The sequence below is a fragment of the Marmota flaviventris genome, chromosome 2, assembly GCF_047511675.1.
Source record: "Marmota flaviventris isolate mMarFla1 chromosome 2, mMarFla1.hap1, whole genome shotgun sequence".
NCBI classification, from domain to species: domain Eukaryota; kingdom Metazoa; phylum Chordata; class Mammalia; order Rodentia; family Sciuridae; genus Marmota; species Marmota flaviventris.
In genome coordinates this window covers 72,985,945-73,096,470 of record NC_092499.1, presented here as the reverse complement: position 1 = coordinate 73,096,470, position 110,526 = coordinate 72,985,945, and the positions used below count along the sequence as shown (strand labels likewise).

Sequence of the window (110,526 nt, the reverse complement as noted above, 5' to 3'; positions counted from 1 at the left end):
AATACTGCTACATCCAAAATTCTACTCCCCAAAGAAGAAAATGTTATAAGACTAAAACTCTCTAAATTGCAAACCCAATTTTATTTTCCAAATGTAAAAAAATTTGCCTTATTTCTCAGTTGCCTTGACATGTTCCAGCCACACATTATGTGTTATGAAATAAGTGATTTAAATGAAAATTTAATTGAATGTTCATAGCACTAAACTCATTTAAGTTCTTTTTGAAAGATTAAGAAATGAAAGAAAAAAATTCTAGTATTAACATTATACATTGGGAGATAATTATAACAAAAATTTATGTATATATTTACATTTATAGAAAAAATACTTTAACAACATTTTATCTTTAGCTACAAGGATGAGTAACAAACCAAAGGTGAAAGCATAGAGTACCCCACATCCTGGTGGTCCTTAAGTTCCTGTTTAAATACTTCAAAAACATTTATGACTATTGAGAAATGTTATTATCAATATTTACGAGTTTCCATCATATAGTAAGTATTCACTGCTTTAATTTTAAAGAATTATATATAAAATATAATTATATTAAAATATAATGACTATGTGTATTATGGATTAGGCGAAAAGCTACTAAATAACTAATTGTGTTTTGCCTTATAAGTGGAGACTTTAGCCAAGGTTAATCTTTCTTATTTGACTTGGAAAGCCAAAGCTGACCATATGGTAGGGCCCTTGGATCAGATGAAACAACTAAAGCACAAGAAAATTTGTTTTTATTATAATTACCTACTTATACCTTTCCTTTCCCACCAAAAAAACTGTCTTGTTCTGCATTCTCAGCTTAAATTATAGATTTAACATATGATATGTGTCTTAGCTTTCATAGAACTAAGATGATACACTATTTTATATGATAATGAGAGTTAAATTTTTATAAGAATGTAAAAGCTATGAAAGTTTAATGCACCATGATGCTCTGCTTTTATTTAGAGAAGATAATGCTAAGTGAAGTTAGCCAATCTCAAAAAAACAAATGCCGAATGTTTTCTTTGATATAAGGAGGCTGATTCATAGTGGGGTAGGGAGAGGGAGCATGGGAAGAATAGATGAACTCCAGATAGGGCAGAGGGGTTGGAGGGGAAGGGAGGGGACCTGGGGTTATAAATGATGGTGGAATATGATGATCATTCTTATCCCAAGTATATGTATAAAGACACGAATTGGTGTGAATATACTTTGTAAACAACCAGAGATATGAAAAATTGTGCTCTATATGTGTAATAAGAATTGTAATGTATTCCGCTGTCATATATTAAAAAAAAAAAAAAAGTCATGTTGCCTGCTTAGACAATTGTTGTATTTGATAATGGCGCCTCCTTGTGGAGAATTATCAGCATTTCAGGCTTCCAAAATGCAAGCTTTATGCTACCAAGGAAATACATTGTTGGCTGTGGACCTCTGACATCCAGAAATCAGCAAGAACTTAAGGATCACCAGGATGTGGGTAATTCTATGCTTTCACCTTTGGTTTGTTTTTCATCCTTGTAGTTAAAGATAAAACATTGTTAAAGTTTTTTTTGTTTTGTTTTTTGTCCGTTCAAATCAAGTGTATGGTCTTCAAAGAGCAAACAAGGGAACTCAAAATTGCTTTTATTTTAAACAGTCCATATAGTGGGACCCTTGAGCATATTAAATTTTGAAGATATATTTTTTATTAATCTAGTGAAGTAATTTTTCTACTTTTACCCAGAGAGTATGTTCTTCTAAAAAAAAAAAAAAAAAGTAGCCTTCTTTAACAAAGTGGAATGCTTTGGGAGACAGATGCTAGGCATCCAGATGAGCCCGCTCAATTTTGTCAGTGAACATGATAACAAATATTAGTATATGGTGGTTTCTGCTTTCTTAACTAAAGCCACAGGAAGCCCTAGCTGCAGAGAAGTCAGGAACATGCAAAAGGGGGTATTATAATGATATTGTCCTCTACTTTCCCTCATATCTGTAAGACCTAATGAAAGTGCTCAATATTGGGTGCAAAAATGACCTAAATCCAACAAAGAGGTATCATACAACAAAATGATTAACTATAAAAAATAGTCTTGGCTTATAATGTAACTGAATTTTTCCCCCAGGATTTTTTCTAACTAGTTAAACACACAACTCAGAAGGGTTCCTACAGTAAGTAACTCTGTCTTCTCTTGGAGGCTAGGAGGCAGAAAAGGCAGTACCCCTAGCCTACAGACCCCCACAATCCAAGGGTCCACTATATTCAGCAAACCAGCAAATGATTTCACTCCCTTCAAGACAAAGAAGAGGGACTTGCTCTTCATTCTTCAACATAGACTCTTTAAATGCTCTTTTGAGATTATCTTTATTATACATTTTTTTAAAGTAATGTGTCCTTGGTCTGGCTTGTGGCTCAGTGGTAGAGTGCTCACCTAGCACGAGTGAGGCACTGGGTTCGATCCTCAGCACCACATAAAAATGAAATAAAGACATAATGTCCACCTATAACTAGAAAATAAATATTTTTTGAAAAAGTAATGTGTCCTTATTACAAAAATATAATAGAGAAAATCATTAGAAACTAAGGAGTATCTATAATTATATTGTTTGGTTAAAATATTATTATTTGGTAGATATTTGCCCAGATTTATTTTAATGAAAGTTTATTTTTAAAATTGAAGCTACTCTAAATATAATATTTTACAACAGATTTTTGTTCTTAATAAAACATTAGAGGTAAAATTTCATGTTAATGAACAGATTATATGATAAAACCCAGCATTTACTGGCTGTTTATGCAGGTATTGTGCTAAGAGCTTTATGTGCATTTTATATTATGTAAGTTATTGTATGTTTCTTCTTAGTGCTGTTTTTCAGATCTTGGTAATGGGAGGTTGTCTTCTCACATTGAAAAGGCAGCTGAAGTGATTGGAATTTATGGACCAGCATATTATAAGGGAGAACCTGTGAAGAAAAGTCTGTGTGGGGATTGCTCTTCTTCATTGGTATTAGATTTTTGGGTTGCACGCATTTGTGTGTGTGTGTGTGTGTGTGTGTGGTGCTGGGGATCAAACCCAGAGCCTTGTGCATGCAAGGTAAGCACTCTACCAACTGAGCTACATCCCTAGCCCTTATGGGCTGCACACATGTAGAATAAATCACTATGAGGCCTAGATGAGAGAGGTTACTGTAGGACTGAGAAATGAACAGACAAACCTAAAAACACACTTGGCAGGATGATGGCAGAATTACAGTCCAGCCAGAGAGGACAGATCTCCTTGAGAACCTCAGACATTCATTTAGGACCATGCCCCCAAATACCTAACACCATGTAGCTATTTTTTAAAAGATTTTTAAAAAGAGAATAAGGACATTTTCAACATATCATATGGAAGAATTTCCAAGATACATTGTAAATGAAAAAAAAGCAATGTACAGAATAGTTTATAGTTGGATAACTTTTGTGTACTAAAGGGAGAAAATTAAGAAAATATGCCTTCACTTGCATTAACACAAAGAATCAAAAATTAATTATGGTTATTTAGGTATGAGGTGACCCCGCAAAAGCTCATGTGTGAGGCAATGCAAGAATGTTTGCAGGTGAAATGATTATCATGAGGTGTGGCCTAACCAGTGGAGAGATTAACCGGTCTGTAACTGTTGGCAGATATGGTGTGGCTGGAGGAAGTGGGTCTCAAGGGATGTGACTTTGGGGGTTATATTTAATCCTTACTGGGCAGAGCTTGCTCTCTGTTTTCTGGTCGCCATGTCTTGAGCTGCTTTCCTCTGCCACGCACTTCCACCATCCTGTTCTGCATCACCTTGTGTTCAGAGCCATGGAAACTGCTGACCATAGACTGAAACTCTGAAACTATGAGCCTCTTAAGTTATTGTTGTCAAGTCTTTCGGTCACAGTGACTAAAAAGTTGGCTAAAATAGTAGCTTTTCAACATATATTTGTTGAAGGATAGTTTGGCTAACTATAGGATTCTTGGTTGACAGTTGTTCTTGGATGTGTCATCCCACTACCTTCTGGCTGCCATTGTTTCTGATGAGAAGTCGGCTATTGATCTTAAGTTTCCTTGTATGTGGTAGTTTTTCTCTTACTGCTTTCAAGAATTTCTTTTCCTTTTTTTCTTTCAGCAATTTTACTGTGATGTGTTTGTGTGTATCTCTTTGTGTTTATCTTACTTGAAGTTCATTGACTTTTTTTTAATGTGAAGATTAATTCTTCAAATTTGGAAAGTTCACAGCCATTATTTCTGTTAGAGTCTGATGGCACCTGGCAAATGTTAGAGTCTGTAAACAAGTCTGGATGGCGCCTGGCATTTTGCCAGAGGGAGTGGTTTGTGAAGTAACTCCAGCGAGCCATTAAGTGTGGAGATTCCTTATTGGTTGACTGCTGTATCTAGTTTATGTTAATTAAGATAAGCTGTGTGGAATGTATATATACCGCTCCTGTCCTACAATAAACGGCTCCCACTCCTGCTGTATCAAGGTACACAAGTTGTTCGTCACCCCCCAGTTATTTTGCCAGACTGCAGCAATTTCAAGTATTTTTTCCAGCCCTTTTTGCTCTCTCCTCTTCATCTGAAAGTCACATTAGATATACATTGGGGCACTTAATAATGTCTTTTTTTTTTGTACTGGGGATTGAACCCAGGGGCACTCAACCACTGAACCATATCCACAGCCTTATTTTGTATTTTATTTAGAGACAGGGTCTCACTGAGTTGCTTAGTGCCTCTCCATTGCTGAGGCTGCCTTTGAACTCATGATCCTCCTGTCTTAGCCTCCCAAGCTGCTGGAATTATAGGCATGTGCTACTGCTCCTGGCTTCCTTTAGGTCCTTGAAGCTCCATTTGTTTTTCTTCATTCTCTTTCTCTCTGTTCTTCATGTTGCATTACCTCTTTGAACTATATTCAAGATCACTAATTATTTCTTTTGCCAGTTAAAATTTACTGTTGAGACCCTCTAGTAAATTCTAAATTTCAGTTATTATACTTTTTCAACTCCAAAATTTTCATGTCTTTTTATGATCTTCGTCTCTATTGATATTCTCTATTGATGAAACATTAACATGCCTTCTTTTACTCCTTTAAGCATAGGTTTTCAAAAATTACTTGAACATATTTAATAATGGCTACTGAAAAATCTGACATCTGTTCCCTCTCACAAACAGTTCTTACTGCCTACCTCCTGTCCCCCATGGGGCATTATTTACACATTAAAAAAATATTTTTAGCTGTAGATGGGCACAAGACCTTTATTTATTTATTTATGAGGTGCTGAGAATTGAACCAGTACCTCACACATGCTAGGCAAGTTCTCTGTCACCAAGCCACAACCCCAGCCCTCATTTACACATTTTTATTTCTGTTTATGTCTTACACATTTTGGTTGCTGTTATTGTTGTTGTTACATATTGGACATTTTAGATAGAACGAAGGAGAGAGAGGGCTGGGAAGAGCCCTTCTGGAGAAACTATGTAAAAGCTCTGGACACACGTTCCCCCTGCTCCTTCTCTGGGGCTTGTCATTGTGGTTTGCCTGTTCGTTTAGTGATATGGTGGCTGGACTATTTTGGTACAGTGTGATGCCTCTGGTGTTGTTCCTCAGCATGGCCTTGGTAGGCCCACAGTCACCCACAAGATGACAGTTTCTGTAGGACTGTCTCTTTTCCTCATGACATCTAGTGGTTAGATGTTACTAATTCTTCCCTATTTGCTCCATTGTTATTGACAATGCTCTAAGTTATCAATTGCTCCTGAGTCTGACCCAATGACATGGCTAGTTTCTGAGGTCAGGGTTAGCCCCCAAAAAGGCTTTTCCTAGCTCTCCCTTTTCCTGATCCTCCCTGGTAATCTAGACGGTCTATGATTTAGCTTTTCTTTCTCGGGAAGCTCTTAATTGCTTATCACCGAAATGCCATTGTTTTTGAGAATGACTTTAGACTCGAACTTTCCCATTCTGTGCTTCAAATAAAATTAGTTTCTTTCAGTAAAACTTCATAACCCTTTGTGAAAGGCCTGTCTCTCTAGCTGGGCAAATTCTCTGAGCTGAAGATCTGACATTGGGGACAGGGACAATGGCCTGCTTCTTTTGAAGTGACACCTTCTTTTAGAAGCAGGGCACTGAGTGGGAGCGCTTGTCCCCTGGTCTTCTCAGCTTGCCTATCCTATTATAGAATCACAGTCATACAAATGAACTGGGTTCAGGGCAGTCATGGCCCCAGTATTCTTAGCATAGTGAAACTGGGGTATAACATCTGTCATATGAGTGGGGTAAGGAGGAAGACGAGCACCCCTAACATCTTGGCTATGTTCACCTTTTTTTTTTGCAATATGCAACTGGAGAGATGAGTCATTCTCATGACCTGCCTTTCTCTGAAAAACACCATAGTCTTTGGGTGCTGGGAGAAGTCTATGCTCTTGGCTATACACATCTAGAATGGAATTTCTGTCATACTGAGCCGGAAGCAGGGAAGAAATGGTGGATATAATTCAAATGCTGCAGATTTATTACTCATGTCTGAGTTTTAGTAGACTTTTCTTGAATAAATATTCCTTAATTTTCTGTATGCCCTTAGATCAATTCTAAGAGATTTCAACTGGTTGGTTTTTCAATAATTTTTGTTAGTTATAGTCATTTCACTGTGGATCAAGTCCACTAAGCCTGTCACTGTCATTCCAGAAGGGAAACTCCCAGTGTGTGTTTTATATATCATTTTGATTTATTGATCCAACAATATAAAAGCATGTCCAATAATAAAAAAATAATAAGTTTTAAAAAGCAGCCTGAGATAGTCTTATGAGTGTGGCCACAGTCCTCGGTGGTGTGGAAGTGGGAGACAATTATTCAGCAAATTATGAATGTCAATCTACAGACAGATTGATGGATGCCTGGATGGAAGCCAGTGTGGACGAATGACCGTGATTGAATCATGTTCACCAAAACCTTGCCCTTAACCCGTCCTTAGACCCCAGATGCTGCTGACTTAATTTTTCCCCCCAATCTGGCAGAATAGGGGATTGGTGGGGAAAAACTGAGTTGCAGAAAAATAATGACTTTCTTTTTTTTAAGAGAGAGAGAGAGAGAGAGAGAGAATTTTTAATATTTATTTTTTAGTTCTTGGCAGACACAACGTATTTGTTTGTATGTGGTGCTGAGGATCGAACCTGGGCCGCACGCATGCCAGGCGAGCGCGCTACCGCTTGAGCCACATCCCCAGCCCAATAATGACTTTCTTATGCTTCTAAAACTATGGATTAGGACTTAAATCAATAAAAAGTATAGATCATTCCTGTGGTGATTATGGTTGAAAGGAGGGAGCTGAGGGAAAGAAAAGGGATAGGAGCGAGTTTGTTCCTCTCGAGAGCTTAGAACATGTTTAAATGTTCATAAAAGGGATTTGGTTCAGCAGGAAGGTTAAGGATACCAGAGAAAGGTTAGTTTGTTAGGTTTAGTGACTAAAATATGAAACTACAGACATATCTGATGGCTTCTATTTTCTTGGCAAAGTAGGAGCAAAGATCATCTCCCAAGAGGATAGAGTCAGTTAAATGACTGAGTGTCGAATGTCTGAAGGTCAAGAACATGTGCAAAAAGAGTGAGTTGACAAATGAAAAGATTCAGATTGTTGGGCGGTGGGGGGCAGGGTCTGGCAAAGCTATGGATTTTAGCTGCAGACAGTACTAATTGATACGACTTTATAGTTTTTCTCCAACTGTGCTCAGCTGCTCTGAGCAGGAATAGAGAAGATGGAATATTGGGATCATCATCCAAAGGGTTGAGATTATTCCAGAAAACAACTGCTCAGAAACTTTTCATATATTCAAAAAGCACATATCTTGAGCCAGGCATAGTGGTGTACATCTATAATCCCAGTGACTCAGGAGGCTGAGGCAGGAGGATTGCAAGTTTGGGGCCAGCCTCAGCAATTTAGTGAGACCCTAAGCAACTTAGTGAGGCCCTGTGTCAAAATAAAAACTAAAAGGGCTGGGGATGTGGCTCAGTAAGCACCCCTGGGTTCAATCCCTGGTACAGTAAAATAAAATAAAATGGCACACATCTTTTATAGCTATAGCTATTCTCCAAACTAAGCAAATCCATTCTTTTAAATTTTATGATATCTATTTTTTAATCCTTTTGATAGTTGTCTTTGTATTCCCTGTCTCTTTTCCAGATTTCCTACTAACTTTTAAACAAGATAGGCTCTAAGTGGTTAAGAGACCACTTCTTGCAACTATCTGCCAGGTACAAATATTACTTTTAGCACTTACTAGCTGTGTATTCTTAGGCAAATCATCTAACACCTCTGTGCCTCAACTTTCTCATCTGTAAAATGGGAGAAAGAATAATAACAATATCCTCTTCATAAATTTGCTCTAAATATTAAATTAACTAATGAACTATATAGAGTACTACTTGTGTCTATTATTATTGCAACCCAAATGAAATACTCAAACCAGAACAGAGTAAGACATAAGGGATTACATTCTGGCATATGCATCCCGATATTCTCTTTCCCTTTCTCCCACTAAGTTGTATAGTAATTGCACACTCACGGTAAACATGAGGAAAGAACTAAGACTCATTTATTTGAGAATCATTCTCCTTCTTTTATTCAAGATATGAAACCATATTGGTTCCATGGGACCAGATTTATTGCTGACCTTTATCTGAATATCTTGTGCTTACAAATTCATCTCCTTTCTTTGATAACCTATTCTGAAAATGCTGTACCTTTTCTTTCCCACAAGTAAATTAAGAATCCTGATTAGGGATGATTCTCATAAAGCACTAAGCCCTCAGTTGGGCAGTAAGCAGTCCCCATGCTGGTACTGTGATTTCTGTCCCTTAGTAGCCTTGGCACCAAGGAAACTGACTTACATAGAGTAGCAAACGAAACGGTAACTGATGATGCTGATGGAAACATAAGTTCTCCTCCTTGCTTTCCCTGCATGTAGCCTTTCAAGGAGGACCAGAAGGTAGACAAGGGAACACTGTACTTTAAGGCCCAACCAGGACCGTAGTGAAAATTCTAGTTCTGCCAACCAATAGTTGTATATCTTCAAATAAAAAAAATAAACACTCACTCACAACATTGTAAATTGTTCAGTAACTGACTAGCAACATTCTCCCTATTGCCAACCAAGATTCTTAGAGCCACTAACAGAGTGGTCTCACTCACAAGCCACTCCTTCCTTAAAACTCCCTTCTACTGAAAAAGGAGGGGGAATTAATTTTCTTCCTTGAAGTCCTTCATGCTAACCTTGGAATGTCCAATCTTAGATTATCTCTTTTCTGACCAGGAAGGTTTATTTCACATCACATTTGAGTTTGCTTGTTTTCTTCCTTTCTTCTCAGACAAAACCCTACTTTATACCATGCCACCTCCTAAGGTCTCTCTTTCTTTCTGCTCTTTGTTCATATTGGCTGAGTCCTCTTCTATGGTATGTTTTAAAACTGGAAGACTTTATCATCTCTCCCTAAATCCCAGAAAATACTTCCATTTTCACACAATGCCAAAATACCCCCTCCCCCGCCTTTAACAGGCAATGCATGTTACATGTTAGCCCTGTGCTATTAACGCTGTACTTTTCATGATAATAAGTAATAGATTATCTCATCTACTTTGTACTATATTGAGTGTAGCAAAATGTATGCAGATAATTTATATACTTTGGATTGTGATGATACCCAGAGAAGCAGAAAAAAAAAATTAAAACATGTTTTGCTCTGACAGGAATCATGTATTTCCATCTTTGATTACAAAAGTCACACAAAGACTTAAATTCTAATAAACAACTTTAAATACAAGAAAAAATGCTGGCTATTTCATATTGAAATCTTCATAGAGAGCTGAAGACTTTTCATACCAGGTTCTTATTCAGTTAAGGCTGTGAAATATTGAAGAAAAGAGGAACAGGGTGGCGAGAAGGAAAGAGGGAAAAAAACAGAAAAACATCTTTTAAAATTCTGAGCAAATGATTCTGTGTACAGTGACATTCAATATAAGAAATTTCACATAGACAAATCCTAAATTGTGCTTTTGAATTATTGTAAAAAGCATCTCAATTCTCACATTTCTGAAGACATCTGCAATTTGCTTGAGGTACCTCTCCAACTTTACACCTTTGTTTTTAATGCCCTCTTTCATATAATAGTCTCACACCTATTCTTCCTTTTGGTAAAGATAACAATATTTTAAACAGGTCATGTCTATAAAGCAGCAATCAGCTACTTGAAAAAAAAAGATATGCTCAACTTCCAAAATGTAGGAGAGCATGAACCTCTTGAAAGCTCTGTTGATTATTCCAACAATGTGGCCATTTCTCAAACTATTTTTAGAATTTCTCTTTGGAATTATCTTCAATTAGTTAAATGCCATTTAGGAAAGCCAGTCTTGGTACTTAATAGCATCACTTACCCTGATCAATCAATTTGACTTCAAATTACAGTTTGGGTGGGATCTAAAAAATCAAATTTAATGTCAAAAGACAAAAGGTTTTTCTACTATGAAAGTTATTATCTTTTTAAAATGTGAAAGCCTTCTGAAAATGGCATCCTAAAACTTATCATAAACGAGAGTAGCAGGTAAGTAAGGGTAAGCTTCCAAATTTCCCAAGACAGGTAATTGGGATGGGGGGGGGTGGCAGGAAGAAGGGTGGAAGGGAGAGTCATTTTTATGAATAATCTTGGAATAGTTTTTGAACAGTCATATTTCTTTATGCTATTTGCCCTTCAGATGGTTAAGTTTTATGTAGTAATTAACCAACTTTCAAAATCCAACTTTTCAGAATCCCCAAATGGTTTCAAAATAAGATCTGAATTTAAAATTTCCCACAAAGATTACAAGGATGGAAAGAAGTGCACCAATTTATGTAAGGATAAGAATTTTCTGCTCGCAAACCTAAGCACCCCTAAGCACCTAAGCATGGTCAGAGGTGCAAGTTCTAGAATCTAAAGATTTTCATTCAATGCTGGTGATTTAGAGGGGCCTTCAAGCAGCTCTGAGGGTCTCCATTCAATCCTGAAACTATGTATTTGAACACATACTGGTTGCATTCAGTGATTTTTGCTTTGTTTCACAGTGTGATTCCTGTAATATGAGCTTTTCAGTAATTGTGAATTTTATTTGTGTCATTTTTTTGGCACTTAAGTTCACAATGCTTGGTTGTGTGGCTTAAGATTGTTTTAATTTTTGCATTTTACATTCCTTTTGGCACTTTCTGAAGAAGGGGACATTGTTTTTATGTTGTTTGGGGGGAAGTGGCAACCCGCCCCCTCTCTTTAGTTTTAAATGTTTGGCTTTATGAAATCCATGATTCTCCCTGGAATCTTGTATCATTAAATGAAGGGGTGGAAGTTCGCCTTCAAAAGCTGTCCATCCCAGCCCTTTTTAGAGGCTAGTATCTCCGGCTTCAGTTTTAGGCTGTTTGGCTATTGCTGTCACAGGTTCTGGTGGTCCCTCCCTGCAGAAAAGCACAACTGGGTTTTTGCGGGCCCACATGGCCACGTCACCTCCAGCCCCACTGGCGGTGTTGGAGGAGGACATCCTGCTGCAAGCCCCTAGGCGGTTTCGAAGGCGATTACGGCTTCTGGCCTGCAAACCCTGACCCTGGCTGGGTAGGAAAGCGTCCACATTTCTAGTCCGGTACCCCTCCTCGCGGTTGCGCCCTAGAAGCATGGAAATGTTGGGGTTGCGAATGGCATAGATGACAGGGTTGATAGCCCCATTGGCCCAGGTTAACCAGACAGCCACCACGTTGAGGAGAGAAGGGGCCTGCGTGGCCTGGGCCTGCCGGGTCGCGGCCAGCAGCACCAGGAAGCAGTAGGGGCCCCAGCAGCAGATGACGAAAACAATCATGATGAGCACGGTGGTGGCAGTGCGCACCTCGCTGAAGAAACGCAGCACACGCGCGTAGGTGGTCATTGGCCTCACGCGCACATCCGACAGGCGAACGGTCTTGCAGATGTGATAGTGGCAGAAGCACATGAGCAGGAAGGGCAGCAAGTAGCAGGCCACCACCAGCCCCACGCTGTAGGCCGCGCCCAGCTGCGCGGGGTCTGGAGAGGTCCGGTAAAGGCAGCCATGGAAGCTCTGCACTGAGGAGGGCTCCCGGGATCCCCCAAACAGTTCCCAGGGCAAGGAAAAGCCTAGAGCCACCAGCCAAGCGCCCGCCAGGAGCTGCAGGGCGCGGCGCCGGCCGATCTTCTCCCGGGGCGGCCGCACGATGGCGCAGTAGCGGTCCAGCGAAATGAGGGCCACGCTGAAAGTGGACACGATGCCGAAACACGAGCTGAAGAAGCGACTCGCTGCGCAGAAGCCGCGCCAAGGCCCCGCGGCGACTTCGGGCGCCGAACCTCCGTGGGGAATGAAGAGGTCCAGGAAGGCAGCGGGCAGGCAGAGGAGCGCCGTGAGCAGATCCGACAGGGACAGCGACAAAATGAAGGCATTGGTGACGGTGCGAAGCTGCCGGTGCTTCACGATCACCCCCATCACCGCGCAGTTGCCCAGGCTAGATAGCAGGAAGATGAGCAGCAGGACGAGCGCCTGAGCTGCCACCGCTGCCCCGTGCGATAGCACCGGCGCCGCCTCTGGGCCCAGCGCCGGCCTAGCCGCCGTCACCCGCACCGTCCCCGCCGCCCCGGGCCTGCCTCCGCCGCCGCCGCCACCTGGAGCGGCAGCACTGCCTCCCCCGCTGGCGTCGCTCTGGTTCCCCAGCGCCGCGGCCGCTGCGGTCGCCACGGTGCTGAAGGAGAGCGCGGCCAATGTCGCCGCGGAGGAAGTCCCGCCAGGCGAGCCGGCCGCGGAGGGGGCGCCGGGATGTGGGACGCCCGGCAAGGCCATGCTCACTGGTGGGCGGGCCGGCGGCGGCCGCGGATGCTCCTCCATGGGGCCCCGCGGAGGCCGCGGATCTGTTCATCCCGCACCGGGGAGGCGGCCTCTGGGCCGGAGAGGTGGCTTGGGCCGGGGGAGCGGCCGCTGCGGGGAGTCAGGCTGGGCGGGAGGGGTGACGGTCACCGAGGACCCGGCGGAGCCTTTGACGTGGGCTCCAGGCGTTGCCGTGGGAACCGCGTGTTTACGCAGGAGCGCGGGGCGGGACGCCAGCCCAGTACCCCAGAAAAGCCAGCCCCTGACACCCCGCCTTTCCCTGAGGTTACCCAGCTATTGGTTTGAGCTTCAGAGTGCCAGCCAGGTTGGCCTCCTAGGGAAGGAGACCGGCCCGCATACTGTGGAACAGATTTATTCAAGGTTCAGTGTCATACCGTGAGTATGACTGCTTAGGGATAGAATATCAAATGAAGAAACAAAGGAACCATAGGTGGAATGCTAGGGAGTAGTAAAAAAACTAAGAAGCAGTTAAAGGGCACAAAACAAGGCTGTGAGAGAGTTAATGAGGCTTATGTTTTTGTCTTCAGTAAAGAAGGGAAGGTAATGAATGTCCCCAGGAAAGTCATTTGTGCTCTTGAGGTCAGCCCTGTCCTTTATCTGAAAACAGGATTTTCATGTATTTCAGAGTTGAAATGGCTTACCAGATCAGGGGAACTCACCTGTAAAACCTGGGCCCAAACAAGCAATTAAAATAGATTTGCCAATGAATTTTACTGTTCACAGTGTAGCCCTCCTACTAAGCAGCATTAATATCACCTGAGGATTTGGTAGAACTGCTCCCCCCAGGCCTACTGGATGAGAATCTGCATTTTAAGATTCACAGGTGATTTATACACTTGCCAAAGTATGAGGAATGTTGTCTTAAGGATATTATGCAATTTGTAGCTTTTGAGAGTTTTGAGAAGGATGACCCAACTCTTACGGAATTTGGGGGACTTGAAGCAATGAGCAATGCAAGTTCATAGTGAAGGAGAGAGATGGACTTGGACTCATACAATGGCAGTACTAGGTGGGTTTAATGGGGACTGGGTCTCAACCTAAAGGCCTTGGGAATCTCACTGAGTGGCTCTGTGGGTGAGCTCAGCACTAAGTGGGTGGGGGGTTCCTAGTGTAATATACTCTCCTGCAAGTAGCAAGCAGAAGCAGCCACCATGGATTGCATAAACCTTGTGGAGACAGTTAAGTGTGACAATTAGGTCAAGTATAGCTTCCAAGTAGTAATGAAGCAGAAATCAGACTTAAGAGTCGACTAGCAAATGGAAGGTGAGAAAATGTACCCAGTGAGTGGAGAGTAAGAAATCTAAAAACTCGAATGCCAAGGCAAGGAGTGACGATGAGGAACAGGGATGTTTGGTTCATTCTACTTGTGATAAGACATTTAAGTACTTAAGGGAAGAAACCAGTGAGGGGAAGATCAGATATACTTTAGTTGGTGAGGTTAGACCCTTAGTGATCTAGGATGGAGTAGAAGTGAGCAACATTTAGAAGGTAGAATCAATAGGGCTTGGTGACTGGCCAGACAGGCAGAGGTGGGAGGTGATCTCCCTAGTGTTTCTGACCCCAAAGGAGACAGGGCAAAATATAGAATAACATTTGTTGTATTGCAAGGGTTTGGCTCTGGTTTAGATTAGAATTTTGGAAGAGTTAAGTAATACCAATTTTTGAATGTTTAAGAAATACACCATCATTATTCAAGTACTGTATCTTGAAAAAGTTCTAACTGTCCTTTCGTAGAGATAGAAGAAGTATAGTAAGAAAATAGTGGAGTCAAAAGTCTAGATTCACAGCCTCTAGAATGACCTTTGGAGAGTTATTTTGACATACCTGATCTGCTTCTCCCTCTTCTGACTGGGACAAGCAGTAACACACAGAGGATCTGCAGAGGGAGTGATCCACCCTGGTGCAGCTGACAAGAGCTATGCTGTTTGTAGAGAATTCCAAAACAGTGATAAAACTGGCTAAAAGTCATCATTTGTTTATTATCACCCAGAACTGACAATTCTAAATATCAGGGATGAAATTCCCACCCTTGGTAACCATGGGATACTAATACCTATTGCAGAGTATAATTCATTATAGTAGAGGCTATGTAACATGGCATATAAAAAGCTATAGAATGTAACTTTTAAGCAATGTATTTTTTCAAATTATTGTGACTTGTGAGATTTGGAGAGAAAAGAGTGGTTCTGTTCACTGTTATTTAGTTCACTTTTAATTTTTTTTTTTTTAAAGTACAGCCTTAATCTGTAGAAAAAAGTACATGGTCACACTGAGTTAGTGATAGTGTCACTTTTCTTTGGTGCTTTCTTTGCCACAGAATTTCATAAAGACCAAGTGAAAAATACCATAACTGCTTTTGTGTAACATGGAAATTTAAAAATATTAATTTTGGTCAGGTAAAACCATAGAACTAAAGACAGGATCAGTTTGGATTTACTGGGTGATAAAGCCTGGTAAAATAAATAATTAATTCAGTTTTTGTATGTTTAGAAAGAAAATACTATTACCTACCTCACAAAAGAGTCTACTGAATTCTTTAAGGGCATCACATTAAAAGAGACGATTTTAGTGCTTCAATCTATGACAACTACTAACAATCAAATATTTTAACACGCTCACAGATAAGAATTGTCTGGCAAGAGTGCCAAAGGTCTACATTTATTTCTTCTTTATTTCTATGTGGTTGATAATGTGACTCATTCCATTATAAAGATTCATTGTTTAATTCATTTCTTTTTTCTTTTTTTTCAGGGCCAAGGACTGAACTCAGGGCCTTGCACATGCTAGGCAAGCACTCTGCCACAGAGCTAAAATCCCTATCCCCTATTAATTTCTACTATGTACTTGCACTTCAATAATGTAATGGACAATTCCTTTTATAAAAGCCTTAGAGCAGCCAGAGGGTAACTCAGTGGGTAGGAATGTACTAAGCATGCTTGAGGTCCTGGGTTCTGTACCCACCTTGGATTCCATATCTACCATGCACACACACATGCACATGTGTGGACACACACACACACACACACACACACACGCACACAAGCACGCACGCACGCACCTTAAAGAGATAGCAAGTCTGATTACTAATTAGTCTTAGCATAAGTTTATGACACTTAGTACTTGTGAATATAGGAGCCCAATTTGCAGCTTGGAGCACATCCCAGCAGCAGCTAAAGTAACACCTACTCACAGAAGTTGACCACCCAGGCTGTTTATATTAAGTGTTGGATACCCCTTAATAATCCATATCCTTTATATGCTGCTTATAGAGGCCATTACTTTACTAAAACTAGAAGACTAAAAAAATTGTAAAGTTTATTGTTGAGAAGGCTACAATTACAAATTTTATTCAAAGAATCTCTAAAACAAAATCTTATAGCAATTACCATAGAGTAATATTTAAGTAACTAAGGTTCTATTTTACCTGATAAGATAATGACTAGAAAAGTTTCTGAATTTTTGGCACTTTGTATAGTAGACATAAGTGATATTTATATCAAAGTCCATTTGAAAATAGGGGGATAATTGTCTATTTCACTACAGTGTACTATTTTAGAAAGAAGGGATATTAGATGACATGATTCACTCAATAATGGTTAACACATAATTTAAAGGAAACATTGATTACAGATAATAATTACTTTGGAAGGAAATCCCTTAAAAGTCACGGAAGAGGTCACTTGAGAAGAAATCCATCCTTCAGTGGGTCGTCATCTTCTACAGTAAGGCTTGCTGTACCTGTGTAATGCGCTTGTCCTGATACTTCCACTATAACCGCTTTGAAGTCACCACATTTTGCTTCCTGAAAAAAGATGGAAGGAGCATCCTATCAAAATATTTCACTCATACTGTTACCTGGCTTAAAAGTTGAACTCTTGATTTTTATCGTGCTAAAGGAACCCCAAGGGCTATGGAAAAATTTTAAGGAAAGTAACTAATGTGGTCTAATGTGTATTTTAGATATGTTTAGCATAAAATGAAGGACAAATTGAAGAGGAGAGAGACTAGAAGCCCAGAAACCTGTTAAGAGAGAAATTTGATTCACTGGTTTAATCCAGAGGCACTAGGTAGTTTTTAGTAAAGATGGAGAAAGATAACATAATATAGAAATACTTTGGAGGTGGAAATGACTGGCCCATTGACAATGTAGAAAGAAATTAAAAATAAGGTAAACAAGACCATGGTTTCGTGCTTGGAAGTGAAACTAATGATGCCATTAGCTAAGATGGGGAATAAGAGAGGAGTATGTGGAAGGAAGGATGGTAGCATGGACTTAAAAAATATAGTTGTAGATGGTCAGAATGCCTTTATTTTATGGGGGGCTAAGGATCGAACTCAGTGCCTCAAACATGCTAGGCAAGCGCTCTGCCACTGAATAACAGCCCTAGTCCATAGGATGGACTTTTTAACAAGTTGAGTTTGAAATACTTTGAGGACATTCATTCTTCATAGAGATGAGGATAGTGACCAGCAATAAAAGTGTTAGATCAGAAAGAGTTGCAAGACAGGAATTGTAGGGATGAAGGTTTAGGAGTCATCAGCAGCAGAGGGGTTGAGAACTGAAGTCTAGAAAGTGGAAGAAAGTGTCTAGTGGCATTAAATTGTAGATGAGATGGAAGGAAGCTAAGAATAAAATGCTGGAATCACTTAATTGGATGGACAGGGAGCAGAAGCTGGGGCAGGGAAAGAGACTGAGAAAGTACCATCAGAGAGCCTGGAAGAGCCCAGACAGAAAGGAAAGGCTTATAGTGCATGTGAAGATACTCTGGTAAGCCTGATTAATAACTGTAAAATAAATAACGGAAAATCTTACTTGAAGTTGATTTTTACTTTCAAATCTTGTAAATAAGAACAACTAAGGTAAAGGTAAATGTCAAATATTAAAATAGGGTACAGTAATTTTATTATTTTGTTACAAAGCTGGTATAATATCAAGCACCGGTAAACTTGGCTTTGAGTGGTAGCAGTACAATGTAATAATTAACAGCATAGAGTCTGTTGAGAGAGACCCACATTCATAGCCTGGCTTTGCTACTCATGAACTAAGTTCTGACAAATTTACCTAAGCTTTCTAATTCTCTATTTTTTCATCTATTAAAAAAGGATCATAACAGTACCAGTCTCTTAGAATTCTTACAAGGTTTAAATGAATAATATGGTATGTATAACATTCTTAGCTTGGAAATTGATACACAGTGATGTACCTAGTAAATATTCTATATTATTATTTTTATCTTCAGGCTCAAATTCTGAAGACATTGTGCTCCAAGTGTTCTCATATGCTATAAATGGTTTGGTATACCATAAGATCAATCTATGATCTAGGAATACCTAACTTAAAGAAAATTCCATATTCAGAAAAAAACAAACCTTGAAAATAACTGATAATTAGGATGGATTGTTTTCTATGTTAAAGGAATAGAGATTCATTTACTACATGTATTCATTCTGGGGTAGATTTCACTTGCTACCATAAGTAGATTAATTGGCCCTGTTAACATATTTAAAATTTTATTTCAGTACAAAAATTTTGCTTTTTACAATTTTTCATGGTTTTTACATTCTATTATATAAAATAAAACACTCTGTAGATTAAAACAAAAAATAATAACAAAATCCCCAAACCATAATTTATTGGTTCTCAAACCTTCTGGTTTCGGTACCATTTATACCTTAAGATTTGAGGACCTCAAGGAGGTTTGGTTTATGAAGGTTATATCTATCCATATTTGTTGTATTGAGAATTAAAGATATTTGTTAATTACTTCATTAAAAACAATAAACCCATTACAGTGATTACACTTTAATGTATAAAGAAATTTTTGTGAAATATATTTGCAAAAAATTTAATGAGAAATGTGGCATTGTTTTACACTTTTGCAAACTTCTTTCATGTCTGGCTTAACAAAAGACAGCTAGATTCTTATATCTGCTTTTGCATTGAGTTGGTTGGGATATCACCCATCATGTAGTCTCTGGAGAACTTCACTGAATACATTTGAGAGAATGAGAGTGAAAAGCAATTATTATTATTATTATTTTAGTCTTATTATTAACAGAGTTTTGACCTTGTAGACATATGGGAAGCATTTTGGGGACTCTTAGGGGTCCCAAGACTAAACTTTGAGAACCAATATGTTAGTTGAACAGAAGTTTTTACAGGCTTGCTTTAAAATTCTATTATGAACAGGACCCAGTGGCACAACCTATAATCCCAGCTACTTGGAGGCTGAGGCAGTAGGATTGCAAGTTCAAGGCCAGCCTCATCAATCTAGGGAGATCCTGTCTCAACAACAAAAAAAAGGACTGGGGATATAGCTCAGTAGTATAGCACCCCTGGGTTTAATCCTCAGTGTCTCTCTCTCTCTCTCTCTCTCTCTCTCTCTCTCTCTCTCTCTCTCTCTCTCTCACACACACACACACACACACACACATAAATCTCTTCTGAGAACTCTTCACTCAGTCCTCTTCAGTTTCATAAGCAACACATTTACAAATAAGAAACAAAGGTGACACTCACCCTCACAGCTTTCCCTGTGAACACAGAGCCAGTTGCACTGCTTTTGAAGATCCTGGTTTGGTTTAGTTTTAGAAGGCCTTTATGATACTGCAGAGCAATTCGGGCTGTCACTCCTGAGCCAGTGGGGCTCCTGTCAACCTGTTTCAGCATAAAGGAAAAATGTTCAGAGTATTCTAGTTCCATAGAACCTGGTGTTTGTGGCTAACAATTACAGTTTTAATACCTGTTCATCTGCAAATACACAGATGTTGGTGGTTGGTTCCTCACTATAAGCATCTTTTCCATCTGTTAATATAGTTCCATAGAGAAAGGAAAGGTCTTCATTATCAGGATGAGTAATTTTAAACTGAAAATAAGAACAAAATAATTATCCATATGTAAAATAAATGCTTTATTTCAAATTTATCTTTTTCAATAATGTAGATAGGGTACTCTTAAATTTTTCAATCTTTACCATTTTGGGGCAAGGCACCAGATGCTAGATGCTATTCTTTAGATAGTTTTTTTTTTTAATTATTTCTGGTTGTTATCATACTTTGGGTCCCTTCTAAGGAAACTGACCTGCATATAGCTTCAATGAAAAGAACAGTCCTCTATTATACATACACCTCAACAAACACATACTTTTTGAAGCACTGGCCCCAAGTCCACAGGCTGGCTGTAGCTAAAGCCATCGTATTTTCATTCTTAGGAGCCCAAAGGGGAGAATGTAGAAAAATCAGGCACTAAGTATCTAGAGCTGAGGTTAATTCCAGTGATAGAGACAAGGACTGTGAGAGGCCATGAGCAAATAAAAGTTAAAAGGATCTAGAAGATTTGGGGTAAGAGAAGCAATTGAACAGGGGAAAAAAGAAAGAAAGATACTGTAGAGGATGAAGTCAGTTGGTTCCATGAAAAACAGCAGACACAGAAGCTGGCACTGGCCGAGTTGGTAGGTCCTCAGTGGTAAGGAACATTAAGACCCAAAAGTGTAATGCTCCCAGGTTTTCTTGGGAGATCTACTTGTTTAACTTTCCCCGAGTTTCTATAATTCCAATTGTCTAGTAGACTAAGAGTACTATGATCTTCTCCATTTATTCTTATAATTAGTATATTTCACTCCCACTTACCTGTTATTTTTTAAAAATTGAACATATCTAGATTCTTAAAAGCCAAAGAGTCCATTTAAAACCACGATAAACAGGCCTGCATATCAGATCTTAGCTTTCTGAGCCCCTGAGCCCAACTCCACTGAAGTACTACTCCAACACACTGTTCACAGCTTCACAAGTATGTCCCCCATCCTTCCCACCACTAGCTCAAGCTCCTGGGAGATAAGGTAGGGTTTGTTCTTCCTTTGGGTCTCTAGCATCTAGCATATGTCTGACATGCAATAAGTTCATGCTAAATGTTTGTTAAAAGAAAGAAGGAAAATTTATATTAACTTTAGCCCTTCCCCCCACAGATGGTCTTTCCCTAAATTTGCATCATCAGTATTGATGGTCAGCAATTGACAAAGTAGTTCTACTATCTGATACATCAGCAATAGAACTTCATATTTTTCTCAAAATCTCCCCTCTATCAGGGTCCACCCTTGTCACTACCATCTGTGTGAGAAGTTCAGACTTTATGGGGAAGTTCAAAATTACTACTTTTACATGTCTTTTTCTTCTCAATTTCATAACAAATGGAATTATTGTGTGCCAATTTTTAAAACTATTAGCTTTCTGCTTGATAGAAAAAAATATAATTTTTGCTCTTTAAAAGTTCCTGACTAAATAATATCCACATAAAGTTTCAGAAAAATGAAAATTTAGAATAGCAATATAGCATATATTTTCATTTGTTACTTAAGTTTTTAATTAAAGCCAAGAGTGTTGAGTCCATTAGAAATTACGAGTGCAAGTATAATAGACATTGCCTTTCACAAGTTAATTTTTACTATTAGTAATTAAATATTTAGGTGCCAAAACATTCAAATTATGTATTTTATCTCTAAGTTCTGACTTCAAGGTAAAATGGCAGACTTGTGCTAGAAATAATATTATTGACTCATTATTGAAACTGATTTTTATCAAGATGGTTTTATCCCAAGCACAAACTAGTTAGTTGAATAGTTATTTGAGTAACTTCTAGGCAATACAAGAAAAATTCACTAAGAAAATTTTTCATTAATTTCTTATTGAAATAAGAGTTTTTATCAGATCTAATAACCACATATAGCAAATACAGAATAACCACATAGAGCAAAACACATGAGCTTCAACTTAATGGAATATTGTATAATATATTTATTGTAATTTCAAATAACCATAAGCCATATCAGCATAGGTATATTAAAAAGTGACTAATAGTTAACATTTATTGCTATTATTAAGGACCAGGCAATATTCTAAGTCTTTTACATGTATTAACTTATTTCACTTTTATAACAACCCTAAAAGCAGATATTGTATAATATCTGCTAAAAACTGGGGCATGCAGAGGTTATGTAACTTGTACAAGGTTATGAATATTATAAATGGCAAAGCCAGAGCTCACCAGTAGCCTTGCTCTAGTACCTAAGATTTTAACCAATACCCTATTAAGATACTTAATGGACATGATCATTCTATTTCTCCATGCCACAGAGGGAGGTTATTTGCTATTATGGCAGTGACTGGACTGACCTGAGCTTTCACTGCTTCTGTCACTGCACTCGCTGTGTTCACAAGGTCTCTTGTCTTCGCAGAACATACATCAAGTCCAAACTTTTCTGCACTAACCAGTGCATAAAATGCTCCACCATATGCAATGTCCACCACCACCTTTCCATGTCCAGGAACATCCACCATGAGATCTTAAAAAGATGTTTGAAAATCAGTTTGTTTTTAGTATTTTATCAAAACATTCACAGCATTTTAAATATTTAAATGTTTATTCTGTGGGAGAACTGAGGCTGGCTTTGAACTCACCATTCTCCTGCCACAGCCTCCCAAGATGCTGGGATTACCAGCATGAGCCACCGTACCCAGCTTGCAGGGAGAACTTTTGGTATCATGAAAAGGAATGAAGTAGAAATCCATTTTTCAAAAGAGTGAGCATCAGGTAATGATGGGTGCATCTTTTTATTTTTAACTTGATGATGTTTGCATTAAGTTGTAAAACATTTGAATGCTGTCACACCCCATATCATACATACATATTTGTTAACTACTATGAAGCCCTTTTCTGAGAAACATCATAGAGACCAAGGGAGGGAAAACCCTCAGGTATAAAATTGATCCTTATAAAGGAAAATGTAGGTCCCTGATTTTACTACTAGTAACAGTTTAAAATAGAATTTGAATTCTACTCACAAATTGGTTTTCTTCAAATGCTAGGTCAAAACAAAATTTTTGAAAGAATTTTTTTTCTATAAATTATATACAAATATCATCTGCATGTTTTCATCTCAAAGTGATTCTGCAAAGACTCAGGAAAAAGCCATTGTACAATAGCAGACATCACATAGTGTTATTTTTGTATCAGGATTTTACATATCTAAAGTTCCACCTAAAGGTCAGTTCTTTGAAATCCTTTATCTGCATTTCCAAAGGAATGGGTTGGAAGATGTTTTGGGACATTAAAAGTGTCTCTACTTGTTTTAGTAAGATTTTTGCCACTATGACCAAAAGACCTGAACAGAACAACTTTAGAGGAGGAATAGTTTATTTGAGGCTCTTGGTTTCAGAGGTCTCAGTCCATAGTTGGCAGACTCCATTGCTCTGTGCCTGAGATAAGGCGGAACATGAAGGTAGAAGGGAGTGACAGAGGAAAGCAGCTCAGAACATGACACTTGGGAAGCACAGAGAGCAATGTTCATCAGGGACAAAATATATATCCCAAAGGCACATCTCCAGTGACCAACTTCCTCCAGCCACACCCCACCTACCTACCTACCGTTACCACCCAGTTAAACCATTCAAACAGATTAATACACTGATTAACCAAGCATTTCTAAATTTTCTTGCATTGTCTCATATGTGAGCTTTTGGGGGGCACCACATATCCAAACCATAATGGTACTCCTTTTGATATTTTCCTCTCTTCCTTCTCCCCAATTCAAGCTGGTCTGGTGGTCCCTGCCTTGGGGAAGGCACCTGGCAAGGGAGAAAGTAGATCTTTTTTTTTTTTTTTTTTTTTTAATGGAAACCTAATTCTCAGGGGAAAGGCATTTGTTGGCTAGAGTGTCTGAAGGGAGAAATATTTCTATTAGCTGATAATTTCTTTTGGATTAGGGAGAGAGGAGGCTAAATGTCCTGAGTACAGAGGACTGTATTGACTTCCTCACAGCACCACAGGAGGGCATCAGGGTGGAACAGCACAGCCAATCAGGAGCGGGAGTGCAGGGGATGAGGACAAGGGCCACATGGAGTAGACTGACCAGCTTCACTTCACTGGTCAGCTGTGCAAGCTAGGCCAAAGGGCCCTCCTCTGAAGCGTGGCACTTTGAGGAAAACTTTGCTCACACATATAACATGTATGGGGCCAAGTCACCCAACAGGACAGAGTGGGCTCTCAATTTTAGAAAATAAGTCGTGAAAAAGAAAATATTCCTTGTGTACCTGAGTTTTACAGAGTAATACAGCAATACCAGTATACTAGGAGTTAGGTCTAATCTACAGAAGTCCTTGTAACATATGTGTTGAAATAAAGAAAATTTATAATCAAAAGAATGAAATGTGCCTGTGGATCTTAACAGCAACATTGAAAAATGTCTTCATCTTGATGTGGATGCAACCTGAAATCAGGATTAAGGAAAGGAGAATGAGGAAGTAAGTAGTAATGAAGGACTGCTGAATATGGAAACCTATGGTTAAATGATGGGTGTGAGCGTGTAGATTGGTACCTACCAGAGGGCAGGAGTAACAGTATGTGACTTAGTCTGCCTATACCATCTTCTTGACTGTGTAGCTAAACAAGCCATTGGCCCCAATCCTGCACCAGGGAGGAGTGGGAGAGCTGGCTCAAGTGGTCACTGAGCCTGTAACTGCTCCCCTAGCCCACCCTCTTTAAAATCTTGGGCTCTAGTTTTCTTAGAATAGGCAATTGGGAAAGATAATATATCTGAGTTTCAATTTCCTCTTTTTTAACTTCTGTCCATTAATATTATTCCATTAATATTTTATTTTTTAATCAGAAATTTACTAACATTAAAAATTAAGATATTTATTTCTCATGTGACTACATCTTAAGTGCCAGGTATGTTCACATTGATTCATTACATTAATGTTGTAATTACTACAGCCCTAAGAGATTGTACTATATTATTTACTGTTTTCACATTATTCTCTGTTACGCACAAAATCAGTGGTGGAGCTTGGAATCAAACTTGGGATGAGGTGACTCCAACACCCAAACCTTTTCCACTAAAATATACAACCTCTATTTAGAACTCAATCTAAAATTTAAGGTTTTTCCTTTTATTTTATACAAGCTTATCACTACAATTTTAATTTGATTTACTTCACCTGAGATTTAGTGGCTACCTACTATATGCTAATTATTGTATATGATCTAAGAGGTATACAAGAAGTAAAATAAATAAAACATTGCCTTTGCCCTTTTTGGGGTTCAGTTGGACAAGAAAGACATTTTAAAACATGCCATATGTGTGAACAAAGTATTATACATTAGTTTTCCAGAAAATTGATAAACATCTCTTCAAACAACAAACACTTCAAGGATGAGAGGGAAGCAATCTGATTGGCCTCACTTACTATGGCTTTGGTGTCCTTGTGTATAAAATGGAATTGCTATTTTCCCTAAGAGTTGTTTTCAGAATTCTACATGATAATGTGTGGGCAGTGCCTGGTACAGATTAGGGATACAATACATCTTAACAATAAAGACAAAAGTTTAATTTCCAGTGAGAATAAGTTTCTCAAGGGGCACTGACAGCTACATTTGCAAATCAGCATATTCTTCTAAATTTCATTTATTTAGTTACTTATTCAATAAATATTCATTGATTACCTACTATTCTAGGCAATTGGAACACAGTAAACAAAACATAGGAGAATGCCCTTTAGTGTTGTGTGTTGAAGATAAACTCGGCAGCCCTCTGGGGTAGGTACTGCAGTCATCCTCATTTTACAGACTGTGACATGGAGGCATGGACTTTCTTGCCCATGGTCACTGAATATGGAGATGCAAAGCAAGTGACCTTGAATACTGCCATCTGCCTTTTATGCAGTTTTCCAAGTAGAAAATATAGGATTTCATTTTCTTTATTCAAAGTGACCATTACTATCCACCAATTATTGTGATGTCACATGGAGATGCTCTCAGAAACTATTGTCCTTGAGGGGTTGGCTTCCCCTGCCCTAATTGACCCAGAACTATGATGTAGTTGGTGACCAGCTGTCAATTCCCACAATATCTAGTGCTTTTAATGCAGCTGGGGTTACCTAGGGGAAAACTAGGTAGCATCAGTAAACCATTGAGGGTTTTTTCAGATGCAATTCTAAACATAGATTCTGTCTCCCTCAAATGCCAATTGGAATGTGACACTATTCTCTCCTAAGGGGAAAATGGCATCAATTTCCCCAGAGGCATCCATCATCAACTTGTGTGCTTAAATTGCCTAAGTTTGCTCTAAGACTGAAAAATGCCTGTTCTAGTCTCATTCACAGCCCAATTCCTCTCAACAATCCTACAAATCCTGCAATCTTTCCACCTCAAGGAACACATTTTATATAGTTTTAAAATTCTAAGTATACAACATACTATCATTTAAACCTAACAAGCTCTATGAGATAAATGAAGAAACAAGCTCAGAGAGGTTGAATAATCTAAGGATGCACAGTTTTAAGTGGTTGCAGGATTTGAACCCAGGCCATGTCCCTGTTCTTAAAGCAATTAAGAACAGCAACATCTGTATTTTCACTTCATTCTCTAATTCTTATCCAAAGAAGAAAGGCACTTTTAACAGAAGAAAAGACCATATTTAGTAACTCATTAGGGGCAATAATGTGTTTATCAAACATACTTTGGAGCCCTGGTATGGCTATTCTTTGCTGTTTCCTTGACCCTAGTGTGCTTTGCTTTATTCAACTGTGAAATCTAGGAATGCAAGAAAAGGCCTAAAAGGCTCTCAGTAAGCAAAGCACCAATTCTTCACCGCTCCAGGATCTCCTGCGGTTTAACTGAACTGCACGCGCCGAATCTGCAAAGCTTAAGATGCTGACACAGTTTGCAGTGATTTGGAATCACCTTTTTTATTGGTTGCAGGGGCATGCGGAGTGTGTTAGTTGCACCGCTTGGGTTCCAACCCAGAGAGACAGTTAATGTGGTTAGTTTCGTTCCGGATAGAGGATGGAGGGTCCCGCCAGTTACCTGAGGCCAGCACGAAGGCCGGGACGCTGTGGAAGCGCACAGGGCCACAACTGCGGCCGCCCTTACACTCCACAAAAGCGGTCACCAGCCCGCATGGGCAGTGGATGTTGACACGGGCCTCGCAGTTGCCGGCTGGGGGTGCAGGCACCAACCCGAAGTCGAGGGCGAAGCGGCCAAGCGCCAGCACTGCGTGGCCGCACATGGAACTGTAGCCCTCGTTGTGCAGGAACAGAACGCCCAGGTGAGCGTCCGGAAGCTCGCTCTGCACCAGGACAGCTCCGTACATGTCCCGGTGACCCCGGGGCTCGAACATGAGTCGCCGCCGCACGTAGTCAAGGTGCTGGCGCATGTAACGCCGCTTGGCCAGCAAAGTGGGCCCTTCCACCTCTGGACACCCAGCCAGCACAATACGCAGGGGCTCGCCGCCCGTGTGCATGTCCACCACCGACAGCGCCGGCGTCCCCGGGTCGTGTGGGGGTAGGTGTGGCACGGCTAGCGCGCTCTCCATTGTCGGTGTCCAGCAGCTCCACCACTGCCCAGCGGTGCTCGCCCAAGGATAGGAACCTACAACTCACCCTAACCCAGAAGGCTAGTGGGCGTGGCAGCCTTAGGGGCGGGGCATTGAGACTAAACCAGGAAGTGTGGGCGGGGCTTCTGGCGGTCGCCCGGGTTACCAGGAGGCGGAGCCGTCAAGGCTGCTGTAGCCCGGATGTCCGAGTGCCCCTGTCGCCTCCACTGATCCCGGAGCTACTTGAAGCAAACCTTCCAGCGGTCAATGGGTGAGTGGTCAACGGGATTTGGAAGAGTTTATTTTAGTCCCGGCTTTTTTCCTACGCAGTCGGCTCCGGTATGGCTGCGGATGGGCAGCCATCTATAACGGCTCATTCTCTCCCTGGTTCCCACCTGCCATGGGGCCGGGCCCTGGACACCTCCTGGGGTTGGGTGGTGTCTGCTCCTGACAGGCTGCAAGGGGGCGCGGGCTGTTATGGGGGGGGGGGGGGGAAGGCCCAGCCTTTTGTTGTTCTGTATGAAATGTCACTTCAGTCCCTTTGTGTAATGCGGTGGAAATGCATTAATGAATTAAGAGCGCGGGCGTTAGAACAGAACAACAGTAAAGGAGCAGAAGCTAATTACTGCATAGATTAATATCTCCTGCTTCATTCTCCGCGCTTTAAGTTTATAGGGTCCTTCACAGACAGACCGTTGGGGGGGAAAATCTTCTAAAATTTTAACCATTGTTCAGTAAAGGAAATTAAAGGGGAAATTGAACAGACTTTTGGAGCCTGGGTTTTGTTTGGTAGATGGTGAGCTGTTGCTTTCAGTTTATCGTACAGGATATTTCAGGTCTTGGATCTCGAGAAACATTAGATTATGTACCTTCAAAAAGAATTACTAAGCATTTACTAGATATAAAGCCCTTGCAGAAGCTTCCAATTCTTTAACTTTTGCCTTCTTGAAACATTTATTTTCATGTATTTAGAATCCTGTAATTGATTATAGTTGCCTATTTTAAAAAGCGACAAAGAAGCTCATGTGTTTACAAAACTAAGTCCAATATTTGATAAAATCAAAAATACTAAACTTGAGACATTTTACCTAGTGTCTTTTCTGTTTATTTTTCAGCAGCAGCAGGATAAATAAATGGAATTTGAAAGGTGAAAAGGCCTTTAGATAAGGCAGTCTCAATTGTGAAATCATGAAGAATTTGGGAAAAGATTGTTCTAGTCATAAAATGCATTATTTTCCAAATCAATTCACATTTATACCATAGTTGATTTGGATTTATTCCACATTAGGCTATAGGTTCTTAGAAAGCAGGGACTCTGTCATGCTTCTCTGTGGACCTTTAGTGGCCCTTAACTAGTGAAAATGATCTCAGTACGTGTTTATTCAAAGAATAAGCTAGTGCATGAAGGGAATCAGATGTCACGTATGAAAAACTCCTCCAACAATTTTTCCTGGTGGATGAGATCCAAGATGATCTGTAGGTCCTAAGTTTTTTGGTAAAGAAGACTTATTTCCCTCCCACTTACTCCCCACTCCCACCCCTACCCCCACCCCACCCGCACCAGCTTTGAGTTCAGGGATTTGATTCTAAGGCACTTGTTCCCAAATTTTGGTCAGAGGCCCAATGATGACCTTGGTGAAATTTTCGCCTGTCCTCAAAAAAATGATAAAAGCTAGGACAATATAGGAATTTTTTTTTTTATTGAGGTGAATGTATTTACTCTCAAATGTTTACCCTCTATTCTGAAATTGTCCTTTTTGCTATTAAAATGTGCTTAATTGTATGTGCTTAATTCCTGAACTGGGTACAATAAAAAGTGATGATCCTTTATGAGTCCTGTTTTTTGTAAAAAAAAAAAAAAAAAAAAAAATATATATATATATATATATATATATATATATATATATATATATATATATATTTTGAGCTCTATTATCAATAAAATTCAAAGACAACTCTACAAGGGGAGTGGCTTTCTGGAACCATTGGAGACATACCTGGGTTAGACTTTGAGTTATGGGGATAAACCTGCTTGGCTAATTGAGGACCTTAATCATAAGGCACAGTATTAAGAGCAAGGTTTGAATTTAACTTTCTGCAGTGCCACAGCGTAAAAGGGAGAAATTAAAAAATAAATGCATCAGGAGATTTGTCTAATACATGTCATTTTAAAAATCAAAACTATGTTGCCATATATCTGCCAAATCCTTCGCTATTATTGCATTATTTTTTTATAATCACAAAAGATGTTACTATACTGGCGTTTGTTTTTAAAAAGCTGTCGATATTCAACCAGCATGCCTTGGACTTTATTGTGGGAAGACCCTATTATTTAAAAATGGCTCAACTGAAATATATGGAGAATGTGGGGTAAGTCTTATGTTCGCATGTTATTTCATTTGTAAAAATCTATTTGCTTTTGAAATATTTTCCCATGTTTAATCTTTTTTCTTAAATATACTCAGAAAAGATTATGGAGGTATTAATAAAATCCTTGTTCATACTTTCATGTTGAGATTTTTAATGTATTACATCTTTCTTGATAGTCACAGGTATTTTTTTAAAAATTATAATTTTACAGTAAATTCTAATTACTTTTTAAATGCTTTAGTACAGTGACTTGTACAGTAATATAACTTCAGACAATTTCTCTGCAAATTTTTTTACACGATGTTAAAAGTTAGATTTTTAATTAAATGGTAACTATTTAGTAACAAAATAAAAGGAACCCTTTATGAGAATTTTAAAGACATAGCACATAAGATGAGGCTTCTTTTTATTCACTTGGACACTTTTAAAAATTTTTAAATAGCTGCACATACAAAGCAACTGTATTAAACTAAAATATATCTTATAGAATGATTTTTTTGGGGGTGTTAATATTCTAAAGTACTGTCTGTACATAAAATATGGCTTTTATATATTGTAGGTATGCCCAAGAGGACAGAGAACAAATGCACAGAAGTATTGTCAGCCTTGCACAGAATCTCCAGAACTTTACGATTGGCTCTATCTTGGATTTATGGCTATGCTTCCTCTTGTTTTACACTGGTTCTTCATCGAATGGTACTCTGGGAAAAAGAGGTTAGCACATTCTATGATTGTTTCTGGATGCACCAATGTTGGAATATTTATTTATTTATTTTGGTGGTAGAAATTGAACTCAAGGCCTTGCACATGTTGAGCACATGCTCAACCCAATTTTCATTTAGAAGAATAATTACACTTTTTCTGTTGTTTTTAAAGGTGATAAGCCTGTTTTTCTTTATATTCTGATTAAACTTTACTATAGCAAGAAACTTAATGACAGGAGCATCTGATCGAGAAATGAGAGCTGAGGGTGACATTAGAAAGAAGGACTACATGCCTTATTAAGGAACTCTCTTTTATTTTACTGAAGGACTATTTTTTTTCTCAAAAATAATTCTTATTGTGTCTTTTTTTTTTTTTATACTGGGGATTGAATTCAGGGGCACTTGACCTTGTGCCATATCCCCAGCCCTGTTTTGTATTTTATATTTAGAGACAGGGTCTCACCAAGTTGCATAGCACCTCACTTTTGCTGAGGCCCACTTTGAACTTGGAATCCTCCTGCCTCAGCCTCCCAAGCTGTTTATTGTGTCTTATCTTCTAAAAAAAAAAAAAAAACTGGTTATGATTACAAGCTGTTTATTGTTCTATATAAAATACCTTGTAGTTTAATTTAGTGCTAATAATCTAGTATAATGTAGTTAAAAATGGTATTGCTATAACCTAATTATAAAAATTCATATCATTAAGACAACAAATTTATTGAGTAGTGTAGTTTATGTTTGGAAGATTAGGGGAGGAGATGAAGGACAATGATGTGGCTTCTAGTGATAATCTTGTGGGAAGACAAATGTATGCATAATTATAATCACTGTTAGAAATATAATAAAATAGTTATTTTTAAAAATTTTTTAGTTGTTGATGGCTCCTTATTTTTAATTTATTTATTTATATGTGATGCTAAGAATCAAACCCAGTGCCTCACACATGCTAGGCAAACACTTTACCACTGAGCTATAACCCTAGTCCCTAAAAGAGTTAAATGTAATGAAAATTATAAACAAAATTCTCTAGAGTCACAGAAAATGGAAAGATAATTGTACCTGATGGAATCTGAAATATTTCAGAGTAGGTAAAAAGACAGTATGAATAATGGCATGGAAGTATGAAATGTGGGATCTGAGGTGGTCAAAGTATGGGTTGCAAATGAAAGAAAGGTAATATAAAGGAGAGTGGGAAAAGGAGGTTGAGGCCCAAATATGCAGATTCTTGATAAGGATGTGAACTTTATTCTACTAAAATAGGAAGCCAAATTCTTCCTTAGTATGTTTCTGCTCTACTGATTTTCCTTTAACTCCTCCAGCTTCTCAGGACTTTTCCTACTTTATGTCTTTCCTCTACTTGAACCCCCTTTACTCAGCCTGAGAAGTATGGAAGCGAAAAGGAGCATCTGATCGAGAAATGAGAGTTGAGGGAGACATTAGAAAGAAGGACTGCATGAGGCTAGAATATAAAGATGTTTGGGACTGTTGGAGTCCTAGGAACTGAATAAAAGCAGAACTCATCTTGAAGGATACACTCTTTTCCAGATAGTGAAATGTGTTCTCATCCAACATTGGTACAGGAGAATTTAAAGAAATTTAGCATGGCGGGGAATTGTCAAAGGTGCTGGTGAGGAGTGTTTTTCCTGAAAGCCAGAAGAGATTCTGAAGTACAGTCACATACTGCTTAAAAGCAGGGATATGTTCTGACACTGTTAGACACTTTTATCATTGTGCAGACAACAGGACAGCTTCGAGATAAGTAAGCAACACAATCTTACGGGATCATTATCTCATTTGTGGTCCTTCCTTGACTGCAGCATTACTAGCAGTGCATAACTGTGGTTTCATAGAGGGAATTTTAGAATTGGCCTTCACATTGTAAAGATCACATAGGTGACTGCAGATGGATTTGAACGAACACCATGACACCATCAAAGAGGATATTTAAGTAATAGCAAGAAGCCGGGCATGGTGGCCCATGCTGGTTGCAAGTTTGAGTTTGGCCTTAGCAATTTAGCAAGACCCTGTCACAAAATAAACAATCAAAAAGGTCTAGGGATGTGGCTCAGTGGTAAGGCACTCCTGGGTTCAATCCTCAGTACCAAAAACAGGAAGAAAGGGAAGGAGGGAGAGAGGAAGGAAGGAAGAGAGGAGGATAGGCAAGAAATAATAAGTTTGGGATTTCTGTCTCTAATGTTTTCCCCTTTGTAAAATGGTCTAGGAGTTCTGCTTCTAACAGTGTTGGCTCATTAGGGGTTTCAAGTGACCCTTGTAAAATAACAGAGGTCCAGAAAGGCCTTACTATTTTATATATTGCTAGTCTCACCAGAGGTAGGGGGAATCTCTGAGAATTCTTCTTTTTTAAAAAACAGAAACTCACACTGGATGACAGGCTGGGAGCAGAGTGATAAAGCAGGTAGTTGGAATGAGAGTGTCTCAGTCCATTTGAGCTGCTATGACATAATACCTTATGTAATTTATAAACAACAGAACTATATTGCTCACAGATCTGGAGGCTGGGAAATTCCAGATCAAGGCTCACTCTGTTTCACAGATGGCACCTTCTTACAGTGTGCTCACTTAGTAGAAGGGACAAACATGTTCCCTCAGACCTCTTTTATAAGGGGACTAATGCCCTGAGGGCTCCACCCTCATTACCTAATTATTTCTTCATGTCTCTACTTCCTAATTCTGTTGCATTGTCTCTACTTCCTAATTCTGTTGCATTGGGTTTAGGTTTTAGCATATGAATACTGGGGCACATAAACATTCATACCATAGCAAGAAAGTTAAATCACATATTTGAAAACTAATTGGTAGATGTAACAAATAATATATTTGTGCCCCCAAAGGACTGTAGATAATGGATTTGAATTATAGGATAGATAACTGTTACCTCTGTAATTCTTTTTTTTTTATATATATATTTTTTTTAGTTGTAGTTGGACACAGTACCTTCATTTTATTTATTTATTTTTATGGGTGCTGAGGATGGAACCCAGCACCTTGCAGTAGGGGAGCAACTGCAGCCCCTACCTCTGTAATTCTTAAAAGAAATAAAGGATGCAGTCAGAAAGCTGCCCAGTCATCAAGAGATTATCAGAAAAGTGGATTAGAGGAAACAAAGGAACTTCTTAAAATGAAGATGTACACTTGCCATGTTAAAGCAAGGTGATCAGCAGCTTAAACAGTTAAAGATAGTGGATTAGAAAAATTACATATCAAGAAATAATGGAATGTAGTGCTAAGAGGGAAGGAGATAGAAAATATGAAATATGTTAAATGGTACTGAGCACAGCCAGGTGCAATAGCTCATGCCTGTAATTTCAGCAACTTGGGAGGTTGAGGCAGGAGGATCATAAGTTCAAAGTCAGCCTCAGCAACTTAGTGAGACCCTAAACAAATTAGTGAGATCCTGCCTCAAAATAAAAAAAATAAGTCTACTGCTGAGCCACAACCTCAGCCCCTTCGTCTGTAATTCTTAAAGAAACAAAGGATGCATGGTGGTCCATGCTGGTTGCAAGTTTGAGGTTGGCCTCAGCAATTTACCCAGGAGTGTTTTACAGCAACATCCCCAGACCTTTTTTATTGTTTGAGGCAGGGTCTTGCCAAATTGCTGAATGTAGCTGGCATTATTATTAAACTGCTGTGTTAATGTTCTTTTTTGTGCTTTTCTATATAAATGTATTTTTCATCAGAATGTTTTGGTTTAATGATATTCCATATATAATATTATTTTATTTTTAGAATTTTAAAAAATTGTTGGCATTCATTTTGATGGATATTTTTTTTTGTAAAAGTATAATAGAAAAGTGTGTTACAAGCCAGATGCAGTGGCATACACCTGTAATCCCAGAAGCTTGGGAGGCTGAGGCATGAGGATCCTGAGTTCAAAGCCAGCCTCAGCAACTTATTGAGAACCTATCTCAAAACTCTGAGGATCATTATAGATTTCATTTGATTCCTGTGATTGGCATGTCCCTTATAGGATCTTGGAAATTATACTTATGAAGTTGCCCCAGGAGAGACTGGCTCCTTGGAGGCAGAAGACTATAAAGACCATATAGAGATGAATTATGTATGAAACTTTTTATAGCAGGAGTGGCATGGCAAGTTAGTTGGGTGAAAGAAATGCATATTCAATAAAATGCTGTTTCTGAGACAATTGGATTTCCATATGGGAATATCTAAAGTTAGATCCTACACAAAAATCTATTCTGGTGAGTTAGAGATTGACATATGAAAAGCAGAACCTTAAAAATTTTAGAAGAAAACATAGGATAATATTTTCTTATATTGGGGTGTAGAAGTATTTGAATAAAGTATTTAAATTGCTGAAGCATTTAACAACCTCTTTGTTAAAAAAATTATCAAAGACAATTGTATTAAAATTTTGAACATGTTCATAAAGATCACAAAGAAAGTGAAAATTGAGCCCACAAACTGAGAGGAAGACATTTGCAACATGTTTAACTAAAGTAGATAAATCATGGTACTGTCACACAGTGGAATCTTACACAGAAGTGAAAATGCTTGAAGCTTAGCTGTGAGCAATGCCATGGACAAATCTTGGAAATGTAATTTTGAATGGGAAAAAAAGCCCAAAGACTCACATATGATTTAAATGAGCCAAACTGAACAGAGTAATCTTGAAACACTAATGTAATTGGGATGAAAACTATTTAGAAAAAAAAAAAAACAATTTAGTATAATGGATACCACTAGGAGTGTGGAATGGGGAGGAACTAAGAAATAGTTATAAGTTGTTGAGCGTGTTTTAGTTGCTGGGTTAAACAGTGGGCTCTCAGTGTTTATTACATTGTTATACCTTATAACTGACACGTTACATATCATCTTCTATGTACTTATTAAGGTAATTTAAAATGATGCATAGATAACTACAAAAATTTAATAACAATTTGGCAGCATAATAAAGATATAAAGTAGATACCTAATTTCTGCTCTTCTGTTACACCTTTAAATAATATTAGCATAGTATCCTCTGGGATATGAATATCCTTTTTCAGAAAATAAAGGAACACTCTTCTCAAGTAGTTTTCTTATATGTTTGGCTTTTCTCATCTCTTTAGAAGATTTTTTAGTTTTAGGATCTTGCAGTGAAATTTTTTTTTCTAGAATCAAAATCTTGAAACATGTACTTTGTTTTATTAAAGCCATCTCAATATTGAAATTTTTCTGGAAATCATGCCTCTCTGTTTTTCTAGCTCCAGTGCACTTTTCCAACATGTCACTGCATTATTTGAATGCAGTATGGCAGCTATCATCACCTTACTTGTGAGTGATCCTGTTGGTGTTCTTTATATCCGTTCATGTCGAGTATTGATGCTTTCTGATTGGTACACGATGCTTTACAACCCAAGTCCAGATTATGTTACCACAGTACACTGTACTCATGAAGCTGTCTACCCACTGTAAGTATTTATTTAGACTTAAGGTCAGTTAAAAAACTCTGAGGATCATTATAGGTTTCATTTGTTTCAACAGATTGAACATTATAAAAACAGCTTCTAGGTACTGGGGAAGATATATTGAAATTATTTCTTTTCTCTTAGAGCATACAGAGTGTTATAGGAGGAAATATAAATAAATCTCAGTATAATAGAAGGGAAAGCATTTTTATATTGTTGTTGAAATATATATAAGTACTTCTAAAATAAGATTTATATGTTTCCTAGAGTTTTTTTTAAGAGTTATAAGGAAAAAATTTGATGCAGAGATGCAGTGTCTGACATACAAGAGTATATGCTTTGAAGATAAAAATGTTAGGTTTGAATTCTGAGTTTGACAGCTGTTATGTTAGCACAGCATGTTAACAGCCTCTAGTAATCTCAGGTTTCCCATTGGTGAAATGGCAAAACCATTATGCGAGAATTAAATGAATCCATACATATTTGCCTTCCACGGCACCTAAATGTAGTTGGCATTATTAGACTGCTTGAGTTAATGTTCTTTTTGTGCTTTTCTAAATAAATGTAATTTTCATCATAATGTTTTGGTTTAATGATATCAAATTAGTAAAATTCCATATATAATATTATTTTATTTTTAGAATTTTTATAAATTGTTGGCATTCATTTTGATGGATTATTCTTTTTTTTGTAAAAGTATAAAGAAAAGTGTTACAAGCCAGGTGCAGTGGCATAAGCCTGTAATACCAGAGGCTTGGGAGGCTAAGACATGAGGATCATGAATTCAAAGCCAGCCTCAGAAACTTAGTGAGACCATGTCTCAAAATTAAAAATCTATATATAAAAAAGGGATGGGGATATGGCTCAGTGGTTAGGAACCCCTAGGTTTAATTCCAGGTACAAAAAAACAAAAGAAAAGAAGCAAAGTGTGTTACTTTGTTCTCTTAACTGTAGCAAATTTCTATTACATAATATGTTCAATGAAATTTGTCCTTTTGATCAAGTTCTTAATATTAAAGTGTCAAAAACCTACATATGCATATATGTAAAAAGGTGAAACAAGATACAGATGTAGCAATATGAAAATCATCTTTTCCACTGCCAATCTGTGTAAATAAAAGACTGATAATGTCCTCTTTCATTCACTATTTCATAGGGTTACAACCCTGAACTTCAGATATTCTCTTGTTATATGCTATCCTGAGGACTTGCAGAATTTAACCTAGTTCTATTTAGGAAACTTAAGAACTGATTGGTTATCACATTTAAATAAGATATGTAGTTACTTATTTAAAATAAAATCAGACTCATTTACTACTAGTCATATGTATGGTATTTATTATAGAAATATCAGATTAGAAGAGAGACAGCAACAAGATACTCCCAGCCCTCATTCTGCACCCATGATAGACACTTCTAATTTCAAACTCTATTGGCTCTCAAAAATTAGTGGGGATAAAAAAGTCAAGTCGAATTGCAGAATTTTGTTAATTTTGGGTGAGCCACAATGAGTGGCATTATAAAATTATGCGATAAAAATGCAAACATACCAGCTATGCCAGGTGAAAAGTCAAGGTAATTAATTCAATTATAGGTTATTATTTAAGAGACCTCATGGCTTGTCATCTGCCTATCAAGCTAGTTATACACTGTAGAATATTCTCCAGGAAAATCAAAGCACTGTTTTACTGCTTTCTCTTGTTCTATTGTTTTGTTAATAAAATTAATTCAGAGTTACTTTAAGGTAAATAATAATATAGTAAACAAAACAAAAACCCTAAATAAGGGGAGGGTTGAACAATAGAGGCATGTATTTTACAAGCTTTGTTGGTTTGCTTTTGATTTTATTCTTAGATGACTGAATTTGAAAATATGTAAAATGCAAGTCAAATAACTCCATATTTTCCGAACTACTTATCTATATCATAATTAAAAATATTTACATCTGTTTTTGTTTCCATTGAATTTTAATATTTATTTTTTAATACATGAAATTGTACATGATATTAGGTACCTCATGACGTTTCTATACATATGTACATCATGTGATGCATTTTTAATGTCTGCACAATATTCCAGCATGAATATACTATAGAATTAACCAGTTTTCTATTGTCGAGTATTTATTTTCTTCCCGAGTTTTCTTTTTTATAAGTGACTCAATAAAAACATTTATACATAAGGTTTATTGTGTGTATCCTGGGTTGTTTCCCTTTGATAAATAAATAAGTAAATTTGCTAGGTCAAAGACTATAAAATAAAATTTTTAGGATTTTTGATGCATATTTCCAAAATGCCAGGAAAGAAACCAGTGTACACTTGTATGTTGGCCAACCTTCTGCAATCTGAATATCTGATGGGTAGACTTACTATACTTTTTAAACCTGTTTTAGAATCTTTGATTTTAAAATATCAAGGACAAAAACACCTTTAAACATATTTTGATGGTACACATTCCCGATTATATCTTACAGGTACACCATTGTATTTATCTATTATGCATTCTGTTTGGTATTAATGATGCTGCTTCGACCTCTTCTGGTGAAGAAGATTGCATGTGGGTTAGGGAAGTCTGATAGATTTAAAAGTATTTATGCTGCACTGTACTTCTTCCCAATTTTAACTGTGCTTCAGGCAGTTGGCGGAGGCCTTCTATGTAAGTATGATGAGGAAAGGTAATGATATTTATTTATTATTATGTGTAATAAACAGTGTTTTTTCTTAATTTTGTAGCTTTTTTTAAGCTCATTTTTTAATCCTTAAAAAGAAGCTTTAGTGTGTGTGTGTGTGTGTGTACACACACATATATAGTGATTCTGGGGATTGAACTCAGGGCTTCATGTATGCTAGGGAAGGATAATAGCCCAGTGGAAGATGAACTGTCAGAGGAGGGGAGCCTGGGAGATCAGTTAAGAGATGATTGCAGTAAGCCAAGAATGACTGTCTGACCTAAGGCAGAGAAGTACTGGGAATGAGGAGCTATTTAAGAGGAGGGAATAACACATTGAATATAGGGGCTAAAGGAGTGGATGAGACTAGGATAAAGTAGCCTTCTTAGTTGCTGGTGGGTGGATAAACAGTGAACATTAGAGGAAACAAATACGGTGGTAGATGTGAATTCAGTATCCAAAAGGTTACAGGTAGTAGTGTTTTCCAGTCTGGAATTTGGGAGAGCTACCTAAGCTGGAAAGAGTTAAGAATTGGCAGCCCTCAATTTCCTCTGCCTTAGATTTTTGGTGCTATTATGCTTAAGCTCTTGGTTATGAAATGGAGGAAAGAGAGAGGCTGTGAAAGGCAGGAAAAGGTTTGGAAACCCACAGAGACTGCCAAACACCATTGCTTTCTATATCACAGCTGCCTATATTGAAAAAATTTACTTTTTCACACTGAATGGTTTTTACTCATTTTGTTAACAGGCCACCACTCTGAACACATTTAAGGGAAAGATCAAGGTGTTAATATTCCTTTGCACTAAGTATAAACTTAGGCAGTCTGCTGAGAATAGTCACAGAGAGCTTTTACCAACTCAATTTTATAATGTTGGAAAAAATTAAATATTTTTTGGTTCATAGAGGATATAATGAGTCTGAGCAAAGTAGAACAGCAGGATGCTTCTTATAGCTATGACACCTGGGGATTGAGGTCCAGAGAGAAATGTACTGGGAGCGATTGGAACACTGTCAGTTACAAACTTTTACCTGTTTGGAAGTATTATCAAAGCTGGCTTTTAAGTGTGATCTGCTTCTGACTCATGAGGGAAACCTGCATGCAGATTCCCAGGCCCTATCCCAGATCTAGGTTCATAGAGTCTCAGACCTAGGTTCATAGTTTTACACACTAGGGTTTAAAGACCACTTTGATTCCTGCCACCAGCCAAGTACCTCACTCTATCCCCTTCCTTAAAACTTCCTCTTCTTCCTTTTTACTCATATGGCTTTTTACTGCACAGTCTTAAAATTTGTATCATTAGCAACATCCTTTAGCTTCTTATGAATTAAATGGTATTGGGTTTTGTTTTTGTTTTTGTTTTTGTCATGACTGTTTGAGGACCCAGTCACTGTATCCTGAAAAGTTCTAACTGTCAAACAAGTCATTCAGCTCTTTAGTAAACTGAAATAAGCCCTGTATGGATAGTTCAGCATCAGCATCCTGAATTAACATTTGCAATTGTTCCAAATGAATTGTAGAATGGTTAATAGCTTCCTAAATTAAAGTAATTTTTAGGGATCTGGGGTTGTGGCTCAGTGGTAGAGCACTCGTCTAGTATGTGTGAGGTCCTGGGTTCGATCCTCAGCATCACATAAAAAATAAATAAATAAATAAATATATAAAGGCTTAAAAAAAATAAAGTCATTTTAAAATAATTATACAAAAATAATTCATAGTATATTTTTAATTTGTTTTTGTGTGTTCTAAATTTCAAAGAGTGCTAGTGTTGTGTAGGAAAAATTTTGCTTATACTGTACTGAACGTGGAGTAGAAATTTCAAAAATTTATTACTATAATGCTGAAAGATCTATTAACCCTTTGAAATTTATTGGTAAATGAACTTTTCTAAAAACTAATTAAAGCTTATGTAGCTAAAGATAGTCTTTCTCAACCAATGCTCCCCTTCTGGGCCACAAAGCACAGAAAATTGTTTGAGTAACTATTTTCTCAATTCTCCCAAGTTTAGTATATAACTGGTGCCATTCCAGATGCACAGGAGGAATTTAATTCTTTTCATTCAATGGATGCCTTAGGCAGTGATCTTTCAAAGCTGGACCAAGGATAGGTATTGCATTTCTAAGGGATTAGAAAAAAATCAAAAGATTTTTATTCATTGATATGTGCGAATCATATGACATTCAAATGTTAGTGTCTGCAAAGTTTTCTTGGAACACAGACATGCCCATTTACGTATATATTATCTATGACTGTTTTCCAGCTACAACTGTATAGTTAGGTAATTAAAACAGAGTCACACTTGCCTTTCCAGCAAAGCCAAAAGTGTTGCAGAAAAGGGTTGCTGATCCCTGTCTCAGGACATTGGGACTCAAATCTCACAGAACTAGTTGAAAAAGAATTTGACCTAGGGAGAATTATACTGAATTTATTGGATGGTTTATTCAGAAATCTGTTTAATTTCCAACAATAATACTGATGCTTGTCTTTCAGATTATGCCTTCCCATATATTATATTAGTGTTATCTTTGTTCACTCTGGCTGTATACATGTCGGCTTCTGAAATAGAGGTAGGAAATGTTTTTTTCCTTTGTTAAAGATACTCTAAAACAAATCTGACAATAAAATAGTACATATGATGTGATAAGGTACAACTAATTGTTTCAGTAATCCTTGGCTAATTGGTGTCATTGGTAGCTTTTAGATTGTTATCTAAGTTTCTGGAAGGCTGTGTGTGCTGCTCCATTATGTTTCCTTGGGAAATTGGTGACATAGTAAAGGTTTCCCTATTCCAGCACAGTGAAAAAAAATCATTTCACATAATTTACTCACATAGCAACCATTTAACTATCAAAATGTTGGAACTTAACACTATTTTGAGAGAAATATAAAAGTGCTTTGCTGCTGCATGTTGAATTAATTTTAAAACTTTATTATGCATTCTATAATCTATGTTTTCTCACTCTTTATTCACACTTTGTCCTATAAAGTCTATAATATTTTGGTGATTTGGAAATCACAATGATAGACAAACTAGTTCTGATTCTGTTTCCTTTTTTGAGACATTGTTTTTGTGCCTTAAACTTTCTGATATTTCAGTGGAAGACCATTGTTATAAGGAACTCTATTTTTGTTATTTTTAATTTTATACTTGTTTGTATTTTCAGAATATTTTTGACCATAAAAGCATATTTTGACTAATTTATAGGTTGATGGAATAGAATAGAATATTCTATGTCTTCATATATTTAAAATTTTCTATTTTTAAAGAACTAAGCTATTGTCAACCAAAAATTGAGAAGAGTGTATTTGACTCTTTAAATTGGGAAAATTGTATTAATTAAAATTTTAATTATTTTTTTCCACAATATTTGTTCACATACAATCTTCTGAAATTTTCTTTCTAAAATAATTGCCTGGATGTCTTCTGATTATTTTTTAATATGTCACATTTAAATGATTGCTATCAAATACCTGTCTCTCATTTAAGAACTCTATTTTGAGGCTAAACCCTAAAGGAATAAAGGTATAAGGTCTTAGACTCTTCCATCCTGTGCTTGCTGATGTAGTGTCTGTGATCTGTCTTAAACTGCTCATGACAGTGGATAAGAAATGTGCTTTTTCATGGTTTGTAGCATAAAAAAGACCAAAGAAAATAAGTTGTTAACTATTTTTGAGTGGTACATTAATGAAAAAATGGTGGTGGGTGCTAGAAATCATAGTAGCTTTCAGGTAGAGTAATAGCAAAAGAACTTCTGATAGTGACTATTCAGTTGTTCCCATTTGTAGGCTATCCTCATTTCTCATTTGTAATATTTAATCATTGTTTCATTAAGATTAATCAAAGAAGATAGGACATTAGTTTTTTTTTTTTTTTTTTTTGGGGGGGGGGTGGAGGGCGACTACCAGGATTGAACTCATGGGCACTCAGCCACTGAGCCACATCCCCAGCCCTATTTTGTGTTTTATTTAGAGACCGGGTCTCAGTGAGTTGCTAGTGCTTCACTGGTGCTGTAGCTGGCTTTGAACTCTCAATCCTCCTGCCTCAGTCTCCGAGCTGCTAGGATTACAGGCATGTGCCACCACACTGTGTAGAAAGTTATTTTTGACACGTTTATCAACTGCAGGGAAAGGTTCTAGGGAAGAGATTTTGAATATTTAAATAAAATGAGGTTTTTGAATTTTTATTTGTTCTTCATAGTGAAGAATTAGCTATACATTTCTAAATTAGCTTCAGACTATAATTCTCTGACCCTGTGACTCTCTCCTATGTCAAATGTTCACATACTTTAATTGGTCCTCTACATATGAATCAGAAATAGGGAACTGAATCAAGGAAAGAATCTAGTTCTAGGTGAGTTGATAAGTCATGTAATGATAAAGAGAAAGTTGGTGACTAACCCTTTATAAATTGTATATCAGTGTGTTTATTAGCACATTTAGATGCTTCTTTCATAGGAATTTGATCCTTCCAGTTTCTGCAGACTGTAGAACATGATTAAAAATTAAAAGAAAGTTAGAGTATTTACGCGTCATTTCTGCTGTCTTCTAATGGTTCAGGCAGCAGCCTCCAGGATTGCTAGAGGCTGAGGGAGTTGCGTTTATGTACCTCCTATCCCACCTATAAACTCATAGCTACAGTGGATCAGGGCAAGAAGAAAGCACATGGTATGGGATTCCTCTTTCTAGTTCATATCTTCTATGAAATACCACAGTCCCTTCTAGAAGGGAGCTAATTGTGATGTAGACTTCAGTGCTTTTATAACTGAAGGAAACCTCAAGTTCCTCATCTGTAAAATGAATGGGTAAACCAGGTGACTCATTAAGTCCTTTTTAACTCAAATATTATATTATATGACTTGGTTTGAAAATGAACTATTTAGCCGATTCATCCTGATAATCTGTATTTCTATTTTCTCTGTTTTATAAAATTATATAGAACTGCTATGATCTTCTGGTCAGGAAGAAAAGACTAATTGTTCTCTTCAGCCACTGGTTACTTCATGCCTATGGGATAATCTCCATTTCCAGAGTGGATAAGCTTGAGCAAGATCTACCCCTTTTGGCTTTGGTACCTACACCAGCCCTTTTTTACTTGTTCACTTCAAAATTTACAGAACCTTCACGGATACTCTCAGAAGGAGCTAATGGACATTGAATATAAAATGCCAAAAAACCCAAAAAGTGTTCTTAATAAAGAATAAAGAAATTTAATAAAAATGCATTAGAATTATTCTGTCACACATGGGAACAAGATTGTCAGTCAGTCTATCTTAATGTTTGTTTTTGTTTGTTTGGTTGGTTGGTTTTGTTTTTGACTTAACAGACTTTATGGTTAGACATGGAAAATATGAAATACCATAATACTCTGTTGCATAGTATAATACTATCTACCACACTAGAAGCCTAAACTAAACTTCTGAGGAAGTTTCAGCTGTTCTTAGAGCGTAATCATGTTTCTGTGTACTTGGTAGCAAATGTTTCTGTGTACTTGGTAGCAATGGCCTGTTCACTTTTTAGTAAGAAAAACTTTAATAAGTATAATCAGAAATCCCTAGCAGTGACATAATTGTGCATGCCTGTTGTGTTTCAATTTGTTTTTCACCTATAATGGGTTACAAAGACAAACATATTTGTGGGGTCTGACAGCAAATGTGGAAATAAAGTATTGTTTTTTGTTATCTATTTATTTTCACCAATACAGTATTTTGATAATACAGAAATAGAGCATAATTTATGTAACAGGTTTTCTGTTTATAATTTGAAGACACGTTCAGATTATTGTTCCTGTAAAGAAAATAATAAAAAGCTTAACTACAAAAAACTCAAATGTTCTGAAATTTGTTTTTTACCACACTAATTATAGAAATAATTAAAATGTTATATAGTAAATTTAGTCTCTTCCCAAATGAATAAGTAATATAGTCATATATTTCTTTTCTTATATCTTACTATCTTGTATCTTTATCATCCTTTTTTTGTTGATCCTGAGACACATCTTCTTGCATTGTGACATTTCTGAATTAGGATACATCTTATAACTGACAGCTTCTCAGATTTAATTAAACCCAGAATGTAAACAGTTTTTCTGTGGTTGGTTTTTGTTAGGTATACAGTGATGTTTATCCTCTGAAGGCTTCAAGAGACTCATGGTCTAAGCCATGGAAGCAAAATAAAATATTTAGCACTTATAATCTGGCTATGCTCCATTTATATTGTTTAGAAGGTCTTCACTGATTCTGCCAATATGTGGGATTTGACTATTACATCTCAAACTTAGAACACTTCTATTAATAGTTACAAAATATGAAAATAAGTGCACTCATTTCTCCTGTGGTTTTGTTTTTACCTTTCAAATTCATAGCAGTTGTGTCCTTCAGTTATTTTGAGAAGTACTTCTTTGTTAATGCCTTTTCCCTAGGACATTCAGGTGTTGTTTGGAAATGGACTCTTTTTTTATGCTTTAGTTTCTTCTTTTCTGTAGGAATAAAAATAAAGTTTTAAATTCTATTTGCATTTCATATAGGTTTGGTGATTATTAGTGTACATTAAAATCCCGAGTTGCCCAAAGAATCCTCCACTGGAAAATTATGTAACTGGATATATGGGGGGGGGGGGTTACATGAATCTGATTACCAGGACTATATCTTCAGGTCCCACTATATGTGAGGCCATTTTAACAATCACCTTTTCAGATATCCTGTTCTAACAGAAAAATATCTGTGCAAAAGGAGAAATCATGCAAGAAATTATTACAAGTCCTCAGAGGCAAAGAATTCATGAATACGTAATATCTGTGTTTTAGATTTGATTTCATAAACCCAAGACAATTGGAATTCAGAGTCACTATGGTTGTTGATGTTACTAAGTAATTTGAAAAATGTGATCATTGAATACAAAACAAATTTCCTAGCTCAGCGATGTTAAGTTTCAATTTAGGAGTTTATAGCATATTACCTTTCTTGCTGCTTAGTGTATGGTAATAATTTTGCAAATCAGTTCTGAATACTTTAAAAGTCAAAATATTATATTGATTCATTTGGGTCAATTGATAAATTTAGTAACTGCATTGTTATACATTTGTCTAAATGTATTGGTTTGTAAGACATTGAAACCTCAGGAGAAGTTTTTAAACTTCTTCGACCTCTAGACATTCATGTTGAATTGGTTTGGGGAGCATCCTGAGCCTGGGATATTTTCAAATTTCCACCTGATTTTAACATTTGAGAATCACTGGTCTAAACTCTTCATTGTTTAGTTCCCAATTGTTCCAGAAGACCTTTGACAATTATGGGCCATATGATTTTGTTTTTTTCTCCCCCCAAATTTGATCCTCCTGTAATTAGAAAATTATAAATGGGTTCTTTCCCAGAATTAAACAATCACTAAAAGATAACTGACAGTTATATGAATGATTTTTTTGGTATTTTAATATGTCCTCTTTAAAAAGTCTTCTGGAGAGCATGTATTAAGATATTTGTTTAATACTCAAATTATCTGTAACTATATGGTATACTCAAGGGCTTCGGGAATATTTTTTAAAAATTCTTTTTAACACTTTAAAAATAATCTGTATTAAATCACTATGTACTATGACTTAGGTATGTACTAAGAAATAACTTACTTATCTTTTATTTACAAGAAAGAAAAGCAAAAAGTCTTAGTTCTCAGAAGTCTGGCATTTAGGGATATGGCAGATGATCCCCCACTCTTTCCAACTGGCACCCCTAGCTGATCCCCATGCAGTCAAGTTACTGGCATTCTTGGCCAGCTCATGTCTATGCTACTCCTTCCAGAAGACACCTATGTGCTCCCAGCAATACTCAAGAGATTTGCCATCCCATAGCCACATAATAGAAGAGATCCACTTTATTCTAATCATATCCTGGCTTGTCTGATTTTCACAGGGTGTGCACTTCAAGGTTCAGGAATGAGTTTTATTCAACTTTGTCACTGCAACATCTGGTCTAGAGCCAGGCTGAGGGCACTTTAGTGAAGCCATCACAGTAGTCATAAAGGAGGGCAGGATCTACAGGGCTGCAGTGATATCTTGTGTTCCTTCACTGGGAGAAGCCATTCAACAGGGGACATTCAAAGGTTAGATTGCAGGTGGCTCAGAGATGATCAAGTAATACAAGGTTCAAATTTTATTCTTACCTTCCCCAGGAAGGTGGTAGATTTCAGGGATATAATGAATAACTTATGGGTTAAAGCTTATGTTTTAAAACTCCTGTTAATTATCACCAAATTATTTTATTACTGGGGACCCAGAGGAGCAGAAGTTAAATTAAGAAGCAGAACTGAGATTCAAACCTACACCTTCCTGTGCCCAACCCCACACACCAGTGCCTCAGAAGCAGAGCTACATAGATCTATGGGAAGCCAGAAACTGCCTTCAGATCTCAGCTCCATCTCCAGTTTCTCAAGAGATATCTCTCTCTCTTGATTCCTCAACCAGGTTTTCTCACTCCTAGGTTCTTTCATACTTCTGTCCCACCTTCAGTACCCTCGGGATTTTATATGTATCTCTACCATACCTGATTCTCCAACTGTACCAAGGTGGGCAAGTTACATCTTAAGGGTAATTCTGCTACAGTGGTAGAGATAAGCCATTGCTACAGAGATCTCATGATTGGCAAAACCAAAAAAATATTTATTATCTGGCCTTTTACAGGAAAAGTTTGTCAACCTCTGTACTGGACTGTGAGTTCCATTTAGGTAGGGACTGTATTTGTTTATTTCACCATTGTAAACAAGATGTCTTAACAATGCTTGGCATACAACAGGCCTCCGTAAATACTTGTAAATATAGTTTAGCATCAGCAGTAACCTGTGATGTGAAACCTAAAAAACAGGAGAATTTTCAAAGTATCTCTATATCCGATTATCAATATTTTATTGACTACAAATAGTATTGAATTTTAAAATGAAATTCTGCCAGTCAATAACCTATTGAATAAAAATATATTTTCAATAAAATGTATATTTTTTCATAAAACTGACATTCTTTTCATTTTCAGTGAAAATTTTATTTTACCTGGATGGGTCATTGTTTAACAGTTTGCTCATCATTGTGTGGCTTAGAACAAAGAAGTCAGCCTTTATTTTCCCCTTCTCAGCCTATGTGATCCTTAGGGCTTACCAGCAGAGCTCACTGTGACCCTCTCTGAGTAACCAGGGGTTGGCAACTTTTTCCTATTCAGTGCCAAATAGTGAATATTTTAGGCTTGGTAGGACACATAGCCTTTCTCAGGGAGTGTGGCTATGTGTCTATAAAATGTATGGACACAGAAATTTGAATTTAATGTAGTTTTATGATGTCATGAAACATTATCATTCTTTTGGGTTCTTCCAATCATTTAAAGGTATAAAACCCACTCTTAGTTCTGGGCCCTATGAAAATAGGAGAAGGGCTGGTTTGGTCCCAGGCTATAGTATACCAACCCCTGTAGCAGACAATAGACTTGCCCAGGAATCTTCACAACATTCTTGACATCTAGAAAATGGGAAGCAACTGAGAATATGGGGAGGAGTTCAAAACTAAATATCTCCAAGCTTTAATTTTGCTAGTTTTAGCAGTCTTAAATCTTACCTCAGTGTCTGGGGTTTGGTGTTGCTAATGTCAACTTGAAGACACATTTTGATTATGAGATATCCAGGTCATTGATATCTAAATTCTTTTGTCCTTCCATCTATGTCATGTGTCCTAAGTTATATATATATATAAAATTTAGCTCTTTAAACTAGTTGATCTACAGTGACTGGGCTGGCCAGGCCTAGCAAAGGAAATGCAAAGAGAAGCAAAACCCACCAGGGATTCCTTATGCACTTGGACATCCCCAGGATCCCCAAGGACTATTGGAACAACTGATGGGTACATGACCCACAAAGTTCTGCACTGGCTGCTGAAACAGTGCTTCATGTTAAGCAAAGCCCCCAGAAAACAGGTTTTACCACATGCTATTTTTAATCCTATCACTTTTTCTCATTCTATTTTTATCCCATTTCATTTTCTAGAGGCTACCTTTAAGACAGTGTATTTAGCCGTTAAGCTCCTTAAAATCAAACCTGAATAACCTCATAGAGCTCTACAGTTTCCAGATGATGTTATTTTCATTCATCATCCCATCTCTCCTCTATATTCTGTTCTTCCTTCTCCCCAACTCGCTGCACCCATGTCCCACCTTTCCAGGTATCTCTGCCCCTGGGACTCTTAGATTGTGCTGGTACTAGGCTTCACCTCCATTTCCAACAGCAGCTGTAATTGGGACAGAGCTTTGGGGCCTGCAGGCTTGAAGATGAAGCTGATATACCACTGGAGAGACTGGGCTGCTTGCTTAGAGGCAAATAAACATGTTAAAGCCTCAGAAGCCCCTGAAGCCATCACTAGATTTTTCAGAGGAGTCAACAGTTACAGTTATAGTTTTCAGTGCTAAATTGAGTTCAGGAAGAAAAGGGGAAATTATATTCAATTTCTTTTGTTTAACAAGACAAGGATGTATGTAATAAGTTTAAAAAGAACTTCTCTGAAAAATATTTTTTAAGAGTGTTTTTTAAAAAATCACAAGGAAGTAAAGACTCAGTTATCTAGAGTATTCTTTTGTGTGGAAGGAGAATTGGCAAATATTTCTATACTACTGCATTCAACCTGTAAGCTAGTATCAATGTTCAACTGGGTATTTGTGACATTATTGGGGATGAGTTTACTTGGCACTCTTGCTTGCCTCTTTTGATGTTACCAGCTATAGTAAAAGATCTCTAGAAACACAAAACTGTTGCTTACTGATAAGGTCTGTTGGTAATTCCTGGTTCATAAGAGAACGCAGTTTTTCAAGATTCCCTTGTAGCCAAGAATTGATGAGCTCAATTTTTTGATCTCTGTCTTGCAGTCTCTTCATTAGATTTTCTATTTCCTGCAAGATCTCTTCACTGTTCTGCACCAGTTCCTTAAACGAGATAATAGCATTTGGGGGTATGTGAATATATTGCAACAAAATAAATAAAAACACATCCTGAATGGACTCTGTCCAAAACAAAAGGATTATACATGCAGAGTGCAATATGGGTGTGTGTGTAGACAGCCAATCCACAAAATTCTGTGAAAGAGCGCAGAGAAATGGTTTCTCAAATGAGAAAAATTAATGGAATGCTTACAGAGCTTGGAATTTTTAGTGGCAGTGGTGGCATTAAAAAATCAGTATAGATTGTTTCTAATCTGTGAGGTGAACAGAGAGCCTACGTCTTGGGAGCAAATCTTTACCCCTCATACATCAGATAGAGCACTGATCTCTATGTATATAAAGAACTCAAAAAGCTAAGCACCAAACAAATAACCCAATCAATAAATGGGCCAAGCACATGAACAGACACTCTCAGAAGAGGATATACAATCAATCAACAAATATATGAAAAATTGTTCATCATCTCTAGCAATTACAGAAATACAAATCAAAACTACTCTAATATTTCATCTCACTCCAGTCAGAATGGCAGCTATTATGAAGACAAACAACAATAAGTGTTGGCGAGGACGTGGGGGAAAAGGTACACTCAGATGCTGCTGGTGGGACTGCAAATTGGTGCAGCCAATATGGAAAGCAGTATGGAGATTTTGGAATTGGGAATGGAACCACCATTTGACCCAGCTATCCCTCTCTTTGGTCTATACCCAAAGGACTTAAAAACAGCACACTACAGGGACAGCACAATCATGCTTATAGAAGCACAATTCACAATAGCTACACTAAGGAACTAACCTAGATGCCCTTTAATAGATGAATGGATAAAAAATAAATGTGGCATAAATACACAATGGAATATTACTCAGCAATAAAAGAGAATAAAATCACAGCATTTGCAGGTAAATGGATGGAGTAAGAGAAGATAATGTAAGTGAAGTTAGCCAATCCCCAAAAAACAAATGCCAAATGTTTTCTCTGATACAAGGAGGCTGATTCATAGTGGGGTAGGGAGGGGGAGCATGGGAGGAATAGATGAACTCTAGATAGGGCAGAAGAGTTGGAGGGGAAGGGAGGTAGTATGGGATTAGAAATGATGGTAAAATGTGACGGACATTATTATCCAAAGTACATGTATAAAGACACAAATTGGTGTGAATATACTTTGTATGCAACCAGAGATATGAAAAATTGTGCTCTATATGTGTAATATGAATTGTAATATATTCCGCTGTCAATATAAATAAAAGCAATTAATAAAATTATTTTAAAAATTAAGTATAGAACTGCAGAGGAGGTAAAGTTTAAGAGAAAACTATAAAATCAGACAGAATCTGAGTTTTAAACTCCACCCCATTCATGATTTGGTCTTGAGCAAGTTACTTCAACTCACTCTATAGATTCATCTCAAAAAGGGACATCAATACTTTACCCAGTGATTTAAGGGTTAAACAAGGATTTTTTTTATGTCAACTTTAAGTGTTTAGAAAGGGGCAGAGCCTGGATTTAAATTCTAGCCTACTTGCCACTAAAGTGGGGAGGGGTGGAGGTGTCACATGACTGTAAAACATGAAGAGTGATGGAACTCAGAACAGACAACTTTGTCCTCAAACAAAATGTGCTCAATTTGAGCTTGCAAGATAAAGAGAGGAAGAAAGAAGGAAGGAAAGAGAAGAGAGGAGAGGAGAGGAGGAAAGAAGGAAAGAAAAGTCTTCTCTATAACTGAGTGGTAGTATAGGAAGATAGTAAGGATTAAGATTTCATAGTGACATTTGGCACAACGGATCCATTTTGGGATGTGATGGTCACACCAGCTCTGTCACTGCCCTGTAATCTTTCTAGACACACATACACATATGCACACACATACACCTTTATTACATAAGTGAACATTTTTGGGAATCTATGTTACTATGGAGGCAATACAAAAAAAAAAAATGCTTACCTTAACTAGGGCCTGAAATTCAGCCCACAAGTCTACATAATGTGCTGAAATAGATTACAAATTACAATGATTACTGAAACAATTTGAACCTTTTAATAAAATTAAAGTTGTTGTTTTTGTTTTTCAAAAAGTATTTCTGTCTAAAATTCTCTATGTCCAAAATGATAGAATAACTGGATCAGACTTGCTCTGCTACTGGCTTTAAAAGACCACAGTGCAAGCAGGGGAAGGCAGTTTTGTATACAGATACAAAATGCGACACCAAGATTAGCAAACTGAATTCAGCAACTGATAAAATCCATAAAAGCCTTTGAACAAGTGGACTTTATTCCAGGAATGGGAAATTGATTTAGTAATTAGATCTCAATGGAGGCAATTTTCTCCATGAACAGCATAGCCTGAAAAATATCACGTGGGCCTCTCAGGAGCCATCTGGGCTGTGGAGGCTGGTCACATGAGCACTGTATATCTGTATGACAGACCCATTAATAGACACCCTGGATAGCACAGCCCAGGTAAGCCTCCTTGGTTGGCAACACTTTGTGTGTGTGGTCACACGTTGCTGCTGGGGAAACAAAGTGCATTCAGACAATGCCACTGGGAGAGGACCCTGGAAGCTTGTACCCATTTCCCTCCACATCCTGCCCTGCATGCTTTTTTCCTTTGCTGATTTCACAGTGTGTTTTTCATTGTAATAACTATAACAGCCTCTGAGTTCTGTGGATCTGTCTAACTAACCATCAGCCTGACGGTGGTCCTGGGGACAGCTAACCCCAAAGCTGCAAATTGCTAACATATTAAACTAAAAGCTGCAAAGTCGCTGGAAGAAATTAAAGACCTAAATAAATGGAGATATATACTCTGCTCTTCAATCAGAAGACATGATTTTGTTAAGATATCAATTCTCCTAATATTGATGTACATATTCAACACAAATCCAATTAAGATCGAAACAGGTTTCTGGGTGTGTTTGTGTATAGGCCAATGAATCGATTTCAAAACTTCTATGGAAGGACCTAAAATAGTCAAAATAGTTTTACAAGAGAAGCACAAAGGTGAACTTATATTACCTGCTTTCTAGACTGTATATGAAGCTATCATAATCTGTATAGTGTGGTATTGATACAACATTAGACATTTAGAATAAAGGAACAGACCCATAAAATTGATTTTTGAAAAAGCAAGTAGGTTAGTATAGCAGTGAAAGGATATTCTTTAAAAAAAAAAAGGTGCTGAAACAACTGGATAAGCATCAGAGAAAACAATTAAGTCTTTATATGTGTGTGTGTGTGTGTGTGTGTATAGTTGTAGTTGGACACAATACCTTTATTTATTTATTTACTTATTTATTTTTATGTGGTACTGAGGATCAAACCCGGTGCCTGGCATGTGCTAGGTGAGCACTCTACCACTGAGCCATAAACCCAGCCCTGAAAACAATGAAATTTAACCCTTACTTCATAGCATATGAAAAATATTCACTTGAAATATGAGCCAGAGATCTAGACATCAAGGCTAAAACTAAAACTTGGTGAGAGAAAATCTTCAAGATCTTGGGGTAGGCAAAAATGTCTTACACAGGCACAAAAAGCATTAATCCTAAAAGACTTGAATAGATGCATAGCAGATTGCAGTTTCCAAATATGGCCCCACAATACATTCCATTCCGGAAACCTGCTTGCTCCCAGTGAGGGGTGGTATTGGGGCCCTTCTCCCTTGTACTGGGTAACTGCCTTAACCCTTAGAGTAATGTGGCAGTGACACTCTGACTTCTGAGGCTAAGTCATAAAACTTCTACTTTGTCTTTTGGGATGTTTGCTTTGAGCCAAGCAGCTACATGCAGAGGCCACAAGGAGGTGTTTTGGCCAACTGGAGATCCACTAAGGTTTAGTTGAGAGCCAGCATAAACTTCAGACACAGGAATGAATGGGTCCTTAGATGATGCCAGTTCCCCACTGCAGCCCTCGAGCTGCCCCAGCTAATGCTTGTAGAGCAGATATCCATGGTCTCCAAGCTCCAATCACATTGCCAATTTGTGAGTGAAGTAACGATCTGTTTTAAGCCATTAGGTCTGTGATACTTGTTATGCTGCAAAATAACTGGTTGGTTCAAGACACTTCACAAAAGATAACACTAAAATGGCCCAAAATACGCATGAAATGATGATATTTGACAATATTACTCATAAGGAAAAGCAAATTAAAACCATAATAAAGTACAATTCCATATGTATTTAAATGGTTAAAATGTGAACACTTTAAAGTGTTCTGTAAATTTTAAGTAATAGGAATTCTTCCAGATCACTAGTGAAATGAAAAATCGGTACAATCATTTTGTACTTTAAGAAAATTGGCAGTTTCTTAAAAGGCAATCATATGTTAAACATATAATCCAGCAATTCCACTCCTAGGTATTTACCCAAGAGAGAAAAAAACATATTCACAAAAATACTTGTCATCAAATGTTCACAGCTACTTCATTAATAATAACTTCAAACTGAGTGTCCTTTAATTGGTGGATGAATAAACAAACTATGGTATAGCCATACAAAGAAATAATAACATACAGCTATAAAGAAAAGCAAACTAATGAGACAAGGAAAAATGTGAACAAATCTTAAAAAACATTTCATTTGGTCCAAGGACCTCAGTACAAATGTGTAAAAACTATTATTTCATTTATTATTAGTGTTAGAAAGCAGATCAATGGTTCCCAGGAATTGGAGGTGGAGTGGGAGATCGAACATAAAGAGACAGCAAGGAAAATGTTGCAATGATGAAAATCTCTATATCTCACTATGGAGGTAGTGGTTACAGTTATGTACATTTGACAAAATCCATTACACTTAAAAATAGGTGCAATTTATTATAAGCAAACTATTAAAATAAATTTCAGTGAAACAAAACCGTTATGTGCAAGGCGTACCCATGACACATTACTTACTGTGCTCAGCTATCAGTTGCCACGATGCGTCACTTAAGTCGTGTATAAGGGCTTCTTGGCCTTTTCTGTATTTCTCTACATTGATCTTCATATATAAAATATACTGGAAATGAAAGGCATGTGATTGTTTTTAGAAGTTTAGTTGCTGTGGATTAAATATCCATTTAGTCATTCAGCAAACACGTATTGATTCCTCTGTGCCACCAACTATCCTACGTGTGAGGCGACAGTGGTGAACGAGCTTTTCCAAGCTTCCATCTGTGGAGAGATCCTGCTTCCTATTAAGCATTTCAGCAGCAATAGACATGGTATTCTGAATATAATTTTCCAAAATAAGAAATTAAAAGATGTTCTGTCTGAATGCATCATGTACACACACACACACACACACACACACACACACAGAGTTCCTTATGCAAAATGTATGGGCAGCTGAAGTCACAAATAAGTAATTATTGAGGTATGAAACCCCATGGAATTGCCTACTTGATTGAGAGGTTTCATTAGATAATGTGATGGTGGTGTTAGTAGTCAGGGTAATAAGAACATGGATTTCTGTTCTGATCACCCAATACTCAGAAGTTTAAAAATCTAACGTCTCTAGGAATTCTAAAGATGTGGGCTTTGGGATAAATATTTGGCACTAGCCCAGTTTACCCAGAGAGAAACAGGCAAATACTATAAATTATGGATAAAACTCTTAGTACTGAGAGCCATAGAAGGGGTGCACATGAAACTGTTGCATAGAAATGTTTATAACCATGGATTAGAGTCTACTTATGTATATTTGATCTTGTGTCACTCCTAGCATGGCTTGCCTGCTTATAGTAAACTAAAGTGAAAGGAACCTTAAGCCAAGTCCCAAGTATTATTTCTGCCTCTCTTTGAGCCTGGATGATTGGCAGCCTGGTTCAGCTGGATTTTCCTGTTTCTCTCAGAACTCTCTGACTATCCTCTCTTGGTCTCCTTTGATCTCCTCTTCCACAGTTTGTGCCTTCCAAATTGATTTCCTATACATAGCTCACTGATCTCATTCAACACACTGTCCCTGAAGAGATCTTCCATATATAAATCCTGCCACTGTGCTAATGACACTCAGAGAGACTTCTCCCCTGAGCTCCTAACTTGGTGTGATTAGGTGCTCTTACTCTACAGCACTATCTGGACCCTGTCCACACTGTTGCACTTAACATATGAATTGTATTCACTTATATATGCATCTCTTCAGCTAGACTATGAGCTTCCAAAGGGTAGAATCTTACTCATTCACTATGCTTTGCCAAGTGCTTGGGACTCAGTGGATATTTAAAGTAAAGGAACATGGTCAACAAAGCAGAGAGTGGTGAGTGAATAAGACAGGTCATCCTGGCCTAGTAGATGCTATTGAACCAAAATACAGAATCTAATCATATCAATATTTCATATAGGCATCATTTGGTCACCTATTGACAAAATACCAATAACAGTCCCAATTCTTTTAATGAATAATTGATATCATTTTGATAGCCAGAGAGTCTAATTGAATACTTCTATGGGTGGATGAAATGCCTGATGAGTTTGTTTCAAAGGCTAGAAGAACAGGGGCACGTTGCATGTGTGTGGTTATTGGTGATCGTACGTATTTTGGTTCTTTGAAGCACAGTTACCCTTTCAAAGTACATTAGTACTTATTATGCTATTTTAATTCACCAAGAAAACATAAAGTACATGGTCGGATAACTATTGTGAAGGAATTTCCCAATGCCATTGCACTAGACATTGGTGGGCCACTTTCCCTAACCATCTTTCTGCTGTAGGACTGAGTGCTTTGTATTTTGTTTTGGCTATTAAATTTTTTTAAAAATGTAGAGCCTCCATTTTCTCATCTATAAAAGGGACATAATATATCATCTGCTTTATATGTGGTTATTGTGAACATCAAATGAGACTGAATCCCTCTAACATGCAAGGCATTGTGCAAAACACTTGGGGAACTTGGTATAGACTCTGATCTTGAAGGTCATTATGGCTTAATAAAAAATGCATTTCTTGGGGCTGGAGATATAGCTCCGATGGTAGAGTGCCTTCCTTGAATGCACAAGGCCCTGGATTCAATCCCCAGCACCACGAAAACAGAAAAAAATGCATTTCTTTTGCACTGTCAGTTTACAAGGGAGTAACATTTATTAGGAGTTATTCCTATTTTAAAAGGATAAAAATGAAGCCCACAAGACCTGCCCCAAATCAGTTTCACCAGAGAATGACAAACTCTAATCCAGGTCATCAAATTAGAGAAAATCACACAACTTTTTGTTATTGTTTTGTTACACAATATGAAATACGAAAATCTATGCACTTTAAAATATATTTATGTATACACTATATATATATAGATAATATATTCAGTCATTCATTATATGCACCAATTAGAGGTATTAAAATTCAGTGGCATATATCTAAGTTTTAGGCATAATATTTTAACACATTAAAATGAGCAAATAAATGAGTAAAACTTGATCTTTTGAGATTGAGACTTTAATTTTAGGGGTCAGATAAACAAATTCATTTGTTATAAAAGAGTTATAATCAATATGAAACAGACAACTTAATTTTTAAAAATGGGAGAAAAATACTCGAATGGCTGCTTCTTTGAGGAGCTATCCAAGTGGCTAGCAACATATGAATGGTGCTCTATTATTCATCAGGAAAATGAAAATTAGCCTGACTTTGCCACACATCCAACAAAATGGTTAAACTGAAAAAGATAAGGGCCTAGCATGCATGAGACCCTAGGTTCAATCCCCTGCACACACACACACACACACACACACAAAAGTGGGAAACGATCCTTCTAAACACATGAAAGAAAGAAAGAGAGATGGTTTTAGTGAGACTGTAGAACAACTAGTGCTGTTATGCATTTCTGGTAAGAGTGGCAATTGGTGCAAAGCTCTTGAGAGATCACCAATCAGTAGTAAAGTAGAAGATGCGTGTCCTTATGACCCTGAAATTTCACATGAGATTCATACCCAACAGAAACATGTACATATGTTCACCAAGAAAAAAAAAGATACTTAGATGTACATAGTAACACTCTCTGTAATGGCCCAAAGTCAGCAACTCTCCAAACCCCCATCCACAATAGAGCATATAAATATGGTACAGTCATAGAATGGAATACTACACAGAACTAACCACACTCAACAATAAGGATGAACCTCACAAACACCAGCATGAGCAAAAGAGTGTATACTGTTTCATTCTAAGTATCAAATGTTCAAGATCAGGCAAAGCTTGTCACTGGTATTAGAAGCCAATAGTGTTACTCTTGTGGAGAGGCAATTAGTGGCTAGAAGGATGTAGAAAATACCTGGATACTGTTAATTCTTTGTTCTAAGAGTTATCTTCTTTTCTCACACAAGTATTATTGATCTGAAGCCAAAAGCAATCGAAAACCATTATGCAAAATGAGGTACTCTTGAACTTACCCTTTTTAATTTTTCATTTTCCACGAGCAAAAGGCTTGCTTTTTGATCATTTATAAAGATTTCATTTTCTAACTTCTTTAGAATTTCAAAATGATCATTGACTTTCTTGCTTTCAAGATCTAGTAATTCTTTTAGTTCTTGCTTAATTTTCTCCTGCTCAAACATAAAAGCCACAATTATCTCACAGAGTTCAAAGAATAGGACACAAGAAAACTGGCCTACATAGATTATAGTCAGAGCTTGACTCTAAATTAATTCCTGAAGCTGAGACTATAAACATTTTTTCCTAGAAAAACTTACGGACTCCAAAGCTGACTGGTGAAAATTTATTCATGGACTTTGAGAAGGGGGTCACATTTAAAACCTCCAGACATGGAGACAACTTTACAAATAGTAAATACTTTGATGTATGAACAACTGCCTGGCCAAAAAAAAGGGGGGGCGGGATTTATTGAGGTTTTAACAAAGAATTTAATATTTCTTAAAGGAAAAAGATTATTACTTTATGGATTTTTAAAAATTATTTACTGAATTCTGAATTCTCTAGTCAGTGCTCAGTTGTTATACTGCTACAAATCACCTGGTCAATCATCACCAAAGACATCTAATTAAAAAAAGAGAACTGTTTTTATATGAGACTTATAATTGTCTCCTTCATAATCTCTTTATAACATATTACAAGTTACTTTTGGGAGGGTGGTAACTGGGGATTTAACTCAGGGGCACTTGACCACTGAGCTACAACTTTGTATTTTATTTAGAGACAGGGTCTCACTGAATTTCTTAGCACCTCAAAGTTGCTGAGGCTGGCTTTGAACTCTCAATCCTCCTGTCTCAGCCTCCTGAGCTGCTGGGATTACAGGCATGCACCACCGTGCCTGGCACAAGTTACCTTTTGATATCAGTGCACCTCAAAGAAGAGGATGTTTCTAATTAACTGAATTTATGCACATTACTTATCACAAATTATTAATTATAAATTTTAAACAAGTAGTAAACTTCTCTTTGCCTGTTCCTATTTCATCCACCCCCATACAACCTTTGCCAATTCATCCTTAAAAAATATTATCTTTCTTCACCTTATCAAGAAGAAAACTGGATTTTCCTCTCCTGTTGGTGGTTCTTAGTTGTATCTCTCTCTCACACACATATGTGTGAGCCTGCATGTGCATGCATGTGTGGATGTATGACCACAAGATGTTCCAAATTTAAAAACATTGGCATTGGCCAGGCGTGGTGGTCCACACTTGTAACCCCGGTGGCTCAGGAGGCTAAGGCAGGAGGATCGCAAGTTCAAAGCCAGCCTCAGCATCTTAGTGAGACCCTACGAAACTTGGTGAGATCCTGTCTCAAAATAAAAAATAAAAAGGGCTTGGGGATGTAGCTCAGTGGTAATGTGCCCCTGGGTTTAATCCCTGGTACCAAACATAAAAACAAAAACAAAATAAAAAAATGGCATTGAAACAGTAAGTTTAATAAATGTGGATTTCAGGGTACCAGGTACTTTCAAGGTAACAGGTAAATATACTGCTTGCATATGCCAGAATTGTAAAAAAATAAAGAAGAATGAATACCCTTTACCGTATTATCTAAGTATTTTGAAAATTCGCTTGCCAACTTAGTAATGCTACTGCACATTATCTTCTCCTCCTGCTGTTGAGCTATTAAAAAAGAGAAAGAGAGAATAACTACCCACAATGGTCTTTAGTTAACTAACATTAATCAAAGTAAGGCATGTACCCAGTTTAGACAGTCAAATTCTAAAGTATTACCATAATTGAAATCAGCCATCAGGCGCTCCCAAAGCTCACGTTTCAGAATCTAACATTTTAAAAACTCTTTTTATGTCCTTTCTTCCTGCTCAAACAATTTTCTTTAAAAATATGCTTATCAGAATTCATTGATTTACAGTTTTAAGGCATTTTCTGTCTCTTAAAGGAGGGTACATAATATGTAATATTTTCACACCCACAAACCCCATCTGCACCCACCACACCACCATTTCCTCCTTCTACTCTCCCCATGAAATCATGTTTTTTTTATTTAAACAAAGTTTAATTGTTTAGATCATATGATTCATCAATGAACCAAGCTTTATAGTATGATTTCATTTTCTCTCTTTTGTTTTTCCTGGAGTTAAAAAATGCCTCAATTTGAAAAAAAAATATTTTGTTTAGTGTTCCATGTATGTATCATTAACCAATACCAAAATCTACAAGGGATTTTTCTGCATATGTCATCAAACACACAAGCAAATCTATCAGTTTCATATCTTTTCCTCCCACACTGCCCCTCTGACATGCCTTCCAGAGACTTCTTTTCCTTAGGCCTGCTTTACAGCTGACCTCCTCTTCTCCCCTTTGCGTTTTCTTTTTCTCTTCCTCCTATTTCCTAAATCTCATATCATTCACTTTTTCCTGTTTTATTCCCTGAACTTGTTGAAGCAAATTCTTTCCTAGCTCCAAGAGAAAGACTGAATGAGAAAAAATGTTTTGAGATATTATACATGGATGTCTGTATTCTGTATCTATACTTCATTGATGGTGTGGGTGGTTATCTAATGTTGAAAATTCTATTTCCTCAGAATTTCAAAGTTTTCTTACTTCTAGTATAATCATGCTAGTAAGAGGTCTGAAACCATTCTGATTCATAACCAAAAATCTTTAGGATGCTCTCTTTCTCATTTTATCCCTGAAATTCCACAGTAATGTGACTTAGTGTGCTTTTATAAATTGGGAGATTTGATGGGACCTTTTGAAGTTGGAAACTCATGTTATTTTTCATTTTTTAAAAAATATTTATTTTTTAGTTGGACACAACATTTTTATTTTATTTATTTTTTTAATGTGGTGTTGAGGCGTAGTTAGATCTCCAAGTCAAATCTCCTCTTTGTGCAACTGACTGAGTCCTCCTCCTCATGCTTGCAAAGAAATTGGATCAGATGTTTCCAAACTGCAACATCAGATAGAGCTGAGGGCAGAAGACAGGACTGTACCAAGATCCCCTTCCACAGCTCAGCTTGGTAAATGTTGTCAGCCAGCTGTGGCAGTTTCATGCTAAGAAACAGAAAAGTTTTTCCATAAAGTCAAATACAATAAAGTATTACTAGAACCCAGGGCCTTGCACGTGCTAGGTGAGCGCTCTACCTCTGAGCCACAATCTCAGTCCCTTATTTTTCATTTTTGAGAAATTTCTGATATTTTAAGAAATAATTTCATCCTTTACATTTTTCTTATTCTCATTTTCTAGCCTCTTTGTTGATTAAATATTTAATATCTCAGAATAATCTTTTAATTTTCTTATCCTTTTCAACCTTCCTTGTGTCTTTATTTGTCATTCTATTTTAGAGATATTTCCTTAAATTTTCCTATGGAATTTAAAAATATTAGCTATTACAGTTTTAATTTCTAAACATTTTTTATACTCTCTGTTATTTTAGCATTCTTTTCCTTTTTCAGAAATGCGATAACTTTCTTTGTCTAAGAATATATTCATATGCTCTTTGCCTTGTTTATGTTTTCACCAAGCTCTCTGTTTCTGTCTTCAGTTTCTGTCTTTACCTCTGGATTCTTCAGATTTTTGAGCATCTGTGTCCAATCCTTTTTAAGAGTAAGACACTAAAAGATTTGCCTGCTTGTGGGCTTCAGGGAGCAGTGATCAGGAAGACCCAGTCATTTTTGGAGGGCCTCTCAAATGCTAGTAACTCTTGTGGGGCTTCTCTCTGAACTGTTCAGTTACCTTTCAGGAAGACTCCTTCATCAGGGTGGGGTAAGAGTTGAGAGGAGTAATCCTGTTCTCTTTTTATTAAAACTATTTAAATTTAGGATTTAGTAGTTTACTTTTATGTTGTTTCTCTCCAAACTTAGTAAAGGTAGAACCAATTACTTTAAATACTAATATGGGGAATTTTTTCTTTTTCTTACATAAGTTTGTATCTTTATGTTGAATTTTCCCACAAAATTTTCTGTTTCTTAATATGAAACTGCCAAACCGGGCTGGCAGCATTTACCAAGCTGAGCTGTGGAAGGGGATCTGGGTACAAGGCTGTCTTCTGCCCTCATCCCTATCTGATGTTGCAGTTTGGAAACATCTGGTCCAATTTCTTTGCAAGCATGATGAGGAGGACTCAGTCAGTCAGTTGCACAAAGAGGAGATTTGACTTGGAGGTCTAACTACTCCTTATAAAGACTTCCTTCCAACAAGTCTCATGGGTCATCTTGGTCTTCACAGTAACAGGGTTAGGCCAGTGCCAGTGACTTCCTACATTCAGCAGAGAGAAAATTTTTTCTTCATGGGGTCCTTTCCCTGTAGGCATTTGCTATTCATATTTCTTTTTTTTTATTGGTTGTTCAAAACATTACAAAGCTCTTGACATATCATATTTCATACATTTGATTCAAGTGGGTTATGAACTCCCATTTTTACCCCAAATACAGATTGCAGAATCACATCAGTTACACATCCACGTTTTTACATATTGCCATACTAGTGACTGTTGTATTCTGCTACTTTTCCTATCCTCTACTATCCCCCCTCCCCTCCCCTCCCATCTTCTCTCTCTACCCCATCTGCTGTAATTCAATTCTCTCCCTTGTTTTTTTCCCCTTTTCCCTCACAACCTCTTATATGTAATTTTGTATAACAATGAGGGTCTCCTTGCATTTCCATGCAATTTCCCTTCTCTCTCCCTTTCCCTCCCACCTCTCATCTCTGTTTAATGTTAATCTTTTCCTCATGCTCTTCCTCCCTGCTCTGTTCTTAGTTGCTCTCCTTATATCAAAGAAGACATTTGGCATTTGTTTTTTAGGGATTGGCTAGCTTCACTTAGCATAATCTGCTCTAGTGCCATCCATTTCCCTGCAAATTCCATGATTTTGTCATTTTTTAGTGCTGCGTAATAATCCATTGTGTGTAAATGCCACATTTTAAATTTTTTTTTATTTTTTAAATTAAAATATGTATTTTTTATTATTAGTTGTTCAAAACATTACAAAGCTCTTGACATATCATATTTCATTCATTTGATTCAAGCGGATTATGAACTCCCATTTTTACCCTATATACATATTGCAGATTCACATCAGTTACACATCCACTTTTTTACCTACTGCCATACTAGTGTCTGTTGTATTCTGCTGCCTTTCCTATCCTCTACTATCCCCCCTCCCCTCCCCTCCCCTCCCCTCCCCTCCCATCTTCTCTCTCTACCCCATCTACTGTAATTCATTTCTCCCCCTTGTTTTTTTCCCCTTTCCCCTCACTTCCTCTTATATGTAATTCTGTATAACAATGAGGGTCTCCTTCCATTTCCATGCAATTTCCCTTTTCTCTCCCTTTCCCTCCCCCCTCTAGTCCCTGTTTAGTGGTGATCTTCTTCTCATGCTCTTCCTCTCTATTCTGTTCTTAGTTGCTCTCCTTATATCAAAGATGACATTTGGCATTTGTTTTTTTAGGGATTGGCTAGCTTCACTTAGCATAATCTGCTCTAGTGCCATATATTTCCCTGCAAATTCCATGATTTTGTCATTTTTTAGTGCACAGTAATACTCCATTGTGTATAAATGCCACATTTTTTTATCCATTCATCTATTGAAGGGCATCTAGGTTGGTTCCACAGTCTAGCTATTGTGAATTGTGCTGCTATGAACATTGTTGTAGCAGTGTCCCTACAGTACGCTCTTTTAAGGTCTTTAGGGAATAGTCCGAGAAGGGCAATAGCTGGGTCAAATGGTGGTTCCATTCCCAGTTTTACAAGGAATCTCCATACTGCTTTCCAACTTGGCCGCACCAATTTGCAGTCCCACCAGCAATGTACAAGTGTACCCTTTTCCCCACATCCTCGCCAGCACTTGTTGTTGTTTGACTTCATAATGGCTGCCAATCTTACTGGAGTGAGATGGTATCTTAGGGTGGTTTTGATTTGCATTTCTCTGACTGCTAGAGATGGTGAGCATTTTTTCATGTACTTGTTGATTGATTGTATGTCCTCCTCTGAGAAGTGTCTGTTCAGGTCCTTGGCCCATTTGTTGATTGGGTTATTTGTTTTCTTATTGTTTAATTTTTTGAGTTCTTTGTATACTCTGGATATTAGGGCTCTATCTGAAGTGTGAGGAGTAAAAATTTGTTCCCAGGATGTAGGCTCCCTATTTACCTCTCTTATTGTTTCTCTTGCTGAGAAAAAACTTTTTAGTTTAAGTAAGTCCCATTTGTTGATTCTTGTTATTAACTCTTGTGCTATGGGTGTCCTATTGAGGAATTTGGAGCCCGATGTGTGTGTGGTAAAAATTTGCACCCATACTGTAGGCTCTCTATTCACCTCATTGATTGTTTCTTTTGCTGAGAAGAAGCTTTTTAGTTTCAATCCATCTCATTTATTGATTCTTAATTTTATTTCTTGCACTTTAGGAATTTTGTTAAGAAAGTCAGAGCCTAATCCAACATGATGAAGATTTGGTCCTACTTTTTCTTCTTTTAGGTGCAAGGACTCTGGTCTAATTCCTAGGTGCTCTCTCCTAGGTACTCTCTCCTAGGTGCTGAAGCACACTGGTTTTCCCACTATCTCTTGTTTTGTTCTTCCTCTCTTCCTTCTTTTCTCTGCTTTCTTTAACATCTCCTCTCTTTACCTTGATACACCTTGAGTTGAGTTTTGTGCATGTAGAGAGATAGGGGGTTAATTTCATTTTGCTACATATGGATTTCCAGTTTTCCCAGAACCATTTGTTAAAGAGGCTATCTTTTCTCCAATGTGTGTTTTGGGCACCTTTGTCTACTATGAGATAACTGTATTTATGTGGGTTGTCTCTGTGTCCTCTATTCTTTATCACTGGTCTACATGTCTGTTTTTGTTTGCCAACACCATGCCATGTTTGTTACTGTAGTATACTTTAAGGTCTGGTATTGTGATGCCTCCTGCTTCACTCTTCTTGCTAAGTATTACTTTGGCTATTCTGGGTCTCTTACTTTTCTAAATGAATTTTATGATTGCCTTTTCTATTTCTATAGGTGTGATGTTGCGATTTTAATTGGTATTACATTAAAACTATATAGCACTTTTGGTAGTACCACCATTTTGACAACATTAAATCTGCCTATCCAAGAGCATGGAAGATCTTTCCATCTTCTAAGGTCTTCTTCAATTGCTTTCTTTAGTGTTCTGTAGTTTTCCTTGCGGAGGTCTTTCACCTCTTGTTAAATTGATTCCCAAGTGTTTTGTGTTTTGTTTTGTTTTTGTTTTTGTTTTGAGGCTCTTGTGAATGGGGTGGTTGCCGCAGTCTGGCTGGGCACAAAATCACAAGCCACTCAAGCAGGAACAAACTTTATTTTTGAAACTGCCGCCAATGCCCCGTAAGCTCCCGGGAAGATTGCCGACCGACCCACGCGGTGTTCTCCCGGACCCCAACAGGAAGTCCCTCCTCTGGAATTCCCTCCTACCGCACTTCCCCAACCAACAGGAACTCTCCAGGAGTCCTGTAGCAGGCCGAAGTGGACAGCAGGAGTCCAATATCCATATGAATGCAGATCTTAACATAATCATATCATCTCAATGGCTTGCTGGTGTCACCTTTCAACCAAAAATGCCATGCATCATATTACTTGGCTGTGGTTCTTAGCAGGTGGTTTTCCTAATTTCTATTCCTGAGGATTCATCAGTGATGTATAGAAATGCATTTGATTTTTGAGTATTGATTTTATATCCTGTTACTTTGCTGAATCATTTATTAAATCTAGAAGTTTTATGCTAAAATTTTTTGGATGCTGTAAGTATAGAATCATGTCATTGGCAAATCATGATAGTTTGTTTTTTCATATTAAAATTCCTTTAATTTCTTTGGTCTTTCTAATTGCTCTGTCTAGAGTTTCAAGGACTATGTTAAATAAAAGTGGTGAAACAGGGCATCTCTACCTTGTTCCAGTTTTTAGAGGGAATGCTTCCAGTTTTTTTTTCCATTTAGAATGATATTGGCCTTGGGTTTAGGATATATGGTTTTACAATGTTGAAGTGTGTTCCTACTATTCCTAGTTTTTCTAGTGTTTTGAACATGAAATGGTGCTGTATTTTGTCAAATTTCTCTGTATCTATTAATATGATTTTAATTTTTGAGTCTATTGATGTGGTAAATTATGTTTATTGACTTCTACATGTTGAATCAACCTTGCATCCCTGGGATGAACCCCACTTGATCATGGTGCACTAGCTTTTCAATAAGTTTTGTATGTGATTTGCCAGAATTTTATTGAGAATGTTTGCATCTATGTTCATCAGGGATATTGGTCTGAAGTTTTCTTTCCTTGATGAGTCTTTGTCTGGTTTTGATATTATGGTGATACTAGCTTTGTAGAATGAGTTTGGAAGGGTTCCCTTCCTTTCTATTTCATGGAATAATTTGAGGAGTACTAGTATTAATTCTTGTCTGAAGGTCTTGTAGAACTTGGCTGAGAATCCATCTGGTCCCGGGTTTTTCTTGATTGGTAGGCTTTTGATGGCATCTTCTATTTCCTTGCTTGAAACTAATCTGTTTAAAAATGTATGCCCTCCTTATTCAGTTTGGGCAGATCATATGCCTCTAGAAATTTGTTGATGTCTTTGGGATTTTTCTATTTTATTGGAGTATAGATTTTCAAAATAGTTTCTAATTATCTTCTGTATGGAATTATATTTTTAAAAAATCTTTTACACACATTAGGTTGTGAGGGAGCAAAGAAGCATGTGTTTCATCCATCACATTTAACTAAAAGCCACAGCACTGTGCTCTGTGTGACCTGAGCCTATGCAGGCTGTCTGTAAGTGGAGCACTGGGAGGTGCTCTCTCCTAAGTGCTGAAGCACATTGGTTTCCACTCTTTCTTGTTTTGTTCTCCTCTCTTCCTTTTCTCTGCTTTCTTTAACATCTCCTCTCTTTACCTTAAGAGATTCAATACTTGCAATGTATTGGTCACCTTTAAACTCAGAGACTTTATCATGTCCCACACCCACTACAAAATGGGATAGGAGGAAAAGTTGTGCAAGTAGAAATCTGGAAATAAAATACCTACATATTGTGAGTTTGGTTAAAAGTAATAAAGGGCCAGGAAAACCTACACTAAGTTGTAAATGAAAATCTGGAAAGTCAACTGAGAAATGGGAAGGGGACTGATTATCTAGGTCCTTCTTATTAGAGTTGTAAAAACCTCTCTTGGCAGTAATCACTATTCATTTTTGAATGTTTGTTTATTTTTACATTGGAACATATTGGGCTTCCTCCTTAATGTTCCATTTTGACATTTTAAATTTTAATTCCTGCCCCCATGTTCATTTTTGCTACCTGGTCATTCCCACTCCCACCCCAGTGGATGCTTTTTGCTCCCATTCCAGTTTTTTTCTGTAACTTTTGATTCTGGCCTGCTGATTAACATAACTCTTCTCTCATCATCTATAAAACATAGGCTCTGGAAGTGGTTCCTGCTTAAAGACCTGCACAGACTCCCTAGATATCGATTCTCTTCTCCCCAAATGCAACACAAGAGGCAAAACTCTGGGATGATTCTGGACCTTGGGTTCAGGATTAGATGATCACACTTAATTCTTGTGGAGAAAATGATTTTTTTATATCAAACACACATGTGATTATGCTATGTAATAGAATGCAAAATATGCATGCTTGCAGACATTGTTTACATCTTCTACTAAGCTCCCAGATCAAGACAATTTTCACCTATCTTTACCTTAGGTGTAGGTTAGTGAAAAACACACACACACATTTATCACATTTACACTGATAAATGTAAAGTCATAGCTAGAAATAATATATAATTTGCAAATTCAGATTAAGAAACAAAAAAAAAATTTCTCCATGTGGTAGCTGATATAGGAGCTAGTTCTACCTTTATAAGTATGGAAAGAAACAATATAATACAGTGAATGGCTAATTATTAATTTTAAATAGTCTTTAGAAGAGAAAGAAAACATTTGACAGTAGAAATAATAAGGTTGTGATGTGAAGGCGTGGAGAAGCGTTAATTAGTAGATTAGGGGAAAATTAGAAAAGAGAGAGTAAAAGGAAGTGGAAAAAGTTGGATGGATTTCACCATGACTTCTCTGGATTGAAAGGGAACCTGGGATGGAAATTAATTACCAAATACTTCATGTGTACCTGTAAAAATATTATAGAGCTCTTCTAACTTTTTATATTTGATTTCATACTCTTCTTCTGCTTCCTGAAGTTGTGGAATATATTCAATTAGTTCTTCTTGTTTCTCTTTGTGAATTTGTACTTCGTGAACATATAATTCCTTTAAAGAAAATAAAGCTGGTTGAGAAGTGTGATTTTGGAGAATTTACCAACAATTTAGAATTCTGTTTTCTAACCTGAGGTTCCCAGAACAGTATCTGATATAGTAGGTAGTCAATAAATATTTGTATTCTCACCACTGACTCCTTCGCAATCTAGTTAAGGATATTAGATTTAATTGCCTCTCCAAAGATCCTTCAGTTATTAATCTTTACTGATACATTTCTATTGCTATGTTATGCACAACAAAAAATATAATTGAGAAAAAATTTCCCTTGGTTGATCATATTTCATGAAAAAAGGGCATCACAATAATAAACAAAGTCTAAGGAATGTGCATGTAAGTAAAATTTGGGAAGAGGATTAGAAATAATTGGATATAATATTGCAACAAATAGAAAAAAGTACCCAAAGCAAAACATAAAGATGCCTGCTTACTTAATCAAAAGTTTTATTTAGTTTCAAATGCATTTATAGTTGGGTTTCTTTTAGCAAATCAGAGAGGGTGGGTATTTGGACATCCTTTTGGTGGAGAAGCTTGGCTGCACTTTAACTAATACATTGATATGCTGATCTGTTATGTCTCCTCCCAAATTGCCATGAGAATCCTTATGAATAAATGGAGAAAGATGAAAATGCATATAAGAAAATAAAACAAACATCATAATTTAAGAATAATGTGGAAGTGGGAATCAATTTCTCCAAACTGCAATATTGAGCAGGTAAAGAAACTCAATCTACCATTTATACTACATTCTCTATATGTTAGTGTATTCATTCATTCCCATCCCATCACTCGGCTTGGGTTGCCAATGCTGCCCTGACAAGAAACCAGGTTGATTTAATGCCTTGAGTGATGGTGTGGGGTCCTAAGTGCAGTGCGTTTAAGACAAGTTAAGTTGTTGCTCGTCTATGGGCTCAGGTTGTTGGAGTAGGGCCACCAATCAAGTCCACACCTTCTTCAATTCCTTCCTCAGTATGTCTGATTTCTCAGCCACATGCATATTTAGTTCAGTGATGATGAGCTCCAGCTTCTGCTGAGTCCCAATCTCAAGAAGTTGGAGGCATGGAAGAGAGAGAAAAAAAAAGAAAACAAAAACATGCAGTCTCCTGTCCAAGCTCATGGGTTCCAACGCATTCTGCAAGTCTCAGTTTGTCTTGCTCCTCAAGTGCCTGTCCTGCTGACTTCAGGCTTGAGTACCCAGGTGTAAAGCTGACAGCCTGTGGAAATTCTGTAGCCAGCAAACTTTATTGCAGAAGATCAAATCCTATAATAAATCACTTATCTAGAGGCTCTGCTTCTCTGATCAGACCCTGTCTGATGTGTGGGACCCAGTAGATCCAATGGTACTCAGCATGGCAGGCAAGATCACAATATGCACATAACTGGTGAAGGTTCTGACAGAATTAACGTGGAGGCCCCTGGCCTATGGAAGAGTCAGTCACCACACTGCCTGGGAAACACTACCTCTAAATTTATATAAGTTTATATTATAACCAAGCAATTAATGTTCAGGACTGGTTTCCTTAGAACTTATGGATCAGAGACCAAAAGAGTAGGAGGACTTCTTGCTCTTAAACCTAGTGGTTTTGCTTTCCTTCCTTGTGACTTTAGGCTCTGTTGGTTTAGAGAGGTTACTGCTGAAGAGAAGAATGATCCCATTAAAGGCAAGGGAACCAATAATGATTCCATAAATCAAACTCTGAGATTACTTTCTTTCCATTTGGGGCTTTTAATGCCACTGGACCAAAGACAGAAATGGTATTACATTGCATCCAAGGTTATTGATGTTGATTGTCAAGGGAAATATGTGTGCTATATAGTAATGGCACAAAAGCTGTCATCAGTCCTTGCCTTGCGTAAATGAGGCATGAAAGGACACAGCCCTGTAGTGGAACATGGTCTGGCAGAGTGCAAGCTGGAGGTATCTTTATAGTAGTTTTGCAGTTGATTGTCTTGTGTTTTGTAACCTGCCAATATTTCCACTTGCAAAGTCTTATACTTCTCTTTTACTTATTTTGCCTAATTGCATTGTATAAACTTGAGTACAATATTAAATAAGGTCCTTATTCCTTATTTGTGTTTCTATGGGAATTTTCTCCACTGTTTTACTATTAAGTATGGTGGTAAATTCTTAGCATTTATCATCAAAAAATATGGCAGGTCTTGAGGTATAGCTCAGTAGTAGAGCTTAGCATGTATATGTTCAACCCCCAGCACCAAAACCAAAACAAACAAACAAAAAATAAAATCTGAAATACAGACAGCTTCTTATCATCTCTTCTGTAACCTTTTTTTAAGCTACCTTTGCTTCTCACTTGGGTTACTGCTTAACTTCCCAGTTGGTCTTCCTACATCCACTTTTGCTTTCCTAAATTCTACTTAATTTGGCAGCTAGAGAGAAGCTATTTTTTTTTTTAAGTTGTAATATTTTAACCCTCTACTCAGTACCTTCCAGTGACTTCCCAGCTCAGCAAAGCAAAGGATAAAGATCTTGCAAAGGCCTATAGGGACGTGGCAGATAGGGGCTGCTCCACCTGGATCCTCCCTCAAGGGATGAATCCCTGCTCTGTTGTGAGAAGTGTGGTTAACTGACACCTCCAGTGCTTGGCTTCTTCACCTCACCTCTCTAGCCAATGTCCTGCTCTTGCAGGTACAGCTCCCAATTGTGACCCAGCAAGAGGTTTTGTATGGTTTAGATCTGGACTGTCCTTCAAAGTCTCATGTGTTCAGAAGTGGGACTTTGAGGAATGATGGGATCATGAAGGCTCTGCCTTCACCAGTGGATTAACCCATTTATGGCTGAATGAACTACTGGGAGGAGGTCAACAACTTGTAGGCAGGTGGGACCTGTTCAGAGGAAGTGGGTCAAACGACAACGTGTCCTGGGAGGGTTTATCTCCCTCCTCTCTCTCTGCTTCCCTGATGCCATGAGCTGAGAAGTTTTCCTCCACCAGGCCCTTCCACCATGATATTCTGCCTCACCTTAGGTCCAGAGCAGTGGAACTGAATTACCATGGACTAAAACCTCTGAAACCATGAACAAAAATTAACTTTTCCTCCTCCAAGTTGTTTGATCGCAGCAACGAAAACCTGACTAATGCAGATGTCATGCAAGGGAGGGCTCTTCACCTGGGCAGTCCTCTATTGGAACCACTCTCCCTCTGTCAAGTTTGTCAGGTTACACAGATATTACTCCCTAATAAACCTTCACACTCCTGATTCTATTTAGCATCTGCTTCTGGCAGATGACTCCCCACCAGGTTGGCATTCCCCTCTGACTCAGAGATACCACCCCCTCATTATTCCTCAGATAGGACGGCCTTACCTCAGGGCCTCTGTGTTTAGCATGCCTTCTGCTAACAGCCATGTCCTGCGGATACCTGCCTGGCATGCTGCCTCATCCACCTCTAGGGTGGAGCTCTTCCCTGACTACCCTATTGGCAAAGGCAGACAGACTGTAGGCCCTGTTCCACTTCCTTGCTTAATTTTCTTTGAAGCATTAATCAGCATCCCCTATACACATTCCATTTATCATTTATTTCCAGCCTCGTGTCACTAGAATTTGAGTTCCACAAGAGTAGAGCTTTTATCTATTTTTTTTAATACCCTGAAGAAAGACAGTCTCCCAGAATGTGTTGTAAGCAACAGAGGAATGCTTTCCACCCTGACTCTTCTTCCTTCTGTTTCTTCCACTTTACTACGACCGTGTAGTAATCTGAGCACTGGTTTCTTTCTTTTGTTTGTTCTCTGAGTGAAGCCAGTTTCCATTTTACTTCTTCTAACTTTCTGGTCATCATCTGCCAACATTTCTTCTCTGGGTTCCTATAGTTTCATATTGATGATCTGCCTTTGCCACCTCTATTAAGCTAATTAAAAAAAAATCCACAGAGAAATGTGTGATCACAGTTTTCATCTGTTGCATGGTGCCAGTTTTCTGAAGTGCTACTCATTTGTTGGAAAGTTTTGTTCCCCTTTTCACTTGCTTTTCCCATATTATTTTCGAATGGAAGATGTGTCTTCTTTTGTTTTTTTGGATTACTTACATCAGAAAGAACTGACTACTGTTGGGCAAGTTATCTGAAAGGGTTTCCATATTGTGTGGCAGGATGGGGGTAGATGGGGTAAGCAGAATTGGAATAGAGTAAAATTCTAAACTTTGAATTTTAAGGGCTTTCCTACTACTTTGCTACATAGTAAGAAACTGTTTTCTTCAAATAAAGTCCCTGTTTGATGTAACCAAAGCCTGGTCTTCCTCTTCAAACCTAATCAAGTTCAGGAAGACTTTTGGTAGGGATTCAGCTTGATTGCCCTGGTAAACAGGGCCAATTTTCTACATATATTTTCCCAGAATACTATAAATAAACAAAACCATTAGAATGGTACATGGAACTTCATGACCTATTAGATGCTGGTGTCTTCATTACCAGAGATAAACTAGCCTGAGATAAACTAGGTACATACCAACTTGGATGAAAATCACTTTTATCCTGACCATTTTATATACCTTTCCTTCTGACCCAAATCATGGGAATCCTTTGGTCTTTTTGCCACCTAAGACTAGCTTCTGTCAGTAAGTCCCCAATAAATTGCACTCCATGGAACCTTGGATCTGTCTGCCTCTTTCTTCAGTCTCATAGCACCTTGGGGTCGATTCTCCTACTCTGTTGACTGGGTTTTCCAGAACATTCCTACTACCATTCTTGCCTTCTACCAGTGACTGCCTCTAAGAATCATGCCCTTACCTTTGAAGGTAGTATCATCTTGAAAAGATATGATTTTGTTGTGTTCTGCAGATCTGCAACCTCTGGATTCCTGGATACTTTCAATGCCTGTTCTACCTACGTCCCCCAGAATTCATGCCCTACTTCAATCCAGGTTGGCTTTTGGAAGTTTCTAAGTCACTGTGGTGACCTCTTTACTCTCCTCAGTTTCCCTGCCACCTTTCTTTCTTCAGGGCTCTGCCAGTATCCAGGGATGTTGCCAGCAGCTCTGCATTATTTGAAGTGTATGATTTTTTTTAACCAGAAAAATATTTCTCATTTCTCTATTTCTATTTCTTTTTCAGGAAAAGAAGAAGAAAAATTCAGAGTAAAATTGTAGTCTTGTTCATACTGGAAGATTTATTTTACATTTAACTGATTAGAATAGCATGTAATAGTATCCCGCCCCCCACATCCGAAATTGTGAGATATAAAGTGAAAATTACCTCATATTTCTTTAACTCCAGAATTAACAGTTTTTCTTTTAAAGTAAATTCCTCCTCTTCCTCTTGTAATTCTGTTGAAAGTTTTTCGATCTGTACCACAAATTCATCGATTTCATTTCTTCTAGCAAGGGTCTAATTACAGAAAATTGAAGACTTGTCATTTCTTCTGTGGTGGTCAGTCTTACATTTTTCAAACAGCCTTCCTCACATGAGACTTGCCTGTGATTTCAAGTTATATGATGCCTCAGTAACCCTCTAGAAATTAAGCTCTTCACCAAATGATATCTATAAAATGGCACCAGGATGGGAGGGGTGGGGGATGGTGTGTGGACAGAAGGCAAACCTGGGAGCTAATCAAGGATGTTCAGTCTCACATTTTAAGAGAGAGCTCCCTTAATAAGTTTCTGGTTACATGCTTCAAAAACAAGTTCTGGAGAGAATTGCTGCTCCATTTGCTAAATCCTTCTAGTTAATATGCAGGAAATGGAAACATTTCTGAAAAAAGTTAAATAATACACTATGATATAAGTAGAAGGAAAATACCTTTTAATAATATAAGGTTTAATCAAATATTGAAGGAGCATCACTGATATATACGTAAGGAACTACAGTAATTCTAAGCACCTCAGGTTCCCTTACCTCTTCAAGCAATTCAGTTCGTCTCTTTTCCGAATGTTCAATGTTTTCTATAGTTTGATTTATTTCATTCTTTATGTTAGTTACCCAACGATTATGTTTTTTTCTTAAACATAATATTTTCCACTGATTTAAAATACTAGGGATTAAAATAAAAATACTGATAATTAAATTGACCCAGCAGTTTACCAAAAAGAAGTAAGAATTCAAAGCAAAACAAGTCCTACTGTGATTTAACATCATCGCTCCTATCATCAGTGATGTAGATTGCACATGAGAACCCATTGTCCCATCACCCCAGATATGAACTACCTTTAGAAACTTAAATAGCAGATAATTTAATTATATAATATGGAATAACAATAACAACAAGAATATGATTATATTATAATGTAATAATTATATTAATACAATACATACAAGCTCTAGATTTCCAACCAATTTTAATGTGCCGTAACCAATTTTAAAATTAAAAACTTGCAGCTTGATGAGTTAACTGAAATAATAAGATAAAACATCAACTATCTCAATGCTCTCTCTCCAAGTTGCTTCCCAGTAAGAAGTCGTATCTGTGTATCCAATAAAACAGTGGACAATACATAATACACTATGACTGCTTGCCTCTTTGAGGTGGAAGATGAAATGTTTGCTTGCCTCTTTGAGGAAGAAGATGAAATGCTAAGGAGCAGGTAAAGAAAGAAAAATTGCTGGCAGAAATAGTAATGGAATTATCTAAACTACTCAAAGTACTAATAAGAGACATTAAGCTTCTGGATTCTCAAATTTTTCTCTCCACCACATCATAAAATAGGTACATATTTGAAGAATGGCAAAAATACACAACTGGAGTCTTATAAATAATGTAACGACAATATTAATAGAACACAGCCAAGTAATAACAGGTACATTGACCTAAATATTTTACACAAATCATCTCATTGACATTTGTAACAGTGTTATAAAATGGGGACTACTACCATTCACACTTTACAAGGGTGAAAGTAAAGAGAATGTATTAAGTTACTAAGCCTTGGTCAGAGATAGTAGGGTACAGCAGCAAAGTAGTCCCTGTGCAGAGCCTGTAGTCTTAACCACTCTCTTTTGTTTCCCCTGGAATCACCTCCTACTGGTTCACACAGAATCCTGGATGAGCAACAGGCATTGCACAAATATTAGCACCTTTATTCTTTGCTGACTCCACTCCAATGAATTGAAAAACTTTTATTCTGTTCAACACCAAAAAAAAAAAAAATCAAGCTAAGAAACATCTAGATCTGAAAGAACTCATACACAATTTAGTTTAGGAAAATCATGTCCTTATTCTCTAGATAACATGCACCACTCACAACACAAATGATGACTTTTATTTATTTATTTTTACCATCTCTGAGTTTCTCTTTCCAGGTTTTCATTCAGTATTTTTATTTGCTTTCTATATGTTTCATGTATTGATCTAAAAACAAACAAATTTTATATTATTTCATTTATTGTAGCTGTTAGAATACAAAAGAAACTCTTTATGTATAATTATTATGGTCGATAAGTCTACAGTCTAGTTGGAAGACATAGCAAATTTTGTGAAGCAATGAAGGTCTTAGTGGCACAGTTATAGAAGACCAATTATTATTCTGGGTCAATGCAAACTGATCCTGCATGCACTGGGAAGATATTCAAGGACAGACAAGAGGTTCTGGGGAGGCAGTTGGGTAAGGGTCACTGGAGTTTAATGTTTAATAGAAGGAGGAATACAAGGTGAAGGATGTAATCATTTGCAAAGATGCAGAGAAAAGAAGCAAAAATGCAGGGCCCTGTCATGATACAAGGTAGGCTTGCTGCATACAGAAAACAGTCATAGGAGGTGTTAAGGTCAGCAAATCTTTCAGGAATTCTGGATTCTGTACTGAATTACTACACTGTAGAATTCAGAAAGCCAAGATAGATCCTTGAACTAGAAGAAAGTAGTAACCAAGAAGGGGATATTTTCTGTGATAGGATGGATAGAAATGTGGAAATTATAATTTGGGAAAAGAAATCTAGTTAAATTAAATACGGTACAGTCGATGAATACCATTTGTCTGGAGAACAGAATGAGGAACCATCACCTGTATGAATGACTTTTTTTCCTCTTTATTTTGAAATAGCTTCAAACTCAACATATTAGTGAAAAATACAGTACAAAGAATTCCCACGAACCTTTGCCAAATACTCCAAATGTTGCTGTTTGACCATATTTGTCTTATCATTCTTATAATTTTACATGGAAAAGGCAGATTTGCACTTAAAATTGTACAGATGTGTACAATCTAATTCCAGATATGCACAACACACATGCAGATACATCAATACCTTAGAAAGCATGTATGTAAACTAGAAACTATGATTCTTTTTATGGAGAGATGGGAGAGATCAGGGTATAGCTTTAATTTTCTAAGTTACACATTTTTATATTTGAATTTTAAAATAAAGTATAAGCATTAAAATGGCAGAAATGAATACCACAGGAGGTTGGTGTTGTGATAATGTTCACATTGTTTTCATGAGGCCCTCAACTGGTCTGTTCCTGTATCCAACTGCCTCTGTGAAATTCAGAGCTGGTCTGTACCTTCAATGAAAGGTTCAATGAGAAGATGGCAGAATAGAGAAGGTCACTTTCCTGGCTGCTCCATGGTGTGAAACCAAGAAAGCAAAGAGGCAGCTTCTCAGCAAGGTGGGTGAAAAAAGACAGGGGGCACTTTACTGGGATTTAATACTGGACATTCAAAGCAGAATGGGGACTCGGGAGGTTGGATATGATAAAATAAGAAAGAAATCCCCAATGCCCCACTGCTGTTGCAACCACTGGAGGTTCCAGCCAGAGCTGTCCCTCTGTGAGCAAAGTGAAGGGAGAAAGGAATTAAAGGAACCTACATTTTTAGGATGCCTGAGTCACATCTGGGTATGAAGAGTTTAGAGATCAAAGGCACTGCCTGACTAAACTTGTGATGGCAAACTGGACCTGGTTGTAAAATGAAATTTCCAAAACATTATGGCAAGAAACCAATGCCTGGGGAAAGGGTCAGTTCCGCTATCATCCTTTCTTTAGGAAGCCTAATTAACCATGGGTCCTTACCTTTTGGATTGAAAATAACTGCCCTAGGAGTCTGACTACTCCCTCTTGAATGTAAACACCCCTGTGCCAGGCTTCCAAGGCTAGAGATTTAATAGATGCCTGTGAAAAGAGCCCTTTCTGTAAGCATACTTTATGTTAGAGACCCTACACAAGACCTTCAGCTATGTAGATTAGGGATTTGGGGTTCTTAAAGAGGAAAAAAGCCCCCATGATAGGATGAGTCTAAAATGAAGCCAAATAACCCATAAATGTGGTGAGAAACTGTGGATCAGGGCTCAGAATTTGGAGTTTATTCTCTTCTGGGCCCACTGGCATAAAATAAAGTTTGGAATTCTCCTCTCTGAGTGCTGCTTGTTGCTTCTTGATTGGTCTGTTTCCCACAAAAAAAAAAAAAAAAAAAAAAAAAAAAGGCACGCTGCATAATATCCTTCTGCAGGAAAGAGGCTGCATCTGTCCTGGCTGTGTGTGGAGGTCAGAAGAAGGAACCATTTTGCAGCCACCATTCAGAGACTGACAAATCAGCTGGGGACTTGATTCCTGGCTAACCTGATTTTGGCCCAAAATACAGGCCTGGCAAACCCACACTATATGACATGGAGTGTGCCTGAGAGAACAGGAGAAAATCAGATGTGAAGAGGGGTTTACACAGGGGACTACTAGTCATGAAGAGCCACCCAGCACTCCCCACTCCCCTCTCCCTCTAATTGGGATGCTCACAGGACTGGATGGGGGCAAGAGAGATTTGAGTTTGTACACTGAACCCAAGACCAGAAAACAGGGTCCAAGGGTGACATAGTGAACTAAGAAATGGCTCCTCCACCACACAAATAGAATCCAGGGGAGATCAACAGGGTGCAGTCTTCCAGTGTGGACCAGCAATTGATGGGTCCTGGAGGTGCAATGATTTAAAATCTCCAGACCAAGTGGCATTCAGCAAATATACTGAGCCTACCTAAGCCTAAACCCTGCCTCCAGGAGTTCTGCCTATAGAATTACCTCTCTCATTCCAGCAACTCGACCCCGAAGGTAGAGTAGGCTACACGCTCCAGATCACACCACCTAACACTGCTTAGAGGGGAAGCTAAAAATCTTTTGAACTCCAATGAGACAATTCTTTAACTTTTTATCATGATTTTTTCCTTTTCTTTGTTTAATTGTGACCTTAATAGTTCATAGACATTTGTACATATTCATATTTTTTTTCTCATTTCTAGCATTTTTGAAGCCAGTTATTTTTCATGGATCAATATTTTGAGGGATAGGATGTTTGGTTCATATATTTCAATTTTGTTTTATATTCTTCTATTTTCATTTTTAATTTAAAAATTTTATACTCTCTATATTTTTCTCTTACTATCTGTTTCCCTTGATTTTCTCTTTTCTTCTGCTAACAGACAATCTCTATTGTTCTCTTTTATTCTGTATGTTTTTACTTCTATCTTCTCTCCTCCTCCCTTATAATCATCACATCCTACATCACTTCTGTTCTCTCCCTGTCCACCATTCAAAATTGTAAAACAATTTTCAAATTCATTGTTTTTATTGTAGGCTATAATTGATCATATCATTTCTGTTTATTGTGACAATTAACATTGTAGATCTCATAGCAGGAACTATTCGGTTTGATGCTGTACATTGTTTGCATTGGTTGTTGTTCTTTGTCTCTCCCTAGATGGTTAGGTACTGGTAACCTTCAGGGATACTATAAGTCCACAGGGTAGAATCTATATTGTCTCAGATCCATAATGTCAGATGGGTAGACACACAACAAATATAAAAAAGCAAGGGAAGAGATCATCCAAAACAATTCAAGATACTTCAATAACAGAATCCATTGACACCACAGTTGAAGAAAAAGAGAAAGAGTTTAGAATATACATAATTAGACTGATCTGCAAGGTAAAGGATGATATAAAAAATGAAATCAGAGAGAAAATACAGGAAGTGAGAGATCATTTCAATAGAGATATATATTCTGAAAAAAAATCAAGCAGAAATCCTTAAAATGAAGGAATCAATAAACCAAATTAAGAATTCAATGGAAAGCATCACCAACAGACTAGACCACTTGGAAGACAGCATTTCTGGCAATGAAGACAAAGTATATAATCTTGAAAACAAAGTTGACCATGAAGAAAAGATGTTAAGAGACCATTAATAGAATTTCCAAGAAATATGGGATAACATTAAAAGATAAAATTTAAGATTTATTGGGATATATGAAGGCCCAGAGATACAAACCAAACGATTGCATAATCTTTTCAATGGAATGATATCAGAAGAATTTTCAAACCTAAAGAAAGAAATGGAAAAATAAAATATAGGAGCTTACAGGACCTTAACTATACAAAATTACAACAGACCCACATCAAGTCACATTATTATGAAAATGGCTAACCCTACAGAACAAGGATAGAATTTTAAAAGCTGCCAGAGAAAAAAGACAGGTCACATTCAGAGGGAGACGAATCCAGGTCTCATCTTCTTTTCTTAACTCAGACCTTCAAAGCTAGGAGGTCTTGGAATAATATATACCAAGCTCAGAAAGAAAATTAATGCCAGCCAAGAATACTAAAACCAGCAAAATTAAACTTCAGAATTGATGATGAAATAAAAACCTTCCATGATAAACAAAAGTTAAAAAGAAGTCACAACCAAAAAGCCTGCACTACAAAATGTATTTAGTAAAATATTTCATGAAGAAGAAATGAAAATTAAAACTGAAAACCAATAAAGGAGTGAACTGCACTACAAGGATAGTGAAGCAAAGGAGAAACAAATTCAAATTAAAAACCAGAAATAAATCAAAATGACAGGGAATAAAAATAATTTCTTAATATCATTTAATGGACTGGGGTTGTAGCTCAGTAGTACAGTGCTTGCCCCACATGTGTGAGGAACTGGGTTTAATTCTCAGCATCATATATAAATAAATGAATAAAATAAAGGTCCATCAACAACTAAAAAAAAAATTTTAAAAATAATAATATCATTTAATGTAAATGGCCTAAACTCATCAAACAAAAGACATAGAGTGGAAAATTGAATTAAAAAACAAGGTATAACAATATGCTATCTCCAAGAGACTCATACATACGCAAAGACATCCTCAGACTAAAGATAAAATGATGGGGAAAAAAAACATATCGTTTACATAGATCTTATAAGCAAGCAGGGGTGTCCATCAGATAAAGTGGACTTCAAGCCAAAGTTAATAAGGAGGGACAAAGAAGGACATTTCATACTGCTTAAGGGAATTATACATCAGAATGACATAAGAATCAAATATTTATGCCCCAAACAATAGAGAATCCATGTATGTAAAACAAACTGTTCTCAATTTCAAGAACCAAATAGACCACAACATAATAATACTGGGTGACTTTATAATACCTATCTCACCACTAGATAGAACCTTCAAACATAATATAAATGAAGAGGATATAGAACTAAAAAATACAATTAATAATTGAGACATAACAGACAGATATAGAATACTTCATCCATCAATGACCTTCTTCTCAGCACACATGGATCCTTCTCTAAAACAGACCATATTGTAGGCCACAAAGCAACTCTTATAAATATAAAAAAAAGAAAAAAATACCTTGCATTCTATCAGATCATAATGGATTGAAATTAGAAACCAATGATAAAATTTAAAAAGAAGCTACTCTAACACCTAGATATGAAATAATATGCTACTCAATGACCAATAGATAGCAGAAGAAATCAGGGAATAAATTTTAAAAATACATAGAGATAAATGAGAAAATGACACAACATATAAAAATCTCTGGGACTAAGAGGAAAGTTCATTGCATTGAACTCATTCATCAAAAGAATAGAAATACGCCAAACAAATAACATTACATCTCAAAAGTCCTAGAAAAAGACAGGACATAATTAAAATGAGAGCTGAAATCAATGAGATTGAAACAATTAAAAAAATTTACAAAACAAAAAAATTGGTTCTTTGAAAAAATAAATTGATAAACCCTTAGCTAAGCTAACAAAGAGAAAGAAACCCCAAACTACTAAAATTCATGATAAAACAGGAAATATCATGACAGATACTACTGAAGTACAGATGATAATCAAGAAACTATTTTGAAAATTTATACTTCAATAAAATAGAAAATCTTGAAGACATCAACAAATTTCTGAAGACACATGACTTACACAAATTGAATCAGAAGGACATACACAATTTAAACAGATCAATTTCAAACAATGAAATTGAAGATATCATCAAAAGCCTACCAAAAAGAAAAGCCCATCCCAGGACCAGATGGATTTCCAGACAAGTTCTACCAGACCTGGAAAGAAGAACTAACATCAATAATGTTTAAAATACTCCATAAAATAGAAAAAGAAGGAACTCTTTCCAACTCATTCTATGAAGCTACTACCACCCTGATATTAAAACCAGACAAAGAAACATCAAGGAAAGAAAACTTCAGACCAATATCCCTGATGAACATAGATGCAAAGATTCTCAATAAAATTCTGGAAAATTGCATACAAAAGCATCTTGAAAAGATAGCACACCACAATCAAGTGGGGTTCATCTCAGAGATGCAAGGTTTGTTCAACATACAGAAATCAATAAATGTAATTCATCACATCAATAGACTTAAAGACAAGAATCATATGGTGATCTCGATAGATGCAGAAAAAGTATTTGACAAAACATTGCATCCATTCATGTTCAAAACACTAGAAAAATTAAGGATAACAGGAATATACCACAACAAGGTAAAAGCTATCAATGTTAAACCCAACGCCAACATCATTCTAAGTGGAGAAAAATTCAAAATTTTCCCTTTAAAAACTGGAACAAGACAAGGATGCCCTGTTTCACGACTTCTATTCAACACAGCCCTTGAAACTCTAGCCAAAGCAATTAGACAGAAGAAAGAAATGAAAGGGACACTAATAGGAAAAGAAGAACTCAAACTACCCCTATTTGCTGATGACATGATTCTATATTTAGAAGAACCAAAAAATTCCACTAGAAAACTTCTATAACTTATAAAGTAGCTAGGATATAAAATTAACACCAATAAATCAATTTCATTCCTATATATCTGTGATGAACCAAATGAAAGAGAGAAATAAGAAAAACTATCCCTTTCACAATAGCCTCAAAAAATTTTTTGGGAATCAATCTAACAAAAGAGGCTTAAGACCTCTACAGTGAAAACTACCAAACACTAAAGATAAAAATTGAAAAAGACCTTAGAAGATGGAAAGATCTCCTGTGCTCTTGGATAGGCAGAATTAATATTGTCAATATGACCATACTACTAAAAGCACTATACAGATTTAATGAAATTTCTATTAAAAGTCCAATGATGTACTTCATAGAAATAGAAAAAGCAGTCATGAGATTCATTTAGAAAAATAAGAGATCCAGAATATCCAAAGCAATCTAAGGATTGCAGGAGGCATCACAATACCAGGTCTTAAATTATACTTCAGAGCTTTAGTAACAAAAATGGCATGGTTTTGGCACCAAAACAGACATAAAGACCAATGGTACAGAATAGAAGACACAGAGGTAAACCCACATAAATACAGATATCTCATACTAAACAAAGTGCCATAAACATACATTGGAGAAAATATAGTCTCTTTAACATATAATGGGGAAACTGGAATCCATATGTGTCAAAATGAAATTAAGCCCCACATCTCACACCATGCACAAACTCAAATAAAAGTAGATCAAGGACCTATGTATTAGAGCAGAGACCCTGCACCTACTAGAAGTAAATGTAGGCCCAACTTTCCATCATGTAGGCTTGGGAACTGAATTCTTCAACAGACTTCCTAAAGCACAAGAAGTAAAATCAAGAATCAATGAGTAGAATTTTATCAAACTAAAAAGCTTCTTCACAGCAAAGGAAACAATCAAGAATGTGCAGAGAGAACCTACGGAATGGGAGAAAATCTTTGCCACCTGCACCCCAGATAGAGCATTAATCTCCAGGATATATAAAGAACTCAAAAAATTAACACCCAAAAAACAAATAACCCAATCAATATATGGGCAAAAGAACTGAACAGGCACTTCAAGAAGAAATACAATCGATTGACAAATATATGAAAAAATGTTCAATTTTCTAGCAATTAGAAAAATGCAAATTAAAACTACACTGAGATTTCACCTCACTCTGGTCAGAATGGCAATTATCAAGAATACAAGCAACAATACATGTTGATAAGGATGTGGGGAAAAAGGTACACTCAAACATTGCTGGTGGGACTGCAAATTGATGCAACCCCTCTGGAAAGCAGTGTAGAGACTCCTCAGAAAACATGGAATGAAACCACCATTTTAACCCAGTTATACCACTTCTTGGTATATACCCAAAGGACTTAAAGTCAGCATACTATAGTGATACAGCCACATCAATGTTTATAGCAGCTCATTCACAATAACTAAGCTATGGAACCAACCTAGGTACCCTTCAACAGATGAATGGATAAAGAAAATGTGGTACATATACACAATGGAATATTACTCAGCCATAAAACAGAATTAAATTTGGAATTTACCAGTAAATGGATGGAACTGGAAACTATCATGCTAAGTGAAATACGCCAGTCCCCAAAAAGTAAAGTCCCAATGTTCTCTTTGATGTGCAAATGCTAACACACAATAATGGGGGGAAAGGGAAGAACAGAAGTTCATTGGATTAGAGTAAAGGGAATGAAGGGAAGAGAGAGGGACAGGAAACGGAAAGATAGTAGAATAAATCAGACATAACTTTTCTATGTTCATATATGAATATATGAGCAATATAACTCCAGATCATATAAAATCACAAGAATTAGAAGTTATACTCCATGTATGTATAATATGTCAAAATATACTCTGTCATGTATATTTAAAAAGAACAAATTTAAAAATTCTAAAAGATTCAATGGCAATGACTTTCTTAGCTGTGAAACAGCTAATTATAAACTTACTTTTTTATAGTATATTAGAAATTAACATAGACTTATCGTTACCATTTATTAAGAAATAAATGCAAGATAAAAGTAAAGACTGAAAATTTCAAAGGCAAAATACTTACTGATAAAGCTTTTTAAGAGTAAGAAGTCCTTCTTCCATATGTTGGATGTCTATTTTTCTTTGTGACAGGAAGTTTTCTTTCTTAGTAGTGAAGGCCATTTGTTTGCGGTATCTACCATGAAAAAAGATAGCTTTGTTGAAGGTCTGAAATTATATATATATTGTGGGTACCTGAGATTGAATCCAGAGACTTGTACTTGATAGGCAAGAAAAAAATCATTTTTAATCCCCAAATACAGTTGTGTTGTTTAAGCAGCCTGGGCTAAGACAAAAAACCACGATGCTATCAAACTTTCTAGTTTCATGGCTGTCACCAGCATGTTTGTGTTTCTAACAAACACACTTTGGATTGATGTGGGTGAGGTTTCTGCTTGAACAATACCAGCATTGTTCTAAGTATGCTGTGCAATGGGATGACATAAAATGATTGTGACAACTCTCTGTAGCTTAAATACTACAAAACAATGAGCATAAACTCACTTGAGTGGGTCTGGTCACTGTAAATACACTTCCATGAGATTTAACATTGAGTGTAGTAATGGACTCACGTAATTTCATGGTTGCAAGATTTTACTCTGCAATATTCTTGAAGAAAACACTGGGGAATGCTCACTACCTTCAAAGAAATATATGAGGTCCCAAGCATAACAGCACTGAATAAGGAGAGTGACTGCCCTGATCTTCTGGTAGTCCAGTGGGACAAAAGAATTTATACCCAGTTGACTACAATGGCATCCGAGGAATGCTTCAGAAGGATCATTCTGGTGAAAAGGAGGCAGACAAGTTAGTGGTTGTAAACCAGAAGATGGGGGGAACTTTTGAGAGGAAAGCCAAAACAGAGACTGAAAGAGGTAGAAAGAATAAAATTGGAGAGAAGTTTAGGCTACATTTAAGAAATATTTTAGAGGTGGCATTAACAAGACTTGGTGACCAAAAGGAGTCCAATAGGGGATTTTGTTGAATAATTTTCTAGTCTCTGGGGTTAGGTTGTGTCATCGACAATCTGAGAAAGGGAATACACATGTGGAGCTAGCTTTTAACGAAGGTAGATAACATGATTTCTCTGGATAGTCTTATAGGGTAAGAGCATAATGATTCTTTAAAAAAAAGCATGTTTTAGAAATGGAAAAATGTGTTTTTTAAAATAGATTGATCTGATCCAAATAAGGAAAGCATTACGTAGCACTATAAGGGCAGATTAGAAGTGTGTTTATTTATTCCCAGGTTAAGAATAGTTCATTGTTGTCAATAGATTTTTAAAACTAAGATGAGCACTGCAAGACAAGCATCCCATAATTATGGCACACTGATTCACACGGGGCTTATAGGTAGAAACATACTCCTCATAGATGATCTGTTCATGCGTAAAAACGTTGTGCTCCTCTCTGGAGACAATCTTATATTGTCTCATTAAATTATACAGTTTCGCCCGTAGCTCTTTGTTCTCTGTTTGAAACCGGTGCAGTTGTTCAGCCAGCTAGAGAAAAACAAAGGAATTGTATGAGAAGACTTGCTTCATGGTTCCTTGGAGGGGTTCCACATTAGATGAGCAATTCTCTAGAGTACTGAGTATATTGCTTAGCATGCAACAGATATTCCACAATTGTTGAATGATTTCTTTCTATAGCAAATAGGCAATTGAACCTTTGGGGGCCTCTTCTATAAATTATGTCAAAAGTATAGAAAGATAGAAAACATTGATGTAAAACCATAGGGTAAAAATCCACATTGAAATAGGAAATGATATTAATAAACTGTGATCATTCAGCCACATTTGTGTGTCCTTTTTATAGAATATTAACAATGCCAGGGAAAAGAAAACTTCCATAGAAATTCTTGCTCAAAATGGCTTTAACTAGATAAGATGCTTGCTTCTTGTGAAGTACAGTCAGCCACCTGAACCTGTGGGTTCTGCATTTGTGGATTCAATCAATTGCAGATGGAAAATATTTGGAAAAAATTTCCAGAAAATCCCCAAAAGACAAACTTGAATTTGTCATACACTGAGTACTGGGTAGAAGGAATCCACATGAGTGAAGTGATGGTAGGCATTGTATAAATGATTAAATATCATCTAGAGTTATTTTAAAGCGTATAAGAGGATGTTGATAGATTATATGCACATACTGTGTCATTTTATATAAAGGACTGGAGCATGCTCCGATTCTGGTATCTTCAAGGGTGTCTTGCAAACAATCCCCTGCAGATACCAATGTCTGACAATATTTCTATTGGAAGATCCCCCCCACTCCAAAAAAAAAAAAAAAGTAGAACCCATCAGTGTTTTGCATGAAGTAAGAATCTTGTTCTTGGAATTCTATTGGATTGCTTCAAATATGGTAAGAAAGTTAGGTTTGGTAGGAATGGTGGGTAGTTAAAAATAACCTTCTGGCTGAGGACCACTAAAATAGTTGGATGAGTGTTAGAGTCTGTAAACAAGTCAGGATGGCGCCTGGCATTTTGCCAGGGGGAGTGGTTTGTGAGGTGGCGCCAGCGAGCCATTAAGTATGGAGATTCCTTATTGGTTGACTGCTGTATCTAGTTTATGCTAATTAAGATAAGCTGTGTGGAATGTATATATACCACTCCTGTCCTACAATAAACGGCTCCCACTCCTGCTGTATCAACGTACACAAGTTGTTCATCACCCCCCAGTTAGTTTGCTGCAGCCGGACTGCGGCAGATGAGAACAATCTCCTTGAAAGTACTAAAGAACAAATAAAGTAATGAGGAATGAGTATGTCTAACTCTTGGACAAAGGAATTAGGCTGACACTCAAAACTACTCCTGCCCTGAGGACATTTACCAATATGGAAGAAACCACTTGGAAACTGAGACTTGGCTTTCTTGCATGGTAAGGAGATAAATACCAACACAGACAGCTCATCCTGATGTTGAGTCTGGATTAACCTCTCACCACTGTGATTTGGGACCCCAAAGAGCTTCAGTAGGAAAATTTAAGGTGGATTAAGGTAGTATGGGACTAGTAACTCTTCACATATTTGACAAAAAGTGAATACATATTAGTTCCCAAGGAAGATATCATCATCTTAGGCTTTGAATTGTTTTTGTGAACATTTTAAAAAATACCATCTCTAGCATACAGTTTCTCACCAGCAATAAAAAGAAATAAGACAGCATGAACAAAATTTGTAGAAATAAGAGACTACAGGAAAAGCCTATAGACACACACAGACATTGATTATTAGAGTTATCAAACCCTGAACTCTAAAAGTACTATGCTTATTATGTGCAAAGAAATATTAGGCATGTTTCAAAATTATGGCTGGAAATTAGAAACAGCAGAGTGAGATAGAATATTTGAACAGATACTAAATAATTACCAGTTGAAAAATACAATAATTAAAATTGGGAACTCAAATAAGACTCATCTTTCTAGAAAGCTGCAACATGGAGACAGAGGAGAAGGTGAGATAGAGGATACATGGATTAGTATGAATAATTGTATACATAGAATTAGAAGCTCAGAAGTAGAAGAGAGAGAATAGTACAAAAGAAATATTTGATAAATAATGGGCTACAATTTTGCAGAACTTATGAGATATAGAAATTCACATATTTAAGAAACCAAATACATCCCAAGGAGGATAAATAAAAAGAAAAATTTGGACACATCATGGTAACCCAAACAATTAAGGCAAAGCAAACAAAGAAGACTTAAACTAGACATACACCACATTCATAAATTAGAAGCCTCAATATTGTAAAGATGTGAAATCCTTTTCAGATTTATTTATAGATTTAACACAATACCAATCAAAGTCCAAATGAATGTCTTGGCAGAACTTGACAAACTGAGAGAGATTCAAAGAACTAACAGTAGCTGAAGCTACCTTGAAGAACAAAGTTGAAGGAGTTGTATGACTAGCTATAAAGGTTTCTTTACTAATTAAGAAAATATTGTTCTCTGAGAGATAAACTAGTCCAAATAAACAGAACAGAAAGTCTAAAATCCACACAGATATTTATGATATATTTATACTTGATTTACATTGATAAATCAACACTTGATTTATGATGATAGTGCAATGGTACTGTAGCAGAGAAAAGATGACCTTTTTCTTTAAATGGTGGTGATTAATTAGCCAATCTTAGAAATATGAATCTTGACCACTATCTCATAAAACACACACACACACACACTTCAAATGGCTTGCAGTCTGAAATGTGAAAGGCCTAGAAGATAATGGAAGAGAAACCCTTATGACACAGAACACAAAAAGCTTTGACCAAAAAGGAAAATATTGATAAACTGATGTTATCAATATTTAAAATGTTCAATATTAATAGATCACATTAATTAAAAGATATATCTATGCATAAATAATGTGATGCACTTAATAATTTATTCACAAAAGCCAAGTATGGAATTAACCTAAGTGTCCACCAATGGATGAACGAATAACCAAAAAACACAGTATATACACACAATGAAAAACTACTCAACCTTGAAAAAACAATGGCAACCCACTGTTTGCAACAACTTGGATGAGGACATTATGTTAAGTAAAACAGTCCAGGTTCAGAAAGATAAATGTTCTATGATCTCATTTATATGAGGAATCTAAAAAGTGCTAAACTCATAGAATAGAGAGCAGAGTGCTGGTACACAGGGGCTGGTAGGGGAATAGCAGGGGATTGGGGAGATGTTGGGGGAAAATTAAATATATAACAGAGTTTAATTCCATCTTTGAATTCCATCTCAGCTTTTTTGCCGCTGTGACTCAAAGACCTAAAAAGAACAATTTTAAGGAGGAAAAGCTTATTTGGAGGCTCATGGTTTCAGAGTTCTGAGTCCATAGACAGCAAGCTGCTTTCCTTGGGGCTCAAGGTGGGGCTGAACATCATGGTGGAAGAGTGTGGTAGATAGAGGCAGCTCACATGATGATCAGAAAGCAGAAAAAGAGAGACTCCACTTGCCAGATATAAAATATATACTCCAAAGGCATGTCTCCCTGACCCACCACCTCTAGCCACAGCATACCAGCCTTCGGTTACCATTCAGTCAATCCCTATCAGGGGGTTAATTCACTGCTTGGGTTAAGAGTCTCATAATCCAATCATTTCAAAACTAAGCCTTCTTGCACTGTCTCACACATGAGCTTTTGGGGAACACCTCACATCTAAACCATAATATTGAACTTGCCTCCAATAACTCATGAGAATTATGAATGTCACTAAGAGCCTACAGTATCTATTTGAGTAAAAATACTAAGTGAGTCAGAGCCCTGCTCTTTGAAATGATTACTTACTTGTAACCATGGAATTTGTTTGAGGAATATGGATTGAAAGGAAAACCCCTCTATTTGCCCCTTTGACCAGGTGAGCTATTCCAGTTTAGGGGTCCTAGATTGTTTAGACAATCATGAAGCCTGAAAAATATGGAATTATTGTCTGAAGGTTGTCTAACAACTCCTACAACAGGTAATAACTGGAAAAAAATCTTTTGATCATAAAACAAAAGACAACTTCAAAACCAACCAACCAACCAACCAGCCTTTACTGGTTTCTAGAATCCTTGCAACTGAGAGGATCAGAGAAGGGCTATCCTAGAGGAAACCTCTAGTTTTATGCTATTTTTTTCACAAAACCACAAATTGAAAAGTATTTAACTGGTACGTATCATTCTTCTGGGAGAGTTCCTGTGATGTTCCTTCTGATCTGGGGCACGGATACAGGCCTTGGATGGAGAGAGATGCTTTTTAACAGGGAGAAGAATTTGAATGTGTGATGGTCATGCATCCTAGAACAAGAGGTGGATGAAGAACTAGAAGTCAAAGAAAAGGCAGTGAACAAAAAAGATTTTGTGCTTTGCAGTGGAATTCTTTCCCATGACTACTAAAATTTCCAACGAAGATTGTAGTAGATCATGAAATCAGTGTTATTCAATTTGTTTTAGAATGTAGTAAAAGGAATGGATTTTACATCTAGCTGATTTGATACAAAACATGATAGAGGATGCAGATAGAGGGTACTGACACTATAAAGCCTGATCTATGGTAATTAACTATGTGCATTTGGTTGGGGGGGGAGATTTCACACATTCATTTACTGTGAGGAACAAAAAGAATTTCAGTTATCTCTGGTGTGAGTGCATATTTGTGTATATACATAAATAAATGGGGTCATATAATACTCTTTTACAATGACTTCATAACTTGATAACATATTACCAATATTCATACTTATTTAACTAAGCTCTTTTTGTTGGATTTTAATTAAATCTTCCCTCCTCTTATTTCACTATCCTAATGAATGCTTCACGAAATATCTTGTGGCTGTCTTGGTTTACATTGTTGGCTATTTACTTATAAAATTTCTTTTAACCTAAGTTGAAAAAATGTCTAGAAAAATTTTAAACATTTCCAAAAAAAAAACAATAAAAGGAAAAAAAGAAAAATAAAAAGAAAGAAGCAAAACAAAATAAACAAAATTCTAGAGAATTCTCCTTAGGGTTAAATCTGACTCAAGTACTTCCAAATAATACCAATATGTTTAATTATTTTATAATTGTAGATGGACAGCATGCCTTTATTTTATTTGTTTATTTTTATGTAGTGCTAAGGATGGAACCCAGTGCCTCACACATACTAGGCAAGTGCTCCATCACTAAGCTACAGCCTCAGCCCACCAAATAATACTAATATTATTAAGTGAAAATTAGGTTGCTATACTTCACAGATTACCAAACAACATCAAGAATATCATGATTTCTATAAATAATTCATATGAAAAATGTCTACTAATCAGATAGTCCTATTATAACCACACAAAAAGTAACCTAAAAACAATTCATCTTCACATGGACAATCTTTGCTTTTTCGTGTATTTAAGATACTTTGGGAGCAGATAAAAATCTTTAAATCAGTTACTGTGCATGATCATGATTATTATTAGTCAACAAAAATTTCTACTTTTGAAAAAATGGTATATTTTAACACCTACTTAAACACCAAATAAATATAAAATCTAATTATATCTAAAAGGCATATCACTCTTGTCTTCCTACCTCTTTTATCTTACTCAGGTATTCATTTTTTTCAATAATGGATGTATCATCCAGTTTGTTCTGATGAGTCGTAAAGAACTGCCTATGAACAAAGAAAGCTGAACAGATTCATGACAGAACATATTTTGCAGCGAAAGATACATGTACTTATAGCATGGAAACTTCTAGTCAGTTCCCAGATCCCCATACAATCTATTTATATATATATATATATATATAAATTTTTCTTGCTTTTCAATTAGTGAACCAATACTTTAGTTATTTATTATTTCACTTAAGAAACAATTTTGGGGTGAGAGGTACCAGGGATTGAACTCAGGGGCCCTCAGCCACTGACCCACATTCTCAGCCCTATTTTGTATTTTATTTAGAGACAGGGTTTCACAGAGTTGCTTAACACCTCACTTTGGCTGAGGCTGGCTTTGAACTCACAATTCTCCTGCCTTAGCCTCCCGAGCTGCTGGGATTACAGGCATGTGCCACCATGCCCCGCCACAAGGAACAATTCTTGAACACCCACACTCTGCCAGATTTGTTCAAGGTGCTTAGGGATACCATATATCCAAAGTTCCTAATCTTCTGTAAATTACATTCTGGTGGAGTAGTCAGAATAGATGTAAGCTACCAAGAAAATATTAATAGCTTTCAGTTAATGTTAATGCTCTAAAGAGCACCTAGTAGGGTACAGTGTAGTGAGATCCTGAGAGCAAGAATACTGCTTTGGACAGAACGTTAGGGAAGACCTCTTTGAGTGATAAGAAAGAGCCAGTCATGTAAAGATCTAAAGGAGGAGACTGAAATGCAGAAGAAACAGCAAGGGTTAAGATCCAGAGACAAGAAAAAGCTTGGTGTATTCAAGGAAGGGGTATAATTAGGCTAGAAATGATAGACTAGAACATGCAGGATTTTGAGGGCAAAGTAAGAGTTCAGATTTTATTTTACTTCTTTTATTGTATTATGGTACTGGGGTTCATACCCATGGTAGGCAAGCACTCTACCACTGTATTTTCTCAGTAGGTTCTGAAAATCCCCCTTGACTAAGAATACTTATCACAACCCACAGGAGAGTTATAGCCTTATGGCATGTGCTACTAGTGACTTTCCCCAAAGGAATTTTTGTTTGTAAGGAGTCAACAGCTGAAGTGAGGATAACAATTTCAAAGAGTCCCCCCCCCCCTTTTCCAAGGTGAATGTGTCATTCTTAGTCTTCTCTCTTCATCATTGGAAAGAATGGCTTACTTCAAAATGAAGAGCTGATTCTTTAAAGCTATCACACAAATTTGAGTAAACTAAGAGAATAGAATATCCATCTAATATTAAAGACATTCATAAAATATGAAAGTACCATATTAACTGCTATAGTTTGGATTTTGAATATTTCTCAGAGGCCCATATGTTAAAAGCTTGGTCTCCAAAGTGGTGCTATTAGGATATAGTCTGCCCTTGAAAAGGGAGGACCTGGTGGGTAGTATTTAGGACACTGGGGGCATATCTTAAGGGGACTGTCAGACTCCAGGCTCGTCCTCTTCTCCTTCTTTGCTTCCTGACTACCAGGTAAGTAGTTTTTCTCTGTCATATGTTCCCGCCAAGCTATGCTAGCACCCTTGCCATGGGCACAAAGCAATGGGACCAAATGATCATAGATTAAAAACTTTAAAACTGTGAGCCAAAATAAATATTTTCTTTTTACAAGCTGATTATCTCAGGTAATTTGTTATAGTAATGAAAAGTTGATTAACAATATTATAAATACTTCAGTAAAAGTAAAGTATCACACTTACGTTTTATCCTCCAGAATCTTACACACTTTCTTCATCCCTTCCAACTCTTTTTCCCAGTGCTTTATTGAGCCATGTAGCTGTGCTATCTCTAAATTGTGATCACTAAGAGCCTATTGAAAATTCAACAAAAAATATGACATTCAATCATGACCAATTTTGATAACACAATAACAGTTTGATTACACTAAATATTCATGAATAACTCATTCAACTCTTATACTGATACCATCTTTTAGTTTAAAAAAAGGCAATATTTATACTTGTTTCTTCATAAAATAAACTGGGTCAAAAATAATTCTGAAATCATCAAAAAACCCAACATGTGGAGGGGGGAAGACAATAATAGCAGAAAGAATGTGAAAATTATACTTAAAAAAATCTTTAAGACAAGAATTTATTTTGTTACCATTTTTAAAAAGTCAAATAAATTAACAGCATCATAATCATATTCAAAGAATTATCCCAGAACACTAAAAAATATTGTTTTTAAAAGCCATAACAAATTAGGTCTTTTGTTTTAATAGTTATGTTTATTCCAAAAATAATTTTTAAAATATTTTATCAGTATTCAGAAAATAGAACAAATGGATACTATGAAAAAATGTTAACATGACTTAAAATAAGGGAAAAAAATCAGTAGAGAAAATTCATAGTGAAATCATTATTTTTGCAATGTAGTTTTGGTATAAAGAGAAGGGAATTCAAAGTTATTGAGTCTTAGTTTTATTTTCCACCTGTGAGGGAGCATAGAGCTAAGGAAAGGATGCACAATTGCTCTTCCCTCTGACATAGAATTACCTGGATGGAATATTTAGGCCATTTAATTCTGGACATCAACGTGGGGTCAAAGAAACTCCTGTGGGGAGCATATCATGTGAGATAGATACTATATGAACGATACTCAAAATGTTTTGTTCTTTGTTTTCTCTAGAGCACCCAGATGGCTAAACATCTGGGCTGTAGCTAGTTCCCAACTTATCAGAGGTCCAATATTCTAGAACTATCACCAAAATTTGCAGAGTGATGAAAGATTGGGGATCAATCATTGGATTTAGGGCTACGGGCTGAAGTCCTGTTGTTACCTCTACCCCTCAGTTATCCCTCCCCTGAACAAGTAGATTGCCTTGAAAATTGCACCCAATTATTCTTTTCTGTCAACATCACATTAGTTTGACCTGGTTGCAAAGACTTGAAGGCTAAAGGTACCACATGAAGGTTCGTCTGAAATTCCCTGTGGTCTCAATCCATAGCTAAACTGCTGTCTTCTAATATCAACCAACAACAGCCATAAACTTTACCAAATACAAAGCACTGGGCTAAAAGCCCGATAGGCATTACTTGGTTAATCTCCACAAAAAAAATCTTTGCAGTAGGCAATATTATTACCCTCTATTTCTACCTCAGGTTGGTAGATCCAAGATTTGAACCCAGGTCTGTGTGACACTCAGGTTTGTGTTTCAAGCACTATTCTGTGCTAATGTGAGTTGAGAAGGGCAGGCTGAATGTGGGAGGTGGACAAGGACCTGGGGATGCGTTTGTAGCATATTAGAAATGGTCTTAGAGATCTTTAAATATAGTTAAGAAACATACACCTGATTTTCCCAAGCTAGGTTGGTGGGATGCTTGTTTGATTTATGAGGCTGAAACTGGAAATATGAGCTTGGGCATGCAGGTGAATTACATTTTGTATAACCTCTCTGTTCTCCCTTAAGCATGGTCTGACCTGTGCACTTTACTATGTTGAAATCTAAAAAAAGGCAATGATCTTTTTAAATGATCATTTCATATTGTGAATAAATGTTAGCTTTTATTCGTATTCTGTAATTGAGTATCTTAATGAAAATCAATTAGCTTTTTTTAGGCTTGAAAAAAACATAGTTTATTCTTTCTTACCGCTGAGGTGGTAATAACTGCTTCTTTCATTTTTGACACTTCCTCTAGTAATTTATCCAATTCTTTCTTCTTTTTAAAAGTCTCTATTTTCTTAAGCTCATATATCTTTTTAAATTCACTTATCTATAGTGACAGAACAAACTAATTTAAAAGTCTAATTAGCACAACAAAGTTTAGAAAACTTTTTTAATTTATCAACTTAGTTCACAATCTAAGTATACCATATTCAATCTAAGTATTCCAACAAGTAAAGTAAAATAATATAAAGCAAAATCAGGGTTTGCTTATTTTGCAGTATCACAGGGACCAGTGAACTATATGAGTCAAATTATAATTATAAAATATTGAAACAGTAAATCTAGAAGAGCAGTAATAGCAATGATCATTAATAACAAGTTATAAAAGCAATATTTGCCCTTGTAGTGATTTATTAGTAAAATACCACAGCAATGGTTACCTGATTTATAGCGTGCTCAGCAGACATGGAGAGATGAGGAAGGGAGGAATGAAGAATTGCAAGGAACTTAAAAGTTACATTACTTCATGGGAAATAAACTAACTAAAGACAGTCAACTTCTTGCTGTTTCACCAAGATCAAAGATAATATAATCACTTGTGAGACCCTAATGAAGTGAATCACCCTCTTATCAAAATCAAACACGTTCATCTACAAAATTAATGATGACGAATGAAGGAAGAAATAAGTGGGAAGGTCTAAGAAATCATTTCAACTCTGTATTAAAGAACTATGAGGACATACATCTGGGTGGCTCTCCATTAGAGTCACCAGCTACTTCACCCCAAGCACTAATCCTGAATGACTATTATCAATTCCTTCTACACAGAAGTACAGATGCATCTGAATGAAACCTAGCAATTAAGAAGTTTTATTGAAAATGAGAAATCCGCATTTATGCTTAGACTTAATTCTTCCCCCCAAGATATTACAATCATAGAAAACAGTATTTTGTGTTGGGAGATATCTTATGGGCTTAGAGATATTCTGACATCTGTAATAGGTTTTCCTTTCTCACACTAAGTAAGGTAATTAACAGGTGTGACCATGGCCTGTCATGTGTCTTTAGTGAACACTGGTGGTTGATTCCTGAATATCCATCTACCTCAATTGGTCCAGCCCCTTAGCACATGGCACTCCCTCAGGATCTGCTGTGATTCCAGGGCTGGACACCATCTGCACCTGGCCTATGAAACACAGGAGAGAAAAGCTTATGCTTGGGGAAAGGTTTTCCTCTTTCCATTTGAATAAGGAAGCATAAGGTCCAGTTATCACAAGCAGGTTTCTAATGACCCTGAGCAAAACAAGCCTGGGGATGAGAGGAGATGTCCCGCCTTGAGAATTCCTATAGTAAGGACAAAATAAATGACCTTACTGTTGGAGCCAGCTTCAGCCAGGGCCTTGCTGTTGCATCTGAATGCATCTTAACTGGTGTCCTTTCCCAGGAAGACAGACCTGGGGAGGCTACTTGTGGGCCAAATCCAGCCACCGCCTGTCCATGCAACACTGCTTTCATTTATTTAGGTATTATTTATGTCTACTTTTGTGACAAAATGGCAGAGTTGAGCAGCTGTGTCAGAGACTGTATGGTTTTAAGTATTTACTATCTGGCCTTTTTTAGAAAAAGTTTGTAGACCATTGAGACAGACTATTCATATAGCAATACTGAAGAGGAACCTATGATGTTTGCAGATTTCCTACATGAAGCTTTCTGAGCTTATTTTTTTTTTAGGTTTTAATGTTCATATTAAAGAATAGAAAGGGGATCCATCCCTGTCGGGCTTAAATAAAGTGTGAAATCCATTTTTTCAAGAAAGCAGTGTAGCCATGTCTTCCACATGTGAGGTGTGCAGGCCCTGTTCCTGATGCCCGCATGCAGTAGTGGATGTAACAAATTCCTCCCTTCTGGTGGGCCTCCCCTCAACCCCAACCCACTGTTGTGGTTCCAGGAGAAGTGAAAAAAGGAAACAGGGTTCCCCCACCCTTCCAGCACCATGGGGGTCCTTATCGGGTTAGGCCCAGTTGGACACCCTGCTCTGCCCCTGTAATGTGGTGATCAGAACCAGTATGGGGGTGTCTGGGCTACAGAGAGGGAACAAAACCCTGCTCAGGGTTTGAAACAGTGGAGGGAGTGCAAATGCCTCTCAGGGTTGTCATGGGAAGGGAATGAAAACAGGATAACCCCTTTTCATCCTTATTGTCCTATAATTTGCATTTCGTTGTTATAGCAATAAATTCAAGTAAAGTTTTTAGACACACATTTCAGTGGATTCAAGCAATGCAGCCCAGGCTTACAGCTGGTTTCAACCCAGAAAAGGATCCAGAGAATTTGGCTTTTAAAATTCTGTCTGGTGGCTATAGACTGCCCAAGAGACTCTGCTATGGTCTGAATATGGTCCCCAAAATTCATATGTTGAAACTTAATTTCCAATGTGGTAGTACTAACAGGTGGGGCAAGAGTTGACTAAGTCATGACAGTCCAGAGCTCCTGGTTGGGACTCAGGGCCTTATAAAAGGGCTGCAAGGAATTAGCTAAGCCCTGTCTTGCCTTGTGCCATGTGAGGACACAACATTCATCCCCTCTGGAAGATGCAGTGTTTGAGGTGTCATATTGGAAACAGAGATTGGTCCCTCAGCAGACACTGAACTCACTGGTGCCATGATCTGGGATTTCCAGCCACCAAAACTGGGAGAAATAAATTCCTATTATTTGTAAATTATCCAGTTTCAGGTATTTTGTTATAGCAGCACAAACAGACCAAGATGGGCTCCTTGTTAGCTCTTTTACTAAAATGCCAGTTACAACAAACAGTGGTGCTGGGCTCTCTATTCTCAGGAATACATGGTTTTAGGGTAAAACTATTTCTGAAGAATTGACATTTTTTAAGGATCAAGAAGCTCAGACCTAGGGCTGGGGATACAGCTCAGTTTGTGGAGGCTTGCCTCACATGCACAAGGCCCTGCGTTTAATCACCAGCACCACAAACAACAACAACAACTAAACACAAAACAACAACAACAAAAACCCAGCTCACACCTGATTTCCAATGGTCACTGCCAGGTTTTATTTCTTTAAATTTTAATTAAGACTCAAGAAAAACAATTTAATAAACCAAGTTTCTTTCCTTCCTTCTCTTCCCTTCTTTCCATCCTCTTTCCCTCTCCCTCTCCCTTCCTATTTAAGATGATAGTGCTCGCCAGCCCAAGTCTGATTTGCTGCATTTATAAACCAAGGTTATGCCAATTGCTATCTTGGAAAGAGCAGCATCAGGAGCTGCACAGCAATCCTCATCATGCACCCAGCTTGCAGAGGGAGGGTGAAGACTGCTGCTGGGTACACCTAATATGGAGACAGCCCTGCCTCTTCTGGAGTAACCAGAAGTACTGCAAAAGAAATTTCACAGATGAAATGATCGTAAGCCATTTGAAGGTGAATTTCAATTAACACAGCATAGCAGATACACAGCCTTTTGGGGTGCAGTAAAAGATGAGGTAGCTTTGCCAGCCCTACCCTTACATGCTGGCCTCAGAACACTGTTGGATCTTTAGGCCCTTGGCTCTGGACAGCTCCTCTGCAGGGCCACTGATCTCTCAGTTTCATCTAGAAGAAGTGGCAGGCATGAACAGGTGTTCTGTTTGAATTAGCTAGCCCTGTCCACACAGAAACAGTCCCAGGACTGCCAAAGGCAACGAGATAACATGGTGGCAAGTCCTTCTTCCCTCTATGGCTGCATATTTGGCCTATAGGCAAGGGCCACCATGAGGTTACAAATCCTGCCTCTTATATTCTTTCCCATTAATTGAGATGCTGGGATATAATCAAGTGTCTTCTCCATGAGACTCCAAATGTCTGATATTCCTGCCCAATGTTCACAGAAGACACCATAAAGAGCATTTGCCAGCCTTGAAGACAATTATTTTCCATTTCTGCCTTAGATTCTAAATCATTCTGTATCTTAAAAAAAAATCATGCCACTTACTTCTGCAGCCAATTGCTGTTTTCTTATCAAATATTCTTCTTTATCTTTTGACATCAACTCCTCTGTCTCTTGCAGATGTACTTTATGCAATTCTGTTTCTTTTCTATCCTCTTTGATTTTGGTACAGATATCATTTATGTTAACTGTGGTAGTGGCTTTTTGTTCCATCAGCTGGTTGAGTGCTAGGACAATCTCTGTATGCCGCTTCGACATCTCTTCTTGCTTTTCACTAGGGAAGAAAGAATCCTTCCCAGCATAAAAAGGAGGGCACTTAGAGAAGAAATTTAAAGAGTGTTTGATGAGATGAACCCTTTTGAAGAGGAAAAATGTAATGGATACTTATTTTCTAGCTGTGTTTGTGATTATCTTAATTTAGTTGATACAAGGACAAAAGGAAACACAAAACAAATGTCAACCTAGCAATTGTTCATCTGCTGCAAAAGTGTCATATGGGTTCCCTTTACCCCATCGATTGCCATGTAGTAACTACAGGATATTTTGGATTAAAGTATAAAGTGATTCAAAGGTAGTTTTGAACAGGTGAATGGGATCTGGCCAGATGAATGTTTTCATATGCATCGGTCTTAATCAATCAACCTGAGATATGTCATTAAGCCAAAAAAAAAAGATAACCATCCCATCATATCTCCAAGACACTCTGAGGTAGGCCCAAGAGAAAGATAGTCTTCCTCTGAACAGAAACAATAGGAGAAGGAGGAAGAGTCCATCTTTACTGTCTCAAAGATGCTTGAGACCTCAGTCCAACCCTCCTCCCATCTCTGTCAGGTCTGAGGACCAAGGGAGTCTTCAATCTCACATGCTGGCCTCCTCCATCCACAGGAGACCTTATGTCAGGAAAAACATCTGACAGTAAAAGATATGAAAAGGGGATCATTAGTTCATTTCTCTAGTTTACTTTTTAAAAACTCCTGAAACATAAAGATCTTTTACTTTTTCCAGTCCCTGAGGTTAAGGACTTTAACTCAGGGTGGCGGGGTCGCGGGGGTGTTTGAAGCCTCAGGAAAATGGAAGCAGGCTGTTGGGGCTGTTGATAGATTTATTTTTTATAGAAGTCAAACTCTACAGAAATGCAATAAAAAGAAGCCTAGGAAAGAGGCTCCAAGAGGAGGTCAGAGAGTAGATGCTTTGTGGGTCTAGCCCAGGAAGCCTCCTAGAAATGGATCAGCCCCAGAATTGAGGAGCCTCACGAAAGCAAAGCAAGTTAAAAAACAAACAAACAAACACCAACAACAACAACAACAAAAAAAAAACCTAACTAGGTGGGTTGTGGTGTGTTGAGAAGAGAGCACTCATAAAACACAACCTGGGACCTAACAAAACCACATCCAAACAGCTGCCCTTTTTTCCAGCTTTTCAGGACCATCTGAGAAAGGAGATATACTTATCACCTGTCAGAGCTTGTGGGAACCTTGAGATGCATCTTTCTTTGAAAAGTAGATGCCTCAAGTGATTGTAGCAACTTCCTTCTCTGTAATTGGCCTTTCCATAAAGATTTGGCTACAGCAATGACTCTCCAGTGTGGTTAGGATCAGTAGCATCAGCATAACCTGGGAACTTGTAAGGAATGCAGACTCTTGCCCCCACCCTGCCACCACAACCCACTACATACCAGTAATCTGTGTTTTAACAAGTCCTCTGGGTGATTTGATGCTCTTTCAAGTTTGAGAATCATAGGAATATAGGGGTATGATGTTGCTGACCAGTTGATAAGAATATCCAGCCTGGCAGTGTTTCTCTGGTTATTGGCTTAGAGAGTCTACTACATAGAGTTGTCTCTGGTTAGCCTGCACCACGAATAACACTGCATTGTGAATCCCTAACAGGGTTAGAATATTCAGTATTCCTCAGATTTATGTAAGTATGAACATTCTTTCTCATGGAGCATCTCTCAGGACAGGTATTTTGAGGGCCTGGTTTGGGAAGTGTGTTCCTGGGCCTTGAGGTCTCCACTGTTTTGATATCTTGTGCACCAAGCAACCTTCTGATTATTTTAGCTTCCCAAGGAGACTTTTTCCCCTATGGTGAGAGTTCTTTGAACATTTCTCATGCTGGTAAAACATTCTGATATTTATGCATTAGTCTTGCAAATTTTCTCCCATAAATGAGTTATTCCTTGAGGGTTTTGTTTTGTTTTCCTTCTAGAATGTGTTTCTTTCTCTGTGAGCTCGGAGTCTAGAGTTGTGATTTCCACTTCACAGATGGAATGAATAAGGTCCATGAGGTGAAGAGCTGGTCTGAGGCAACACAGCTCAGGAATAAAGAAAAGGAACTGACAGGTGTCAGATCCCAAGCTGAGAGCTTCAGGTAACTACAGGTGTTGTAACAGATAAATTATAGAATCTTTTTGGGAACCAACCCCATTCTTAAGCCCTCCAGTAGGTTATAAGTATGACTAAATGTCTTTAAGAACTAAACTAGATACAATAAATCTGGTTTGATGTTATTACATTATAATCCCCACAAGAGTTTCTGCTTTGGAAGGAGTTGTGGTTATAAACTTAATTCTGTGAAAATGGCGACTTAGCTATTCTGTGCCTTTACCTTCCTTTGGAGGTGGCATTTGAGGTCGTGTGTGATTTATAAGCAAACTATAGTTGCTGCTAGGAAGCTGGATGGCCCCTGCAGTGGCCCGGGTCTTCCAGTCTCCAGCTTTCCTGCCTAGGATTGGGTCATTCCCTATGACTGATCTGCACCTCTTAACTTGCCCTGCCCCAGTTCAGATCAGAGAACAAACCCCTTGGGACAATTTTCTCATTTAAGCTCCGGACTTCCACTCCCTGAAGTACTGAATTAAAAGATACTTACCCCAGAGCTTTATTAATTTCTGTCAGATCAATTATTCTCTTCTTTAAACACTCTATTTCATTATCTGTCTTGAGAATTCTCATGTTTATTTGATGTATCTCAGCACGATTTAATTTGCGAGCACCTATGACACATTCTTAAAAGTGGAAATGTTATTAATTAAATTAGTTGCCAAACAGCATGCTTGTAGATACCACAGTTTCAAACTGTGAACAAAATTGTCTTCATTTGAAAAATTCTTTTAATTATGTCAGGCACCTGTTACCATTTTGGTCCCTCTCCATCTTACCTATTTTTATTTCTCTGGTTTGTGCTGCTGCTATGGTGATCAGCTTTCTATTGCTCTGAAAACTTCTGAAAGCAGCAGTCTGACAGTACCTGATTCCTGCAGTCCCATGTACTTCCCACCTCCTACTGGGACATCCTGTCTTCTCTAGTATGGACTTTCTATGGATAGCCACACCCATGTATAAACCAGAAATGCAGCAGATATGGCAAATATTAAATCAATGATGGACAGGAGTCAGGGCATAAATCTTTCCATCTTTTCTACCCTCCTCTTTAGATTGAATTCCCTAGGAAGTAATAGTGCAAAAACCATTGCCTCAGACTCTGTTTGCTGAGGAATCAATGTATTAAAGAACTAATTATTCATAAACAAATGACAAATCAACATACTTCTTAAGACTCCAAAGGATTAGCCAGTGTTTGACAGATTAAGGGTCACATATGTGAATTTTTGAACAATATTGTTTTGAAAGATGCTGGAATACCCATTGTTATACAAAAGTTGTGGCACCTCTCCTAAGAAAGCTAGGCTAATTTTTTTCTAGCCCCCCATGTCCACCCCCAGAGTACTAGTTAAATTGCTCATTATAGCAGAGCTTCTCAAATATGCATATCCGTCATCTGGGAATCTTGCTAAATACAGTTTCTAATGCTACAGCATGGGTTTGAGGTGAGTTCAGAGACTGCATTTTCTAACAAGTTTCCAGATACTGTTAACCTGTTGGATGAAAGACCACACACTTTGAACAGTATGACTTTATGACATAAAATCAATTATTAAATTTTCTTGGTTTTAAATTTAGATATTTTTTTCCTTCTAAACTATTTTTTCTGTAAGTGAATATGGAAGATAAAGAAAGGCAAACAAAGAAAATTAAGCAAAAACACTCTAAATTTTGCCTTTGGTGCATATTCTTCTACGTCTTATTATTTCTCTGCACATAAACTTTTGTATTTTCCCTGTCAAACTAAACTAATATCAAGCATATTGTTTTATAACCTACACTATCATTCAAGGTCTCTTTAGGAGATAGAAATATTACAATAAATTGAATAAAGTAAGTTTATTATAAAGAGCAATTAACTAAAACAGAGGATTAGAGTAATAAGGGAATGAATGTAAGGATTCAAGAGAACGCTAAAGAATTCAGGAATAGCAGGTATGAGCAGTAGTCACCATTCCTAGGGCTGAGATAAAAGGGAACAGCCCCTCCAGCCCTGAAAAGTAGACCTCATTGGAGAGGGCTGTCTCTCACTGAATGGCAAAAAAGTTCATGAAATGCTTAGCTGGTGGAACTTACTAGAACTCCACCCTTGAGTGTTGGAGAACCCATCCATATGGAGGTGCCATGCTTCAGAACTCACTGCAAAATTTCCTAAAGAAGTGCAGGGCAAACTCTTCATGGAGAGGTGCTTCTTGGTTGTTCTTTATCATGAAACTACCCGAAAGGTACATGGGGATACTGCTGGGCTCTCCAGACCAGCTGGGCATTGCAAAACCTTGGCATGCTGAAGCTATTCATGCTCCAAGAATCAAGTTGCCCAAGCCTACCATATTGGATACAGGAAGAGAACCCTATCCTCCTCCACTATTCCTCTAGTACTTTCTACTAGAAAGCTTAACATTGTGCCTGCTAGTTGAGAATCTATAGTGCCTGGTTCCCATACTGTAGAGCAAATAATTGAAGTGTAGATTTGGAATTGAGAGCAACAAGTGATAATTGGAATATCTATTTTTTAAAAAAGATTGTCTTTGAAAAATTTTTAAAATTTATTTATTAGGACCACTCATTTAGGGTGGGTTCCCTGGGAAATGGATTCTATAATTTGTATCTAGAAAATGTATTGAATAGTGCTTTTAGGAGTGTTTCCCCTGGTAAGGTTAAAAAAAAATCAGGGCTGGACAGAAGGGAGGTTGGGAGCTGTGAAGAGTTCTGGAACTGGACGACACTTCAGGGCTGCTCTGCTCTGCGGTGAGGGAGCCAGGGATTGTACCCTCGAAGTGACAGGTCACTGAATGTAGATGGCATCTAGGCAGGAAGTGTAACCTAGGGTGAAGCCTCTCTCTCTGTGTTGTCTAAGGCAATTCCTAGAGAGAAAGTCAGCTAAGATCCTTCATCCACACTCTTGCAGCTGGGGAAATGAAGTTGGGCCTTAACCTTACATTGAATACAGAAATCAGTTTTTTAAAAAATAGATCAAAGACCTCAATTTAGAAGCTAAAACTGTAAAATTCCTATGGGTTGGTATGGATTGTGGTAGAGCACTTGCCTAGTAAGCATGAAGTTTGGGGTCTGATCAATTCCCAGCATTGTAAATCAAAACAAAACAGCAAAAGCAAAACTCTTAGAAGAAAAACAGGGTAAAACTTCAAAAACAGTGTTTTGGGCAATGACTTCTTAGAAACAATGCAAAGGCAACAAAAGAAAAATAAACTAGACTACACCAAAATTAAAAAAAATGTTCATAAAAAGTTACTATTAAGTCGGGCCTGGTGGCACATTCGTATAATCCCAGTGGCTCAAGAGGCTGAGGTAGCAAGATCTCAAGTTCAATGACAGCCTCAGCAAAAGCAAGGTGCTAAGCAATTCAGTGAGACCCTGTCTCTAAATGAAATACAAAATAGGGCTGGGAATTTGGTTTAGTGGCCAAATGCTCCTGAGTTTAATCCTGGTACCAAAAAAAAAAAAAAAAAAAAAAAAAGGCACTATCAAAAGAGTAAAAATGCAATCCATGAAATGGGACAAAAAGTTTGCAAATCATGTGTCTAATATCCAGAATACATAAAGAATTCAATGACAACCACAAACATGGATAGACATTTCTCCAAAAGAGATACACCAATAGCCAATTTGCATATGAAAAAATGTTCAACACCACTAATCATTATGTTATGCTTTGAATATAAGGTGTCCCCTAAAAGCTCACATCTGAGACGATGCAAGGATATTCATTGGTTTCATGATCGTATTCTGAGACTATAACCTAACCAGTGGACTAACCCACTGAATGGATTAACTAAATGGTAACTGTAGGTAGGTAGGCTGTAACTAGAGGAAGTAGGTCACTGGGGGCATCACGTATTTTTTCTCTGGCACCAACTCCCCCCATTTTTCTCTCTCCTTTCTGATTGTCATGTTCTGAACTGCTTTTCTCCACCACAATCTTCCACCATGATGTTCTGTCTCACCTTGGGCCCAGAGCAATGGAGTCAGCTAGATGTGAACTGAACCTCTTAAACCATGAGCTAAAATAAACTTTTTCTTTCTTTCTCTAAGTTGTTCTTGTAGTTGTTTTTTTTTTTTTTTTTTTAATCAGAGTGACAAAAAAGCTGACTAATGCAATTGGGGAAAGGAAAATCAAAACCACAATGGGATACTAATTTATCCTCAAGGGGATGGCTATCATTAAGACACAAAAACCACCCAGAAAATGACAAGTGTAGGCAAGAATGTGGAGAAACTGGAAGCCCCGTACATTGCTGGGGGTCATGTAAAATTGTGCGGCCATGTGGAAAACACGGATGGATCTTCACAAAGTTAGATATAGAATTGCCATACGATTCAGCAATTCAATTTCTGCATGTAAACCCAAAAGACTTGAAAGCAGGGTCCCAAATAGATATTTGTATACCCATGTTCGTAACAGCATTATTCACAACGGCCAAAAAAATAGAAGCAATGAAAGTGTCCATCAGATGATGAATGGATAAACGAAGTTGTGGTGAATCCATACAATGGAGCATTATTTAGCCTTACAAAAGAAGGAAATTCTGATGTGTGCTACAATGTGAGTGAACCTTGAAGAACATTCTGCTGTATGAAATATGATACCATGAAGGTGACATACCTAGAGTTGCCAAAATCAGTTGGAATGGTGGTTTAGGCCAGTCAAGCTGCTTCATTTAATTGGATAAATAGTAAATCAGAATGAACTAATTCATTTATGTTTAGTCTATTTAGAAATGAAATTATGGAAATTAAAGTTTCATTATTTCTGCTTAAAATGTAAGGGAAAATGGTTATGTATTGCACTGTATTCCTGTCAGGTAATCTTTCTAGCTGTACTTATACAAGCAACAGCTATCAGACTCATCCTTTTTAAAGTACTTGGTTCTGTTTTCTTACACACTACATCTCTACAGCAGATAACCTCAAAAGCACCTTCGAGCTCCGTGATCATGTTTTCAGGCAGCATCTCCAGCAGGAAGTAGAGTCTGCTGAGTTCCATGGTTTCTATTTCCAGAAGGTCAATTGTGGACTTTCTCATTTCTTCCTGAAAATTTAAATTATATTTTTTAAAAAGTCAGACACCAAAATAATAAACTAGTCTCCTGAATGATGTTCTACAAATGTTTTCTGGGGCCAATATTTAACTTTCATTAAACATCTTCTGACATTATTTTTATTTGGAATAGAAAGTGCTACAAGAACATATTTTATAATCGGTTTTTAAGATATCATTGCTAATTTATCCTTTAGTTTCTGCTGATTTTCTTCTACTTAGAAATCTATCCTCTTTGTGTATCTGTTTCTTGTGTGCAGTTTCAACCATTCAGAAAGGAAAGAGTCCAACAAGGAGGATAATATTGAGAAAGAAAGCTACTTACTAAAAAAACGAAAATCGCCTACAAAAATATGTTTAGGGATAAAGAGAATAATGGTTCTCTGATTCATATCTCTAAATCCAAACAAATAACCAAGCGAGGTTGGTTGATTGGTTGGTTTAAGGTGGGACTACTTCAAAAAAGTATAAACCATTAAAAATTCAGTTAGTAAAAAAATAGATAAATCACCTTTTAAATAAATGGTCATAATAGCTATAGCTATTAGAATGATCTGAGAAATTGTCATATTTTACAAATTAAAAAAACAGATTACATAATTGTATATATAGCAAGATCACTTTTCTGTACAAAAGTAAGAGTCAAGGTTGAAAGGATATTCCTTATTCCTACCCTAATTATTCTAGGGTAGTGGATCATGGTGATTTTTACTTTCTTCTTTTAATTTTCTATTTTTTTCCCTAAAATTTCCAGAGTATACATGTATTACTATTATAATAGTGAGTATTATTACTTTTAAAAGTGGAGGAATTTAACTCTGTTACTTAAGAGATTTCATGGCTCTGATATTAAATAAATACATACCAGATACTGGAGAAAAACGTAACTAAAAAAGCAAGCAGGAGAAAATGTTCCAGTAGGCCCCTAGTGTAGCAAACACACATGAACTTCAAGTGTCTGCATGGATCTTTTCACTGAGTAGGACTATAAAGTATGACTATGTAGCATGTAAACATTATTATGTATAAACATATAATTATATAAAATATAATGAAATTTTTATCAGCAGTCTGTGGACTCAACCCCATTTTCTACATTTTTAGATGCATGATATATAGTAGATTCTTATCCAATAGTTTTAAATGGAGAGATTGCATCATTTTGACCCCACCAAGAAAGCATCCTAAAAATCATCCAGAGATGACAAACAGACACATGTCAGTGAAACCACCGAAGGAAATCATAAAAACATATCTTTGATACTGGCCAGGTGAGTATAATTAAAAGAGTTTCCATTTTTGTTTTCACTAATAGCACAGTTTACTTCAGTGGGGTAGATATCAATGTTTTGCCAACTTTGAAAATAATTGCATTATAGAAAACTAAGTTAATTGACACCATGCATAGGATTTTCCCAGAGACTCTTTGTTGTTTGGTATTTGCTTGTTGGTTGGCTGGTTTTAAGTAGTGCTTACATCTGGTATCCCAAGTATTTGTCAGGGTGGCACACCCATTAGCTGATCTCTGTTGTCACCTCATTTGCTTTTCCTGATACAATACCATGAACAGCCCTAGAACAGCCCCCATAATTCAGCTCTTTGCACAAATAAAGCAGGCAGCAATCAATACTGGTGTGAATGCTTAGCAAATTGAAATTTTAAAAAACATATATTTTTAACTCAAGGTAAATATTTTTCCTATTCACCTATTTAAGTACCTTGAAACAGAGTTAGTACTAAATTAAAGTTTGATGAATAACTAAGTGGATGATTGAAAAAAATAGCTTTCATAGATAATACAATACCAATTTTTTAACAGCTATAGCAATGTCCTTAAGAAAGATCCTAGCTTCTTCATTGCATTTAAAATAGTCACTTTGCAGAGATTTTCCTGGAAAAAAAAGATTAGAAAATTAAGATTTCTTAATTACATACTGAAATCTGCTATAATCTTACTTAAATCTTTATGATCTGATTCAAACTCTGGATGTTACCTCTATTTCTGAATTTCTATTGTACTTTATATGATTTTCTCTTGTACCTTTTGTTTCCTGTTACATACTATTCTAATTTAGGTATATATTTTGTGCACCTTGAGGACAGACTCCTCCTAATGATCCATATTTGCAAATCTTAATGGTAGAAAGAAGGTGTCTGAATAGAATAGGACAAAAAAGCAATACACATTTATAGGATATAAATGGGATAAAGCTAACATGTCTACAACATAGGTTTGAATAAGAATGGTTTCCTACATATAAATATATACTAAAATTAAAAGAATATATTGCCAGAAACAGAAATTTAATCAACTGTTTCAAAACCCACTATGGTGGCCAGGTGTGGTAGCACACACCTGTAATCCCAAGGACTCAGGAGACTGAGGCAGGAAGATCATGAATTCCAGGCCAGCCTCCAGAACTTAATGAGACACTGTCACAAAATGAAAAAGGGTTGGGGGTGTAGCTTAGTAGAGTACCCTTGGGTTAAATCTCCAGTACCAAAAAACAAACAACAAAAACCAAAAAAAATTATATCATTTTTGCTTCTCTGCCAAAATTTGAGGAATGGAAGGAGATTTTATTTGTAAAACCAGTAGGTGTGAAATAGACATTTCTATTCCTTTTTATTCTTTGATATATTTACTAATATCTCCTTTTCCCTCATACTTTGTAAATAGAAAGCCCCTGAGAAGAGGGGCTTTCTGAAATGTTAGCAAAGAGTAAAAACAAGGTAGATACTGAATGGGAAGAAGGAAGGAAAAGAAACATCAAAGGAAGAGAAGAGAGAAGAGATGAAGCTGTTGAGGTCATATTACATGTGCAAAATCACAGACCTGATCATGGTAGTGTGGGTTCAAACCCAAGCAGTGTGACTCCAGGGCCCAGACTCTCCCTATCTTTCAGAAAAGTGAATAGGAATGTCCTCAGTTCAGGGAACATGGACTCTCTGAACTAAGTTCTCAAGCCAACTGAAAACCTGCGAGTGAATTTGCACACAAGTGTGTGAAAGAAGCACAGACATTACTTATCTCCTTTCTTTTGTTTGTTTTGTGGAGTGAATGAGCACAAGCTTGCTTCTCCTTGGAAATGGGGGCAGCATCTGTGTTATAACACACTCAGAACAAGAAGGCCCCGGGAAATTTTTCCTTATGAAAAGTTTTCTGAGGGTCCAGATACTAGCAGAAAAATTATTTGTCATAGAGTTGAATGAACATGTGAATATCAAAACCAAGCACATAAAAAAATTGAGGTCTAAGCTCAAAGTCATTGACCATGACCTTGAATACATAGGAATAATTTAAGTCTCATTAGTATTAACATTCCTCATGATAATACTTGCCCAAGCCTATTTGATAAAAATTGTTAAACTAGATCCTCGAAGAAGAAAAAAGAAAATTACTTTAAACTAACAGTAACATTTTAACAGAAATCAATGATAATTTTGAAACAATAAAATGATTATGGTGCACCAATGAGATGCTTTGTTGTTTGGCTTAATGGTTTTCACACTGAAAAAGAAATGCCTTTTCTTGGACAAACAAGTTCAATTTTCTAGCTGGAGAAGTCTGTTAACCTGGCTAAGGTCCTTTTTGGTCTGAATCTCCAAAACATTTTTAATCCAATTTTCCTTGCCCAAGACAACAGGCGCTTCTTTAAAACACTTCCTTTCCCTCTTGACTATTAAACTCTCCCGTTTGCCATAGCAAAATGTGAAAGGAGGTTAACTTGCAAAAGAAAAGCAGGAAGAGACAGTTGAAGTAAGGCATAATCTAAAAGCAGATGGATACTCAGGTCATGGGAGTCAGGATTTTTCCCCAGCCACTAAAATGAGCTAGGTCAAAGTCACCCTGTCTGCATCAGAGCATAGAAGTTCCTCACCGCCTCTCCCCCAAGCCTTCAAGGAGAGGAAGAAACCTCTGCATTGGTCAGGGATGCTCGGCCCTGGCCAGGGATCATCCCTGCCACCTACGCGCCATTCCCGAGGGGACTTCGCTCCAGTCACCGGGGACCTCTCACCCACAACAAAGAGTTGCTCTAGCGCAGCAGTCGCGACCGAGGAGCCCAGGGTAGAGGGGAAGGTGCATAACTCCAGGGAGGGGCCGGTGGAGACAGCGACCTTCTTCACCTTCTGGCTGCCGGAACCCAGCTCTGACATCCAAGAGCTCAGGTCCATTTTACCACTTTTGCTGAGAGCCGCCTAGGCCAGAGGACCGTGGTTGCCAGGGCAACGAGGACGCTGAGATCCCCGCGCGCCCCCTCGTGGCCCGCCTGTGGGCTGGGTACCTCCTGGGTTCTCCAAATTTATCGCCAAGAATTAAGAGTTAAGTGAAACTGGAAGGATGACTCCATAGTAAGACACTTTTACTAGTGACCTATGGGACATCCATGCGGTGGAACAACTTAGAAGG

The 110,526-nt window shown here is 37.3% G+C and overlaps 4 protein-coding genes across 6 annotated transcripts; 1 reads left to right on the top strand and 3 right to left on the bottom strand.

The window, feature by feature from the left end:
* Window positions 1-11,114: 11,114 nt before the first annotated feature.
* On the bottom strand, window positions 11,115-12,865 carry Gpr135 (G protein-coupled receptor 135). The gene has a single exon (XM_027929842.3). It carries the CDS (start codon window positions 12,863-12,865, stop codon window positions 11,369-11,371), a length of 1,497 nt encoding a protein of 498 aa, XP_027785643.2. The 3' UTR covers window positions 11,115-11,368.
* A 3,036-nt stretch (window positions 12,866-15,901) lies between these two features.
* L3hypdh (trans-L-3-hydroxyproline dehydratase) lies at window positions 15,902-27,311 on the bottom strand. The gene is made up of 5 exons (XM_027929622.2): window positions 26,724-27,311; window positions 22,034-22,203; window positions 19,609-19,731; window positions 19,386-19,523; window positions 15,902-16,667 (listed from the first exon to the last, which is right to left on the bottom strand). Exons 1-5 carry the CDS (start codon window positions 27,229-27,231, stop codon window positions 16,542-16,544), a joined length of 1,065 nt encoding a protein of 354 aa, XP_027785423.2. The 5' UTR covers window positions 27,232-27,311; the 3' UTR covers window positions 15,902-16,541.
* Window positions 27,312-27,412: 101 nt separating this feature from the next.
* Window positions 27,413-44,228, top strand: Jkamp (JNK1/MAPK8 associated membrane protein). Of its 3 annotated transcripts, none has more exons than XM_027929806.3 (7): window positions 27,413-27,502; window positions 29,528-29,601; window positions 30,161-30,315; window positions 35,531-35,737; window positions 38,209-38,390; window positions 40,892-40,968; window positions 43,338-44,228. In XM_027929806.3, the coding sequence occupies exons 1-7, from the start codon at window positions 27,499-27,501 to the stop codon at window positions 43,554-43,556; spliced, it is 918 nt and encodes a 305-aa protein (XP_027785607.1). In that variant the 5' UTR covers window positions 27,413-27,498; the 3' UTR covers window positions 43,557-44,228. The 3 variants fall into 3 exon arrangements, with proteins under 3 accessions (XP_027785607.1, XP_027785606.1, XP_027785608.1); XM_027929805.3 differs by having other exon boundaries at window positions 29,510-29,601; XM_027929807.3 differs by lacking the exon at window positions 29,528-29,601 and having other exon boundaries at window positions 27,415-27,502.
* A 4,383-nt stretch (window positions 44,229-48,611) lies between these two features.
* Window positions 48,612-110,291, bottom strand: Ccdc175 (coiled-coil domain containing 175). Its single transcript, XM_027929661.2, has 20 exons — window positions 110,135-110,291; window positions 107,921-108,006; window positions 105,995-106,106; window positions 101,544-101,679; window positions 98,718-98,946; window positions 94,722-94,844; window positions 92,829-92,938; window positions 91,048-91,129; window positions 85,358-85,494; window positions 84,019-84,129; window positions 75,206-75,277; window positions 73,828-73,963; window positions 73,189-73,320; window positions 67,841-67,979; window positions 59,293-59,372; window positions 57,712-57,864; window positions 54,245-54,347; window positions 51,302-51,345; window positions 49,182-49,344; window positions 48,612-48,784 (listed from the first exon to the last, which is right to left on the bottom strand). Exons 1-20 carry the CDS (start codon window positions 110,289-110,291, stop codon window positions 48,612-48,614), a joined length of 2,478 nt encoding a protein of 825 aa, XP_027785462.2.
* Window positions 110,292-110,526: the final 235 nt, after the last annotated feature.

Bases quoted from the DNA above. Each gene is read 5' to 3' on its own strand.
- Jkamp (XM_027929805.3), top strand. The intron at 29,602-30,160 runs GTAAGTCTTATG...TATATATTGTAG, and splicing joins AAATATATGGAGAATGTGGG to GTATGCCCAAGAGGACAGAG. The intron at 30,316-35,530 runs GTTAGCACATTC...CTGTTTTTCTAG, and splicing joins TGGTACTCTGGGAAAAAGAG to CTCCAGTGCACTTTTCCAAC.
- L3hypdh (XM_027929622.2), bottom strand. From the start codon at position 27,231: ATGGAGAGCGCGCTAGCCGTGCCACACCTACCCCCACACGACCCGGGG. The intron at 19,732-22,033 runs GTCAGTCCAGTC...TCTTATTTTCAG, and splicing joins CAGAAGCAGTGAAAGCTCAG to TTTAAAATTACTCATCCTGA. The intron at 19,524-19,608 runs GTATTAAAACTG...ATGCTGAAACAG, and splicing joins GTGTATTTGCAGATGAACAG to GTTGACAGGAGCCCCACTGG.
- Gpr135 (XM_027929842.3), bottom strand. From the start codon at position 12,865: ATGGAGGAGCATCCGCGGCCGCCGCCGGCCCGCCCACCAGTGAGCATG.
- Ccdc175 (XM_027929661.2), bottom strand. From the start codon at position 110,291: ATGGACCTGAGCTCTTGGATGTCAGAGCTGGGTTCCGGCAGCCAGAAG. The intron at 73,321-73,827 runs GTAAGGGAACCT...TTCTGTAATTAG, and splicing joins GAACTGAATTGCTTGAAGAG to ACCCTTGCTAGAAGAAATGA. The intron at 59,373-67,840 runs GTACACATGAAG...CTTTTTTAATAG, and splicing joins GCTCTATAATATTTTTACAG to CTCAACAGCAGGAGGAGAAG.